This window comes from Lonchura striata, chromosome 15 (genome assembly GCF_050655825.1).
Source record: "Lonchura striata isolate lonStrDom1 chromosome 15, ASM5065582v1, whole genome shotgun sequence".
Taxonomy (NCBI): domain Eukaryota; kingdom Metazoa; phylum Chordata; class Aves; order Passeriformes; family Estrildidae; genus Lonchura; species Lonchura striata.
Genome location: NC_140717.1, coordinates 6094097 through 6231492, shown reverse-complemented (window position 1 = coordinate 6231492; position 137396 = coordinate 6094097). Strand labels below are relative to the sequence as shown.

Sequence of the window (137396 nt, the reverse complement as noted above, 5' to 3'; positions counted from 1 at the left end):
GCTTCCCCTGATCCTCAAAGGTTTTAGTTTAAATATTTTCTTGGTCAGTTTTCAAGTGTAGTGTTTGGAACTTGATGGGTATGAATTTTTGTCTGTTGCAAGGGAGTGTTGCTTATGAACACTCCTGGTTATCTCTGTTCACCCTGTACAGCATGCTCTTTGTGGGAAACTGCACAAGCTGAGACAAAACAGAAAACATCCTCCCATGGGATGTTTAGGAAAGTTTGTATAAATTTCTGAGAGATTGGCAGAAGAGTCTAGGACTTAAAAAGGCTTGCTTTTCTAGGAAATCTGTGTAAAACTTTGAACAATCCTAGGCTAAAAGACGGAGAAACCACCAATATATTTGAACTAATTGCTTGTTCACTTTTTGTCTTTAGGAGCTGGAATTCCCCTTATTCAGAGTAGCCAAAGAATGACATCAATGAGGAAGAAACAGACCTGGAGGTTAGAGAGGTACCTGGTCTCAGGTAAGAAAGAATATAGATAGGAACCTGCAAGCACCAGTTCAACCATTTTTTGTCTGATGGTTGCAGCCCCTTGCAGGCAGTAGCAGCTATATAGCTCAGCTGCTCTATGAAAATTCTCATCCTTCTCTAGCAGTAGCTGTTTCATTCCTGTTGGTTTCAGTACCTTTAGTTTGCTGTGTGTGAGAAGAAGATGGCTCACAGTCCGTGGCAATTAGGACATGTGTTGGTGGAATTGTTTTGTTGGGATTTTTTTCATGTTCTACAGGATATTTTGGGATGTATCAGCCTTTACAAATATTTAAAGCAAGAAACTCTATTTCATTAGCATTTCCCTCTTCCATCAGGATCTTGGCCTTTACTAAGGCTCTTGCCTCCCATATTCCTAGTTTTCTTTTTATTAATTGTTTTCATGCTCATTAATAAAACTATAGATTGTGTTTCTTAAGTATCAGAATTACCATTCTCTTAGCCATAGAACTGTCACTCTAGCCTTTGCCATTGGCATTCCCAGGTATTGTTAGGACAGATGCTCCCTCTGGGTACACTGGTTATACCTCTGGAAGTAATTGGAATTGTACTTTGCAAATGAGCAATAAATATTGAGATACGTCCTGAATCTTGTACTGGCTGCTACCTCTACATTCAAGTGGCAAGTAACAAGACTACAGCTATGGATAGAATACCTTGCTCTGAGATTCAAATACAGCAAAGGACCAAAGTATTAAGTTTCTGAAAAGTAGCAAAGTGAGGCTTTTGTGTTATTGCTCACTGATATGGGAACATTGCAAGAGAAAACAGGTATCATTCTCTGTATCCTTGTTAGGAGACAGGGAAAAGGTAATAATGAGGAAAGGGAAGACAGGTTAGAGGTAGTAGCAGAAAGGAGAATTGTCCTTTTATGAGAGCCAGGTACCAGTAAATAACTTTTAAGTGCTAAGAAGGTGGTAGAAGGCAGGACAGGAATGTTTTCAATGTTCAGATTCTTCTATGGAGTAAATCAGTTCTGATTAGGAAAAAAATCATGTAAGATAAAATATTCCTTGACGTGAATATAAAAATTATGAAGCTGCACATGATGAACCTATAAAATTCCAGAGTAAGTATGTTTTAAAACTCTATCAGAACAAAGTCATTAACTTTTAACATAATGTATCTTGCTGCTTTCATGATGAATTATAAATTGGAGGTAAAACAAAGAGGCAGCTCATATAAAGCTGCATCATCCTCTGCTTTTGTTCAGACAACACTGTATAACTCAGCTGTATAACTCAGCTGGTAGCAAAAAGTCTGCCAAGCTCTGTCATTGTTTAATATCACAGCATGACCTGAACGCAGACTTACCTTCTGCCACCACAGAGTGCAGTGCTGGGGACCACTGGCAAGGACCATAGAGCTGGGGAATATTGCTCTTGACAGCACCACTGAACACTGGCAAATGGAGAGAACTGAAATACATTGCTCTATTTATTCTGTTTGTGTGGATTTTCATCACCCTTACTTGTTTTCAGTTCAAGTAACAGCTATTTGTGTATTTTATTTTTCAAGATTTTGCTTGCAAAGGTTTGACTTTATGTTCAATTATGTTGATTGTGTGTGCTGTTGTCCAGAGCTTGCTTTCTCACACAATGCTTGAGTGAGCAACATGATACAGCCATTAAACTTAGTTTATGGAAAACATACAAGAATCATTTTTATCACATTGTCTTAAACTATCCACATGAAAGAAATGTAGCAGATTTCCTCATGTTCTGTCTCCAAATCTTGCTTTCTGGTGTTTTCGTTTTGTTTGGTTTTTTTTTTTTTTTTAAGAACGGTAATACAGGCTTCAGGACGCTGCTTGTGTTCTTCTTTAGCATTGACTTTGTATTTTCCTCCCTTCCTGATATTATTTTCCTTCCTTTTAACCCAGTATTTGTTTAAATTATTTACCCCATGGTTAAGTATTCATGCCCAACCCCTTCAGTCCCTGATAAACACAGTAAATTACTGTGATTTTCTTGACTAGGACTTGTGCTTTACTTACTTACATAGGTGTTTATCCTAAAATTCATGAAACATCTATCTTTATTGTCTTAGGTTTGAGAAAGGACATGTTTCAGGAGAGCTCCATCTGTGTCTGAATAAAATCAACATGAACAAACAATCATTAGAATTTCTTTACTCTGGGCACCTGGTGTTCTATGCAAGGTCAGGAAATCACACCAATCACACCCTGTTTTCCTGCAACGGTACTAAAAGAGTTACAGCTGTCTGTCAGCTGGGTTAATTTATCTTACAATGGAATAAGCAAGTCTGACTTTTCTTGTTAAAATTCTCATGTTGTTTTATCATAGGGAATACTGAGATGCACCTAGTAGCACACCTCACCTAGAGGTGAGGGTTTGTCAGCTCACTTGCTTGTTGCTGAGCCCAATTGCTGAACAATGTCACCAAATCTTGGTCAGAAAAAAAGTTCTTTGTAATCAGAATGAGAAGTTCAACTCTCAGAGTTCTGTTCAATCATTTCCATAACAAACTAATTAATGCGTTAGAAGCTCAAGCTGAGAACCAGAATGGTGTGGATAATGATGTGGACAAAGGGGGTTGAAGTGCCAGTGTACATTTCTAAACCCTCGTGATGGATGTTACATTATTCACAAAGCAACCATGGCTTTTGGGTGCTTATGAGTAATGACTAGATCTGGATTGTTTAGTGTCCCTGTCCCCCAAGGCCACTGCCCTTTGAGAGAGAACAGTGTGTACCACAGTGTTTGGCAGCCACACTCCCAACCTGACGCAGTCATTTTGGGGGGGCTACGGAGCTGGCAGAGATGACTCATTCCGCCTCAGTGGCTCATTGAGGAGCTGCAGGGAGAAGCTATTTATAACCAGACCTTTCAGGTTCAGTGCAGCAGCATCTTCAGCGGGAAGGGGACAAGAATGGGGATGGCACATAAGACTTTTCAGATACAGATCAACCCTCACCCCAATATTGTCCCTAGAGCCACATAGCCACTAGCTGACTTTGGCCAGCATTTTTCCCAAGTCTTTTGCTCAGCTGTCTGGCTGCCGTGGTCCTGTTGCAATATTCTGGTGAAAACTCATCAGCTTCTCAAAGAGCAGGGAGGCAACTGTGAATATCGTCATGTGAACAAAACACAAACTCTTTCTACTGTAGCTTCGAAGCTGAAACTTGATGATTCTTTCTGACTCATGGCCATAGCATTATCACCTCTATCTTTTCTTTGTCCATGTTTATCCCTGACTCACCATTAAGATGAACTCTTGTTATGGGTGTTTTCAAACAGGCTTTATGCTGCCAGCAAATCCCATTTAAACCTCCTGAGGCTTTTCTTCTATACAAGCTAACACTATAAAACTTCAGCTGGTTTCCTGATCTTGCTGTGGACTCATTTCATCTTTAGGTGCTTCCATGACTCCACATGTGAAACAGAGATAATGATACCTCCTGGGTTAAACACAGTGGGATCTGTAGTGATGAAACACCACCTAAGTGGTTGTGTTATTATCAGAGTCACAGTACAATAGGAAAGCATTTTACACAACAGCAGAGGACAGCATGTGTTAAAGAAAATATTTGCTACAAATGTGTATGTCTTTGTATCTGGACTTTATCGTGAAACATATTAGCATGCATAAAAACTTTATGTCAAATTAAACTTCTTTGAGTTTCTGTTTTCTTAACTGACTTTTGAATTCAAAGCAAACAAAACACCAGGGATCCTGTTGTATAAATGCCTACCTTGTTATTTTTCTACCTCTGTCCTATTCTTAAACCAATCTGCATGCATGTCTGGAACTGGGCTGGAGTTAGATGGCTCCTTGTCTCCACTCTGTTGCTTCTTCCCATAGTTTAAATGCTGCATATTTGGCCCTTCATCTTCTCTTTTTTTCCTCTTTACTTCTTTCTTCCTCTCTGTTCTTCATTTGGGAGACAATTGGCTGAGCAGTGTGCAGCTGTTGCACAGTTTGATCAGTGTAAACACTCTGTGTTAAGGCCATTTGGTAGATCCATATTGGTTTCCTCGGTGGTCTCTCTTCTGGCTGCCCTACATCCCTGTGCTATGGACCCAATGCTATAGTAGCCTTTTTACAGTGGGTTGTGTTCATTATCTTCATACAGAAGATAATAATTCTTGCCTTCAGCATTGGCAATGAGTGAAAGGAGAAGTCTACCTTGCATAAACCAAACAGTGCTGCAATGATAATTTATATATCGAAGTCCAGCTATGACATAGCAGAGATAGGTGAATGTGACATGCACCTCATGACCTGGACTGGAGGTTGCCTCTGCACCGTGGTCCAAACTCTTCCTAGCTGTCACATTATTTTCTGTAATGTCGGTTTCATTTTGGGAAAAGTAGGCATTTGGCTTTTACGATTGCAAATAAACTTCCGAAACATCAACAAAATGTAACTGGTGCAGAGATATTTGTACCAGTTTTGAGAAAAAGAGACCATATTTCAATGACATGAGGTGCAGTGTTTCATGGGGTTTTTTTGAGGGGTAAACTAAGGTGCTTATAACTCATAAGTGATTATAATTAGAATGTCAGTTTTGCCTCTCATCTTCAGCAAATTTTGCATGGTAGATAAAATGGTTCTTAGAGCCATTGGTTTATCCTTTTAGCAGCTGCCCTGTCTTCCCTTTGGCACTTTGGGTAGCCATTAGTACATGAGTAGGGAAGTGCAGCTGGCTCCCCTGGGTGTCTCATCACTCCACTTGGCCTGAGGCTTTCGACATTCTTGAGCAGACCCCTGGAAGGGGATCCCAAGGACGGTAAGTTTGACCAGAGAGTTCATAAGGAGATGTGTCCAGGTTTGACTTCATGAACCCAGAACCAAGAGGGCTGGGGTGGGGGGAACCAAGAGTGTTCATACATGTCAGAGCCTGAAAGGATTTACTTCCCTGCATTTCCAATTGCTTGTTTTCTATCTGGGGAAAATCCCTTTTGACAGCCCAGGCGGTGAGCTTCTAATTCCTGTCTCCGGCTCATTTTTCACTTCAATCCCTCAGCGAACGGATTTTAATGCTTGATGGATTCAAACAAAATTATTTCTGTTCCTGTGGCTTTGCAAAAGCCTCTAGGGTGTGTGTGTATGTGTGCACAGGGGAGGAGGATGGGGCTTGTTTTCGTTACACTCCAGTAAGCCTCCTCTTCAAGGGAGACCTATTTCATTTCTTCATTAAGGGCTTTCTTGCTGATGATTCCCCCCATGCTGTCCTCCTGGCTCTTGGGTCACAGGAGGACCTGTAAGACATTTGCTGTTCCAAGGGGAACAGGATGCAATGTTCCAGATCAGTGTTTCTGCAGCAAGTGGGGATTCAGATAATATGACCATACTGTGCTTCCAGGAGTAGCACTGGACTGGAGGGAATAACTATGAGAAAACTTTAATCCTTCCCAGCTCTCACTGGGAGTGAGACAACACCACAGGCTGAGGGATGTGGTTAGTGACTGAAGCATAATGTGGGTAATCAGTAGTGTTTAGCATTGACATCTTGTTTGAACATGTGTACAGTTCACCCTACTGCCATTGTAATGGAAAAGTGTTGCTTTTTATTACTTCTTAAGTTTTCTTCCATTTATTTAATTAATATTAATTTTATTTAATTTTATTAATTTTAAATTAATTTCCAGGTTCTCTTGCCAGCAGAAATCACTGCAGGGAGCTGTGCAGGGGCTCTGCTTGCATAACATTCAGTAATCAGTCAGAATTTCAGCTGCTCAATGACCATGTGTTTCTGCTGGGCTTCTTCCACAGAGTTCCTGTGTCTGGGAGGCTAAACTATTTAAATGCTCAGTATCTCACTCTTCTATTCAAATCAGATCATTGTCATCAAAATTTACAAAACAATCACTCTATGATACACAGCTCTAATCTAATCTAAATCTAATAAGGATTTATAACTAATAAAAGCTAAATATCCTCATTATTCTTTGAAGAATTTAGAGTGTGGCATAAAGTTGATGATGTCTGCCAATGTATAAAACTACTGTTGTTAGGATTTGCTAAGTCTACTTGGTGATACCATATCTAGATTAAGTTGTCTCAACTTATTATAACTGCTCCCAAGCTGTCACATTGTCAGTCAAGGCAAAAATCTTGTGCCTGAAGTTGTAAATGTATTCTATGTTTCTTTACAGCATATGCCTATCTTTTAGGACAACCTCCTCTGTCCACAGCCTCCTGTGAGTATTTGTTTAGAGTTACTGATCATCATAGATGATGATCCGTATTGTGTCATGTTGTAAAGCTGGTGGATCTGAGGACTACAAGGTGTAACTTGCAAGTTTGTTCCTTTTTATCTATTTCTTTATATTATTTCAACCCCCCAGTTCCTCTTCTAACTTTAGGGTTTTTCAGTATGTGTTCTCATTTTTTATTTTGTTAAATACGTTGTCTACAGGTGAGAAGCCCTATTTTATTAGTGTATTTTTCTAAGATGTTGCATCAGAGACTATTATTTTGCATTATAAATACTCAAAATTATACATAGAGTATGTGTGGAAGTTTTAGTTGTAAATACAGTAACAGTACTTCAAGAATTATTTATCTAGTTAATATAGCCTTACTTGTAATTGTATTTTTATTGCAACTTTGTCGATAATCCTCAAGATTTCAAGCCAGGGATAATAAATTGAAGTGGTAATGAACTTTGGAACTTCATTAATAAAATGATGCACAGTCTGTTAGGTGGAAGAGGACATTAATTTATGAACCAATAGATACTACTTGCCTGAAGGCTTCAGTTGATTGTTACAGCAAAGGTACAGGCAAGTCTCATTAGCATCTAACTGCAACAGTTTTATCAACAGGATTTGCCAATAAATGATAGCTTTTTAAAATACTGATTTCTACCACATCATTGAAGTGAGGACAATGGAGACTGGAAGTTATCCATAGTGACAGAATACAGTGTCAGTACCGCTGAGAAAGCAGCATGTTGGCTTTTCTCTTCACTTTCTTTTTCACTTAGTGACTGAGACCAATAAACCTTTCCATCTCTGGAAAGTCTGAGAGATATGACTGGTGTCTTTCAGCTGGAAAATCAGTATCAAGCTTTTCTCTGCATTCCACGTTATACCATGTTATACTTGCTGCCATTGGCTCAAGTCTAGGGCTTGCTGTACCTCTGGCACACTAAACAATGCTCTTTCCACCACCCTGAAATGCTTTTCAGTCTCCTATTTACTCATGAATCTAGTCTCTATAACCCTTTAATAGTGACACGCTTATCAGTGTCATCTCTGAATTTTACTTGGATATTCCTTGCTGTATTTGTTGTTTTATTTTTTAATTGCAGGTAAGACTGCATCTAGCATGGTACTCGGGTGCCATTGCCCAATGTAATAAATAATTTATTTCATTTAAAGCTGATAGCATATTCATTTCCCACTGCAACACTGAGCTTTCCCCTATGAACATTTCACTGGAGGTGGCACTGCAGAGGTCTTGTCTGTGTTGTGCAAGCTCTGCTGCTGCTGGCAAAATGTGCAAAGCTGATCCATGACATTTCTGGCTTCTTCTGCATGCCAAATATATTTTTAGTTTATCCTGGTTATCATAGACCATGTGTGGTTCTCCATGATTTGATCTTTGAGCTTACATCTCTCAGATCTCTTGTACGCCATATTTTGTATTTTCATGGAGTTTAGATCTGACTTGCACTTAATTTTGGACTGGATGACTGCCAGAGGCTGGTTCTTTGACCTTCTATCAGTTTTGAAAATTTTGAGGGTGAATAAATTCCCTTATTTAGAGAACAAACCTTAATTTGGATTTTCTGAAAAATTCTTGGGAGAGACACCCCTTAGTAATCTTTGAAAAGGTAAGAATCAGCAAGGCACATGCATTTTTTTAGCTTCACCTTATTTTTTTTATTAGTCTTAACATTTCATTTTTACGTGAAGTGCACTATCTCATCATGTATATGGATTTTTAAAGAGTCACTGCCAGAATTGACTGGAACCTCTTAAACATTTCAAATGCATCAAAATTGAGTATTAAGGAAAATAAAGCTTCTGATTGTCTTCCTTTTTACTGGCATACATGGCTTTTAAATAAACATGGATTCATAGCACATATACATGCAATTTATGATTTCCCAATTGCCTTCTGTATTTCCAGACTTTCAGCTCTTCAGAACATCTCAGTAGCTTCTTTTCTGTTGAAGTTACACCGCATGGCATCTTTTTATTCCTGATACCATCTGGCATTCCTTAATCCCTCTGCACCCAAACTGCTTTCAAAGTTATTCCTTATTAGTGACGCATTTCCAGCTGTCTCTACTTAACCCAATGAAGGCTTTTGCCATGTCCCTGCTCCCGAGCCTGGGCAGCTGAACCATTTACAGTCACAGTGGCCAAGGCTATGCCTTGGGAGGGAACATGCTACAGGCAGTCCCTGCACTAGAATCATGGTGTGGGAATGACACACTGGCAGAGGGGGTCAGTCTCCAGGTTCTTCCAAGAGAAGGACACCTTTTAAGTAAGAAATATATTCAAAATGCAGCCAATACTATTTGTCTGATTATGGTGTATTACAACCTGATATTTCAGTAGAACACAGAGCAATCGTTCCCATGAGATTCACAGAGAAATGGCCCAGGCTCTCAAAATAAATAACCTTTAGGGCACTTCCTTGAGATATTGTTTTTGGAAAATATTATCAATCTCCAGAAAATAAATCTAATACACCTCAGTTTGTTTATGTAGCATTGAGCCCTGTAAACATCCACACTCATTTCTCTTGGCTGCTGCTCTGATGTGAAGAGCTGACATCACCATTGAGTGACAAAAGTACCAAGTGGGATTTCTGTTCTCACATGCTCTTCCCAGGACAGCCGGTATAAGCCACAGGGGTGTAAATGAGCAGATGCTTTTCTCTTCTTGTGCAGATACTTTCTGTCAGAGGGCACATTGCTGAGCAAGAGTCTCTAGGCTCAACTCCTAAGTTTTGTCTTTTTTCTTCTGCACAAGTAGCTGCTGCTGCTGTTATTATTGCTATTATTAATCATCAGTATTGTTATGTGATGCTGCAGCTCTATTCCCCTTCTTCTAAGATGTTGTTTCTGTCACAGTCTTTTCTGTCTTTGATCACAACCAAGAAAATGGCTTTGACACTGTATGTATTCCCCTAGCCCACTGCAAAGTCCTAATCCTTCTAATAGCTGGAGGTTTCAGTTTAAATCTTTTATTAATATTCAGTCTTAATTGTAAAGCACTTCAGTGATATCCAAAAGCCTATCTTACATAACAGTCTTATCCACATTTGAGTTCTTCAGAGCTGGAGTGTCAGGAAAAACCTCTGTTTGATCTGCCTCGCCTGTCATTAGTCCTCACGCCTTTAATGCACAAACCCATTAACAATATATTTCAACTGTCTAAGCTCAGAACATGTATATTTTTAAATATTTGATATTATTAGAAAGAGTATGACTTGCTGTCATGTACATATTTAAGTGGTATTGTGAGCAGAGTCTTTATAAAGTCTTCTGGGAACCTTGTTTGCAGCTCTAAATCATCTGGAAAGTGAAAGAAGCTATAGGAAATTGAGGTAATTAAGACATTTCATAAAGTGACAGTGATGATAAGATCCTACTATGCCTTAGGTTTTCCTCAGCTGGATAAACAGGCAAGAGCACCTGGAAACTGGGAAATACTTCCTTCCTGATGGTGGATATCCCAGAAAGTCACGGAAAAGTAATAAAAGAGAGACCTTTTTGCTAATCATTAATACATTTTTGAATTACAGGTTTTAAGATTGTAATTAATTGTAAATGATCATTCACTTTCCTCTTACAGTGATTCACCTATTTTAGGAAATTGCCAGCTCTTCCCAATGTTTATATATTTTAGTAAAGACTAGGAGTGAGCCTTCGCACTAAAACTCTGGCATATTTACAATATGAACCCTTAATGTTTATTTAAGGAGATGGTTTTCAGAGCATTGATTCAGCTCAGACATATAGTGTCCAGACTGAACAAAGCCCAAAGTGCAAAGATAGTCTGAAGTGAGAGCTTTTCCAGTAAACTAATGTAGAAAGCACAGTTCGAAAACAGTTTGATGTAATTAATAAGCAGATAAAAGAGAGATATAAACTTGTGCTTCAGACGGTAAATATTAACATCTCCTTAAAATCCACCTACAAGGACAAAGGACATACCAGCACATGTCCACAGTTTGTATGTCAGAGTATGTCAGAGGCAGATTTCTGTTTCGTCCAGCTTCTGTACATGCTGTGTTGAAAGATTTTTAGAAGCCTGCAATACTTTCTCCTTTGCATCTGAACAGAGAATCTTAAATCCAAAATCCTGAGGACCCCTTTGGAAAGCAGATGTTACTTCCTGTTCTTCACATGGAAAGGAACTAAGCCATAGTGCAGTAAAGCTGAAATCCCTGTAGGAACTCTTCACTGGGGGGAGGTACCAGAATTTATCATTTCTGATTCAAGCAAAATTTTGGGCAGTAAGGGTGGTCATGAACTCATCTTTTGACAGCAGTTCCCTGCTTACACACTGGTGTATGTTGATTGCCTGAAACTGCGAAGCTGATTTTTGACACTGCACAGCTAAAACTACTTATTCTGTATGTTATTTTATCCTTTAATAATTATGAAATAGAAATGCTAGATATTGAATTGTAGGAAATCACTAAAAACCTAAATTATTCAATATAACTTGATAATTGTACTAATGAGATTTTGTTAGATACAACATATCACATAGAAACATAGCACCCCTCTGAAATGAAAAATACAAAGCATTTTGCAACAAACTTATTTGTACAATTGACAACTGAAAGGTAATTTAGGCAGGGTGATACTACTGAAGCTGTAATTTTGTTCAGGACATCAGGTCTTCTATTTAATTACTGAAAAAAAATTAGATCCCTAAAGATAAGGAATTCTCAGTGCCTCTGTCTAGTTTCCTGTGCCAGTGGCACTGGTAGCAGCATCTTGTCCCTCTCCCTCCATGAGCCTGCTGGCTCAGCAGGGAGGTGGGCATGCGTGCACAGGAGCTGTTTCAGCTGATGCTCAAACAAGGTGTCCTTCCTCACTGGCATCCTAGGGCTGTTTGTGATCTGAAAGGCACTACTGGCTGCTGACAAACCTGACCACATTTTGTAACTCAGCTTCCTTTGTAACAACTTTTCTTTCTGGTTATAAACCAGATGTGCCAAACCCTGTCTCTCCCTGGAGCTATATTCTACTTATAACTGTGCTGGTTATGTACCAATATCAATGTTCATTAAATAAAAAGATTTGAGAGAGAGCAGCTCTATGGAGAGAGAACAGCTACCCCAGAGATAATGAGTGATTCACTCCAGTTGATCCCAAATGAATTTCAACTCACTATAGTTATTTCTTACTCTTGCCTGTTTGTTGTATAACTGAGTTTACATTGTATAATGGAGTTGTTCCATGACACATTCAGTTGTTCAGCTCATATTTTAGTTGTTGGTATTGAAAGGGTCAAAGGATGAAAGCAGTGCCTACTTTTATTCTGATTTCCCAGGTGCATCAAAAGTGGCAGAATAAAATATGAGGACTGATGTATGATAATCTTGTTACACCTTAATACTTTTCCCACTGGAAAATGTCCCTCTCCCAAAATAAATACAAGAGGTCTTCTTTGCCAGGAGACTGGCCTGAGATCTGGCTGCTAGACAATGAGCATGCAATAGCAATTTATTCAGCTTTGTCCCTAAACTTCCAACCCTAATTGCAAGTATCTGGCCTTCAGTGCTGCTCTCTTTCCATTCCCTGAACTAATTCTTAAGGCAGTTGATAAAGAAATGTTCCTAGTTGAGAAAAAAAAAAAAAAAAAAAAAAAAAGGCTTTATTTTTACCTGATAATCAGGAATACTTTTAAATGCAGCTGAAGAGTCCACCTGTCTCTCTGAAAAGCAGATATAATCCCGAAGTCCAGATCACATTTCAGAAAGAAGTAACTCCATCACAAATGTAGTTTACTGTGCTTATAAAACATTTGCATGCGCTTGTGAAAAGCTTTGCTCTTACCAAAGAGCTTTGCTCAGGTCTTCTGAAGAGTAGAAAATTATGAAGTGATTTAGTTTTCTCCCTCCTAAGTTAATTATTGCTCTCAGTGTAAACCAAAGACAAGCTGATCATTGAGCATCCCTTTGTTATTTACTATTTGTCATATTATAGTTTTATGCCTCCATACTGTGTCAAATGAAGAGAGAGAGACCACTGCCACTGTTAAAACCACATCAGTTTTGCTTCAGTGATTTTCAGAGGTTTGGGGTTTTTTCCTAGAACCTGTACTTAGACCTTTAATATGTTTCCTGCCTGCCTTGTGGTTCATCTCCACGTGCACAGCAGTGCTTTTTACAGAGATGTGACTGTGAAGTTGACTGTAGTTTGGCAACAGAGATGTGTGATATGAAAGAGGTGACATTTGCCAGCCGTGGGTTCTACAACTGCAAAGCTGAGCCAGCTATATCAGCTTAATTAATTGCATTCCTAGCTGTATGAACTGAGACTGAGACTCAAAAAGGGTGTGTAGGAAGGAGGTAGGGTGAGGAGTAATTCCAGGAAAATTATTTACTTTTGTTTCATTCCTGGAGTAGGGAAGGCTGGATCCTTTCATATGAGTCTAGCTAGAGTTAGGCCACACATGATAGCTCAGGGAACCCAGCTGTATCTGTTCCATTGAAAAGCAGAATTTCTCTTACATCTTCTTTCATGTTATTTTTTTTTACAAGCTAAGAAAGGGCTGGGGCATAATCTCTGTGTGAAATGTGGTCTCCTTCTCTGACTGGCCTCTCATGTGCCAACACATGAGGTTGTAAAGGCAAGGTCAGATCTGTGCCCTCACAAAGCATCACAGTGAAAAGATTTGTTGCTTCTCTTTGGAAACAATTCCCCTCTTCCACACTCATTATTGCACTTACCTGTTTTTCCCACTGCAAACGTTGTGGACATAACCTGGCCCTCTTGCCAGTCCTGTATATTTACACTATAATATATAGGGAGCTTCACCTTTGTCCCTACATACTTCTTCTGTCCCTTGTCTCTCTGTCATCTGGCTTTTCTGCAATTGTGTTTTTCCTGTCATTCATCTATTTCTCTTGTGGACTGTTATTTTTGTTCCATTGCCCTTCATCCTCCTTTCCCATTCCTGTAGGCTTATTATAGGATCCCACTGCAGCCTTTCCATTTCAATGCTATTTGACCATAGAAAACAGTGACATTCAATCTATCTGCCACTGTCCTGACAAATACAAAGGGAAGTTCTCCCTTTGCAATCAGGATGCAAGTAACCTGAAGGATGGATTTGAGCACAGGGATTACAGCTGGAACAATAATGCCTTTGTAATACTGTCAGGATTATTCCTCTCCTGTGGAGAAAAACTTGAGGAGCTTCCTCTGGAGGAGACATGCTTGTCTAAATACAATATGCCTGAAGACCAACACTTGGCATCTATATGACTCTTGAAATATTATGTGTTTCTAAAATCCTCTAAAAGCAATGGATGGGAAAGGGAAAGGCCTTAAATGAGGGCTAGGCAATTAATATTTTACAGGACAGATTCCTGATTAGTATCCTGATTCTCACCCCAGGCCAGCTTAGACTTCAGTTTGCTTTAGCAAATTGTTTGTATGATATCATACTTACTCCAGATGATTATGTTCTTGAAAATGCAGGCGGGAGAAATAATAAAGACTAAACAAGCATCACAGACATTTTGTGCCTTCCCATCAACAGCTTGCTGGAGACGTTTTTTAATGGGCAGTATTCACACATTTTACTCTTAAACTCCTTTTCTAGGCCTTTAACTGAAATGGAATTCAGGGCAGTCAATGCAGCCCTTGTTTGTTTTAACAATATTCCCATTTTTGTCAAAATTTTTCTCTATGCACAGGTGAAGCCAAAAAGAATTGACCAAACCCTTCCCCCAAAAATGCTCATGCATTTGCTCACGGGCTTGCTTTTTGATAAGCACTCTTACAGAAAGCCACGATTTTACACTTGCAGGCAGTGCTGTTTGTCATTGCACGCTGGAATTGGATCTACCTTCCCCCGCCAGCCTCAGGCTACTCGCTTGCTCCAGAATCCCCTAGGCTGGGGAGGGAGCACAGCTCCTCTCTGGCTTGGCCTTGGACTGAATCACACGGAGAGTTTAACTCAGCTCTGTCTCAGGAAGCAGTGAGCGTGCATGTTACATAATATCATCTTCATGTCTTGAGGATTCAGGCCTGTCCTCTTTTGTGCTGCCAGATGGAAGAGGAGCCACGCTGTCTCTGGAGAGATGTCCCTACACATCTCGCTGCTCAGCTGTGCTGGAATTAATGTGCTTCTCTCTGCAGCGGAGCACTGTTTTTCCCTGGCATTTGGCTCCAGAATAACTAGCTCTTTAGTATGCAGTGGATGCTATACAGTCACTGGGATCCCAAGATTAATTTGTCTAGAAAAAGAGATACATGAAGAACCTCCAAAAGGAAATTGTGGGAGGATGTACTCCAGATTCAATAGCTATGGTTTGTTCCCAGCTGAAACCCAGATACAGGTGTTGTGGACAGCCAGGTTTCTGCTTTGTGCTCTCACTCTGTCCCATTACAGTTTTTTCAGCTGCTGCTGCTGTTTTGTTACTCAGTTCTGTAACATGGCCCCTGACTGCATTGTTATTGCCTCTTTAGTTAAGCCGTTTCATGCCCTGATCCCTGACGTGCTCTCCAGTGATGAATCACACCTGCACTAGTGAGTCCCTTCTTGCTAATGAGACATGCTCCAAATTCTGCAGTGCTCAGTTGATTGAGGCAAGGAGCTACAACCCACCTGTAGACAGAAATGGCACTACAGTCCTCAGGAATAGCTCAAAAGACCCCCAAGGAGGGTGAGGGCAGTGTTAGTCAAGCTAGCAAGAAATCTTACCTGTGGGACTTCCTCACAACAATGCCTCATCAGCACCAGCTGTAACTCCAAAAACAGCAGCTTCTCTAGAAGCAATGTTACATCCTGATGGAATTAACTCCCCAAGACATGGAGCTATTGAGAAATATTTCTTTCAGCCTCCTGCTACGGCTGAGATTCCTGGCAGAAGGACCTCTGTAGCAGCCATGGCTCCAGCAATGCAGGTGCAGTAGGGAAAGCTAGGAGTCATGCTCATCCACCCATGAGTAGTGATTCTGCACTGCTGACAACAAACAGGAGCAGGCTGTTCTGAAATAAAAACCAGCCCACAACAAAACCCCAAAAGGTACCTTGGCTATAATTAGGAGCTGAAATGATGCTGCAGGTTTGAGTGGAAAGTTTGTGCTTGACAAACGTCCCTGCCATGAACCCCTTCAGCAGCCCATTCAGCCACTACAACAGCTGCTGCCAAGCATCCTAAGCGGGAAGGGGGCAGAGGGGCCAGCCTCTTCTGCTCTCTGCCATCCATAGGATGGATGGAGGGCACCTTGGGCAGGAATTGCACTTGGCTGCTGTGCATCTGATGGTGATAGCACAGCTGACGAGATGAAGCAACGCTGAGCCAGGGCTGCAGCATCTTCCTCTTTCCATGGCAGCTTTGCCCTGACCAGCACATGTATCTGTAGTGGTGGGGGCACAGCAACACAGGCTGCAATGGGACCCCAGGCTGCAGAGAAGTTGCACTTGTATTGTTGAAGAGAAGACTGTCATCACATAGTAACTGCTGTGCATGTGCCAGCAAGAGCAGAGTGAGCATGAGTAAGCTTATTATGCGATAATCACACCTTCATCTTTCTGGGTGGATAAACTGCTGAGGTATCCAAGTCTGGCAGTGAGGCACAATCACTGTCTGAGGATGAGCAAGAAGCAACTGGGACCTTTCCCCATTGGAAATGTCTCATTTGATGCCATTATCTCTTTCTGTTTTTAAACAGAACATCGTTATTGAACCACCTGTTGCCACTTAATTACCTGTGTTTGATTACAAAGATGTTAAGTAATCGGCTTTTTAGGTACAAATTCCTTCATTTTTATATCCTTGCATAATGTCCCCTAGCAAAGCTTTTATGTCCATTTCAAAAGCTGCATTAAAACTTCTCCCGTGAGCTATGTCAGGGACACAGAGGCCCAGCCTCCTCTCCTGAACTTTGTGAAATCTGGATCAAGACTTTGAATCCTCTCTGTTATACTGATCAGACCTATAGGTGCCGACCTCTGGGGCAGTGTCCACCGCGGCCCCGTGTCGGTAGGCTGAGCACACAGGTGGTGCACTCAGGTGGGCCACGACCCCCAAACCATGCTGGGTCCTGCTTGCGGTGCAAAGGAACTGTCCGAGGGGCCCACGTGTGGGCAGGTGGGTCACCCCGCTGGGCAGGGGTGCTCACCTATCCGGCTCTGCCCTCGGAGGCACTGCGCTCCTTCCGGGGGAGCCTCGGGAGTCAGGCCTCCCCCACCGTCGCCCCCGGGACGCCGCCAACCTCGCCGTCCGCGCCGCCGGGGGCGAGGTCCCGCGGCTCCCGCCCGCTGCCGCGGTGGGGCTGCGGCCCGGCGGCCCCACCGCCGTGCCCGGGGCTGCCGGGCCCTGCACGCCGCCGCGCTGCGGGAGCGCCGCCCGCCGCCGCCCGCACCCCTCGGCTGCGCCGCTTCGCCTGCGGCGCGCCCCGGCCCGAGCCGGCCCCCGGCGGGGGGGAGGCCCCGGCTCACCTGGAGAGGCGGCGGCGCGGAGGGTGGGGGGGCAGAGCCCCGGAGGGGGAGACGGTGCCCGCCAGCCCCCGCCGGAGCGCCCCTGCCGCGGCCTTTGTCTGCGCTGTCACATGGGCCGCGGTGCGGGATTTAAGCGGGTCTCCGCAGGACATGCCGTGAGCGGCGCGCCGCAGCCCTGCCCGCAGCGGCAGCGCTCCGCCCGGCCGGGGATGCGGCTCTAGCGGCCCCGCGATGAGCGGCTCCTCCATGGCGAAGAGCGAGTCCCGCACTTCGCTGCTGAAGGCGGCGGGGAGCCGGCGGGCGGCGGGCGGCCAACCCCAGCCCCGCGGCAGCCGCGTCCGGGACGGCAAAGGACAAGGCGGGCAGATGGGGAGGGAGCTGAGCCAGGAGCAGCTCCCCGGGGAGCCCAGTGCCCGCAGGCCGCTCTGCCACCCAGGCGCCCAGGAGGACGGAGCGAGGGGCGCGGGGAAGCTGTCACATGGACGGGGGGAGACTCAGCCCGAGCCGGCGGAAGGAGGTCCAAGGAGAGGCGGCAGCAAGGAACCGGTGCGGACATCCAGGCAGCATCACCACCTCCCGCCGCACGCCAGCCACGGTCATCCCCAGGACCAGCATCAGCTCTCAGACAGGGATGGGGAGGAGGCAGAGGAGGACTTTTTCTTCAGTCACAGGCAGAGGTCCAGCAGAGAGTCCCTGAAGCTCTCGGAAGGCGCTTCACCTCTGTCCAAATCCAGCAGCAAGTGCTCCACCAAGTCCAGCGGCAGCGATCGGTCAGTGGAAGCGGATCCCCTCATCCAGCAGCTGCACCCCATGCTCAGCTCGGTCTTTGGCCAGGTAAGGGGCAAAGCGCCCCTCGCCACCCACCCCTCCCTCTCTTCCCACCCGCTTTCCCTCCGCGCCCCCTCCTCCTGCGGCTCACGGACCTTCGGCTCCTCGCTCCGGAGCCCCCCGCGCCCCCGGGCACAGCCCGCAGCTGTAAATGCACTGCTTCCTGGCCGCCCCTGCCGAACTTCTCCCGGCGCTGCGGCACGGCCGGGGGCGCTGCGGGGTCGGCCCCGAGGAGCGCTCCGCGCCGGGGACAGGGCGCGGGTCAGAACCCCCGGCGCCCGCCCGCCCCGCCGGGCGCTGCGGAGGGCGCTCTCGGTGGTGCTGACGGGGGAAGTGCGGTGCTTTTCCGGGGAAGTTGTGGCTCTGCCTGCTGAGGGTGAGAGTCAGAGAAGCGGGTTTTTAAAAGCTATTTACTTATTAGATTCCATCTCTCTGGCTCCCCGCCTTGCTTTGCTGTATTTGTTTACATCTCCTTATGGTACATTTCTGTACAATCAGCATATGAATCATTTCTGATGGCAGAAGCTGTCAGGAGAAGGTAGTGGGGAGGACGACAAAAAAAAAATCCTGACCCAATTCTGAAGCCTTCCCAGTCACTATGTTAGAATGGAACAGATGCTTTTGGTGTTTGCCAGCTCTTTTGGTACAAAGCTGTCGCTTTTAGCTGCTTTTGGTAGTGAAATTACCCAACACGGTTACCCTCTAAAAATGAAAAGGCAGAGGGAGACAAGCTTAAAATTTTCTTTTAGAGACATCTAGGGATGTTACTGGAAAATGTAATCTCTGGGAAGATTAATGTAACTGCAATCTTCCAGAAGCACAATTATAGGTATAAGCCAGTAGCCTGGGTGACTAAATTCCATCCAGCCCTGGAAATTATCAATTAAACCAGAATTATGATTTCTGGAGTTTGTTATCATTGAATCTTTTCTTTCTTTCTTGTCTTTCTCTCCTTTTTTCTCCTGCTTTTTTTTTTTTTTTAATGCGTGTTTGGGAGGCTTTGCAGTAAACCCATTCAGACTGAGATTATGGAGAGAATTAGAAAATTTTTTGTAATTGGGTGGAAGGAGGTGATACACCCGTATGCTTAATATGGGACTGTTGTCTATTTTTGTTCATCTTGACTTCTCCAGATAAAAATCAAAGCACATCTGTTCTCTCCAAAGCACAACACTTTTCCATCCTCACCGCCAGTCTGCTGTTTAGGAATTTTACAGTTGTGTTTAACTTAAAACAAGTATTACCCTCCCTGTGCCAATGGTGCATCCAAAGTCTAGATTAAAATTTTATTGTCACAATAATGAAAAAGCCTGGTTAGAAGATTGACGCTCAACCAGGTTACAGAAAGCCATATTCCAGCCCCAGGCTTTGAAATGCATGTTCTTGGCTCTGACTTACGCTGTAGTTCTGAGCGAAGTGAAGATGTATCCAAGAAAAGATTTTAAGTCTATGGAGCTGTATGTTCCCAAAGCATCAGAAATACAAACAAATTCATGCCAGGTCTCCCACTCATGGAAACCTCTCTGGTTTTGAGCTCAGTACTTACCTGAACAGCAGCTTTATTTTAGCTGCTCTGCTGCTCGCATCCCAGTGCCAAAAGACATTTCTGAAAGCTGTACATGTAGCAAAATTTACCTGTGGTGTTCAACAATCCCCTTTACTGGAATGAGAGCGATGCTATCCTAATTTTCACTTTTTCACTGAGTACATTGCACCAGTGCTTACACACACACACCAGCATCTTTCTTTTGGAGTGTAGTGTTATTTATTCCTTTTTCTCTCTGTATTCATCTCTTACTTGCTTTCTTTGAAGTAACTGTGACAGAATGAAAATTTAGTGGAGATTTTAGATCTGACTTTTAGGGCTGTAGTAGATCCCCCTGTACAGGGTCAAGATAGGGAACTATAATTGTTTATAATTTAGGGTACAAAAAGAGCTGGTTACATGAGATGCATGAAGATTTTTTGGTTTTTGGTTTTTGGGGTTTTTTTGTTTTGGTTTGTTTTGTTTGTTTTTTTTTATTTTGGTTTTTTTTGTAGTGATGTCACAATCCTGGGATGAATAAGGGCGCAGGGATAAGATGTGTGGAAATTCTGTCATGGTACAGAATTATACAAATTTTGTTTCTGTGAATGAAGAAATAAATGCTCAGCATTGTGTAAAAATGTGTGTGAAGGTTTGAAGCAGGCAAGGATTTACACCTGCAAGAGCCCAGTCTGCAGCCTAGGCTGTGGCAGGGTCATGGGTGCAGACATGTCCAGGGCTGCAATCTGAGGCTGCAGGTGCCGTAACACCAGTCTGCTCCCCATTGTGATTAGAAGACAGCAATGGCTCAGCAGATAATTCATTTAATATGAAAACTTCTTTCTAGCCCACACAGCCCACTGTGAAACAGTTAAAACAGTAATTTTGCAGTACATAGGAGGGGAGCACAGCGATGCATATCACAGCAGCAGAGCACTGTGGTCTAGCAGCACCAAGTATATCTTGTTCCAGCTCTACAGATGTGGAACATCATCTCTCTGTTCCACGGTGGTGCAGTGATGTGGTCGCAGATGCAGACACTACAGTAGTACAATCAGATACACAGAAAAGATTGCAGGGATGACTCCATGGAGAATGTCATTATTGCAGTAACAGCAAAAAGGAGCAGTTTCAGGACTAGAGGGTTGTGTCTGAGCGAGACAGATTTGTAGCTGTGCAGAAAAAAAGACAGAGTGAAGGAAGAAGCGCCGTGTTTATATAACCAGCACAGCAATATAGTGCACTGTGGGTGTGTACTCCAGGAGAATGCTAAGATACTGCCAGGATACAGGATGCAGTGATATTTTATTAATTAGGCTTATGCTATATTGGTGCAGTGATGTTCTAATACCATTAAGCAGTAATACTCTTTTAGGATATTTTACCATTTTGTAATTGAGTGGTACAGGAATTAACAAAAGCAGGGTAGTGTAATGATGCATTAAGTATAAGCCAGGATGTCATCTTAGCCTAATGACATGTTTGCACACCGGCTCGGCACAGCAGCTGCAGAGCACTCTGCTGTGGACTTTATGCTGGGTTGGGATGCAGTGCGTGCAGCTCCGAGTGTCTGGAGAACACAGCACTGACAACGCAGTGGTGTGGTAACGCAATCCTGGGGCAGAGCAGAGATGTGATACTGGTGCCATGTGGTAGGAGTTTGGCAGTGCACGGGTGTGATAAGTGTGGAGTGTTGTAGCCTGACAGAAGAGTTTAGCAGTCTACTGATGTAGTAATACAATATTTCAGACAAGAGCCATTCTGTACAGCAGTGATCACTTCTGGTGTGATATTTGCAAAGGGCTGCGCTGATCTGACAGCACCATCCCGCTGTAGCAGAAGGCAGCAAATGAAGTATTACCACCATGCCACAGTTTTTGGAAGCACAGCTGAGTTAGCAAGAGGACAACACCACAGACTTACCTGGTGACAGTGAAGTGTGAGTATGGGCTGTTTTTATGCGGGACAGTGGGACAGTAGTGTCTTAAAGTGGTCTTACAGTGGTAGAAGCTCAGTGCAGTGTGAGAGCAGTGCTGTAACTCTCAGGTGTAGCTGGCAAGGGATGTGTGTATGATAATGCAGCAAAGTGGGAAAGAACAGGGAGCACAAGGAAGATGTTTCATGTAATTTTGGCTTGATAGGATAGTGTTGGAGTGGCCACGTGGCAAAAGTGAGTTGTGAAGCATAAAGGAGCATGCTTATTACCCCTGCAGAGCAGAAGAGCATGAGGGTCCTGTAAGTGTCTCTAGTGTGGCTACAGATGACAGTTCAGCAGGACGTTTGACCTTACCTCGGCAGGGAGACCAAGCTTCCTAAGCCTAGTAGGAGTCAGGCGAAGGGACTTGGCCGGAGTTCGAGAGTAAGGCTCAGCAGGACATTCGACACAGAAGAGGAGTAGTGACCCCTCAGCAGCTGGGATGGCTGTGAGGTGACAGCCTGGCAGTAAGACACAGTTTGTTAGCATCACAACAGTAACAACAGCAGCACAGAGACCGGGACAGCAGTGCGGTGGCAGCAGGACTGCAGTGCAAGTTTTGTGGCATTCCTGGGGCAGCCGTGATGTGGCTGCAATGCCCACGGTGCAGCAGCCGCTTGGCACCTGGCTCACCACGGCTCTGTACAGGGACTGCGGCACAGACAGACACCGGTTCTCATCGCCTCGTTCCTCCTGTGCCTCAGCGCTGGGCTAGCTGGCACCTTCGAGAAGATCTTTTTCCGGGCATTTGCTATGCAATATTAATTTGTAAGCGATCCTGCCATGTGAGACCTGAACGTTTTCAGAGCCGTTTAGCTTTCACACCTACTTGACTGTTAAATTTTTCAGTGAAGTGATTCCCCAACAGTTTTCTGTCAATTGCCTCTGGTAGCATGGGGATCAAAGGGGTCAAACAATTGCTGTAGAGAATCATGAAATATTTACAGGGTTCTGCTGTTAGCACTCTGGCCAAAGGAGCTTTTGTATTTCTATTTGTACAGGAAGTTTAAAGCCTCTCCTGCACCATCTCCCATTCCTGATTTATTGTCAGTGTCCAAATTACCATTAAAATAGGGAAGGAATCATTCTGCATTTCCTGTGAAATTTTCCTTTTATTTTCCTGCTCCATCCCCCTTTATTCTTGAGCTTTACATCTTAACACATTTTAACGTACCTTACAGAAAACTGGGATGGCAGAAGTGGCCCCATTTTGAGACAGGAGGTGACCCCAGGCTGCCTGTGTGGAAAGCATGTCAAGAACTTTCTCCTCTGATCAGCCGAGAGCGTGTAGGGAGAAGATGCCTTGTTCAGCCTCTCACCTTTCTGGTCTTCTCATCTGCCAGATAACTGTTCCCTTCAGTGTCTTTGACTTCAGCTGATTATAACAGGCATTTTGCCCAAGAGCAGTCACTGCATCAGGACCATTCTTGGAGATCCACCCGTGGAGATGCAGGAAGCCCTGGCCAGTCCTGCTAGGGTAGAGTGGCTCCTGGCTTAGTAATGGGAGTTTTCAGCTGGCCCTGTGTATTAGCAAGGGAGGCTGTGCCGTCTTGGGCTGCCCTGGAGCAGTGACGCCAGCAATAGAAACTTTCAGGTGTCACGTTGTGGGGTGGCGAGGTGAAGGTGAAAGGCCTGGGTTTCCAGGTGCTCATGTGCTGTGTTGTGCCTGTAAGGCAGGTGAAGCAGTGGCATGTCAGGGCTCGTGACAAACTGAGACAGTCTCTAACTACACTGCTCATTAACACTGTTAAATCAGCACAGTAATTTGGGGTGAACAGACTTCTGGCTTAGCATGACTGACCGCCGAAGTGATGCTGGTCCCGTGGCACCGTCTTGGCTCGCGTGGAGTATGGAGCGTGAGTGAACATTAGGAGGCAGAAAAAACCCGGAGAAATGCCGTATCCTGCACCGACTATTCCTCCGTGTCTTATGGCACCTCTAAAGGCTCATACCGGCCCCAAAAGGGTCCCTGAGGGCGCAGGCGGAGAGGGGAGGGAGTCCCCATGGCCGCAGGAGGCACTCCCGCGGACAGCAGCATTCCCTGCGCTGCTGCCCGTCTCGCCGGGGCTCCCGGGATCGGCGCTGCGGGCGGCCTGTCCCGCACGCACTCCGCCGCGGGGCGCCGGGACAGCGGGGCTGCGGCAGCCCCGGCGCGCCCCCGCGCGGCCCCGCCGCCTCGGCCCGGGGCCCTTCCCCGCCCGGCGGAGCCGCCTTGACACGGACCCGCCGCGCTCTGGGCTCCCGGGGCACCCTGTCCCTGGGCCGCCCGTGAGTGTGTCAGACCCGGGGGGAGCCCCGCTGTTGCCGTGAAGAAGGCGAGAGCCGCTCCCAGCTGCGTATTCACAGGGGTCTGGAGGGCCCGTACAGCTTGCGTGCTTCCATCCCTGCATGATTTGCCACAGCCCATGTCCATGCATGTAGACTGACATAAAAAGCCTTCATATACATGTCTTGTCTATGTACACACAGCCTGCTCGTGCAGTCTCTGCTAAATCTTCTGTGTGGCTACACAACCACCTCTGCACACGCTTATGCATTCCTGTGCTTAAAACATCGCTCAGCGTTTGTGTGCACACCTGCCTGCTGACACCTGGCACACCTTCCAAGGTAGGTCTAATGTTTTTACATGTAATGAACTCAGACACAGAGAAACACTGTTCCACTTGAGCCTATCCACTCAGTTTCCCCTTTGCTCAGCTTGGAGAAAAGTTCATCACATTTATTGCTTGTAAAGAGCTTGAGGGATGTGAGCCAGACATACAAAATCACTAAGGGGCTATGCATAAGCCTCCTTCCTGCAGTCGGTCTGCCAGCAAACATTAATCTTTGTCAGTGATTTACTTTTTAAACAAATCTGTTTTAAAAGGCTATAGAAAGACATCAAAATAAAACTAAGCTAAAAGAGCAGTCATTAAATATTCTGTTCATGAAATATACAGCAAGTATGATCTAATGCACTGAAATACACAAACCTTCTGGTTAGATTCAGTTTATCTTTGGAGAGGAGAAAAAAGCTTTCAGTAATAAATTAATCATCATTTATATAAGTCCACTGTCCATTTTGTTAAGCTTTACCACCTTGATTTTTATTTCATGCAATCCTCAGTTTCAACACAATGTCAGGGAAGTTTAGCTTTAGATGTAGTGGCTGGGCTGCGGATTGTCAGCAGAATTAGCTGTGATTCTTTGTAGCATTCCAGCTTCAGTAACTGTTTTTCCCTGATGCGTCCATGAGTGGTATTGATTTCCAATAACAAGCAGCTATATGGTATGCATTCAGTAAAAGATGCCTAGCTAACTTTGGGCTCCATTTCAATAATCCTCTGACATTCCTGTGACCTTAGAGAGCAGCAGCAGTGTCCATGAACCTGAGTAATCCCTCAATCAAATGCCCCACTTAAAGGTAAAGAGCTGTCCTATCTATGGTCATATTTAGATTTTTAGTAGCTTTCTACACCAGCATAAGACCATGAACTCAATGCTATCCATTAATTAAGACATTAGCAATATTCTAATATTTCTTCCACCCATTCTTCCCCTAGAGCACTTTGCATCTTGCAACCATCTGTGGAAGAAATACACAGCATTGTTTCATCCCACTGAGACAAAACACATTCTCTGCACTTGGAAGGAAACAGGCAACTGTGTAACGTTGGGAAGCATCATGTCACAACAGCTGAAGGCAGGAAGTAGAAAAACACCAGCAACCTCAATGTATTCTGCTGAAAAAAGACACAAAGGGTTAGATACTTTGGGACCAGCTGTGTTGAGATATAGTCAGAGACCTGGGATACACAGTTTGGCCCTTTTAAAGGTGCTGTCAGGTCCTTACTCAAATTAGAAGAGAGAGGCATATCTCCGTTTTAGGGTGGCAAATCTCACTTAATGCTGCAAGGTTGGTTTGGAGTATTTGGTTGATATTGGTTTCCAGGCTTCTGCTCATCTGATGATCAGCCATGTTTTCAGTAGCACCTCAGTGTGCTAGCTAAATAGTGACCCCTTGTCCCTCTTATTTCCAAAGAGATGAGAGAGCTGGGCAGAATTAGCTGCTTTTGCAGTAGTCACATTTGGACAGAGTGCAACAAAATTCCTATATTCTGTAGCAAAGACAAGGAACCACGTAAGGTTTATTTTAAACAACCTCTGTGCTCCACATACACGACAAATCTTCACAGCAGCTTCTGAGCTGTCAAGTTTGTACTTGTCTTTTTGTAGCCCATTGATGATCTTTAGCATCATGATCAGCAAATATCCACAGTACATTGTGGTCTGGCCAATGCATCTCCTGCGTAGGAACTTGGAAGTTGGGCTAATGCAAAATACTTGTATCAGATCTGCAGGGAAGGTGTCAGGAGAAAGCACGTTCCCATCTATTTTCATCTAATGCAGAATGAAAGCCAGCTATTTACAGACAGAGCGGTTCTAAACAGAAGCTGACAGGCAGTCCAGGCTTTGTTACCTTGAGAGGGATAGAAAATATCCATGGTCTTTTTAATAAACATTCTGTTGTTTGTGATTGATTATGATCCAATTGCTCTAATGGAGGAGAATATTATGCACAGCATGAGTCAGCAACACTTTCCTCCTAGAACAGCTGATACCAGAGAAAGTTCCCAAACTCTCTGCAGAATTCCTCTCCCTAGATGAGAACCTGGACTGCATCCACTGCTACCTGCTCATGCCTCCCCTTGAGATGGACCTGTACTTGTCTGACTGGCATATGGAACCATCCAAAGTTCATTTGAGTTTAGAAAACACAACTCAAGGTGCAGCAAAAGCACTTGGGAGCTGATGCAGAAGAAGAAACTGAAATCAGTCACAGAAGTTCATAGTGCCAGTGCATGTTCAGTGGTTGGGAGCTTCAAAATGAGGTCCTTGACTGAACTGGCAACAGGAGGATGTTGCCTAATCCAAATGGCTCATCTGAGTTCATTCAGTAAACAAGACAGTTTCTGTAAAACTGTATGTTCCTGTAAAATAGAGACCTGTAGCCACCAGATAAAGGGTTATTGGAAGCAGATTTGAAAGCTACTAATCCATGTGTGCACTCTCCACTCTGTCATAGTAAAAAGTACAACAAAAATACCTGCCTTGTTAGGATAAAAAAGTAAGGGGATTATTTTAATATAGTAAATTTTTGAAGCAATTAATGGGCTTTTGATAGAACTATGGAATTCAGTGAAAAGGTACTAGGAAAGAGTTTTCCTGCTTTACTATACAATGCCATTACCTACTGACATTGCCCTGTAGCAGTATTTATGTTGTGTTGAGAACAATGATGTAATGTTCCAGCACATGAAGGACTGTGCACTGAAACAGGCCTAGCATCTGAACAATCCCCATACAAATCCATACTTCCACTGAAAATTTTTGCCAAGCAAAGCTACAGTTTGATAAGCAATTACATGCTTTGGGTTGATTTTGTTCTTTCTGTTGTGTCTGTTGGATATTTGCTGCCACTGGATAAAGCTTCTGGCACCTGCCAAGTGATTGGCTATGAGGAGTTCCAACATTTTCCTATGAAATGAGCATTTCTGCCAAAGGTGCCAGCCTAAAGCACAGCACTGCTGCTTTTTAAAGTATCCAGACATATTAAACCACCTAAATAATTCCATGTTCAATGCCAAGTCAGCCAGCCTTCTCCCTTCCATGTGCTCAGGTCAGTCAGTGTGCCAAATGCTTCTTTCCCATGAGCTGACACCTTGCTCTGTGCCGAGCTGCATCCCTTGAGGTCTCTGCTCTCCACCTTGGGCCTCGGGAGAATGGGAGGGATGCATGAACAGCAGCAAGACCTGCATTTCACAAAGTTCTTACAGATTTTTAGAAAGTTTACAACAGAGACACAGACCTTAAAAGAACAGTGTGATTGCCACAAAGAACAGTGTGGGAAAACCAGTATACATGCGTGTGCAGCCCTCCCACATGCATACTGACTACCCCAGATATAGGCATACCCACAGATCAGCACCTACACAGAAATGTTTCTGACACACATATTCTCAGCATCTTATTCTCTTACAGCAGCATCAGTTGGAGGAAGGGAGAAAATATGCTCCTTCTTAACCTAATCTTCTGATGACCTTTCTGCCAACTCCACTTTCCTTGCCTATCTTTAAGCTACCTGTGATGGTGATGGGAACAAGATCCCACTATAGAAAGATTTTCCTCCTCAGAGCTCAGCAGGGGCTGTCTGCTAGATTGTGGTGTCCTGCCCAGTTGCTCTTAAGACAGTCAGGGTAAATAAGGAGATAAAAAATTGTTTATGATTGCATCTCTTGGGCCTCTTGCAGCTCCACTAAAGTTCTTACAGAGTTGAAGGATTGTGACTGTTCTCCAAACCTGGTGCACATGGGCTCCTATTCCCTCTTCCCTTCCTGCCAAGCCTGGCAGGAGGTCTCAGCCCTCTCACTCTGCCCTGCACATTTCCTACCACTGCCTGTAACTGTAGGGAAAAAAGCTGGAGAGTAGGCAAACACAGCAATGGCTGTAGCTAGCTCTGAATGCTCTGGTACAAGACAGTATTTAGAGAGTCACCATCTCGTTGAGAGGCTTTTAGAGCTCAGTAAGACACACTCCACAGCTGTATTCCAAAGCTATCCCACAATAGTCTGGGAACTGTGATGGATTTTTCTGGCAGGAGGTGTCTGACTCCTTTCTTCACCTCCCTCTCTCTGGGCAATGTGGGAGATGGGCACTTCTCAGTTGCAGGGTGTTCCTGGCCTCTGTGCTTCCTGTCAGGGAGAAAGATTCATTAGCAGCAGAAAGGCAATTCTCTCTCCTTTCTGCTCTGGAATTGAAGTCATTTGTCTCAGGAAGGAGCCCAGGCACTTCACTCGATGTGTGGCAGCTTCTGCTCAAGGGACACAAGCACTTCGTCAATAAACAAGGAGCCTGGGGGATGGCTCCAGATGACAGAGGACATTATTAATGACTGGCACTTTGTCAGAGGGTAGATCAGCCTCCCATTAGCTGCCTTAAGAGGGGAAAGAGAAATAGGTCTAAAGATGGAACCCTGAGAGCAGTTGGGAGTTTCAGCATCCTTCTGCAAAGACCACACTGCAAGGCCCAGGGCTGGCACAGCCCCCAGGGAGTGACTGTATTTTTCCTCAGCATCTCCTGCAACAGCAGGAGACAGGCCCAGCTCTGGAAGAGTTTTGCTTTCCACCCTAGCATGGGTGGGCTCTGTTATGGACGTCTTCCCCTCTGTCCCACTCTCAGTCAGCCCTGGGTACAAGGGGTGTCTTCCAGCATGTCCTGCTGCAGTTTCATGTTTTGGAGAGCCTGTGGACCTTTGTGGAGCTCCTACCAACATCATTTAATAAAGAAGGCATTGAGGGAATCTGAGAGGAGGCTGTCCCACTGTCTTCACTCTTGGGAAGCTGTTAGTAAAAGGAAGAGCATTAAACTCCATTCCCTATGGCCATGCACTTCTGTCTGTGACTAACTGGAGAAGCTGTGGACTTTTGTCATACTTAGACTCTTAGACTCATCTCCTTAGGTGGAAGAAGCCTCTAAGCTCTAAAGCAACTGTTGAGTCACCTTAGAATCATACTTAATTTGCCACAGCACCATCAGGGTGGAAGGAGAAATCCGTGCTTTGTTTTGACATTGGCAGTTCATCCTTCTCTGTCCTACAGCCCTAGAGCTGCCAGGAGAGTGAATCCTTGGCTCCTTCACAAAAAGCATGTGGTGCAAGTACTCAGCCTGTGGAGCAGGTCTTTGTAGAAGCTTTTGTTTGGAACCACACTTGCAAACAAAGATGTGAAATCTTTCAGCCCAACACCCGAGTGTCCAACCAGCCTGCTGAAAAACAGGGTGTAAGATCAGTGTCATCCTGGTCTCCAAGGTGTTTGAAGGAAGTAGCTCTTCATACTTCTTATCACAGTGGAGTTGCAGCTGTGGTGCCTTCACAGCTAAAGGTGCATTCACTGTCCTGCTCAGATACTATTGCCTGAGTGCAATTATGTGGTTTTTATGCAATTTAAATCTCTTCAGACTGAATGTTTTTATGCTCAGCCTGAGATCAGGAGAAAATATACTGGGGACTCATCCCTTTTCTTTCAGAGATTATTCTACACTACAGGCATAAAGTCCAAAGTTTAGAGCCACCTCTAGGCTCAGGTGCCTCTGATTTATTCCAGGACTTGGGCTCTTGAAAATGAAATTAATGGATCTCACATCAAATTTCTTTGATTCACATTATCTTACCTGTTTAGATTTAAGAGTCAGGTCTGAGCCCATCTTCGGCAGACTTGTGTGGGTTAAACTGACAATTGATTTTTACTTGCAGAAAGCTGGAGAAACTTTACTGCAAGAGTGGCTCAACGTCTCTCCCTTGTGGTTAAATATTACTGTCCTGGGGCTGAGAGTGTTGTAGCGTCCCAGGACAGTTGTCTCCAGGCTTGCTTCCACTGTGACAGAAAAAAAATCAGACACTTCTAGCTCTGCTGGTATTTATAAGCTGAAACAGGTCTCACCCAAGTAAATTTCTGCTCCGAAACAAGCTCTGGTCTGCTCCAAGCCCCTAAGTGGATTGCCTTCTGGCCAGCCTAGCGCTGTGGTGATTGAAAAGCTGAGAAGAGTTAGAAGGGGGGTGGGTAGGGATGCAGTGTTCAGAGGCTGTGTGGACCCAAACTAGCTAGATTCACGGAACTCATCACTGAAATCACTTCTTGCATTGCCTCTCTGTTTTAATTCTCCCTGAAACAGCCCTCTCCTATGAGCGAAACAATCTTGCCTGCAGATTGAGGGGGGTGGGAGGGATTTGAACATTAATCTGATGTAGATTATACATCCGCCTCCCTCTCTCCCCCCTTCTCACTCACTCTCTCTCTCCCTCTCTCTCCCTCTCTTTCTGTCTGTTTCTCTCCCCTCCCTCTCCTTCCTGCTTCATCTCTTCAAGAAAGTGAACATAAAGTAAAATACGGAGAGAGAGAGGCAGAGAGAGAAAAAGCTCCCTGAAGAGGGAAAGCCCCAGCAGCCAGTAGCTGTTTGGATTTGCCTGGTGCTGCCTTTCTTGCTTTGCTCCCAAGGAATACCTTTAATGGGATCAATTGCTTCAGTTCCTTTATAACCAAGTCCACCGGAAAGGCAGCCTCAACATATTATGGGCAACTGTGTGAAGTCTCCTCTGAGAAACCTCTCTAAAAAGGTATGTTCCCGGAATCAAAATGCGCTGTGCATTTCCAGCCCTGCTTCTTGGGATGGGTGACATTGTGGGCAGATGAGAATGGGAGGTGGGAGAAACACAGAGATGAGTATGAAGGATTCAGTTTCTTCACCAGACTTTTTCTGTAAGAGCTGCTCATGCAAGTGCAGCCAGTAGAGCCCAGGATGCTGAGAGCCATAATATGTATAAATAAATGTGTGTGTAGGCTTGTGTCCTGCTCACTGTGTGTGTACAGCTCTCCTCTGGGTACTTGCAAACATGTGCTTGTTGATGTGCACAGTGTGCTGACACACTTCTGTCAGGGCATCTTGATGTGTGGGTGTATGTGTGAGCTTGTGCGTGTGCACGTGCTTTGGCTGAGAGTTACCTGCTTGAGTAATCACGTGTGTCATGGGTGTAGGGACATTTATGCATGTGTAGTGAAGGGTCACGAGTCTGCACAAGTTGCCATTGCTGTGTAAGAGTATGCACACCTATGGGCCCATCTGAGGTACATGTGTGTCCTTAGCTCTTTACATCTCTGCATGGCATCCCGAGTGCCTGAGCAGGTTTGCTCTGAGTGCAGAAGTGGAGCATTTCTGTCTATCACACACATGCCCTTGCTTGTATGGTGCTGTGTGTGCTCACCTGCTGGTGCATGTCCTCACAGAAGTCTGTGTGTAGACATGCACATGTTTTTATGCCTGTCCATCCTTGCATATGAAACAATTTGGTTTTTTGGTATGTGTTTGGATACAGAAGCATGTTCTTCTCTCTGTTCTGCTCGTCCATGCATCTGCTTGTGAGTGGATACACTGTGTGTTTGTGCATCATGTTGCACATCAGTGTGGCCCGTGTGTCTACATGCTTGGGCCCAGCTGGACTTCATCTGCGAGCTGCCACGTGTTCTGTTAGGATTCAGCCCACAGTCTATTCTGCTGAGGTTTTGCAGTGGTCCTGGGGCAAACTAGATCCAGGAATAATTCTGCTGTTATGGACTGGGTTGAAATGAGAATGACATGCCCCAGAAACATTTTCTGTTTGACTGAGGAAGCTCTTACAGCACTGTGTACCTGTCAACCACACGGTTCTCACTTGGCATTGCTGCAAATCTAACAGCTCAGCAAAAAGCTATGTAGTTCATTCTCCATGATAAAGTTATGCTGATCATCCAAAGTATTGCAATGAGATGCTGCCTCTGTGGAGACCTTCACAACAGTGAAATGCCACTGCCATCAAGATGCTTTATCCAGGAGATCTTACCACCTGGGAAAGCTTCTCTGTGAGGGAGCTGTCTGGGAGAGGACCTCCATTGTGAAGTTTCTTTTGGCTGCATTTTGGCCTCTTCTGTATAGAAACACAATTTACTTGTTATCTTGGCTGCTGTAAAGAAAGCCAGTAATGGCACAGTGCTGCTGTGGGGGAGCTGGGGTACTTGATGAGGGAATTCATTACCAAGCAGTTAGGCATTGCTGAGACCAGACCTAGGTCAGGGTGACCTGCAGGGAGATGTAGAAATAGCTGAGGTTCACCCATATATTGCACATATGAAAAATGAACTTGGTTGCTTGTAGGTTGCCTTCAACTTGGAATAAAGGGAGTTGGCTGCAGCTGTACAAGGCGATTACAATTAAAGTCTGACAGGTAGCCAGGTTACTTGAATTGAAATAGATTCAAGAACCTGTAAATTGTGTTGTCAGTCTTTGAAGTAATTTATGGTTTTATTCCTAAAAGCTGCTTCGAATAACTCACTTTGTGCCCACTTACAAGGCCTGGGATGTCAGGACTGAAGATCAAAAGTTGTTGCAAAGCTGAATTAGAAAATTTCTCAGACATCAGTCTAGTGAGCTATGAAATAAGGCACTTATCCTGACAGGTCCTGGTACTCGGCCATTCTTTTCATCACAACACGCATGATAATAGTGGAGACTTTGCAGATCAGTCTTAATATTTCCCAGTTTCACTTGGCTGTTATATGATCCCAGTAGTTTTTCTCAGATTTTACTTTGAGCAAACTCATTTTGCTGAACTGTTAAAGAGGAGGGACTGCAGACAACTTGCATGGAAGCTGCTCTTAGAGTGACAGTCTGAACTCTTGAATACATTATTTCAACCCAAAATTTGGGGTTCACTCCCAGGCACCAGCTGGCTTGATCTAGGTATAGATGACACCAGATTACCTTGCTTGTTCAAGCTTTGACTCCCTGTCTTTTGCTGGAAGCTTCAGTTTCCTGTTGTCACGATGTTCCCGTAAGTGACTCTGGAAGCTATCCTGGCTGCTTTTCCCTCCAAGAGATACTGCAGTTGGGATTGAGGCCCCTCTTGGCTTGCTGTTCTGCAAAGTCCCTCTGACACTCAGGCCCAAAATGAAGTGAATCCTGATGTGCTTCTGCTGTGCAGAAATCAAAAGCTTTGACATCCAGGTCCCTCACTTTACCACACCTCTCCACCACTATGGTCGTCTCTAAATCAACCAGGTCTCTTCCCACTCCATAATCTGCTGGTCTGACACAGCCAAGAGCTGGACTTGTCCAGGGAGGTTAATGGTCCTTCACTAAGAAAGGACTGGGAAAGCCTGATCTCCCCAGTCCTATTCTTGCATTGTCTTTGTCATGCACACTGCTGTTTTCCCCTGTAACGGGTGGCTGATGTTTCTTTACCCCATACCAATATCACAGCTCCCTTGCCCTCTCTTCTGCGATGTAGAAGGAGCATGGTGAAGGGAACCTGAGTGGATATTTTCAGAAGAACCTGTAAGACTGCTGGCAGAGGGAACACTGAATTCCATAAATCCTGCCTGCAGTGACAGGGCAGGGCAGGGAGCCTTGCTGAGATGTTCACCTTGGTATTCTGGCACTGCAGCAGTTTGTCTGGTCACAGTCCTCAGTGGCTCAACTGTTTGTCAAACTGGCAACCTCTATTGAGACAGAAAAATAATGGGGTGACTATTATGAGGTACTGCTGTATAGCTTGGTAATAAACTATTGACTGGAAGTGTCAGCAAATGAGCATTTGGGGCTGTAGGGCTTTGCATCCTTCATGTGGCTTCACTGGAAGTAAACACAGAACTGATGTGGGGCATTTAAGGGATTAATATTATTTGGTATATTAAACTGAAAAATGTGCCAGGAAATAAAGCTGATAATTTTGAAAATATATTGTACTGATGTCACAAAGCTGTGTAGCTCAACACAGATGTCTTGACATTTAGCTGAGCTAGTAATATGCCATTTGTGGATGGATGCTCATCTTTTGGTTTTTTAAGGACAAATGTCCTAGGTGTCAGAAATAATCAGAGACCGATTCCTTTCTCAGCCACGACTGCAATGAAAATGCTTTTCTGCTTCATCATTTTCTTTCTCCCTGGCTTGCTTTTTGAGTTATTTTTGTTTTGATGCTTGATATTCACATGACATTATACATGAGCAGATTGGTGTAAGACTGTGTACAAAAAGGCAAATTACAAACCATGCATGCAATGTAATAGCACATGGCAGACACAGCAAGTAGATACAAAAGTCTCAGACAAGTATGAATGGGGGGTGTTTGTGTCTGGTCTTTTAGCCTGAAAATTTACCTCAGGCTTTCAGGAAAGGGTTAATAGAGACACTGACAAGTGACAGAGCTTCTCTGATCACCCCTGGGAGTACTGGCTGTAAAAGTAGAATCATTCCTGAAGAGAAATCTAATGTATGATTAATGTTTATTCTGTAAAACCAAGGGTCCTGTGGGTAGTGTTGGCTTTTTATAGCTGCATGGGAATATCAGGATAAGAGTTTTTTTGCAGAGCCAGGGAAATGCATTTCTATAAAAGGAAAGCAGCGCCTCCTTATAAAATCCAGTGCTGGATTCTGTTCTGGAGCCTTAGCTTAGCAGGACGTGTGCACTTAGAAAACGTGCAATTGCAAACACTCAAAAATGTCGTGCCCGTGTCTGATCTCCACTTTGGGACTTCAGTGATTAAAAGAGGCCAAGGCAATAAGTGCCTCAAACCGTGAGGATGTAACTAATTAGTAGCTGCACAAGGCAGCGTGAGCCTGCAGTTGGCAGGGCCACCTGATGCTGTAAATGGTCTTCTGAAAACGTGATAAAGTGTGTGATGCTGTGTTGCTGTGTTGCTGTGCCTGGCTTTGTGCAGGCTCTGCCTGGTCTCCTGGGGATGCCCTGGCCAAGCCGGCAGGTTGGTTTGCCCGGGGTACGGGCTGGCACACGTACTGTTAAGTCGGGATGTGCTTGTCCTTTGCAGCTCGTTCAAGGCAGTGTTAACTCGGGCTGATTGTGGGAGCGTGGCACTTTGGGCTGTGTCTGGGTAGATGTGAGCAGCGCTGAGAGTTTGATGTAATTTCAAAGAGAAATTCTCGTGGTTGGTTGTTCTTTCAGCTTTTGAAAGCGAACTCCTGGACTTACTGCTTCTGTACAAATCCTAATAAGCCGGGGGGGCGGGGGGACGCAGTGTGCACCAGATGAAAGAAATTTAGCAATTATGTCTCTGCGAGGCGGTTCAGTAAAACTTCAGAGGAACGAGATGGGGAGGTAACATCCTCTGTTGTGTTGTTTGCTTGCTGCTGGTTGGCTGGGAAGATCCGCCATGACGAGAAGACGAGCTATAAAGCTGTCCAGACGAGCGAAGAGGGGTCGTCGGCTGGCGAGTACCAGGGTCCGCTCATGGTGCTGGCCCAGAACTGCGCCGTCATGCACAACCTGCTGGGGCCAGCATGCATCTTCCTGAGGAAGGGCTTCGCAGAAAACAGGCAGCCTGTACGTAAGTTACACCCAGCGGGGCGAGACACGCACAAAGCCATGTGGACGCGAGTCGGGGATGCGGAGCCGCCCCCGTGCTCCGTCTGCGTGGAGCTCTGTAACTCCCAGCCCTGGATCTCGAGCATCCCGGCTCCAGCTCCAAGTGCAAATACAGTCACAGGCAAATGTCTAACCTGAAGGATGTGCACGTACCCTTGTGCCTAAATACCAAGAAAGGAGGATTCTAAACTTGCAGCTATGGAAAATAGATCCAAACCTACACTCGAGTAACCATAATATGAATTCAGGAAAAGAACTTCATGACTTGCATAATCATATGGACTTTTCCTGAGCCCAGTTCTTAAAGCTATTTTTCCAGCAAGACACCCATCTCTCATTCCCAGCTCAGATTAGCATTTAGAGCCTAAATTGCCAGTTAAATACAAATCAGGGCATCTGTATTGGGAACAAGCTGTCCATATTTGATACTGTTCCTACCAGTTCAAGGTGAGCACGCTAGTATCAGCAGATACAAGCAGACAGCTGCCTCCTCACAGATACCCAGACACAACCTCTTGTGCATTGGCATACCTAGCCTGGCACTGCATCAATCCCAGCCAGTTAAACTGAGGAACATCAGGCTATCCTTGTATTTGCAAATAGTGCCAGGCTACCAAATGTTATTACCCTCCCACACGGAGAGAGAGAAATAGCAAAACCACTTCATTCAGTCACTCCTATTGAAACTAGGTGTTCATATGCATCCGATGTATGTATTTGTATACAAACAATAAAAATATGTGCTTGTATGTATGCACCCCAATACTGTGTCTTTACAGGAACTAAAAGATATTTTTGCCCCCAAACATTCTACCTCTACAATAACATGAATTTAATGACAAACAGAATTTAATATGATTAACACACCTTTTATGGATATGTATGAGCGAATACGTGCATTGTCAGATATTCACCCAGTGCCTTGCATGTTCTTGTGCTGAAACAAAGCTCACCCCAATTGCCTCAGAACCAGAGGTTTATTGCCTCTGTAAGAAACCTGTGCTTTACTTGTGTGTTGATATGCTCATCTACAGCTGTAGGAGACATGTAGGTTTTTATTTTTGAAAACTCTGCTTCAACCTGCAACTCAAAAAAGAGTAATTATGTGTCATTATTGATCAAAAAAAGGCTTTTGTTCTTCCTAACCTTCAGCCATTAAGTGATCACACAGTCCCTGTGCCAGATCACTGAAACATGAAGCACACTCTTGCACAAGTACACTTGCTGACCTGCACAGAGCCACCTGTCACAGGAGATAGGTCCAGCTCCCTAGTGGACAGCTGGACAAGTGTCCATCCTGCTTAGGCCATGGAAGTTCCCTGTACCCTGAGAGGTCTCCAAAATAGGATTAGTGATGTCTCTAAGTACCCTGATGTAGAATAAGTGCATCTAATACATAGCTTTACTTTTACTGACTCTCTAGGCCGACAGGATTTCTTGTACATAGAACAGAAATAAATGAGGGTAAGACCATTAAGTATAATGGACTCTCTGGGGGTCACCTCTGCTCATATCTAGGATCTAAACTCTTGGAATAGTTTTGTTTCTTTTCTCATATATTTTCCGAAAACTTTAGAGAGATTCAGCACATTTTATCTCAAGCAATTTTACTCCTTAATAATTTTAGGGGATCTTTCAAATTTAAAACAGAAAACCTCTTCCTGATGTTAGTTATCACTTGAGTCAGATGTTTGGAGGGACATAAACCCTCCCCCTCCTTCTGCATTTGCAATCTCTGGCAAATGCAAATTCTTTGGTGTGCAAAATTAGAGCCAGTGCTGAAGCCCCCACTTCTGACAAGTGTCACTGATGTCAATTACAATGTGTTCTTCAGTGAGGGAGGAGGAGGAGGAGGATGGTCTTGTGAGGACTGTGCTGGAGGAGGGCCTGGATCCTACCCTGGCCACTCTCACAAGACAGCAGCTACCACGGGTGAGTCATGGCACCCTTTGCACCACGGCACTGGTGCTCACAGCCCTGCACCTGCTGTGCACCCAGCCACTATCTCCAGGGATCAGTGTTTGCAGTCTCTGGAATAAAGTGCACAAGGTGCTGGAACTTATCATGGGTGGTTTTCTTCTGTTATTTTGCCTAAGGTAGGAGGGCAATTATGCCTCCTGCATCCGGTCTGAGGAGTTTGAATTGTTTTATTACTTGGTATTGATGAAAGCAGAACAAATGGGATGACATGTTTGAAAATACCAGGTCTGTGAAGGATGAAACTGCAGAGCCAACACGCTCTGACAGTTCCATCCAGCACAGAGATGCCTCTGGGAAGGTTATGAGTGGCAAGCTGGTCATTTCTCTGGCACAGCCCACTTCTGCACAGACATAATCCAGTGTGCGTCCTAGTTTGCTATGCACTCTGAGCAGCTGCCATTAGAGTTTCCAGAGGAGCCTGTGGTTAAATAGCAAAGAATCATCCTTCTCAAATGGATCAAAGGCACCGTCTCTAGACACATGCGGTGATGCTGGAGGACACCTGGAAGGCAAGGAGAAACTCCTCACAGTTGAGAGGAAAAGCTGAGAGCAAGACGACAAAAGAGATCGCGTTTCCGTGTTTCCAAATTCTCAGATGTTTTGGATTTGCCTGGGAGCCATGAGATGAATTAGAAAGAGCATTTAAACCAGAAAGCAGTGCATTTCCATGCTCATATCTTCTTCCTGGTGCAGTGCTGGACTTTCCTATACTCTTATATCCTCCCCCTTCTTCAGAGAAATTCAAATTGGATGTTTGAAGTTGCAGTGTTTCCTGAACATGGTGAATCCTTGTCCTGTTTCATTTGTAGATGACCTTGATGATGGATATGTTGTGTGTCTGCCTTCATGACTGGTTTCAAAATGCTTGTATATGGAGTTGAGGCTGGAGGGAAGGGGGAAGTTACTACCTTTTTTTGGGGACAGATTGTAGGAGACATCACTGAGACATTGACTGTGAGAAACCTCATGACTGTTGCTGTCCTGCCAGAAGGACAGAGATCAAGCAGTGATCTGAGCAGATGATGGTCTAGACCTGCTGGTTACAAGGACTGCTTCCAGCTGCTTTGATCTGTGTGTGTCAGTGGGAGTGGCAGTAGAAATACAATCAGAGCTCCAGAGGAGATCATAACTGCTACAGGGACAGTCTCTGCTCCAGAACTTGGTGCTGGGGAATGATGAAGCAGCTTCATGAAGGTGCCAATAATACCATCAGTGGGGAGGCCATAAACCATGCTGTGTTGGTCCAGGTCTATTCTGTTCAGGGACCACCTGTCATCCCTCTGTCCACCAGATGAGAGGGAGAGGGGCTTGCAGAGAAATGTGTGCAGATTAACACCCCTCTCTTTGGGAAGGAAAGCTGGGAAGCCTTCCTAGGTAGATGGTATTAAACATGTCATCACCTTCTTGTTTCTTCTCTCACTTTCTGGCTTGTTCCAGAATCCTTTGTACCAACAAGTGCTATTTTGAAACTATGTTTGTGGTCAATGAATGTCTTTAACATAATGTGTTCTCTTTTTTCAGGATAGAGAACTGCGTCCAGAAGAAATTGAAGGTAAAATTTGTTGCTCCTTCTTTGTCCTCTTTCTCCCTGCCCAGTGAAAACCTATTGGGTGGCCCTTTCATGGTGATCCCCATGGGTTAAAATGATTTGGGGCAAATCAAGGGAGATGATTACTAGAATAATTCCTGGAAACCCCAGCAAAAGAAATAATGTATAAAATTGAAAGAGTTCTGACTGTGAAGGAATTTGCATCCATTCAATATTCTTCAGGGTGAGAGGATAAATAAGTAATGGGATATTGGCTGTGAGAGAACTGCTGTCCCTCCAGCTCCCAAGAAAATGTTGTGGAGCATGATACTATAATATGGCTCCAATGAAGCTGTCTTACCTGCTAATCCCCACAGTGAGAGGTATATAATAGATGCAGAGGGCAGAGGTAAATGTTGGAAAAACATACTAGTTGCAGTTGCTTTAGGGAGCACAGTTTAGCAATGAGAAGCATTTGTGACACTCATAGTCCAAGCAAGCTTTCCAGCCAGGAATGGGCCAGCAGCACTACTGACAGAAGGGCTTAACTTTGCTCCAGTCATTGCCTCATGTAGGGAGATCTGGTGGGAAAATACTGAGTATCTTAGAGAGTTTGGCTTCATAAAGTGCTGTTTATTCTGGGGAGTTTTCTTGGAAAAGGTCTTTCAAGCTGTCACTGACAATATTGTTCTTCCTTTCCTGCAGAATTAAGAGAAGCCTTTAAGGAGTTTGATAAAGACAAGGATGGGTTTATTAACTGCAGGGACCTGGGGAACTGCATGCGGACCATGGGCTACATGCCTACTGAGATGGAGCTAATAGAGCTATCCCAGCAGATCAACATGAACTGTGAGTAATACACACCCAGCTGTACCTGCCTGTTGCTGCTGCACCCTACATCATTGCCTCAGGCTCTCGGTCTCTGGCTGCCTCTTTTCTTTTGGATTTTTCCCCTCTTCTTTGGTTCTGATTTTCACTTCTTATCATCTCTCCTGTTTGTGGTCCCTAGAAGTCGATGCCTTTGTTTTTGCTTATCAAAGAAACTGTGTGGTCTGTACTGTATATGGGAACAGTGAGTGGAAGGGTTGTCCTTTCTTGCTTATGTTGTCAGGTGTAAAACTGCCCTTAATGTGTGCAGTCAGGCACTGGTGCACAGGTTCTGTGTGTTGTCACATTGAAGCTGCTGTCAGATGGTGTCGGATTGAAGAGCAAGCCTGGGAAGATGGGGATGCTTCATTTAGATGGGTGATGGATGGGCTGTTGGTCTGTGGTGGTTTTTTGTGTATCTGCTGTGTGCCTGGGGATAGGCCATGAGCGAGCTGTGCTGGCAGCATCAGATGGGAGCATCTGCTGCAGTCATGGAAAAATGTGACAAATGCATCTGATTCACTGTAACTGTGTTTGTGACCCTTGTCTTTCACCATCGTTTTTGTCAGCTCTCATCTGTGGCAGGGCAGGGTATCACCCTCAGCCATGTGGGGAGAAGCATATTTAATGTATGTTATTTCTGACATGGGATTATGTTAAAAGGACAAATTACTTGGTCAAGGAAAGGAGAACAGCTGTAACATATTCAACCAGTCACACACAAAAGCAGCTGATAACCCTGGCACACAAGTGCTTGGGAATTTGAGAGTGTTGCTGACAGCTCTCAGGGCACTAACAAGTAAAAGTACTAATACAATGAATAAACAGTTGGACATACATCAGCTGCTGTAATGGAGCAGGACTGCACCACTGCTGCAGGGCACTGCCCGGCTCTGCAGGAACATCATGCTGTGCCCTTGCTATGCCCTTTGGCACAGGCGCAGCAGAGTGTTGCTATAAGCACTAGAACGATCAAGCCTCTGATATGTACTATGTGATGCAATAAGGGTGTGACAGTCCATGGCAGCCTAGGATGGAATAGCTTGGGCTCATTCTGCCCAGCCCATAATGCAGAAAATACCTCTCCTTTTCCTTCCACTGTCCCACACCTTCTGTGCTTTGCTTCCTGAAGGGCCAAGTGCTCTCTGAGGCACACAGAAATGCAAAGTGAGTCCTGGTCTTGGCTAACTTATGGAATTCTTACACACAATCTTTCATCTTGTCCCAAGTGGGTGGCCATGTGGATTTTGAAGATTTTGTTGAGCTGATGGGACCAAAACTTCTAGCGGAGACTGCAGACATGATTGGTGTAAAAGAACTCCGTGATGCCTTCAGAGAGGTGAGTGATCTCTTGCGCGTGCCCCCAGAGAGGTGAGCAACACAAGACAGGATAGAGAGAAGACCCACTGGAGAAGAGAAGAGGAGGAGGAGAGAGCAGCACAGTGGAAGATCTAGAAAGAGCCCAGTCAGGCATGGAATAAGGGAAGAGCAGAGAATATTGCTAAGATAAGGGAACTCTTGAGGCAAGGAAAAGAAAAGAAAAGCTGGTGCAGACACAGCATTTGCAAGGATTTTCTGAGGAGAAAAGACAGACTGGATCCAAAAGACACTCAGAGAAGAAAAAGGAGGGACTTGGAAGGAATGGAGAAAATACAGGGCACTCAGGAGCAAGACAATACAAAAACCAATCCAGAGCAATATCTGTTTCCATTAACTGTATTTCCCCTGCTGGTATTTTTCATGTACTTGCAGTTTGACACCAATGGAGATGGGGAAATCAGCACCAGTGAGCTGCGAGAAGCCATGAAAAAACTTCTAGGGCAGCAGGTGGGTCACCGGGATATTGAAGAGATCATCCGGGACGTGGATTTGAATGGAGATGGGCGTGTTGATTTTGAAGGTGAGAAGGGATTGATGCTCACTGTCCATCTCTCCTGGTGTGAGTCAGTTTCAAATCAGAAGCTGAAGACTTGCATGCTCAGATCCCAGGGTTCTGAAATATGGAGAAAAAATAACTTTATTTTTTCAGTCAGATGAATTGTTCATTTGTGTATCATCTCTTGCTTCATCTCAGGTTCGATTGGATCTCCATAATTCTAGCATGATAAGAGATAAAATGGGATTTCCTTTCTTTAAATCTATTGCAAGAGCTGTGGGGTGGCTGAATTGCTTTGGAGAATGCATTGCACCTTCCATTTCCTCTGGCTCACCTTTGTTATATGGCTTTACAGAGAATTTGTTTCTGTGTCTTTATGCCAGAAGATGGTCACATGCTAGCTGTGCTCACTAAGGCTGCAGATATCTGATCCATAGGTGTCATGTTAAATCCTAGAGATAATTAATTTCTTCTCACACTTTTCATGCCAGAAGGTCTTTGAAAAATAAGAGTGGTTAGGCTACTATCCTAGCCATTAGCTGTGGCAGGAGCAATATTAATAGAGCCCAGGGTTTCTGGCAAGGAAGAAGCTGATATCAGACAGCTAAGAAGATGTAAGAGCTGGAAGGTGTGAGAGTGTGGCAGGCTGCTTTTTCCCCTGGTAGCAATCCAAATGTCCCTTTTGCAGTAAGGGTGAAGTACAGGAACTATAAAATTAAAGTAAAATTGACATAATTTTTTTGGCTCAGCTGTATTCCTGGGTCTCCTACATGACAAAGCATCTCAGTCCTCAGGATTACTGAAGCCTCTGAGGGCTTTGAAAATATTAGAATACCACCAGTGTTTTCGTAGAAAGTATCTGGTAGCTGTGGTTGTTCTAATGCACTGGCTAATTACAGACAGTAGCTCTCCTTGTTTCCCACAGCTAAATTATGTTAGACAGCTAAAATACATGAAATGCTATCCCAGTATCAATTTCTCTGTGAGTTACCACTTTAGTTGTCAAAGGACACTTCTATCAATGGAAAAGGAGAAGTCAAGGGGGTAATTTCCACTACCCTCCTCTTTACAGAGTCATTAGTTCTTCAGCAATTCAAGTGCAGAATGAAAACACATTTATATTTGATGGCATTTACACTCATTTTGAACAATTGCAATTGTCTTCAAAAACTGCAAGGTAGTCAAGAAATAGATCCAGGGTATCCTTACAGTTAACATGTATCTTTAAATACAAGAAGTCCCTTAAAGTGAACTTTTCTCTGCAAGAATGCCAGTATAGATACTGGCACAACTCTCATGCTTTCCCACTCTGGTATCTCTGTGAAGTGGCAAGTTTGCTAAGAAATCATACTGTGTTCCCAAAACTGTAAATCAAGGTTCCCTGAAGTTACAGTGAAGGGAGACAATGCTTGCTGTAGTGTTGCACAAAGAGTTGCTTGTGCAAACAAGACCGTAGGTGGCTGGGAAGGAGTCCAAGGCAATGAATTGACCTGTGGAGGGATCTTATCACCATATCTAATGCAAGGACTAAAGCCCATGTTGTGGGAGCTCTCAGGGCCAGTTTTGGAGCACACAGACTTTGCTGGCAGCCTGGGGACTCCCATTCTCACCCTGGCTGCTTGCTGTCTCCAGTGAATGAGAGCTGGGCTGGAGACCATGGATGCCTTCTGGTTCAGGGCTGTCTTGTGTTGTTGGTTGCAGAGTTTGTTCGCATGATGTCCCGTTGAAGATTATTCTCATCTAAAGAAGAATCAGCACCTTAGAGAGGGCAGAAGAGGACCTAGATGGAGCATCTAGCCCCGATGTTCCTACACGAAGGTTTATCGGCTGGCTGCAATTTGGACATTGCAAGATGACCTGCTGCTCCTCCCTCATGGTGGTCCCCATGCCCCTCCACCCTTTCACACTGTGAAAGACTTGCAACTTCCTACAACTGGAACCATTCCTTGAAGAAGATTGCAGGAAACTGCAGGGCCAGGACTTGCCATGATGCTTTCATGGAATATTTGCAACTTTAGACTCCTCCTCCCCAGCTTTATTCTCCCACCAGCTGCTGCAAAGCAAAAGCAGGAGAAATCCTCTTGGCTTGGTGGATGAGAGCAAAGCCATTGGGACTGGTGGCAGCCTCAGGGCGTGCTCTGCACTTCTGGGTTTCCCTTGGTGAACCGTATCTGTGTTTGCTGTCTCAGTGTGTGTCTTATCTGTGTGGAGTTATTTATGCTTCCCCAACACTTATTTGCACCTCCTGTGGTTATGTTTACCAAAAGTAAATTCAAATATATGTCTTGCAAGGGGAAAGTGATAAATATGCACGTTGAAATGATGTGGAGCCTGGATGTCCCTGTGAGAGGTTGTGACCGGCCTGGGGGAGAGGGCTTGGGCAGATGAACACCCCAGTGTCTGCACCAGGATCCAGAGGCAAGTCCTTGCTGCAGAAAGGGGAGTCAGTGCTGGCCACTAAGTCTGTGTCAGGACTCTGCCCTCCTTCCTGCTGTCCCCAAGGGGCCTGGAGGTACCTCACAGTGAGGGGAGTGTGAAGGGTCCCCATCTCTGCATCCCCTCCACTGGCATGGGCACAGGTGAGAGCCCCTGCAGTATCGTGGGAAGGAGCAATGGGAGAAAGGGCCCAGAGGGGAGCTGGGTGGGAAGGGGATAGGCAGCAGTAGCCCACCTCACCCTTTTCAGCTCATTCTAAACACAACTGTGAGCACATGTATGGTGGGGCCATGCTGTGAGAACTGAGATGTAATTCCACTGGTGCTGGGGATTGGCTGAGAGCCTCTTTGTGTAGCAGTGCCCGGCTCTCCGACCTCTTCACACTCAGAAATGCTGCACATGTCTGCAATAGTGACGACAGTAGCCTCCAGGCCCTACCAGCTGCTTCCAGGCACATCAGATCTTACCTTCCTTTCCCCAGGACGCTCCCAACCTACCTCTCCTTTCCCCTACTCTACCAGACCTACAGTTGTTTCCTTAGTCTATGCAAAGGCTCAGTCACAAATTGCCAGGATTAATTTCTGTTTGGTTTCAAAGGGCACTATCATCACTGTGTGTTTCTTGGTGTGACTGGGAACTGTTTTCCTCTTGGTTGCCTCCTTACTCAAACTGGGAGGTCAAGGACCAGTATCTTCCTGCTTCTTCCATCTGAATCTTTCACTTCCAAGGTCCTCTATCAGATTTTTGGGGTCCACAAATCCATGTCCGAAAGGAATATTTTCTCTTCTGCTTTCCTGTTGCTGTGCCAACCAGCTGTAGTGATGGCTGATGCTCCAGTGACAGAAAAATGATGTTTCTCCTTATATTTGTGTTTGTGTGCATGTTTACTTGTGTTTGCACAGGTGTGTGCACTAGGAATGGTTTGTGTGTGTGCACATAAAAGCAAGTAATGCAGATAGGTACCTGGGAGTGAAGCAATAGAAGACTTTGTATGCAAATGGGTGTATACCCATTGTGTGTGTTATCTATAGAGCTGGTCCCATCTTAGAAATGTGGGTGTGAGCCAAGAAACTGGAAAATGGATATTTACAGATTTCTACTGGCTCAGTAGCTGTATTGTTGAGGGTGATTTTGGAGATGAGGGTGATAAATTGAACAGAGTCCAGAGTCCTGGTATGTTACAAATGTGTTTAGGGTGATACTGGGGAGGGGGAGCCGTGTACAGGCTTATGTCTGCCAAAGGGAGTGCTAGTACACAACTGTGCTTCACTTGCAGGGGAGCCTGTTGAGGAAGGAGCTGCTTGTGCATGTGGAGCAGGACAGCTGTGCTGCTGCCTGTGTGCTGCAGACTGCTGTGCCTGCCTGTGGGCACTGGGGATAGCTTGGGGTGCATGCCTTGTGCCACAGCCAGCTGCAGGAGCCCAGTGGATAGTCAGAGGCCACAAGTGTGGTGGCTGCTTCTGCCTGCTCCTTCCCAGACCCTGCCCTGAGCAGTCGCATCTTTTGCCCGCAGCATCAGATGGCAGGACAGTGTTTATTTAACGTGGCTACCTCATGTCTGGAGGCTGCACTGATCCACAGTGCATCATCATGGTGGCTGGGCATCTTCCCTGCAAACTACAGCCACTTTTGTTTAAGCAGGTCCCTGAGTTTGTGGTGTGGCAGAGCTGTGCCTGTCATCCCAAGAGTACTAGGCAAAGGCTGGCTGCAGTACACCTTTGTGTAATTGCAGAGGCAGTCCTGGAACCACAGCTACTTCTGAGGAAAGCTGAGTCTGCCAAATCATCTGTAGCTCTGTTCTGCCAGGTCTCACCATGATACAGTGAACAGGTCAGACAGGGCAGGTCTCAGAAGCCTTCAATTTTTTTTTTCCATCAGAAGCTCTTGAGCTCCTGCTGCTAGCCTAATTTTACTTTCACAACAAACCCCAAATAATCCTAGGGACTTTTACTATTTCCTTGTGTAGACAGAGGCAGAGATTAAAGATCCAATCTAAATAATCTAATTCCAGAGATAATCCTTTTGCTCTTATCTCCAATTTTGTACCAGGGAGCTGCTTCCAAGGAGCTCTACATGGCAGGGCACAGCTGGTCCCTTGTGGGCACCTGAGCCTTGTAGCCCTGTGCCAGTTGGGAAGGCTATGGGGCAGTGGGGCTGGCTCACACTTATTTCTTAGATACCTCATTAGCCATGAGGCCTGCTTCTAACCCACATCTTTTTGCTGCTGTTTTTGGACATCCCAGATCCTGATCCCATTTTCCAGCAGTAAATGGCTAGTACTCTAAACATGTGCCCTTCATTGCTCATGAACAATCGGGGTGCCAGGTAGACCAGACAGGACTGATTCAAGACAGTCATTTTGGCACAGCTGCCAGGGGACAGGGAGAGATCAAGGGATTGAGAAAATGACCCTGAGACTTTCACTTGTAGGTTACTGGTGTAAATCCAGCCTGCATCAAGGGACTGATTGATGGCTCAGTGGATTAGTAACAGGATGGAGCCTTTGACATCTGGGGCACAAACTGGCATCAAGTTGCTGGTGTGACAGCAAGAATTGATTTGGGACAGCAGTGTAGGACACCACAGACACAGGCCAAACTGTCTGCCATCCTCTGCCAGGAGCTGTGAGCCCTGTGAGCCAGGATGAGGGGCTCCTCTTGCCCCAGATGAGCACAGCCACTGTCCCTCCTCACTGCTGATCCCTTGTGCTTTGTGATTCTTGGGAAATGATCATCCAAGCTAGTTTTTAGAAAATGTTCACCCTGAGAACACCTGGTAACACTTAAAGTGTTTATTGCTTCAAAATTGTGTTCCTGACCCACACATCACAGTTGAAAGTGTAGGATTAGGGAGGATCATTTGTAATCAGCATAAATGAACTCTAATGAGGCTTCTCTCAGCCTCACCAAGTGGACAGCATTGTCCTGGACACGGCTGCTTGCACTCCTTTGGTAGCAGAACTTGGGGGACACCCAACAGGTCACAAACACAGCAGGGATACAGGAGATTAGCCTGGATTTGATCAGATGCTGCCAGGGCTGGGGACTGTAACGCCGAGATGATTTGCCAGGAATCAGCATGAGGTGGCTGAATCTGGAGAGGTGCTAAGTGTACACATTTCATACTACTAATCTGGATGTGCTTTCCTAAGGAACCCTGTAGTTTTAGGAACCCATTCCTTGCAGCAGTGATGGTGTGGGAGTGCAGCAGTGCCATGTCTGTCCTGGCCCAGTTATATCATGAGCCCAAGAACTGATGTCACAGCAGCAGGAACATGGTTTGGGATTCACTCCAACCTGGGCAGAGCAGACTGGGGAGCAGGGGGTGGGTGGTTACGCATTCTGCCAAACAGTTCACTTCTCCAAGATTGCATCTGGTTAAGAGGCCCACAGGTGCATTACAAAAGCAACAAATGCATTTAATTCTCAGTCTGCAGCACCAAGTCTTTATTTATAGAAGCAAACGCTTTGCAAAAGACTTGAATTAATAAAATATCACTGGCACTTAGGAGCAGCCACTGCTAATGCAGCCAGTGCCAGGAGCACAGGCCAGTATCTGACGCCTCAAGGAACACCATGATCAGACAGAAGGGCAAACATTAAGTTATTTGTTCCCCCTTTGTGCAGGGAGTGAGTTTCATTCGACCTCTCCCTGGGATATCTCACTCCAGCCACCAAAGACCTTGCCAAGGTCCTCCAGAAAACAAACCCAGGATTTTACATTCTCCTGTAAAGTCCAAGCCAGGGATCAGCCCGCTGGCAGTGTCACGGTCACCTCCCTGCCTTCCCCTTCACCGGAGGCTTTGCTTCGCTTGTGGTGCAAGATGCTTGCACGCCACCGGCCGCATCGCTCCTTACTGGGCAGGCAACTACCTATTCCCTTACTCCATGGCGGGGGCGAACAGGAGAACCAGCGTGTTCTGCCAAGGCAGCGAGCCGGGCTTGGTAGCTGCTGTTCAGAGCACAACGGGCACGGAGCTACCGGGACGTGGCAAGGAGCCGCCCCCGACGGCGGTAGAGCTCCCGCTGTCCCAGGTCCGCGTCCAGCCCCGTCCCCGAGCACACCGGCTCCGCTCCGGTCCGCGCTGCCGCAGCGCCGCCCGTTGCCGCGGCAACCTTCCGTCTGCGCTTCCCGCCGCCGCCCCACCGTGCTCCGCGTTCCGCCGCGCTGGAGCACCGCGATTGGCGGCGCGCAGGGGCGGGCTTTGCCCACCAGCCGCCGGCGCTCAGGCCAGCTCGCCGGGCTGTCCCCGCTGCGGACACGGCGCTGGGGAGCCTCGTCCGTCCCCGCCGCGCCTTCCTAGGGGAGCCGGTTCCACACCCGCTCCGCTCCGCTCCCTGCACGGGCGGTACCGGTACCGGCCCCGGGCGCCCCGGCCCGCGGGGACCCGGCTCTCCGCGCCGCTCCCGCCGCCGTCCCCGCGCCGCTAAGCCCACCCCGCCCATCGCCACCGCTCATTGGGCCGCCGCATTATGAATATGCAAATAAAGTCCAGCGGCCGTTCAATGGCAGGCGGGAAGGTAATTAATATTCTCGTTTCGGCGCGCGGATTGGTCGGTGCTCGTCCCGCCCCGGCAGCGGGGTAAGCCGCCCCCTGTCGGCGGCAGGAAGGGGCGGGCGCGGCGCCGGGAGCGCGACATGGTGGGCGCTGGTACGCGCGGGGCGCCGCTGCTGCCGCCCGTGCTGCTGCTGCCGCTGCTGCTGCGGGGCGCGGCGGGCGGCATCGCCGACAGCGTCGTCTGGGCCGTCAACGCGGGCGGCGATGCCCATGTGGACGTGAACGGCATCCACTTCCGCAAGGACCCGCTCGAGGGCCGCGTGGGCCGAGGTGAGGGCGGGGGACACGCCGCGGCCGGGGCATTTCGGCGGGACAGCCCGCGGGGTCGCGCTCGGCTCGGCTCCGCCGGCGCTGCGAGGTCCCGCTGTGCTGGCGGGGTCCGGGACCCGCGCTCCCCCTGCTCCGTCCTGCTCGCCGCAGCCGCGGCGGCTCTGTGGGTGTCCCTGCAGGACGGCGGGGGCTCCTCTCCCCCAGCCGCCCGGGGACGGTCGTGGCCCGGAGGCAGCGCCGGCACTTGTCACCAGCGGGACCACGGCCACCCTTGTTCTCCCGCCGGGCCCAACTGGGGCTGCATCCCCCGTCCCCGTGGCGGTGCGGGCCCGGGGCCCCAGAGGCGGCGGGATGAGCCCTGCGGGATGGTGTTCCTGCCCTCGGCCTGCGGGGTTGTGTAATGCCGGAGGATAAGTGGCTCCGCGAGGGTTGGAGTGGGATTTCGGCTGGACAGGCGGCGGGAGCGGACAAGCTGCCAGCCCTGCCGCGTGCGCCCGCCGGTCTCACTTTCTCCCCCGTTTTCCACTGAAGAGCCCGTGTTCCACAGCAGGATCCGCCGGTTCACAGCCCAGTGCGCAGCGCGCTCGGTGCACTGGGAACAAGCTTTTCCAGCCCTCTGCAGCCGGATCTGGGTCGCGCACGATGTGGGCTGATGCTTGCAGCATTCTGGACCCGACAGCGAAGAGCGCAGGGCTCGCTGGAGCCCTGGTGCTGGGCCCGGCAGGGGGAAGGTACAGCCGGCTGGTCTGCTCCATGCCCCAATCCGTGTTCCAAGGGCCGGGACACGAGCAGAAGTAGGGGCAGATGGGAAATCATCGGCTGCTCTAACTACCAAGTCAGTAAAATCTTCAGCCTACTATTTATGACAGGATGGAGAACTAATTGCACTTGGATTGCCGTTTCCTACTTCCCCCAAGACCACACAGGTTGAATTGTGCATGTTTCTGATAATTGGTGTACCAAAACTTAGCGGATTCACTAATATATTGAAAAGCTAGCTGTGCTGAGCTGCTCTACTGTCAGTTTCAGGTGAGTGGTGGAATGTGGAGATGAGCTCTCTGTTGATTTTTGAGTCTTAACTTTTGCTGTTTCCATGTAGGATGGTGAGGATTTTCCTGTGCTATACAGCTGGAACTGTTATTGCTTGTCCTGCATGAGTGCCATCCCAAATGGAGAGCCTTTTGGGCACACTGGATACAGTGGAGGTCACATTTAAATTATAATATGGTTTTTCACACCCATGGGAGTTGCTGCTTCAGTTGCACAGGGTTCCTGACCACTGTAGGTCAGCTTCCCTTCATAGACCTCTCACATGTGTGACTTGAACATCCTTATGAACTTGAACTATTTATTTCTGAGTTGAAGAGAAAAAAGGGTCTTTTTCAAGCACATTGTGACATGCACTTCCTTTGTGGAAAGCCAATGGTGTTTCCTCTGAGCAATAGGCTGTTACAGTAATCCTGCATCAGCCAGTGGTGCCAGGCACAGTGGAGACTTTACCCCTTTGAGCTCTCAGCTGCCTTTCCCTCAATGGCTTTTTATTGCACGATTGTTCATTTACTCTGGGCTCCTCTCTGTGTTTTTAGACATGTAAGGGCTATAGCAGAAATGTATGGCTGACTGGGAGGAAATGACCTAGGGATAGTAATTCTCAGCTGTACTGCCTCTGGGCAATTTAAAACTTTTTTTTTTTTTTTTTTTCAAGCCTCAATTCAGCTGCTGTGCCCTAAAGGACTGCCTGTGCTGATGGCAATTACAGAATAGGCAGGTGCCAAACATAGTTGAGTTACAGCTTGGTGTGTACTGCTTGCTCTCAGTGAGCACCCAGTGTGCTGTAAAATCCATCTGGCTTCCACAGCTCTGTCAACAGAGCTCTGACATGCAGGTGACAGGTCTTCCTCTCCAGTTACCTTCTTGGCTATTAAAGGACTTTCTGTGCAGGCTTTCCTTTAATAGGAGCTGCCTTCTGTAGAGTCCTTGGTTTGCTATCACTGTAATCTGTAGCTGGCCAGAAATATCTGTGTGGGAGGAGAGGTTAAACTTTTCACCCTCTGTATTTCTGGTGGTTAGAGTCCTTAGTCTTTATACCCAAGTTTGAGTGGTAAAGAGAAGTGGAAGATTGCCTGAGCAGCTCTGTGTGAAATAGGAGACTAAGAACTGGCATTAATTTCCTCTCGTTTGCATTGGCTCTGTCTTTGGCAATGTGCACTGGGTTAGTAGTTCTTGCTTTGTGTTGGCCAGTGCAGTGTCTGTTCCCATGGAAATAGGGGTGGGAGAGGTCAGCAGAGAACTTCATCTGGATCAACTTCTGCCTGAAGTGCCGTGCTGGTGGATGGATGGTGTCCACAGTCCTCGCTCCTGCCCCTGCATCGCTGGGGAATTGTTTGATGTGCAGCCCTGGAGGCATTGCATCAGTTTGCATTTATACAGGAACCCTGATACAGTAGCATACCAGGTGGGGTTAAAGTTTTTGGGGGCTGCTGTAGAGGTGGTGAAACACTGAAAAGAGACAAATTTTGTGATTTCTCTGATTTTGTCAGTTGTTGTCTTTTTTGGGCATGGTGTTTGGGCCCTTCTCAGGGACTCTTTGCATGCCTGCAGACAGCACCCATTTCAGTTGGGTGGCTCTGAGAACATCAGCTGATGGAGCTGGTGGTGCTCTTGAAACACTTGTGTATCTTTTTTCTTCCTTTATCCCATCTTTATGCTGACAGGTATTGTGGGGCTGTGGTGTGAAGAAAGAGCTTTGTAAGATGCCTAATGCTTTTCACCCTTCTGCCATTCCCTAGGTTATTTGCTGAGGGGGAAGAGTCTCTAAAACCCAGTGCTATCAACTGCTAACTTCAAATCTGTTGTGTCAATGAATTGAGTTAGTCCTATGCTAGCTGTTTTAGTTTTGTATTTGGAGTCTGAAATTTGAAAATATTGTAAAAATATTCTAGATATTTTCACTCTTTAAAGCAAGAGCCAATGGCCAAGTCCTTTGGCTTTGTGAAATGTTCTTGAAACAGGCTTTTCTTTCTGAAATGGTGAGAGTGAGCTTACTGTGTCTTAGACTGCAGCATGTCCCCAGACCTGTTTTCCTACATTTCTTGGATTTTGGGACTTTGGCTTCTTGTGCTTCTGCTCTGGTAGTGCTGCCACCTGGTCAGAGCAAGGAGGGGAGATGGGTCTGATGGGTTGTAAGTGCTAATGCCGCTTATGGAGTTAAGCGCTTCAAGAATATATAAAGTGTTTCTTCCTCGGAATGTAACCCTTCCTCTCACTCTTTTGTGCTCAAAACCCAGCTTCTGACTATGGTATGAAGCTGCCAATCCTGCGGTCCAATGCGGAAGACCAGATTCTGTACCAGACGGAGCGTTACAATGAGGAAACCTTTGGCTATGAAGTTCCCATCAAAGAGGAGGGTGACTATGTGCTGGTGTTGAAGTTTGCAGAGGTCTATTTTGCACAGTCTCAACAGAAGGTAAGCAATAGCTCCTTGTGTGTCTCTGATGCAAGTTCCTGGCTAAGACTGTTTATGCTCAGGTTACCTCTGCTGCTTTGCATGCTGAAGGAAGGAGTAAGTTAACTTAGGTCCCAACCTCTCCCAGGCTCTGAACCTTTAGAGCTCTCTTCCGCATTCTAGCTATACAGTTGGACTGGAAAACCTAACTTCAAAGCATTCAAACAAACACATGTAACTAAAGATAACTAGCAATAGAGTTTTACAACAAATTCTTTTCCTTTTTCTTGAACACTGGCTTCTGACTAGACAGCATAGTTATGCTGGAGAAGGTATTGCATAAATTGAAGCAGGGAGGTGGTCTGGGTTAAATACCCTACTCAAAACAATTTTTACAAATGTAATAAGACTTGCTACTGGTTCAGTCTGATCCTGAAAGCAGAGTTAAATTCATCTGCTTCTTGCTTTTTAGAGAAGAATAATCCTTGTCCACTTTTGAAATCCCTCATGTACAGAAGTGGAAACAGAATCAAGCAGAACTCAAAGCCCTGTGATAAATTGGGGTAGGAGTGGTTTGTGTTTTAGTCTGGCTTTCTTCTGATTCTATCAGTTTCTTTTGGGCTGATCTCCTTAAGCAGTGTGCTGCTTTCCTGCCAGAGAAGTATTTCAGGGAGCAAAACTGGTGGTTCTAGCTTACACAACGGATGCAAAAAGCAGCCTCAGATTAAACTGAAGGGCTGAGGCATCTTTGGTTCCTCTTCCTTCATGTGGTTCTGCTGGGATTCCCCAGGTGCTGCCTGTAGTTTGAGTCATTACAGCCCTGAGGAGGACTTTCACTCTGACTTCACTGATGTGGTTAGCAGTTAAACATTTTACCTCCTTCAAACCCTGTGTTCTTCACCAGCTTGTTTCCTCTTCTCTCTTCTGCTGCAGGCTGTTAGTTAGAAATGGCTTCATTCCCTAGGGTGTGGTGTGTCACAGCCACCCCAGAGTGGTAAGAGCAGATCTTCAGACAGGAGAAGAGTTGTGCAAGAGAAGCATGAATAAACCAGAATAAAACTGTGCTGTCCTCAGGTCTGAATAGCATATTTAGGGGTTGTTTTAAAAGGAGAAGGCAGATTTCAGGGTATTTGAAAGCATTATTAATGCTTTAGTGTCTTTATCTGGCTGTTTTTGGGCTTTGAATCCTTCCCAAAGGAGTGGGCCAAGACATGTTACAATGCTTTCTGATCCTGGGTGCATAAAAAGCAGAGACCTTTCCTGTTCTGTTCCCATTTCAACTGTCACGTGCCTGAATCTGCTCTGACTCTGTCATTTCTTCCACCCTGAAGGTATTTGATGTTCGCTTGAATGGCCACGTGGTGGTGAAAGACTTGGACATTTTTGACAGAGTTGGACACAGCACAGCTCACGATGAGATCATTCCCATGAGTATCAAAAAGGGAAAACTGAGTGTCCAGGGGGAGGTTTCAACATTCACAGGAAAGCTCCACATTGAGTTTGTAAAGGTAATAAGCTTTTCAGGGCAGAGCCTTGATCTTCCCTTTCCCGTTCTTATCCAGTCATGTGGTGCAGCTGTGTGCTGGAGGGGGGAGAGGCATTGATAAGTGGGGAAACCATTCAGAGCTGCAGCACTGACTGCTGCTTTTGCTTTTTCTAGGGCTACTATGACAATCCGAAAATCTGTGCCCTATACATCCTGCAAGGAACAGTGGAAGGTAAGCACAGTTTCTAAGCCAGAAGGCTCTTCCCCCTTGGAGAGCAGCCTGTTGCTTCTCAGACTATGAGATCATAGCTTTTGCTGACCCACATCTGCCAAAATTGTTTCTCTTTCACTGAGTTCCCACAGAGTGCAGTTGCAGAGTGAAGTAGGTGTGTTCTGTCCTCATTCTCTTCTAAGTCACAAAGCTTGTGTCATTTTGGAGTGAGAAAAACCAATTTGTTTTGGAATTTCCTGTATACGGGGTAAAGGAGAAGGGAACATGTCTGGTCAGTCTCAGCTTATAGCTACAGATAAATGCTCTCTGGCCTTGCATGTCAGCAGCAGCCCTGCAGACAATTTACGGTTATTTTAGCTAGTGCTTAAGTATTTCTCACCTGGAGCTTTGTTTTGTTTTTTCAGCTTTAGGACAAGGCAGTATTTTTTTCCCAGATACCAGTTCATCTGGATAGCTCCAGGGAGTGCTGGAAAGGTCCTTGTTCTTTTATCGTCCTCTTCATAAGTGAGCTGGAATTGGAGCCCCTCTAGCTCCTGAACTAGGAAGGTTTAGGATCCCTCTCTGACCAAAACATCAATTTGCTTTACTATGGGATGGTCAGGTGCTGCTGAAGATTTGGTAAGAATCTTGTGGTCAGGTGGCACCTGCAGCTCAGGCCCAAGGCTCAGAAGGCTGGATTTGAGTGGGGCTTGGCCATGCTGCTCTCACAGTTCTAGCTTTGAGGAGTGCAGTGATGTGGAGTAGGACTGTTTATGGAAAGGGTTGTTCCCGTTCCTATTTGCACCCGTATCTGCTGGTCCTGCAAGGCAGCAGGTGCTTGTTCTTGACTAGGTCTTACTGAGCAGCTGCAGTATCTGAATGTGTGCTCTAAGTGTGCTTTTGTATGTTAACTTGTCCCTGTGACACATTGATGATGTGGAAGGATGAAGTTATTCTGCAGGCTGGATCCTTGGATGCTCTTATCTTGCAAAGAAAATAATTAGTGGTGTGATCCTCTGTGGAAGAAGATTGTCTTGGTTTGAGAAGAGATAACAAACCTGCCCAACCTCCAACAGATGGCAAATAGAATACAAGCTTATCTTACAAACCAGGACAAAGATATTCCTCTCTTCTGGGGTGTTCTAGTTGTGGTTTCCATTAACGGGGTCTCAGGTGCCCTCTTGCCGATGTTCATGTTGGATTGGGGAGAGGGGAAGGAAGTGTCTTGAGTGAACTCCCAGTTTACATCCTGCCTGCTTGCAACCTTTTGTCTTGTTCAACAGATGTTCCAAAGCTGCAGCCACACCCAGGTCTGGAGAAAAAAGAGGAAGATGATGATGAAGATGACTATGATGATGGCTCCAGTGTCAAAAAACAGGCAAATAAGAACCGGGTTCAGTCAGGCCCACGCACACCAAACCCCTATGCCTCGGACAACAGCAGCCTCATGTTTCCTATATTGGTGGCCTTTGGTGTCTTCATTCCTACCCTCTTCTGCCTCTGCCGATTGTGAGAGCAAGCCCCACAGTGCATCAGCCCAGGGGCTGGGAGGGAAGGAGTTGGACCAAATATGGTTGCTTTCAATTTCTCCATATTGTTCATAATTTAAGGGAAAAAAAAAAAAAGAGATGATTCATTTGGAATGAATAGCAATGAATAGCAGGTCCAGGTAAGAGGGAGCTTACCTTCCCCCTGCCAGCAAGCAGCAAGGCCCTTGCCTTCCCCTTCGCACCATGTGCAGCCTCTGATTTTCCCTGGGGCATCCAAGAGTGAACTGAGTCCTGGCTGGGTGTGTATTGGGCCGTGAAAGCTGATGCTACCAGTCCTGGGCTGTGTCCTACACTGAGAGAAAGCCATGTGCTGTAGGATCTCTGCCTTTACTGGGTGGAATACAGTTCATTAAGCGGGAAAGCAATTCATAAAACAAGGCTGGGGTACACATTTTGTCCAGGAGCGTGGAAGTGTTGTGGTGCTGTTGGGTGTCAAATGACTGCAGAGGACAGAGCCTGGCTCAGCATCTCTCTGAACGTGTGCAACACGATGTATGGTACTCGCCTGTGTGAAGATACCAAGGCTCCAGACCAGCCTCCGTAGCGACGGTCCCCTCCTAAGACTGCAAGCTGCGCCAGGAGCAGAGGGATTTATTTGGCCTGATTTGCTGCACCAGTTGGGAGAGACTTTCCTAGTCTGGCAGTTGCAATGTTTGTTCCATCGCAGAGGGATTCTGCTGTAGCCTGTGAGAGGCTGACATTGTTAGCGTCTGATCAGATGCTGTTTTCTGTATTGATTATGGCTTTTGTTTTCTTTAATATCCTTTTCTTTTCAAACGTTTTGTTTTAAGCCCAGTTCCTTGTTTTGCCTTTCCTAGCAAGTGACCTCTTCTTTGGAAGAAGCTGAGAATCAGGTGAACTAGAGAGGAGGTTCAGGACTTGTTCCTTAACCTTCCTAATGGTGAGCTCCCTTCTCCATGACTCTAAACAACCTGTGCTGTAGGATAGAGCAGAGCAACCTGGTGGATGCTCCCTGTGGTTTCTCATTCCCTCTGTAGGGACCAGCCCTGCCTGTAGCAGTGAGAAATGGAAGTGGTCTGTGTTTGCAGTGAGTGGGTTTGGCCTTTTTCATATCCAGGCCCTGTAGTGAAGGGTCAGATGTCCAGCTTTTCAGTCCTGCAGAGCAAGGTGGTTCATTGCCATCCAGAGATCTGGAAGTGAGCAATGCACTGGAGACAAGGTCACCTGCTTCCCCCAGGGGTATTTCTGCAAGAGGCTTCTGTTTCCACATGCAGAGCCTGTGCCTACCTGGCAGAGGCTCAACAGAGCGAAAGCCACTGCTGTGCCTTCTGATCCAGAGCTGCAGGCCCTGAGGAGCTGCCTTCCCAAAATCTTGGCCTCCAACATGTTGAGCATTTCTGGTTGACCAGGAAGGAGATGTTCTGTGCTGGAGCAGGATCTGTCCCAGGCAGGGTTGGGTTTTTGCGGATCAGCTTTGCTGCTGCTGAGCTCTGGGCTCACGGAGCGCTTTCCCTCATGCTCTCTCTGTTGTCCTCAGAAGTGTTCTGTCTTTCCCTGGAGCAGTGGCACTGAGCTGTGACCTCATGCTGCTCTACCTCTCTGGGCCTGCATTTTCCTAGCAGTTGCTCCTGGGTTTGATCCCCTGCAGTGGCTCAGCCTTTCTTTGAGCTGAGCAGGGTCAGCAGAACTACCAAGCTTCTGGCAAGGGAGCTGGAGGAGCAGCCTGTTCTGTTCTGCTGGGCCCAGACAGTTGAAGCCTTCGCTTCCTCTTATCCCTCAGGCTGTGGTAGGAGCTGTCAGCTCAGGGTCTCCAGAGTGGAAGCTGGGGGAGGTGACAAAATGCTGCTCTCTGCAGCAGTGCCACTGAACCTTGCCTTTCTGATCACATCACTGTTACAGGCCTGACCCTAATTCTGTATCTATGAGCTGAAAAACAAGGAGGACATTAATGATCTTCTCTCCAAATGCGCATGGCTAGTTTGGGACAGAAGGAAGAGAATCCCCACCCCATTTAAAGTAGAATACAGGCTTTAGAGAGAGCAGATCTTGAAGAACAAAGCTTAGGATGGAAGGTGGTTGGCTTGAAGTTGTCTGCTTCATCTTCTAGCTACTGTTAAAATCCTAATTCTTATAAAACTATTATAAAATATGAGCTCTGATTTGTTCAGTGACAGTGCCTGCAGGGATTCTCCAGCATTTTTGGGATTGCTCTAACTGGATTGAAGAGACATTTAGATCTTTATCAGTTTTGAGAACCATGAACTTTGCTGATTTGTTAAGCAAAGAATCTGGGGTTGAAAGCAGGCATCTCTCTAAGGAGCTGCTCTCCTCCAGGCCTTTTAGGGTGCATTTTTTTTGAGCATCCATGAAGCAAGGAATCACTCAGCTTCTTGTGGCTCACCCATTAATCTAAGCGCCTTGCATTCCATGGGTGAAAGGGTGTGTGTTTAGATGTGCAGAAGTTGGAGACAAGTCTTTTAGGATAGTTTATCCTGGCCTCTCCTAGCAGCCAGGGCACCCATTTGGTGCCATCAGCTGCCCCAAGGCAGAGCTGTACAGGGTGTGATCTAGTTTGTTCTAGTTGCTCAGTTCAAATGAATTTGTCTTATTTGATTAAGAATAGGGAGGAGAAACAGTTCATCCTTCATGGCTTCAATTCAGTTGTTTTGACTCTGGTTTTGTGCATCTTTCTCACTATAAAGCTGGTTTCCTGGGGGGTTCCTAACCCTGTTAAGGTCCTATGAGCAGTTTCCTTCCTGATCCATCCCCTCCTGACAAATTTGCTTTGGAAGGAGGCTTCAAACAAAGCATGTGGGAGCACCAAGGATGGTGGGGGCTGGCCAGTCAGCACCTTTCTGGGAATGGAGTACTCCAGCTCCCCTGGTCATCTCTGTCTAGTATCTGCAAGCCAGACTCAGGGATGTCATGAGGTACCTGGTCCTGACCAGGGAAAGAAAAAGTTTGGGCTGGCTGTAGCTTTCCAGAATGGGTGTTTGAGGGAATGTCCAAGACATTGTTTAACTGAGACAGGTCAGAGACAAGCTTGTTTGTGCTGATCCCTCTGCCAGCAGCAGGCAGAGGGAGTGCAGCAGCATGGGGAGCTGGGGCAGAGCAGACCCTGTCTTGATTCATGTTATGTAGAGAGGGACAGATACGGCAATTTTAGTAAAGTTTCCACTTAATAAAGGGAAAATCACTGTCTATGATATTTCAGGCCTGGATCCAACCTCAGCATAGTGGTTTCAAAACTTATTTTAATTGTTCCATCAGCCCCTCCTTTTAGCCAGGCTATTGAAGTCTTCTGTGTGTGTGACTAAACATCTCTGACCCTTTTGATTGTCCCAGGTGGCAGTGAACAGAAAGCCAAATGAATTCCCTTCTCTTTTTGGTGCCTTTGTCTCAGGCTTTGAATAAAAGTCTATTTGATGGAGCTTCTTTTTTTTAAGGAGCTTCTGAGTTTTTTCTTTTTCTTCAAGGGACAGGCATTCCCTGCCCTTGAGATCAGATGGGGACTGTCTCCCTGTCCCCAGATGCCAGCTCTGGAGGTCACAGCTGAAGTAGAGAACTGTGAGCAAGTATCTTTATTTTCAGCCCTTAAAGTCAATGGAAGAAAAGTCTAGCAGGGGATAGAAGAACTGGAAGAGCTCCTTCAGGTCTGGTCTCCCCCAGAAATCGCCTGAAGACAGGATGGAGAACTTCCAGACAGTCTGGTGCCTGGGTGTCTGTGCAGTTCAGAGCTGAGTGAGTCATTCTGGGTCCTGGTAGCTGTTTGGCACTTACAGCTTCTGGGTGCAGAGTGGGCTTGGGGGGTCCTGCACCCCTAATTTACTTGCTGAGGGCTTGCCCTGTGCTGCTTAGGTCTGAACAGAGCAGGGACCTGTGCCTTGTCCCTTAGCCTATAAGTTGAAACGGGATTGCTCAGCCAGGGAAGTGTCTTGCAGGAACTCTGGGCTGAACAAGCCTGTTGCTGATAGAAAACAGCAGGAGGGAGAGAGCCATGAGAGCAGCTTCAGCTCTTGATGTGAGACAGATTCTGAGCAGCTGCGAAGTACCAAGTGTTTCAGGCTCTGTTTGGGGCTCAAATGTGGGAGAGATCCATCTGCTTCTTGCACGTATGATGGGGAGGGAAATACCCTTGCTGAGAATCCAAGGGAAATGGGATCTGGGCCAGCACTGAGCTGATTTACCTACTGGCACTTCTGCATCTCCACAACAAATGCCAAAGCCTAATACAATTCAAGGATGCTATTTTAACGTCGGCCTGGTTCCACCAGTCTGTCTCCACCGGCTGGTCCCAAACAGGCTCACATAAGTATTCTCAACGGCACAAACACACCAGGCTGGAGCTGTGCAGGCTCAGAAACGTGATCACATGGATGGGCCTCCTGTGCTGCACCCCTGCTTTGTGCTGCCCAGCAGGTCTGGGGCACATGCATTCACCTTGGATCCAAATGGATTTGACCCAGGAGTATTGTAGCATTGAAAGGTGCTGGGATGGATGGGAGAGGTGAAAGCAGGTCCATGTCTTCCGGGACTCTGGCTTGCTCAGAGTTTATTGCTGTATATTAAATACTATTTTTGGAGATTGAGGGGAAGATGAGGGTGGGGAGGGATGTGACGATGCTGTCCCCAGTCTGATTGGTGGGATGCTACTGCAGGTTATTGATAGGTTTTGATTTTTTTTTTCTTCCCAAAAAGTGCTTTATTAAAAAAAAAAAAATCAACAGAACAAGTGCTTTCCACCCTCCTAGAAACTGTGCTGTCTGATCAGAAAATGTGAATAATCTTTTGCAAACATCAAAGGTTTCTGCTAAAGAGTTTATGTGATGGAGATTTGAAAGCAAGGGGCAAAAAAAAGCTTGAACCAGTTTAGCTGGAAGAGTGAATCCAGGAAATGAGGGATCTCTGTCCTGGAGTAGTCCTGTCACACTTAATGGGGATTTGCTCACTAGTGCTACCATGGCTGTTCTGTCACACTGTCCAGTTCCTGAGCTGGTGTTCTGGAGCGAAGCAGTGGCTGGAAACTGGCTGGCAAGTGGGGGACTTGAAATTTTTGTGGTTTCCTCGGGGGCCTTGTGCATTCAGGGCTTTTCCATTTGAGAAACAGCTGGGTTGGTTAAGTAGCCCTGGAGCCTGTGAGAGCAGAGGCAGGATTTGTGCTCCATGCCAGGAGGCAGCAGCCAGGACTGTGAGAGGAGCTGGTGTGCTTGGTTCCTGTGGGGTAGCAGCAGTCAGCGTTGGCACATGGTCCCATCGCTCCATTGTGCCTGGCTGTGGATGTGTGGAAGTGACCTCTGCCACTGGCATTAAGGACACATCACAAATTACTTAAAGCTGCAGGTCTAAGTTGTCTGTAAAGGCTGAAGCAGTATGAGGAGAAATCTCCATCTGTACGTGTCACCAGTACAAAGGGTTTTTGAGGAGGATTTTTTATTTTACTGCCCATTGTTTTGTGTTATAACAACTTGCAGTGACATTTTCTAGTTTGTTTTGCAGCAAGCTTGGGCCCTAGGTGAAAAGCACAGATATCTATTTCTGATTGCATTGGCTTTGCAGGGACTAGTTTGGGGGAGATGGGCATGGGGGTGGGTTATTTTATTTTTGGTACACGGTAGCAGTTTTATTTTTTAATTTTCCCAGGATGTTTGGCTGAGGGAATGTTCTGAAATCTGTCTGGCAGTTTAACCAGCAGTGTGCTAAAGGAAAATAAACAAAATTATATTGTCACTTGGATGAGGTGGTCCCTCTTTTCTGGTGGTGGGGGCAGAGGAGCCTCCTCTGGTTTGCACCCACGAGAGGGAGGCTGAGCCTGGCTGACTGCTGGGTAACGCCGTGCTGCTGCCTCCAGTACGGCCCTGGTGATCTCTTGCCCATTGTTTTGAGCGATAAAGTGCAAATCGAATGGTACAACATCCTCTTAAAAGTGCTGATGTGGTTGTTGCTTCCTGCTCAGAGCCGGAGCACCAGAGATGTAATCTGCTTTCTGGGGCTTTGCAAGCCGCCCCCCTTTCAGCTAGAAACCGTGTCAGAGGCAGCCGGAGCTGGAACAGAGAGAAAGCAGCAGCCTTGTGCTCTGGGTGCCAGCTCTTGGGACAAGGGACCCTGGTCCCATGCAGAGAAGGTGCTTCTCCAGAAGGCCTCGGTCTGTCCTTAGGGCACAGGATGGAGGCACCAAGCCCATGCAGCGAGATGGATTTAGGAGCACCGGCGCAGGCAGGTTTTTTTGAAATAACATTTGGCTGGCAGTAGCAGGAGTGTGCTGCTCACAAGCCACAGCAAGCGTCACAAATCACTGCTCAAAATCTGCTTCTGGTCATCGTGAGCACATTCAGTGTCATTGGAGGACTTCCAAAAAGAGGATGCAGGCGTTTGTTGTTGCCCAGTTCCTCAGAGGGCTGGAGGTAACTTGGCAGCTCTTGCGTGCCTACTGCGGGCTGGCGGGCTGCCCCTCCTCTTTGGCAAGAAAGATATTCTTTCTTCCGTCTGTTGATACTTTGAGTCCCCCCCCAGTTCCTCCCACCAGGCTGCGGAGACTGGACCGATGTCTGCCGCTGCCAGCTCCGGTGTGTGGCCATGGAGCTGACTGACCCGGGCCACGCGGGCCTGTCGCTGTCCCGCTCCCCAGGGACAGCAGCTGGGGTGTCCCCGGCCAGGAGCGTGGCGTGCCCTCCGTGCCATCCTCTTGCTGACGCTGCCCCTTCCCGAAAAGTTCTCGCCACCGTCCCCTGAAGAGAGCGGGGCTCTCGGGGAACACTCGCTCTCTGTGTCGGGGCAGCGCTGCGCGTTCAGGCCGTGCCTTCAGAACCAGGAGCCCGGGTGGGCAGCGAAGGGGGGTGGTGCGGCTGGCAGCCGGCCGGGGGCGAGTCTGTTTGTTCCTTGTGCTGCTTTCCCTCAGGTAACTGATCTTTCCCAGCCGGCCTGTCCCGCTGTGTCCCGGGACGGAGCCGCTGCCGTGCCACGGCGCCCGCGCGGGGCTCTCGGGCCCGGGCCCCGCTGAGCTCCGGGCGCGGCGTTGCCCGGCAACGGCCCCGCCCCGCCCGCGCTCCCATAGCTACCGAGGCGGGCGGCGGCCATCTTGGCAGCGGCCATGAGCGGCTCCAGGGCGCGGGCGGCGGCGGCGGCGCCGGGGCCGGACAAGAAGCTGCCGCCGGGCTCCGCGGGGCCGCTCGGCCGCCTGCGGGGCCGACGCGGATCAGCCGATGCGCCGCCACGGCAGCCCTGGACCGAGTCCGAGTTACTGGCGCTGGAGACCGTCCGGCCCGAGCACGTCCTGGGGCTGTGCCGGGTGACGGAGAGTGAGTGCGGGCCGGTCCCCGGAGCGGCGGGGGCTCCGCCGGCCGGGCCGGGCCGGGCCGGGCCTTCGGCTGGGGAGCGGCGGGGACGCGGCGGCTCGGGGTGCGCCCGCCGGCAGCTCCCGTACAACTTCCAGAAACTTTGGGCACTTCTGTGCTGCTTGTGGGTTTTGATTTGCTTGAGGGCTTTTTGGTTTTTTTCGGTTTTTTTTCCCCTCTGGGCTGCTGATCTCTGCTTTTCTGTCCCAATCGCATCCTATTCTTGCTTTGCTACCTGGCACTTACCATGCCTTTGTTTCTCGCATCCTTAATTTTGTCCTGCTTTCATGAAGCTTCTGCAAAACAACGAGCAGTACATAGCTTATCGGGCTGGGGCTAACAAAAAGGCATTTGGTAAGTGACCACAGATGTTTTGAAATGTTACTATATTTTTTCTCTCTCTTCTAGATTATTTATGCAAACCTGAGGACAACATTTACAACATTGACTTCACCAGGTTTAAGATCCGGGACCTTGACACTGGAACAGTACTTTTTGAAATTGCCAAGCCGTCTGCTTCAGGTACAGCATGCAAATGTTTCAGGGAGGATAGAGAGACTCGGAGACCTGAGAGGTTACAATGCATGACCCATGCAAACTGAGCAGAAGGGTCCTTTGGCATATGTCCTGATGACTAAATTCCTCTCCTTTAAGCACAGGACTGAGTTTTTCTCTGCTGAGAAACTTCTGATAAAAATGTGATTATTGTTGGGTGGGAGAGTACTATCGACTGGCAATCTTACTTTTTTGGGCTGGTTATAATAGAAATTAGTTCATGTGCATTGGCAGTTGTGAGGGGGGATATCCTGTGAGATTGAGGGGAGGGCCAACTGTCATGGCAAGTCTTTTCTCTTTCACTTCGTGCCAGTGTAAGTCTCAGACCAGGTATTAAATGTGTTTACATTCAGTAGCTAAGCAGTAGGCAGCTTGTCCTGATACACCCGCTAGCCACTATCACCTCAGGTGTACACAATGAGCAGAGTAACTCCTGGTTGGTTTTCTAGGTGTGTTCACTCCAGGTGTGTTTTCTAGAGCACGCTGAGGAGGAAGAAGATGACAGCAGTGAACTGGATGCAAGTGCAGGTCGCTTTGTTCGGTACCAGTTCACCCCAGCGTTTCTCCGTCTTCGGACTGTTGGTGCAACGTGAGTATGAGTTCATGAAAAGAAGGGAGAATTGGATGTTTACAAAGTGTTACTTGACAGTTTATAACAAAACCGGGTTGAAGACTCGAGGGAGCCTATCTTAGACTACAAATATCAAACTGTTGTAGAGAAGTCTTGTGTAGATTCATACCCAAGGCTCTTTGCAATAGCTGTTTTTTTTCCTGATTCTTCATGCAGAGTGGAATTCACGGTGGGAGAAAAGCCAGTGTCAAACTTCCGAATGATTGAGAGGCATTACTTCCGAGATCGCTTGCTGAAGAACTTTGATTTTGATTTTGGCTTCTGCATCCCCAGTAGCAGGAACACATGTGAACACATTTATGAATTCCCTCAGCTCTCAGAAGACCTTAGTAAGTACCTCCTTTGCCACACTGAGTGGTGTTTTGTTTGTGTGTGCATCTGCTCATTCTTTCCCTCTGCTTGTGAAAGAAGTTGTGACTGGGATTGAGGGGAGAGGAACAAGCAGATACAGGTTCCCAGTTTAGCAAAGTGTAATCTTCTCTGAATTAGGAATTTGTGCTGCAAAGTCTCCTCCTTTGAAAATGAAAACCTAAGACAACATGTGCTAAGTCACAGGCTGCAAGAACTGATACAGAGTCACAGGACTAACATGCCTGATGCCTTGTAGTGTAGCCCAGAAGAAAACAAAACACTGAAGAAAGGGTTCTTTTTATAGCCACCCATCTGTTTTCTGCACTTGCTTGTTAGGGCTAGAGCCTCCTGCTTTGGAACAGAACTGGTTCTTCCGAGGTCTGTTTTTAAGCCTGCTAAGAGCTCTGCAAATACAGATTGTGCAGGGTATGTTTGACCTCGGGGTGGATAGAGCAGTGGCACAGGGGCCCTTCCGGGGCTGCCCAGCTGTGGGGAAGGTTTGGGGTTTTCATCCCACCTGTGTACGTGTGGGGAGTGCCACAGACTCACTCCTTCTGTTTACAGATGTGATGGTTGCTTGGCTCCATTCATGGCTCTGGCAGTTTCTAAGTTTATTTTGAGTGAGGTTACTTCACTCCCCCTCTGTTTGCTTTTAACAGCACTTGTCCTGTGAATGGGAAGAAGGAAAAGGGTAGGCTGAGCCTTTGAAGTAAGCTCAGAAGAGCAGTTTGCTTCTCTTCCTTGGGTAGGGCAGAGCATCAGCCTAGTAAATCCAGTGGAGTGGCAGAGTCCTTTTTATCCTGACTGTGGCTGGCTGTTGAATGTAATGGAGCTTTCTCTTTCACAGTCCGTCTGATGGTTGAAAACCCGTACGAGACGCGCTCGGACAGCTTTTACTTTGTGGACAACAAGTTGATTATGCACAACAAAGCCGACTATGCTTACAATGGAGGACAGTAATCATTCTGTGTGCTGGATGCTGTGATGCCCTTAACCATTCCAGATGTGCAGGAGTGGACTGGAGTTGCAGTCTCGTGCAACAAGGCTTCTTGCCAAACTTTTTCTCTGTGCATGAGGCTGAGAACATGAAGCAAAGATGACGGCTATTGAAAGGAAATCTCCCTGCAACACCTCTTTATCTGAGACTCAGCGTTTCCTGCCTCTCCTTCTCTGTTCCTGGCTATCTTCTAATAACCTTGGTTAGGTCAGGGATCAGAGGGACTCCTAGACAATTCTTGCTCTTAGTCTTTCTAGTTAGGTTGCACCTTTAATGTTTCTGATGTTTCACTTCTTGGATGAATATCCTTTTTCAAGAGGTCAGATTGTTTGTGTTAAGCTATTTCTTAGCAAGAAAATCTTAACCCCTTCAACTAGCCAGTGATGCTTGAGGAGCAGATCTTTTATTCAGCTGGATATATCATCTCTTCAGTGGCAGTGATTTTGTTTGTTGCATTGCTGACATTGTTTTTTAGGGTGCATCCCAATATTCTCCAGTGGGAAAGAGACTTATTCAGCTTCTAAGCAGTGAAGGAATATTCCATCTGCCTCTGGGGGCCTGAGCTGCACCTAAGAACATTTAAGCTCTGTTTTGCCTGAGATTTCACTAGAGATACGAAATAGGGAAAAAAAGGGGCTGCCCCTCTGATAGCATTTCTGTTTGAACTTTTGTGAGGAAACGGTTGAATTTTGGAGCTCAGGAGTCAACCTTAGAGCTGATGTTAATCTCACTGTATTTACCATTTCTCCTTTTTCCCTTTATAGGATTTTTTGGTCCTTGCTACAGAATGTATTGCTTTTTAGGTAGACAGCACATTGTCAGCCTGGCTGGGGTGAAGGTGTCACTCTAGTGGGGCTTAGAGGAAAAAGGGAGAATGTGGAAAATCACTTGAAAAATGAGTAGGAAGCAGGCTTCAGTCTACACTTGTAAACCTGACTGGTTTGTCAGAGGTGCTGTGAGCAGCACCAGCTCATTTTCTTCGTTGCAGTGGAGATATTGGTAGCTAAAAGCTGCCCAGGTCAGATCACTCAGTGTTACGGAGTGGGATCCTTGGAAAGTGAGAATGTACATGGTTCTCTTTTTCATTGTTCCCATCACTGCTCTGCCTGCTCAGCTGCTTATTTATGGCTTAGGAAGTCATGCTGCCAAGGTTGATACCACAGCTGTGTTTGGGATCTGGCAATGGGAAATGGCATCATGCAGTGGGAAGAGGAGGACCAGTTGGGCAAGCTCCCAGCTGTGCAAAATCTCAGCTATCAAAACCTTTTTTCCCAACTGTGCAAAATCTCAGCTATAAAAACCTTTTTTTGCCAGTTTTGCTGGCTCTCAAAACTGGTACTTTTCCTGTTCCCATGCTGGGCTGGTCAGTTGTGTCTCTTGTTCGGGCAGTTAGGTTGTGTCTAGACTGGAGACCTTTTCTAATACTAGTTCCATTTGTTCTTGAGACAGTTAAAACCTAACTGTTCAATGGTTACCTGTTGTGCTAAGAAGGATTCAGCATAGTTTGTGTTTTAGCAGGATTGAGTGGGGTGGACATCAGAGCCTAGAGCCTGGTAATGCAGACAGGAATAGGAAACCACTGCCTTTACTTCCAGATTAGTGAAAGTAACTTTGGTGTGGAACATCAGCTGGCATCAGAGTAAGCAGTGAGAGTGTGTAGGGTAGCAGACATGAATGAATTTCCAGTTCTTAGGAAGATACTTAATTATGATTAACCACAACAAATGACCTGTTCTGGGTGGAGCATTAATCATGAGCAACCACAACAAATGTCTTGGGAATGTGGAGGGGCAAGGTCTGCCTGATGGAAAGATGAAGAACTATTCTGCCACCATAGATCCCCTCCAGCATCTCCACAGGCACTAATGCAATCTTGTTTAGGATCTTCAGGATTAGTTAAAGCTGCTGTTGAGGTGGACCTCAAGATGCCTCTTACAGTGAACACCTTCCACAGCCCTCGTGCTGTGCCTCTGAGGTGGGAAGCATTTGCTTTGCTCTGAGTTACTCATCACAAAGCAGAACTACCTGGAAGTGTGTTTTTCACCCTGAAGTGTTCATAAATAATGTCTGAAGAGCCTACTTGTTATTCCCTGGCAAATTTTAGCATATCGAACTGAATTTTGTATGTAGTATAAATCCAGGTGCCTTTAAACGTTACTTTTATAACATTTTCTACATGAAGCAGCCCCTCGCTTTTCTTACGAGTGTGACGGTTCCCATCTGTTCCTCTTGTCGCTGTGAAGGTTCCTCAGAGGCGGACGGGCTCGTGGCCGGGGCGGCGGGGGCGCGCACGGGGCGGCGGGGGCGCGCACGGCGCGCGCGCGCCATCTAGCGGCTGCTGGCGGCGGGAGCGCGCTGCGGTGTCGGGTCCCGGTAGGAGCCGGGAATTCCCGTCCTGGCTGTCAGCAGCGACGAGGAAACGGCAGCGCAGCGGTTGCTTTCACACTGGGAGTGTGTTAGCTGTTCAGCAATAAAAGGGAGAGCTGGAGGAAAACCGGGAGACTCGCAGGCAGCAGTAGCGCCCTGCGGTTTTTAGCTGAATTCGTTTGCTTTGCCAAATCAGGTCTTTGCCCTAAAAGCATGCTGCAGGATAAAGTCCCTCCAAGAGGGCAACCCAGCACTAAAAAAGCTGATTGTAGTCCAGAAAGTCAGGGATTTCCAAACTTCTGTCCCTACTTTAGTAGCTTACCTAGGATTCTTTTTCTCTTAGGTACTTTCTATAAAGCCTCTTTTCCTTGTGGCAGGGATGATTTCTTTGGTAAATGTGGTTTAGCAGACCAGTTTCCTTCTGGAGTGTGTGCTCTGGGTCAAAGCTACTCATGCCAGTGAGCTTGGAAGAAATTCCACTGGGATCACATCCTTGACAGGTAGATGGTCAGTTGTAACCTGGTGCTGCAGGCAAAGGAGATGCTTTCAGTATCAGTCAGAGTTTGAGCAAGGAAAAAGGTATCAAAGACTGCTTCTCTCAGGTTTTGTGCTGAGTTGGAAAAAGAAAAAAGTTGGGACCATACTGTGTTCAGCTCAAAACTTCAAAAGAAAGGGACCAAACCCATGGACTCATAGTATGTTTTTTCCAGTATTTTGTACTCTTACTACCAGGACCTCTTCTTCCCATTTGTGAGGCAAGGGCTTTGGATCCATGCCAGCAAACTTCCTGGAGAGCTATTTTCATACTTTGAGTGTTGAATACATACTGCACCTTGTGAAGGAAGGTCATATGAACTGGGTACTTCTGTCCTTGTCCTCAGTTTTTGGTAGGAAATGTGTGTGTACTTGATTTTCAATGTCTCTTGTTGCAGAGGAGCAGCAGCCTCTTCTCTGGTGCTTGGGGATGCTTATTCCATTATCTGAGGGTTCAGGAAGGATAAAAAAAGTGTTTAGTAGTCAGAAACGAAGGAGGAAGGTGGTGGTGGAGCTGTAAGGTCCAAATATAGCAGCTCTACTTCTCAGCTCTGTGTTCCATCACATCGTCTTCAGCTGTTTCCCAGTATTCTGCCCTGCTCTCCTGTGACTGGAGCTAGCCCAGAGCCTGGCTCGCTGTCTGCTGTGACCTCGGACATGAACACTACTGTCTCTTGTCCTTGCCGAGGACAAGGCTGAGTGATGGCAGCCTGGTGGAGTCAGCACCTCTTCGTCTCCAGCAGCAGGAGAATGAGCACCAGCAAAGCCCTCCCCGCCTGCCTGGATCCCGGTGCTGTTCCAAGACACGGATTTGTATCTCACGGTGTGACTCCTCTGTGCTGTCCCGGCCGGACCCCGCTCCCGTGGCCGTGGCAGCGCCGCGGGGCTGTTCTGGTGGCCGGGGTGTCCCCGCGGTGCCGCTGTGTTTGTAGGCCCGTGGTTTTGTCACCAGCAGAGTAATAAAGGACCTTCCCTCCCGTTCCCTCCCGTTCCTCCCGTTCCCTCCCGTTCCCTCCCGTTCCCTCCCGTTCCCTCCCGTTCCCTCCCGTCCCTCCCGTTCCTCCCGTCCCTCCCTCCCGTTCCCTCCCGTTCCCTCCCGTTCCCTCCCGTTCCCTCCCGTTCCCTCCCGTTCCCTCCCGTTCCCTCCCGTTCCCTCCCGTTCCCTCCCGTTCCCCCCGTTCCCTCCCGTTCCTCCCGTCCCTGCCTCTCCTTCGCTCCCGCGGCCTGGCGGCCCTGCAGGGCGGGGCCGGCCGCCAGGGGGCGCACGCGCGGCCCGCGCTCCCTCAGGCGGCCATGGCGGCGGCGGCGATGGCGGCGGTCGCGTCCCGCTGCGGCGGCGGCGGAGCCGCCCGGGGTGAGGGCGGCGGGAGCGGCTTCCCTCTGCTGCGGCCGCTCGGGGGGCCGCGGGGCACCCGGGAGGGGCGGGAAGGGGCCGCGGCCTGCGCGGGAGATGGCGTCCCGGTGCCCTTCAGGGCCTGCCTGAGGCGAGTCCCCGCGGGCACGGGAGTGGCGCCGCCCTGCAGCCGGGCCGCAGCTGAGGCCGCGGGGCGCGGGAAGTGCCCGGGGCGGGGGGACCCTCGGGGCCCCTCACGGGCCGGCGCCCGCCCCTGGCCCGCTGTGAGCCCCCTCCCCGCTTGCAGCGCTGGCCCTGCGGTGCCGCCGGCTGCACACCGTGTACCAGAGCGCGGAGCTGCCCGACACACACCAGATGCTGCGGCAGACGGTCCGGGACTTCGCAGAGAAGGAGCTGATGCCGCTTGCAGCGCAGCTGGACAAGGAGCATCGCTTCCCGGCCGAGCAGGTGGGTGCCAGGCTTGGGAAGGCACGGCTAGAGACCCCCTTCCTGGTGCCCTGGGGCAGGACCACTCGGACTGAGGCAGAATGTATATCCTGCTCTGGTTTAGCAGAAAATTTAAGTTTAGAGCAGCTCGTTGCTCTGAATGTGGACGTTGTAATTCCCACAGGACATTTTGAGCTCTTCACTTTTATTTGTGTTTCTCTGTATCTGACTTTAGTACCACTTAGTTTTTAGTTACCTTACCAACTTATCTGTGGGACTAATTAATAAAATAAATCAAATACTTTTACGGACTGCACATAATGGTTTATGGTGAGGAATCATAGATGACATGAATGCATTGCAGATAGTGAAGAAAAGCGATCAGGAGGTACATGCTGCTCATCCCCTGGGGCTGTGAATAAATCAAAATTCCAGCCAAACTAGTGATTTCTCATATGGAAAGACACACCACTGTGCATGTTAAGCAGTGAAATACAAAGCTCCAGCAAAACAGATCCTGTTACATTAGCCAAGAGATTCCAGGCAAACACTGTCGGAGGCATAAGAGTTTTGTCACATTCCCCTTTCTATAAAGGCATAAGGACAGTAGACATGAAAGTCACACTTACCCTAAAGAAGAAAATAACTTTACTCCTTACTGTTCTCATCTGGGAACTTTACATTTGATTCTGAGTCTTTTGACTTGAGTATGTAGGGGAAAGTTCAAGATGCAAACGTGTTTAATAAGATGAAGCAACACACATAGAATCAGTGTCTTGTTCATCTTCTGTATTTAATGTGGAAAATTGGCGTTTTGGGTGCCCACACAGGAGGGGAAATTATGTATCTAAAAATTCTCCCTGGTTTCTCTAAAAGAAAGTAGAGGTTTATGGTGGCAAAGCAGGGGGTCTAGCTGGGGAACTTGGGGTGGATTGATTGCAATGTAATGAACAAATTCTCTGGAAGCAAGATCTGGCTTTATTGGGAATGAAAAAAATCACCTTGCCACCACTGTTTTCTGCAGTCATTCATTCTGTAAAATTCTTCCTTTGTGCAGTCCTAGGCTGAAGCTCAGCAGACTCAAAGGTAAATTTCTGATGATTTTTATCAGCTAGATTTCCCATTTCTACTGACAGGAGACATGCAAGGGTAGATCTTTGGTGGGAGGCTGAGGAAATGCTGGTGGAGTTCTGTCTCCATATTTCACCTTCAGAAGGCTCCCCCCTTCCCAGTACTGAAGAAAGCTCTTTAAACAAGCAAGAGCCTAAACAACAGTGACTGCATACAGCTCCTGCTAAGTCACTGGGATCTGGAGGCACTTACCAGTTTGTTCAGATTCCCATTTCACTAGGAATTTTGTGCATCTTTTCCTCTGGGTGTAGCCCTCTCATGACATGTCTTGCTCTCCACGTGCCTGCATTTGCTGGCACACTGGTGCTGCAGAGGATGGGACCTGTCCATTCCCCATGTGCAGGTGAAGAAGATGGGTGGCTTGGGGCTGCTGGCTATGGACGTGCCAGAGAAGTACAAAGGAGCAGGCCTCGACTACCTGGCCTATTCCATTGCTGTGGAGGAGATCAGCAGGGGCTGCGCGTCCACGGGCGTCATCGTCAGCGTCAATAACGTGAGTGTGGGGGCAGGCGTGAAGCGAGGTTGGCATGGCAGAGGGGTGTTTGGGAGAAGTGGATCTGTTCCTGTGGTGAGTTCTCTGGTGTGTTGGAGAGCACATTAGAGAGCTACTCGATTGGTTGTACCTTCAAGAGGCACTAACAACACTAAATTCTTTAAGTCCCTGTATTTAGGGCCAATACTCAAGTTTGGCTCTGAAGAGCAGAAGCACCAGTGGATTGCTCCCTTCACCAGTGGAGAGAAAATTGGATGTTTTGCCCTCAGTGAACCAGGTGATGTGACTGTTATGGTCCCTATTGCAAAGAACATGGTGTAGCTTCTTTCCTTGGTCAGGTCTAGGATGACCTTGAGGTCTTTGAAACTGGAACAGTTTGTAGAAGGGCGGGTTATAGCAGTTTTGTGTGAGTGGAGTCTCAGTACCCAAGATATGAATTGTCATCTTATGGTCCCTGCTGAAAATACTCACTCCATGTGAGCAGAGCTCTGGACAACATCTTCCACATACGGGCCTTTCCCTGTTCTGTGGGAGGAACAGTGGATGTGACACTGCCACAGTTCAAGAGGTGCCTTGAGCTGATGGGGTGCAGGTGTGGGGTGGGTTTGCCCCCAGTGTCACCAGTCACCTGAGACTTGTTTGCTGCTGCTTTGCTCAGGAAACGGCAGCGACGCGGGTGCAGCCTCCACTGTGGCACGCCTGGATGGGGATGAGTGGGTTCTGAACGGTACCAAGGCCTGGATCACCAATGCCTGGGACGCCTCGGCCACAGTGGTGTTTGCTACTACGGATAAATCCCTGAAGCACAAGGTGTGATAGTTTGTATCAGTAGGGAAAAAGGCATGGCAGTGAAGGAGTTTTGGAGAAGCACTTTGCCATGGCTGGGACTCTGTTTTTAGAACCGTGCAGGCATTGACCAGAAGAGGGGCTGATGTGCACTGGTTTTGTTCTGTCTCGGCTCTCCTCCCCCTCCTCCTGGTTACCTGGACATGTGGCTTTTATGTAAAATGGAGGGAACCTGCTGACAGCTAAGGAAGTAGGAAGGTAAGACACCATTGCTAAGAGTCTGGGTCTTGTTGCAGGGCATTAGTGCATTCCTGGTTCCCATGCCAACAGCTGGGCTGTCACTGGGGAAGAAAGAAGACAAACTGGGAATCCGAGCCTCTTCCACTGCTAACCTGATATTTGAGGACTGCCGAATACCCAAGGCAAACCTCCTCGGGCAGCCAGGAATGGGCTTCAAAATTGCCATGGTAAGAGAGGGATGGGGTGCAGCTGTGAGTGTGTACAGCTGTAACTCCCAGGCTTACCCTTTTGTAAACCATTTCCAGAGGCAGTCACTTCAGTGAGGGCTGCTTTCTGTTTTCCGTCGTGTTAAGCTGTTGGCCCTTCTTGCCAACATGGGAGGAATCATTCCCAGAGCTTGTTGAATGTTTAATTTACACAGATTTTTGACAGCACTTTTATTGTGGCAGTTTTCAGCTGGAGCAACACTGATACCACTGAGGTGCTATGTCAACAGGGGCAGTATATTTTAATTTTTCTTCTTTCCCAATCATTTGTTCCTCCAGTTGTACCCATAGATAAAGGGAAAACATGACATTTCCCCATGTGAGTACTGTGGCAGAGGAAAGTTGTCCTGGAGGCCCACAGCAACTTCTGCAGAGTGTGTCTCAAGGTGAATGACAGCTGAGTTATGGTATGCATGTGACTTCTGAGGAGGAGCAAGGCAGCTGGGAACAGCTTTTTTTTTCCTGCAGAGAAGCACTGTCCTTTTACAGTGGTCATTGCTCTTTCTGGAGGGGCAAAACACCCTTTGTTAGCCTGACATTTTGGGTTGAGCTCCCTGGAGCAGAGCCCATTCCATTATGTCCAGAACTAAAAGTGGTTGGTGACTGACAGGTTCTTTTAAAGACCTTCAGCCTAGGGTTGAGAAAATAAAGCCTTTTCTCCCTGTGGTGCAATTTCTTCTTGTGCACAGAGGGGCAGAGTAGGTGTTTGAGCTAAGTCAGGTAATTGACTGGGTTCACTAATGAGTTTGAAAACTGCTTTCACATGTGTGTCCAAACGATGAGGGTAAAAAAGGAAAATTGACCAGATTTCCAAAGTAAAATCAGCTGCAGCGTGTTGGGTCTGCCTGAGTTCTTCCAGCCCCTTCCAGAGCAGATCCTTGTTGTGCTGCTTCCCTTATTTTGCTCCCTCTGTTTTTCTCCCAGCTAATAAGCAATCCCTCTCCTTTCTCCTTCTGTTGTTGAACTCTTGCCTTCTCTCTGCAGTGGCAGTGCTTGTTACAGCTCTCTATTCCTAGATAAATGAGAACACTGTGAATCAAGGAGGTCTCTGACCAGAGGATTTTAAGGCTACAACAGCTTTCCAGCTACATCAGAAATGTGTGTGTACAAGTATGACTTGACTTACATGTATTTTGTGTCTTTCTCAGCAAACTCTGGATGGAGGAAGGATTGGTATTGCCTCACAGGCACTTGGAATAGCACAGGCAGCTCTGGACTGTGCTGTGGATTATGCTGAGAAGAGAATGGCCTTTGGGTCACCCATCACAAAGCTTCAGGCAGTGCAGGTAGGAGCAGGGCACACGGTGCAGTTCCACAGGGCGCTGGGGCTGGTGGAAAGTGCGTGTGGGTTTGGTATCAGGCACACAGTGCACTTTGTACTGTCTGGGATAAACAGGGTGATAATTCTGTTTTCAAATGCTAAAACTAATTGTTGGGACAGAGGCTCCTTTTCCTTAGATGGCCCCAGGGGTGGAAGACTTCAGCTGTCCCCTTGTGCAGGCAGAGGCCCTGGGCCAAAGGCAGTGTTTGTTGTTGCAGTTCAAGCTGGCAGACATGGCTGTAGCCTTGGAGGGTGCACGCCTGCTGACCTGGAGAGCTGCTATGCTGAAGGACAATGGAAAGCCCTTCACTAAGGTATTTCCAGCCCTGCTTTTGTCCAGCAGCCACAGCACAGCACACAGGCTCAAAGCCATAGAGCATTGCTGTGCTCAGTGCCTGCGCTGCTGAGGTCTAACCCCCAGCAGCTCCTTGGGCCTGCTGCCCACCCTTGGGCAGCCTCCTGAGTTCAGCACTGGTTGTAGCCAAGGGGAGAGGGGTGGCTGCTCTCAGCTGGCACCATCATCAGGCCTGTCTCTCTGCACAGCTGCTCTGTGAGCATTCAAGCTCCTTGTGCAGGTGAGGGGTCCTTTTTGTGACAGCTGCACTCTCAGTGATGTTTTCCTTCCCCAAAGGAAGCGGCAATGGCCAAACTGGCTGCATCAGAAGCTGCAACGTTCATTGCTCATCAGGTAACTGTCAATTGACAATTCTGACATACGTCATGTGGGAAAGGACTTTGGATGTCTCACAAGTGCTCTGGGAAGATGGGATGGAATTTGATAATTTATATTTGAAATACACCAACCAAAGCAATCAAGCAACCCTATGGCTGAAGCCATTTAGCACAACCATATTCACAGGTTGTGGGGAAGTAGGAGGATGGCAGGGGTTTATACTGGCCTGTGGCAACTGTATTATTTAAGTGGCCTGTGCCTGCTGCTGTCCAAGACAGTGGCAGTTTTAAGAAGGAGCAGCAAAGTGGGAGAGAGCATGGGGTCACTAATCATCATCACTGCACCTGGATGAGATCCTCTGTTCCTTGGTTTAGTGCCCCTGGCTTTCATAAAGATATCTTAGAATATGGATCACTAGCAGATACCTCTGAAGCAATTAACTGCCCATCTGGAATATCCATATTGTTCTTACCCAGATCAATCCTGTGTATTCCTATGATCACAAATGAGCTGCAGTCATCCCCATATGTCCCACCCTCCCTGTTATGCTTGCAGTGGGCTCAATTCCTCTTAAAATGGCTGTTTGTGCACATATGCATTCTGTAGAAAACAGATTTCTTGACTCCACTTTCTTTCTAAGCCGCTGCCTTTGTTTCAGGCTATCCAGATCCTGGGTGGGATGGGCTATGTGACAGAGATGCCAGCGGAACGGCACTACCGCGACGCTCGGATCACCGAGATCTACGAGGGGACCAGTGAGATCCAGAGACTGGTGATTGCAGGCCAGCTGCTGAAGGCCTACCGAGGCTGAGGAAGCTGCCTGGAGCAGCACACTGCCCCGAGTGTGTTGTGATGGAGTTTGACCCTCTTGAATGAAGCTGTTGATGGAGGTTTTCCTCACCAATGGCTAACTGACCCTCTAGTTAAAATGTGCTGATTCTTCTTTGGACAAAGTGTGGCGCACTGAGCCTGGACTGAGGTTTGTAAGTGATGGCTGTGAGTGCAGGAGGGAGGAGGCAACCTGTGCTCACAGGGCAGCCTGAGGCTTTTGCTAAATGGGACTGTTTGAATGGCTTGGTAGTGGCAAAATGACAACACTTGCCAACCACTGCCTGTTTCGCTAAATTTGTCACTACATGGCAGTGGATAACTAGTGCCAGAGTTAAGAGATGTTGAGAGCCATGACCCCTGTGCCCTGCTTCAGGCTGCTGGTCGTGTGCCTCTGCAGATCAGACTTCAGTGGAGTTCAGGTGTGGGATGCAGCTGTCTGTGAGCTCCTAATGGGACAGCCCAGGCTGAGATAATCCCTGCAGCAGGAGAGGAGCCAGACAGGAGGACATGCAGGGACAACCCCCACACAGAAGAATCTGAGCAGAGACTGTATTTGCTGTATGCAGATTTGAAAACACAAATAATTCCTCGATCTGGGCCAGTAGGGCCCAGCACCTGCTCATGCAGCTGCTCTGGGATGTAGAGATAGAAGCAAAAGAAAGCAAAGATGCAGTGCCTAGGACTATTTTATAAAAAAACCCAACCAAACGAAAAAACCCCTCTGCTCCCAAATCTGTTTATGCAGTATCATCAGGAAAGGAAGTGCCTGATAGGGCACTAACAACTTTTAATCTTGACATGTTTTGGGCAACGAGGAAATGAAGAGATGACACGCAAACCTCACCAGGAAGCTTTAGCAGTAGCACATCCTCAATCAGTGATCATTGGTAAGACATTAACTTTAGGAGCATCAACAGCCAAAGGAAAAGCTCTAAACTCAGAAGAAGAGGGAGAGGATTAAGACGAGATCCTATATGGCCTGGTCTGCCTCCTTGTCCAAAGAAGTACACTAGAGGGAAATGGTTATTTTCCTGTGGTGCCATTAATTTAGACTTGTGTGCAGAGAAGAAGAGCAGGATTCTGTTACACGAGCAAGCAGAGAAGACAAATAAAACCTGATTTTAAAGGACCATCACTCTTTATTTTTAAATGCAAATGTGAATTAGAGTAATTTCTTCAAGTCCCAAGATGCAGGAGCAGAAACCAGTAGGGCCTGCATGCACCAGTGAGACCAGTTCTCAGTGAGGTCAGTCATCCCTGTGCAGAGCGCTGGAGGACAACAGCATGTTGGGGCAAGGGCCTCAAGTACTGAGTTTCTCCTTGTTCTACTGGGCATAAGGATTGACAGAACTTGCCAGGTAGTGCATTCAACAGGAGCATTACTACTGGAAAATCATTCCAGTGACCTTGAATGTACTGTAAATTATAGAGGGCTTCTCTGGATGAAGCTTGATTTCAGCCTATATTTCCTCTTTGATTGCTGCAGTGATGCTACCTGAAGATGTGGAGATACTATTTTACACTTAACTTCTCCTTGCAGCCACTCAGAACAGGACCTGCAGGGATGTGAGGACTTCAGCAATGCAGTTCCTGTTATGCTGAGCTCCAGCTGAATCCCCAGTGAGCCAGCACAGTCAGTCACACTTCTGCCAGCCCATTTCCCCTTTCGTCCAGGTGCTTCTCTTAGATCTGCTGTGCTGTCAGTGCTTGCTGATGCCCCTCTTCACCCTCAGCCTCCCTCATTACCAGCTCTAATTTGCTACAGTTTCTCTGGAGAGCAGAATGAAACCATCCCTGTCACCCATCATGCTGGCTGTGACCACCTCAGTGGAGAGAGAACCTACAAACTTGAGGTAGAAAAAAAAAAAAAAAAAAGTGTGCAAAAGCTTTCTGAAAGTTTTTCCCTGCTGCCACAAGGTTCAGCAAGAGCACTCAGTGCCCTGTGACACTGCACTGCTTTGGGGGTAAAACAGCATGATTACACACACAATGTCCCAGAGCTCCCGGAGCAAAGCAGTGGTTTTACTCAGAGCAAGATACTTCAAGCTTGCTCCTTGCTGCTGCCTGCTGAGAGAACTTTGTGTGAAGAGTGTGTCTGCTCCTCAGGGCTGTTGCAGAGGAACTGCTGAAAGGGCAAAACACAAACGAGTTTTGCAGCATTAAATCAGCAGCTTTTAACCAAGCCACCCTCAGACAGCACAAACCCAGGCATGGGCAGGGCCAGGCTCTCCTTGGAGAAAAGGGTCTGTTCACACATGAAGCCCCAACTTTCTCTCAACTGCCAAACAGCTAACATTGCAAAGCTGGGGCACAGAGATGGGAAAATCAGGTTATACATAAATTAGAAACAAGTGGGGAAGGAGATAAGTCACTTTTCAAGAACAAAAGCTACACTTCTCAAGGACTTTGTGGTTTTGCCCCATAATGCTCTAGGAGTACGTGAAACTGGTTATGAGGCATGAAGCAGGTGGAGGCTGAACTAGAATCCTTTCTTAGAAAACATAGTTACAGTAACTAGGAGTTACTTCTGCCGTGCCCTAGACCTGATAGCTTTTGTATCATGTAGCTCAGACTCTTCCTTGTGAGTTCCCTACAGACTAAAGGGAGATGAGCTGATCTGAAAAAAAAGACAAATTTATTCTGATTTTAAATTAGATCTTTGTTTCACCTAAGTTGAGAGCCCTCACTCTCAACACAGACCTGGCAACAGCCATGCATTCAGGTTATGTTGGAATTTGGGAAAAATATGGAAAATAGTATATTTGAAAAACATCCTGAAGTAAAAAAGCAAAGTGCCTGGAAGAATAATAGAATAGACATGGAATAGTGATAAAAAAATGTGACAGTGCTGTTACTTGAATGAAAAAACTAATTTCAAATTCAAATTTTGGAATTCATCATGTCTGTAAGGTGAAGTCTGACCTTAGGGAAATATCAGCATACAAACAGGACCATTTCTAAGCTTACTGTTCTCAAAGATGCAGCAGAGTACCAGACCTGTCAGCAGATTTGTACACAACAGCTCTGGTCCGTGTCCTAACAACTGTGCTGTAAGCATGCTCTGGTCTATCACTTTTTTGCCAGCTTTTTACCTCTTGCAAGGAGATTTATATTAGTCAGCTATTAAAATAGTTATTTTTGGCAGCTTTCTAGAAGAAGGGGCAGGCAGCTGGGCAGTCTCACTGCAGGACCTTGTGCCTAGTGCATTAAGGAGCTCAACAAAGAAGGCATCAGCAGCTGTACCAGAGCCAACGGGGACAGGAACCCAGGTCCTGCACAGTCTCCCAAAATCCAGAGGACCCAAAGTACCCTGTACAGCTTGATCCTCAAGCAGAGGAGACACATCAGACTGGAAAGACATAGACCAAAGGTCCATCTGTACAGGGAGAGCCCACAGCTGAGCAGCCAGGTAGGATCCATTTCTAATCCCCCTGAATGGTTTGAGGAGAGCTGTGGAACAGAGCTTTGCAGCTTTAACTTAAAGCTCTGGGAAAGCACTTTTTCTTAGTACAGTTAAACCTCAGTGAACCTCTGCCAAGCACCAAAATCCTTTTCCTGCCAGCTGAAGGGGCAGTAAACCCTTTCCAGTGCAGTGGGTGCTCACCTGGGTGGGACCCAGCACAATATGAGGGGCAGGGACAGAGGGCTCAGTAAGGGCTCGCTCAGGTCTCCTGGTGCAAGAGAAGGGCACAGAGTGCAGGGAGGCAAGACAGCTTAACAAGGAAGACCAGGCATTTTTGGGGAAGCTAAATTAATTCTCATGAAGTATTTATCAATTAGCACTTCTAGAACTTTCTCCAGAATGCTTCTCTAACTGTAGAAATTGTTCATAAAGACACTTGGCAGGTATGGCCTAAAAATGCTGCTGCAAAACAGAGAAAGACCTTGTATTTTAATTCCAGAGGAATTACAAAGAAATAATTCCAAAGGAGGGAACTGCTGTGAAGCTGATGGCGCCTGAGCTGTGCACAATTGTCAGGTAGGTGCAAAGGCTAGGCAGATAAAGCTGCAATGAAGTGAAGCTGAATTTGTTACTCCACTGCAAAAAAACCCTTTTTATTTGAATACCCACCTCAGTATTTATTCACTTCATGTTTGAGGCTCAAAACTGATGCCTTTCTACTGTCCCAAGCAATTCTGGGACCTGACACCTGTCATGAACAGAAAAAGCAGATTCTCATGAAGAACTATTAATTTCATTTAAAAAATATAGTTACCTGAGGATGACCACTGCAGGCACATGGTAGAGGGAATGCTTTCAGCTAAGGGAAAGAAAAGAACTCAGGGGGAGTGTGTGTGAAAGAGAGATGATGTCCCAGTGTCCCCCTTGCCACACCCACCCATGTTTGCTAAATCTCATCACCACCAACCCTCCCCCAGCATGGCTGAGCTGTGTCTTACTGTTTATCCTGGGACATTCCAGCTGTCTTGGAAGTGCATCCCAGCCAGCTCAGAGGCATCAGGGCCCCTGCCACCTGTGCCAGACCTGCCTGAGAACAGAGGAAGGGGTTAATTAATGACATTAAAGACAGCACACATGTGGCTGGACAAAATTTCCTGCCATGTCCAATATGCTCTTCTTGTACCACCAACAGCGCTGAGGGCTTCAGGTGTTTGATCAACCCCTCCCTTACCTGGAACGAAACCAGTCCCAAAGTCACCTCAGTGCTCAGAGTCAGTCTCCAACATTCCTCCTTATCCCGTGCCACTAACACTTCCCAGCATCTGTCACCTAACAAGAGCTGTGAGCTCTCAGGAGAGCTCCCCAAACCCCGCTTGGCACAGTACTTGAAAGGAAAAAAAGTTTAGTTACCTCAGGGAAACCTTTCAGTCAATAAAGTAACAACTGGAACTGCTGGTTTTAGAAAAGAAAGACAAAAATCCACATTTTAACAGGCTACAGGTAGAAAGCAGTCAAAAAAAACAAATTCCAACCAGTCACAACAGTAAAGGACAGTTTTTCTTTTTTCTTTTTTTTTTTTCTTTGAGGGGCAGGGGCATGGAAAAATACAGCACACTAATGAAACAAAATGCAAAAAATACAAAAAAATAGAAAATAGAAAAAATGTATTTACAAGTGATACATTACTATGATCAGAAAGCACAAAGACAATTGCTGCTATAATACATGCACTGGTCAAGAAGGAACTACTAAAAACCTGCAAGGGAGCTGTTTGTAAAAAGAAAAAAAAATATTAAAAAAAGGAGGAAAAAAAAGGAAAAAGACACCCCCACCTCCTCCCCCCTCAGACACACAGGGCTGAGTTTGAACTTTTTTCTTCCCTAGTTTGCTACATTGATCAAATCAAATATCCCCTAAAGTTCATGGTACAACCAGTACAAATACTACACTTGGTTTTAAACTGCAGGTTCAGTTGTAGGAGGGGGGAAAAACAGCAGCTCATTGTAGATCCATATACATAAAGCCAGAGTAACTGCGCTACATGCTAAAAATTACAGCAAGCCCCTGTCTGCTACACAGCATGATCTTAGCAGGTTTTCCTTTTTATTTATTCATATATATATCTATATGTGTGTATATATATATGTATAAAAATCGTGCCCTTTTTCACTGCAATATGACATCTGGGTGGAAATGTAACTTGTTACAACAAATTTTTATATGTATACTGCAAGAAGTCACTCGATGTCTGTGGATTTAATAAGTAACCTCACACCACAGGAAATATTTAATAAATCAAAAAAACCCAATATTGTGACAGAAGACCTTCTGTCTCAGTTCTTTTCAAAACCGAAGTCCCGCAGGAAACTGGTCCCAATGTCCATGAGGGGTTCTCTGAAGAAGCCTCGGTTTGCTGAACTGTTTTTGCGTTTAGTGTTCACAAGTTTTTGAACGACTTCAAGCCGTTTTTAGTTTCAAGTCTTGTCTCTTCCTCTCTCACAAAGGTAATAGTCTGGTACTAATCCATCTGAGTGAGGAAAAGAGGAAAGTGGCTGCAGTTGCACAAAGGGTCCCCAGTTCCACATCTGCAGGGAGATACGGAGTCACACGGAGCTCTGGGATTTCAGCTTTTGTTTCTTTCACTCCTTTAATACAAAGTCCTTTCATACGTGTCCCATCGCTGGTACCTTCCCAAGTACCAGCCAGTCCAGCTTTAGGAGACAACAAAGCCACAAGTTAAAGTGAAAAGGACCAAGGCAGAAGTTCAGGTCACTTCCTGTCTGTTCCATCATACTTCCAGGAAACGGGAGCTGCTGGACTTGGAGTGGAAAGGCTCAGACCACATGCGACGTAGATCGCCCTAGGCAGGGAAACAGCACAAGGACCGTGCCCTCAGAAACACTCAACTCTGCTTAGAATTCACATTTTAAAATGCACACAGAATTGCAAACACATCTTAGAGCAAATGTATTCTTCACCCGTTTTGCAAATTACAATAAAGACAGTAAAAATAAATCCTCTCCCTGTCAGGCCAGAATGTCTTTTAGAGCAGATAAAGCCAAAATAGGTTTCTGATGGGAAGGAAATAATTACTCATGTTGAAAATCCTGCCCTTTCTTATGTTCTGCTCTGCAGAGTGCTAGATGCATGCTTCAACAACAGCCCTGGAACAGGAAAATTAAATTTTACAATTTCTGTTCAGAACAGGTGACTAAAAAGAGGCAAGCAAGGTTCTGCCTCTCCAATCACTGTTCAAACTTGTGCATGTGGTATTTCATGACCAACAGGACAAGGACAAATTCACTTATTCAATTAAAACAGAAATGCGTATTTCAGAATTTATTTGATTAGAACTACTGGTACTTTATCTGCATTAATGATCTTCTACTTCAGGAACTCATCTCTCACTTGCTCAGTGCTCTGAAAAGAAGACTGACCCAAGAGCAGTGGTTACTCTGTGCTGGGCCAGGACTGTCAGGGACACACATCATCCTCCTGAGAGCTGCTGCCAGTGCAAGGACACTGACCCTGCTGCCCCGTGTCCTCCCCTCTTACCTTTAAATAGGCCATGGTGAGGAGTGGCAATAAAGTGAATGGTACCAAATAGAGCAGGGCAGGCTGGGCTGCCCGGTGAATACGAGAAGCTACTGTTGCAGTTAATAAACCTATAAGAGAAAAAAGTCACTGTAAATATCTTCAGTTTGCAGGTGGATGTTCTCAGCATTTCATCCACTGAGGCTTCCTTCACCCCCATTCTGAGAGGTGAGGAAAAGTTACTTCTCTGTGCTTTGCCTTCCCTGAATGCAGTTAAAACAACAAAACAGTGAAAAATTATTCTATTTTAGTATTAGGCTGTGTTGAACCACTTGGTCCAGTTTTGGATCTCAAACTAAGCCAAGAATAATTCAGAAAAAATACAGCAAAAGGTGGAGGGGGAAGCAGACTGCATGGCACTGAAATGCTGCTCGAGACTGCTGGTCTGTGGCCCCTGGCCTGAGCAGCCAGGGCTCAGAGGAAGGGCTGTATTCATCAGGAATTGCTTTCCTGGAGACTTGCCAGAAGGGAATGTAGGGGGGAAATCAAGGTGTGGGGGAAGAAAGGCTATTGGTAGGAAATTATCTTGCCTTTTCAGCCTCAGAAGGGCCGTGGGAGGTCAGGATATGCACATGCATGCCCTGGCTGGAGGGAAGAGCCTGTTTTATATTAGGCAGAAAAGGGCTGGCTACAGCAAATTATAAAAAGCACTCCAGTTGTAACTATTGATGATTTTCTGTATGTACTACTATGTCAAGATCAGAATACAAGAATGCAGGAATTGCCTAGGTGAATTGCTTAAATTTGCTATGTAGTATGCACAGCATAATTTATCTGGAGACTTCCATATTTTCCCCATCACTCAGGTATGAGCTACAACACTTTTTAAGCCAGTGAAGCAAAGTGCAAGTGCTAACAAAAGCACACCGATACTCTCTTTCATCCTCTAAATAAAATACAATAGCTACCAAAAAAAAATCTTGAAGACTATAGAAGGGCTTTTTCTCCCTAGACTATGCCAATAAAAGCAAAGAGAGGAGGATTAAAAAGAACATAACCAAGCATCCTCTCAAAGCCTCTTTACACTTGCTTTCATCATCTTTTAAACCTACTACAATAATCCCACATCTGCTCACTTAGACAGCTCTTAATATTGAACTAATTACTCACCTACAAAATAGCCAATAAGTGTGCAGTGAAAGTAGGAGACCTTCTGCATGCGCCCAGAGATGTTCCCTGGTCCTGGGGCGCCGCAGGAATCGCTGTTGGCTTGTTTTTTGTAGTTATCGTAACGCAGGACAAAGCAGAGCAGAAGCCCTGGCATCACAATATCTCCAATCCCCAGCATGGAGAAGTGGCTGCCTGTGGAACTAAAGAGCAACTGGAATTGGGTTCATGGTCAAAACAAAACGTGACGAGCTCTAGACTCCTCCACTGTGGTTTTGAGCTTCATTTGGCATAGCCTCTCTACTGGCAAACTTGCACATGAACCCAATGCTGGCTAATGAGGTTTTCCTCAGCTGTACTCAAACCCATTTGGGCAGGGATGACATTGCTCCAAACCAGTTTCCTTCTCTCAGTAGTGTTTAAGCTGCCTTTGCCATTAAATCACTTAATGAAACAGATCCACTGACCCAGTATTACAGTCCTCTCCCTCCTCAGTGCTGATGGGAGGGACCAGCTGGCCCTTTGATCTTTTGATTGCCATTAAAGTGCATCTTCATCCCCATGCATGCAGATCTAAAACAAGGCAGTGCACCCATTTTGGACATTCAGACAAAACAGAAAACTAGTCTTGCCAGATTCTCAGAGAAGAGCCAATTGTGAAAAAGATTAAGAACAAAAATCATCTATATCTTAAAATGAAGATATTTTTCATGAAAATTGTTCACTTTGTCAACTTTGTGATTTCATATCGCAAAGTTGACAAAGTAAACAATTTTGATTTTATCGCTGCAGACAATCAACGATAATCTCTGATCTTTTAATCCCTGTAATTTCAGCATCTCAACATCTAAATCAACAGTAACACAGTAACAAAACTTACTGCCTGCCTGCTGCTGCACTGAGCTTACTGCCCCACCAGGGAACCCCTGAGCAGTGACATGTGGAATAATCTCCCTTCAGCACTGCGCTTGCCTGGTAAGCCACCCTTGCTTAGATCAGTTTCCAACCCCTTCCCAGTCATCTGCGATTACACAGTAATTCAGACTGTTCTGATGTTATACTAAACCTCACATCTTCTTCTTTTAAATGTGAGGTCACACTAGCAATCATCAGGCTGCAGAACTCTCACAAATGTCAAGAAGTGCATCCTGCTCTGAGTAAGCAAAGTGTCCAGTCCTCACTGCTCATTACATTCCTTGATTTTCCAACAGAATTAGTACTAGTAAAGATACGGAGGGAAAACATTTCTCATGTACTACAGTAAAAGAAGCTTTTACCTTGGGAATACAAGTTTGCCAGGCAGTGACAGACGGGGAACATCTCTGCCGACATTTGGTCCCAGGTGAAGTTTCCGGGATAACACATCCAGGGGGTTATCAGCTGGTTGTGTGGCCACTTTCACCATAACATTGCTGTTAAAGATGTAGGCAGAAAAAAAGACCTGCAGAGCAAGGTAATCAGAAGTCACAAACTGCAATTACACAGCAACTCAAGCTGAATTTTTGCTTTGCTATTCAAGAAAATAAAGGCTACTTTCCTGATGATGACAAAAGGCAAAATGTATTGCAAAAATTCAGATGGAAATTTTTAATCCTCAAGAATAACTGGAATATACTTTCTGATATCAAGAGATCCTTTGGCAAAGGACCCGTCTGGACAACAAGCAGATAGTGTGGGATGACAAATGCAGATAAAAGCACCATGAAAATGGAAGGGATCTGCAGAACAGAGAAGAGGGTGAGTGCAGTGCTTACTCATAAATGGAATGAGGCAGCCCTTGTCTCCAACAGGCTTTTATGGCTTTGATGCTACAGCCCATCCCACTGGAATCTCTGGCTGCCCTGGATCAGTGCTTGGTGTTACGCAAAGGTAAAACAAACCCCTCTTGCTATTACAGAACACATTCTGTCAGGTTCCTTGTAGAAGTGCACTAAGATTTTATGCCACCCTGTCTGGCTGTAAGTCCATTCGCATTCCTGTTCTGCAGATTTCACTGCTAATTAGGAGTCAGCACGTGTGCCCTGTGCCAGTGTGGACACAGCTCTGTCTGTGTGTGTGGGAAATGCTTGTTTGCATCTTCAGCCAGCTTTCAAAATCTGAGGTCCAAATTCAGGTTTTTTTTTTTTTTTTATAATATGCAGAAGTCAAAATATTCTAATCTTATTTCTGCTTTATTTTAAGTAATTATCAAGGAAACTTTTTTGTATCCTGTTGTAGAATTCAGCATCTCAGAATGGAGTGGTGGAGCCAATCTTCTGGCTTTTCCAGATTTCCTCAAAACCAGTATTGAGGAAATTTCCTTCATACCGGTACAATTCATGTAAAACAGGCCCAAGGCCGATTACAAATCCAAAGCATAAAACCAATTTTAGCAAAACCAAACCAAACACTTACCCAAAAGACATCATAAATTAGTAACCCAGAGAGCAGCAAGCAGGAAACCTTCAGGCTCGGCAGCCGGACAAAGGCTATCATTGCAACACACAGGCCCATAGCCAGAGCTACAAAATGCAAGACATCATTAGTTCATTAAAAATAGCAGAACAAACAGAAAAACACCAATCCCAAGAAAGTATCTCCCCTCCAGGACCCCAAAGAAGCCTCTGTTTGCCCCTGTGCAGCTCTGCATGCACTAGATGACTGTCTACCATTTCCAGACAGTGACATTCTTCTTACCAGGGTTAATCAAAGTCAAAATACATTCAGGAGCCAACTGCAAACACATCCCCTTGACTCAGAGATCCCTCTGCAGGCACAACCGCCAGTTCCACTCAACTTCCACCACCACCACAAAGAAATGTTTCCATGTCCTAGGGACGCCATCTCCCCTGTACAACCCTGACTACCTACTTTAAAACAGAGGCAACAAAACAACTCTGAATTCTCTGTGCCCCAAACACAAACCTCTACTTTTCCTCTACTGGGTTTTCTAAGAAATGCATAAAATAAATAAGATCCTTGAGTCTTAATTCAGAAAGGGCATGGCTACAACATGACTTGTTACAACTTGGTCTGACAAAAACCCACTCAAACCAAACTTCTGCTTGGGCAAGACTGTGCAAGACTGCCTGAATATCATGAAACATCATCACTTAGATATCCAGGATTTCCCAATAACCAAAATGTGTGTGACAGCTTAGGAGAAAAAATATGGGTAAGTTTTTATTTAATCCCTCCTAAGGGTGAGTTTTCATCCAGATCAGTGAGCTGAACAACATGACACAGCTCAGATTTTCACTCTGTACCAAGGCGAATTGTGTCAGGGTAGAAAGGTAAGATTTTAAACAAAAACCCAGTCTTCACATTTGTGTCATTGCCTGCTTCTTTGAGCCCAGCCTCATCTACCAAGGATACTCAACTGACAACTGAATCTATTTCTACTGGTTACAAGTAAATCCCCGAAGAAATACTTAAAATAAAAGCAAATCAGTTTTCATCTATGATATCAGTCTATTTGCAAGGAATAATGGAGCCCTGCTGGGATCACATTACAGTCAATCATGCAGACATTTGTCACAAAATGTCTTGGTCTAACATGACACAATTTTTAAGAAGTTACAATCCCATTTTTGCCAACTGGAACTGCCAGGGAAGCCAATTCATTGTGCACATGCCCACCAGTGTAACAGCTGGACTCAGCCAAAATGGACAAATTAACCTCTGGATTCTCAGGCTGTAATTATGGGGCTGTGAAGCCACCTACAACTTGTATTTCACCTGAAAGCTGGGAAGATCTGCCATCCACTCACTAGGGAAACACATCCATACACATTCAAGGGATAAACATGTCCTAGGCCTCCTGCCAGCGTGGCTGCCTGCAGTGCCCAGGGGCTGCATCCCAGCAGTTCTGCCAAGCCCATCTTCTCTCCTGAGAACTGGCAACCTTAGCACAACCCCAAGTGTCACAGCAGCCAGTTTTAACAAAGCAGTGGGGTCGCTGACATAAAGATGGACCCTGAGTCACAAAATGCGAGCAAATTATTGAGGTTTACAGAATTTGACACAGCAAAGCAGCAGGAAAAAGAACTGCATTCAGTAATTCAGTAGAGCCCTGAGTTACAGACTTCCTCAGCAGAACAGCAAATACAAGGGAACAGACTGTTTCAAATCAAAGAGGTTTCTCTAAAACCATTGTTAATAATAGCTCAAGTAAGCCTATATTTAGGAGAGGATTTCCAGGTTATAATTAATGAGAAATGGAAATACTGTAACCAGTATGAGTTTTATCTATTGTTCACACACTCCATTTTTCTCTCACTGAAGTGAACCCAGCCACAAGCACAAGGCATCAAACTAAGCAAATACTGGGTAGAAAAGAAGATGGAAAAAATCCTTCAGCTGACAGTGACATGCTAATAATTAAACAGTTTTGCAAATGCTTTAAGAAATACTGGTAAATTTAAAAAACAAGCAGGAATGCTCAAGAGGGTACAAGTAATATGGGCCAAAGTGCAGTCAATAGACTTCTCTAAATGAAAGCCAGTTTCCCTATCCAAGCTCATGCATCAGTGTTGACAAACTATATAAGGCAGATCTGCACTGAAATATACTTCAAATCATTAAGAAAAAAAGCCAAATATGAGAGAAAGACAAAAGAGGGTAGAGCAGCCACACAACCAGCAGCTTTGGTTTGCAAGTGCTGGGCAATGGGTTAACAAGGCTGAATAAGAAAGCACTGAAGGAGTTAACTGTCAATTAACAGAGCAAATTAACTCCAGAGTCCCTGCAAACACAGTCCTTATGGAACAGGGATATTCTGAGGATTAAGAATATTCTTGCATATGTGGTTAGACACTGGCAGCTTTCCAGCTCTCCTGCATCCAGAGCAGGTGAAAGCTCCAAGATGCTGCTGCAGAGTCTGGTTTACAAAGCACTGTGTAAGCTGGGGAGGCTTTAACTTCACCAGGTGAAGCTCTGATCTGATGAAAGTGTATTTTAAAAGAAGGGAGTAAAAACAGATTGCTGCAGCAGCTCCTGGAGTATCCATGACCATGCCATTCACTCTGTAGCTACAGATATTCCATACAACTATAGCATTCCTGTTGTACATCTCCAGCTCTGTCCACTATTTAGGAAAGCTTTCATTTTAGCCAGGCTTTACCATGGAACAGTGACCATCCTTGGTGATTCTGTCTTCCAGCAATCTGCTGTGAGAAATATGCATTTCAGTACCTATAAAGGTGCATCACCACATGCCAGAACAGCCCCCCGGAGCCAAGACGGGCTCACTCTGCCCTGCAAGACGTCCCTGCCTTTAGAACCACTTCAGCCAAGGGCTCTGCAGGCAGCAGCAGGGTAGGATTAGGGCACTGAAGGCTGTTCCAGCAGGAACAGCCACACCTCGATTTCGTAAGGCCTGGCAATTACCAAGAAGTATTTCCCATGTTGTCCTCAGCTGTCGAGCTGCAAAGCTCTTTCCCTGACAGACTCAACTGCCCAGGGCTCTCCAGGTGCTGCTGCTCAGGAGGAGCCAATGGGCAGCACGTTCCCAACAAGGGCCAAACAGGATCCCCGCGGCCGGGCACAGCCAGAGCTGCCAGGCTGCCTTCAGGACAGGAGCACGGGTGAGCCCCTGGCCTCCCCAGGACTCGGTCACGGAACGCAGAGACCATGGGATCCTCACACGGCAGCACACGATGAGGACTAAAGCTCCGGTCTGCTTCCTGACAAAGGCCAATAAAAGCTACTCCCTGTTTAGTGTCACTGGCAAACACTGACTGAATTAGATTTGAACAAATGACAGAAGAATCACCTATATAGTTCAAATTCCCTTAATACACTACATAAAATAATTCAAAGCAAGACAGCAGCGACACAATCCAGTAAATCATAAAAAACCTCCAAGAGAAGTAGAAACCAGACACCACTCTGCACCAGCAGCTCAGAGCTCTGTAGATGAATTACTTCAAAGTCCAACATGTCAGACTGAAACATTCACAAAAATAACTATTTTAAACTAAATACTTCTGCTGATACCTCAGTGTAGACATCTCTTCAGATTCTGCCAAAATCCACACTTGACATTCCTTTTCGCATTGCAGCTACTGCAGATCAAGGGTCACCCTCAATTTCATGGTGGGCTACTCTGCTTATCACAAAACAGACTTTGTCTGCATTTTTTCATTTACCATCTGCTATTTTAAAAGGTATTTCCCTTTCATACAACAGGTGGGACTTCCAAAGCAGTTCAAACTATGAATGAAGCATAGTGCCCACATACAAAAGAAAGAATGATGGTGCCATGAGAGGTTTCAGTGCTAAGGATGTGCTGCTGCTACCTCATTTAGAAGGAGCTGTAAACTGATAGGATAAATGTTTTCTATTGTAACAAACAATTTCAAGGGCAGGTAATGTTGCAGCAATTTTTCCTCAAGCAAGCACGACCTCAGCCTGCCATTACACCATGTCCTAAGCCAATTGAGCTGCCTGACACTGCTGAGAAGCAGAGGTCTTGCTCCTGGCTACTCCTTCATGCCTTTGCTATTATACCCACTCCATCCCCTCAGATTCCATCATCTGCCACTTACCTTCTGCCAAATTTAGCACACACCTGACTACAAAATAATCCAATTCATCTCACTGCAGCTGCAGAAAAACAGGCTGGCAAAACCCAAGTATGCTGCCATTCTAGTGAGCTGGATCAGTTTACCATGTGATTAACTAAGTGCCAGAGCTAGCACAAGAGATCTGGAAGGCAGGAGGGAAGGAGGAAGGCTCCTTTTTGGAATAGTAAGCTGTGAATTCAGGTCAACCACCATGAAAAAAACCACAATCAATCACACCCTCAAGCCAGCTGGCTGACTGCCAGTTTCGCCCATCTCATCACACAAGGCCAGCATCGCAGAGATCAAAGCCAACCAACTACTGTGAGCTGCTTCACAACAAATCATTTGAGCATCAGAACCAATAAACAACAAGATGCACACCAAAAATTAATCCAATTTTTAGAATCAAGCTATGAATCATAAACAACCACTGTCTCCACACATCTTTAACTCAATCTGGCCATTCACCCTACACCACACAGGTGCAGAATATCTTGCAGGAGTGTTCTGGCACTTCCCTGGAAGCTTTTACAAACCAGAAAAACAGGTGTTCCAAGCACTCCCCTGCCATGTTGCTGGCAGTGGCTCTTCAGGGAGTCTGCCACACAGCTCAGCAGCCAAGCCATTAATAATAGCAAATTTCACCCATCATCACCAGGCACATGTGTCAGAAGAGGCACAAACCAGCAGTAAAACCCCTTAATTCACATACTCACCATCCATTAGGAGCCAGTGGCCAGTTAGCACCCAGATAAGGACAAGCATCACAGACAGAGAAAACGAGAGCAACTCAGCAGCAGTGAAACGCCCACAGCAGCCAAAGGAAATCCTAGAACAACACACAAACATCAGCTGGAAGACTTTATGTTTCCATTTAAAGAACAGAAAATGGACACTGTTGGAACATGGCTCAAGTGCTGATGAAAGGTGCCAAGAACAACTGAAGGGAAGTTCCTTTGCCACAAATAGGTACCAAAACAGCAACAAAATAAAAGCCTTCCTCACATTCAAATACTGTGTGTGAAGCATGAACTGCAGATATGGAAAAAATCCTGTAAATCTTGGCACCTCTCTTGAAATCGCCAACATTCCTAGCACCACCTAAGATAGTGCTTTTAGCAATATGAACTCAAATCACAAGGTTAAAAAATAAAATTAGTTTCAAAACAAGACACTAACAACTGTAATTTCCACTGCATTAACTACAGTCTTCAAAGAAGCCGCCATTAAAATCCAGAGTCCAATGTTAACAAACATTAAAATCCAATGCCAAGCCCAAACTCTAAAGTCTCAGCCAAAAGAAGCCAAACTTATTAAAAATCACTGTTGGAAAATCTAGACCCATGTAATGGTATTACATTTCCCAGGCTGGCAAGCGATGTACAGAAATTGTGCTTCCTACTTTCACAGTGGAAGCATAATGCTGGCACAAAAAAAACTGCACAAACATCAGTCCTGAGGTTAATGCTTATTAAAGAATTCTCATTAAAAGAAAGAAATATAACACACAAGAAGAGGAGCAAAGGATTGCTCAAGTCCTTACTTGTTTTGAGGTGAACAAGGCCGTGTTAAGTACTGGCACATCGGGAGCAGAAGGAAAGCAAAAGCTATTGTTGCAAGGACTATGAAAAGAAGAAAAGGTAATATTAGGACATTCAGACCTAATTTCTACAGTACACAAACATGCTTCTCCAATTTGAAAAAGCTCTTGCAACAATGTCCTATTATCATATGCTCAGTATTATTCCAGCATGAGCAGCTCAAAGCTCTGAGGTTTTCTGCACAAAGTGAGCCTTCAGACTGAAATAAAACAAAAGCTCTCAAAGGAATGCAATGCCCCATCCCCAAACCCTAAAAAAAAAAGTCTTAAATTTATTCATGATCATGTCAGCAAAAAAACCCCAATTTTCACATTCTGAGAAAAAAAAAAAACTACTACAAATTAGTTCTGAGATTTTCTTACAAATTTTCAACATATGACACAGACACAGCATAATAGAGGGGTTTTTTCCACTTTTTAACTTGGATAGTAATTTCTTCTCCCATCTCACTCAAAACTCTTTATTCATTACTAAAACACAGTACAACTTCAGATAACTTATAGTCAGTAGCTGACAACCTCAGTTTTTTAAAATATAAAGTGCTTTAGGTTTTTGAAAACAGAATGATAAAAATACATAAATATCCAAACAGACTATTTCCATAAACATTTTCTTTTTCAAGCAGCATACTTATCCCACCCACACATTTTTAAAAACATTTTGTAACTGCTGGTATTCATAATCATTTTTCCTTCCAGTTTTTTTAAAGGACTATTTAAAAGGATGGAGCACCAGGGCGTGGAGACACAGACATGTCAGCAGCACACATCCAAAACTGCAGCAAGAACAGACTGCCATGAAAATAGAAGTTTTGGAACTTTCTGCATGCTGCAATTCAGATCTTTGTGCTGTCTTCTACTTCTTCCTTTAAAAATTTTTGTTGCTGGTTTTTAAAAGGGATTTTTCTTCTCAAATGAAGACGATGGGACAGAATCAAACATGGTCTTACAGTTCAAGCTGTTCTCTACACAGTTTAAGCCAACCAGAGAAAAATTCTTTTGGTCAAACCACATCTTTCCTTTCTGGTGGGAGGAAGATTTGAAACAAAACAAAAAAAGGAGAACTTACTCTAAAAAGAGAATTTCAAAAGTGTCTGCATACAAACAGCACTATGAAAACCCAACAGTTCTAGCAAGATTTCAGAGGGGGGAAGAAAACCACAGCGGTAGGGAAAGAACGAACATTGTGGCACCTCTGCACAAACTGCACTAAGAACCTCTTTGGAGGTGCCTGGCAAAGAACACTGCCCAGGAACCCTGTGCCCCTGCTGCCCTGAGTGCTGCCCACCCTCCCTGCTCCCTACCCTGGCCCCCCAGGACAGGCTCAACCTTCTTTGCCCTTGGACTCTCTCCTCTCCTCTCCTCTCCTCCCCTCCAGCTCTGCCCAGCAGGGAGCCCTGCACCTCCTGCCCCAGTGTCCCCAAGCTGGGCTCGTTCAGGGTGGGAGTTCAACTGCACCAAGGAGCTGCTCCCAGCGTGGCTCCTGACTGTTCAGCCTTCCAGCCCCAAGGCTCCCGTCCCCTCCAGCCTCATGATCCAGCTGGGAGTCCCTTGGCTTAACTCCTGTCTGCAGGCAATGCCAGCTCTGGGGCTCTGCCCTCCGCCAAGAACTGGGTCCTGGCCTTGGCTGCTTGCTGCACCTACACTGCTCCTGACTCTTCCCTGAAAGGCAAATCTCTGTGAGAGGAAGATTTGAGAGGGCTTTAAGAAACCAGACATCAGCTGTAATTTAGAAGTCCCCCACATCAGCCCCTCCTAGCTACAGAGGATGTAAAATAGCATGACTTGAGCTTGGTGGGACCAAGTTCCACAGCCCCAGGTTTGCAACTCCAGCAGGGTCCCTCCCCTGATGCAAGCCCAAGGAAGAGCATGAACCTACCATAAAACCAGGTTCAAGAATAAAGATACCCAAGAGCACTGACCCCCAGTCCCCTGAGACCTACAACAAACCCCAAGGGACACAGGATCCTCTCGTTACACACAGAAGTGTTAAAATAAAATTACAAAATCCAAGGTCATTTTAAAAATAAATATACCAATAACCCCAACAAGTTAAAATTCCTCGTTTGTCATAAATCTTTCCTCGGAACATCTTAAATATTTGTTTGTAAATATTTCTCTCATATCTAGCATACAGTAGAATCTATCTGAAGTATTTTTTTAATAGGAAAGAACATACATGTCATAAGTTATAAAAGCAGAATTCAACAGGTCTCTACAGGAGGTAGAATTAGACAGGCATCTCAAGACTACAGATTTAAATTTCACCATCAATATCAGCCCTGTTTAAGAGGCTGGCACAGCTCAGGAGTTAAACCATAAGGGCAAAGCCTGCAGTGAAGTAGGAGAGGATGAGGGGTATTCAGGAGTTTAAAAATCTTCACAGACTCAGTATGTGGAGTGAGTACAATTTTTAGAAGCTGCTGTGTATCTGCAGCAGTAGGAAGAATCTTGCTACTCTCAACAGCAGCTGGTCTCTTAAGAATTGCAAAAATATAATAGGCCAAAATTTTCCAAAAAGCGATGCCCTGGCATTTATTTAAAACACAAAATGTGAATGTTAAACAGGACTAGAGGATCTGCAACTTATTTGCAGGTAAATTTCAATTTTGTTCTAAATTCAAGCAGTGCAAGACACTAATATTCAAATGTTAGTGAGACCAGAAACAGAGAAACTGTATTAAAGCAAAACCGAAATTAAAGTAGGAAAAAAGTCTCTGGACAGGATCCTCAAAGTTATTTCCCATGAAGTGCTTCATGTACAGTTCTGAGCATCGATTTATAAAAGTGAACTTCATGCAAAACAACACATCTGGGCACGTTTAGACCTCTGGCAATTTATAGTTCAGTAGGTTCAGCACATCTCTCAGTGGAAAATACTTCTCAAATAATACTTGTTTATTTATAGCTACACAGACATGAAAATACAACTGTGAAACCTGACAATTCTTCTTTTTAATGTACTGTGATATGTATTATAATTCTTACCAACAAAATTAAATTATACCAATACTTTCTGTTCTATTCCAAATCTTATAAAGACAAGAAAACTTAGTCACCTGCTGTGCATATTGTAAAGACAACTTGAACTGAGTCGAAGAAGAAGAACATAACTAGGAGAGACACGGACGCTCCGATGGGCAGGAACAACGCCTGGGTGGAATCGATGGTTTGAATACCTGCAGGAGAGAGGGGACACTGAGCTCGTGTTTGGTGGCACACAGGGACACAGGCCAGCACAGGGCAGGGCTCGGACAGCACGCTCCTCTCAGTGCTGCTGCACCAGGCTCTGACTCGGTGCTCTCCACGCCCAGCACAGCTGCTCCAGCTGAGCGAGCACTGCAACGGCCCCGCTCTGCAGAACTGAAAGTTCACTCTGATCTCCTGCCACAGACAGAGTGAAAGACAAGCTGTGAAAATTAACATTATTTAGGGATTAGAATCACTTTACACTGAGACACATAAATGTGTTGAACAGAGCATATGTAAGGTTTACTTAATCTCTGAACACAAGGTGAAAAGCCTGACCAGTGTTAGGCTGACCCAGCTCATGCAAAGGGTGCCACAGCTTCAAATTCCACTTGGGCGAAGGCCACTATGCTCTTAAATTTCATTACAGGCTGCAATCATGAGATAATATCAAGCTTAACAATAAGGGGCAGTTTTCAAAAAAATACCCAAGTTATTTACCTGTTTATGAAACCACCAGGACAGTGAAGTGCACTGTAATTGCCTTTTGCAAAAAAACCAACAAATTCAGGCTTGCATTTCATAACTGGCAGTAATTTTCAGCAGGGCAGAAATACTGAATTATTTTATTCTTAGTATTTCCCTCAACTCACTCATGCAGTGTGACTAGTGACTACCAGGGATGTTAATCATGGGAGAGGACAACTTTTACTGTATTTCTGAGTTTTCAGAATGACCAGCAAAATTGAGAAGTCCACCTAACCCCACAAATTCCAAGACTTAACCAGTCTCTGTAGCTATATATACATTTGATTCCCTGGGGCAGGTGGAAGAAGCCATAAGCAGCAACCCAATTAGAAATAGAAGACACACTTCTACTTGCAGAGCAGTAAAGTGAAAATAGGGAACATCTGAAGTAGTCACTTGGTATGTGACCAATAGAAAAAAAAACAGCTTGACATCAACTGTGGTATCCTAAAGTAATTAAACACTGCTGTATGAAGGGGGTTTTAGCAATCCTAGGATTTGAAGGCCTTTAGGGTTGTGAGACATATGCAGTCAAGTAAATATACACACAGATTGTTTGTCTGTGTTTCTGTCTGACAATGTGTCTTATTTATTGTTTCCTGTGAAGAGTGGCAACTCATACAAATAACAGGTTACCTGTATGACTCAGTTACCAATGTATCTAATTACACTGAAAAGCCTCAATCACACATGAAATACACTCACTACAACTTAGTATCTGTTATAAATATTCAACCATTTTCATAAAAGAAAAGCTGAACAAAAAGCATGAAAGTCATGACAGTTGCACATGGTCATGTCATTTGTTAGTTCATATAATTATCTATTACTCTTAAACATAAGTAGCACAATAAATTTAAAAAATAAAAAGCAGAATAACTCTGTCACTTGGGATTTCTACATTGCTGAGGTCTGGTACATTAAGGTAAAGTACAATGTAGATAGTCCAGTGATGACAGTGTGAAGACACCAAAATTCTCATCTGTGACTTAGATCTGATTCCTCCTGCTCTGAGAAAGCACATTTATTCACATGTCCTTCAACTTCCCAAGGGAAAAACCAAACAAAAGAAAAACCCAGAAATGACACACTGCACACCACCTTGGCATCTGGGAATTAGTGCCTGCAACATTAAATGTCAGAGTTCTTAATTTAATTTCTGATCATTTTGACAGCTAATCTCCTTAATGTGCTTATTCCCTAGCCCCAGACTGTCTTCTCTTCCTTCCCAGATGCCAAAAGCCTCAAATGCTCATTGCTGTATCACCAAGCACAGCAACCTCTTTGCTCTGTGCTGCCAACAGAAGCAGTGCTGTGACAACTATTTAAATTCCAAGAATCTACATTAGAAAGACAAAACCAGCAAGAGACACATACAAATATGTTATTTCATTCATCATTTTAAAGCTACACTTCTTGCTTTAAACAAAACAAGCTTAGCATTCAGGGTTTCATGCACAGGGCTTCTTACTCCTGCCTTCTATACGCTGGGAACTATTTCACTCTAGAACCTTTTCTCAAAATATGGCAATATAAATTGCCTTCAGTTAAACTCAAGCATGAATTTACAACACACTGTGCACGCTGTGTTCCACTCAACTGATTGGCTCCATATTTTTACCTGTAAAACTGTGCATGTCAGATGGCCAAGCTGCCTGCAATCTATTTATCGACCACAGAAGGGACAGTCACCACGCAGGAGCTGACATGTTAATCCCACTCTGAATAGACAGTGTGCAGACACATACTTTGTTGTCCATTATAAATGAGTTGTCCAGAGCCATGTGAACTCTACTTCAGTGTCTCTACTGATGAGGTGAATCCCCCTTAGGGATTTGTCAGTGCACCCTGCAATCACTCCCTGCTTACAGACTGGCCAACATGCCACAGCAATGAGCTCCAGCCAAAAAGGAATTATACTCCCTTCTCCTAACTGTGGGATGGCTTTTTTCAAAGTAAAGCTGTTTCCATTTCCAGTCAAACCTGACAAATTGTGCCACATGCAATTTTTATGCATTATGGAAATGTTATGTTGATGTTTTAAATTCAGCTTCCACGGGCGTGACCCAGCCGTGGACAGCAGTGTCGGAGCACAGCGAGGTGGGATCAGGTGAATCTGCAATGCAGCAGCTCAGACACACACACAGGTGAAGCAGGAGGTGCAGCACTGAGGTGAAGCAGGAAGGGTAAGGAGTAAAGCTGATCCTTACTGTTATTGGTGCTGTTGCCATTAAAAGACCCAGTGGCGCTGCTGTTGTCTTTCTCTTTGTCTTGATTCTCAAAGTCCATGTTCAGAGACCTGCAGGGAACAAGGCAAATGTGACAATGAGTTCCAAACGCCTGTTTAGGCTCATCAGCTGCAGTCTCATTCCCACTGCCACAGCACCCTCCCCCTGGAAAAGCCCCGCAATGCTGGTTATTAGAAACAACACCAGACACAGTGGGAAATTAAAATAACTGCAGTGCTTGGTTCCAAATGAGGCCCCACATCCCAAATTCTGACAGTGGGATCAGTCACCACAGTGTCTACACTGGGGACTATTGAATATCTGTGCTGCTGCTTGTTGTTACCTGATTTCTGGGAAGTGCAGAACATGATGGAAGCACAATAAACATTTCAATTCAAAATCTGAACTCTTTCCAAGTTCTCTTTTTTTTTCCTTTTCTTTCAAATTTGACTATCAGGTTTCATTTTTAAGACAATAATATTTCTTTCCTTGAAATGTTCTTATGAATGACCCGAAATAGCTTTTAAGTGTCTGCTTAATGTAAGGTCTTACTTCACTGAAAAAATTTCAGCAAAGCCTCAAAAATAACCAGATATATATTTCACATGCACACAGATGACTAGAGGAAGCTCTGAATAAACAGTACAATTTAATACACTTTTATTAATCCATAGGAGCTGACAACACTCCCCTGAGTAGACAGCTCAGCTGTTACTGATTCATCTTTTCAAGTTGATATAAACACTTTTTTAAAGTTCCAGTTTAGGACACTATTCTACTCCTTCTGTCACAGTCCTTCACTTTGATACAACTTCCAAATTATATTCTAACACATCTGGCTTAACTTTCTGAAAAGGGGGAATTTCACTTAAGGTCTTTTTTGACCAGCAATAATTTATATTGTTAAATTCAGTGTGCTTTTTAACAAAAAATACCAGCGATCCAAGTTTACCACGACAGTTTCTCACTGATACATGTATGGTATCCCTGATTTAGCTGCATATTGATTTATTCAAACTAGCTACAGAGAACCACCAGAAGCACTGTGCATCTCCCACTGTACAGCTCCTGTCTTAAGCTTACAGCAGCATCCAAGTATTTCAATAAAACTTCCAGTCAACAGGCATTAAACTTCTTTTCAAGTTTACCTTAACTAAGTTACACAAATTAAACAAATTCTATTCATTTATCAGACCAGTAATAAATACACCATGGTCTTCTAAGCTATTCTAGAAGTGTCACAGATATTTTATTGCAGTGCACTGATCACCTACTGCAATGCACAGGTGAGCAAGTCTGTGCTGCAGCCCCAGAATCTGGAATTAGGCACAATCAGGTCTATAGGATCAAGACACATGTGGTGTATTAAAGACAGAGGGGTTGAGCAGCTTTACTCCATAAAACAAAACCAAGAAAAAGGCTCTTCCAGCACAGAACTGGTTTGTTTCCTTTGCTTCTATTAAGCAAATGCCCCCCAACAGTGTTATGAGATTAAAGCAGCTTTTGGTCTCAGGCAAAACATGAGGAAGCTTCCACCTCAGACCCATAGTGCTTCTACACAGATCATAGATCATCAGCTAAAGAGTTATGGAAAATACAAAGAGGCAATAGAGAACACTAAAATTCTAACAAATTAATCTGTTGTTCTTAGCTTGTTCTTCTAAAGATCTCTTTGCTCTGCCCTTTGTTTGGAGTGCCTCCACCATTCATTCTCACTCCCTTTTTCCCCATTATGCATTGTAGCTTTACAGTTTTCCTCTCAAGCTATAAAAATCTGGGAGGAGGCTGACAGCCCTTCAGGACTTGGTCCAAGATTCAGACAAACAAGATAATTCTTTTCTGAGTGCAGTGTTTTCTTCCCCTCTGAATTAGCACAGTTTAGCAAGACCCCTCACACCATCATTCTCCCAGTGGCATCCAGCAACTTGTAATTTAAGGGATTTCTATCAGCAGAGAAAATTGGAAATAAAACCTATCAGATCTACTGCTCATAAACAACCTCAGCCCCTTTCTTTTCACTGCCACAGTGTCAGCAATTATTATTACCTATAAATATCCCTGCCTCCAAAATATGCATAAATTAGGAAATTACTTTCACTTAACAACACAGCTGCTCTTCCAAGCCAACCTCTGAATAACTTCCAAGCGTTTTAAGATTTGGCTCTTCCTCTGCTACAAATTATCTCTAACATAATAAAAAAGCCTGAGAAGCTATCACTAAAACACCTTCCAAGAAAGTTAAAAATCATACTGTAAAACAAGATAAAACTACTGGGCTGTAGAGAAATGGCAAGCTGGGAAACATTTGCTGTTTTGTTCAAGTTTCTCCTGGGCTCCCAAAGGGAGTGTTGAGTCAGCATCTCCCCTGGGGCACTGAGCTGCTCCATTGTTTCTGCTGTGGGTCCTCAGAGCTCCAGCTGGTTGCATTTCCAGTGCAGGGTTTCAAAGCAAAGCGAGTCACCCTCTCACAGGGAGCCCCTGGGGAGGGTTACGCTGAGGCCAAAGGAATGAGTAAGCTGCTGGCACAGCACTGCCTGCAAAGTTCAGATTCAACTATGGATCACTCCACCGCAGAAATGCCTCAGGGAAACCCTGCAGGAGATTTCTTATCAAGCAATGGAGAAAATAGGAACACAAGGATCTATCTATAGAGGCACCTGCAGATACAATTTATTGAGATGTTCCTCCTTGCTCTGCCAGTGAGGACAGGCACCCACCCGAAAGCTCTGGGAGCAGGGGAATGCCACAGCCCTCAGCACACCATGCTCACAGGACACTGGGTTCACCGTGTGAGCTACTTTCTATTCACACCCACACTTTGGATACTCAAAGCCCAGAGAGAGAAGGCCCCAGGGTCATCCCGCAGTTCTTGGTTCAGCTCAAAAGCAGGTATTTGAACAGGTAGATACTGGGTTAAATCTGGCTTTACATAAGCTGAGAGCCCATGTCTGGGGATGTGATGGGATAGAAAAAGATTTAGCCAATACCTGCAAAGTAACCCCAACATTAAAGTCACAGAGAAGCATTTGGACAAAAAGGTGGCTGTCTTGCCCTCAGAGACAACCTGCCTCAAGCTGAGCTCACCTCTTTAAAGATCCACAACTAACACATCTACTTGCTCCAGTTTACAGCTCGTAATGGTTTAAAGGATTAGACTTGCCCCTTTGGCAGGCAGTAATAAAAGTACATCAGGTTCAAGGACTGAGAGCAGTCAGACTGTAATGAGAGAGACGTTCAGGAGGGCTGGAAGCTGAAACTCCTGACCCGGCACAAACGTAGGCAGGAAACGCTCGCTCATGCACAGTCAGAGAAGGGGAACTCAACTCTGCTGCTGCACTTTGTTCTGGTTCTGGGCTTTACCCACAATTTATTACACATTCTTCTGAGTATACTGGGGGTTTGGGATGTTTTCATTTGTTTTGGACAAATGCTATTTCTATTAATAAGGACAGTGGACCAAGGTTTTCCTTTGTTCCCCTGACATTGCCTGCCTTAGATTAGATCCACCACACACGTGGATTTTATCCTGATGACTCACACACCCAATTCTTTCTGATCCTATTACTGCACTTCTGTTTCAGCCACAACAACTCTACCTGCTTCTTTTGAGTTGAAAATCAGAAAGCAAACCCACCTTCTGCAACACAAAGGTTAACTGAGGAGTGCTATTTTCTTTTTGGCTTCCAACAGCTTTGCAGGAGACAAGCACTCAAATCCAGATGAACACACCACTGCTGACAGATGAGAATGAGCACCCTAAGCTGTAACTTTTATCTTTCCAGCACATCAGTTTTCTAAGAAAATTCATCTGCTTTGCCAAAAGTTTTCATTTTACTACTTTAAGAATTTCCAGATGAATATAATTTTGTAACTTACTACCACACTTCAATTTCTTAAATAACTTAATTATGTTTCAGACCTGTTTGTTAGCACTACTGCACAATTTTCTGTAAAAAACTGCTTTTGACCTCACTCACTGATCAAAGGCCATCAGTTTGTCCAAGTCCCCAACATAACTGTGCGTTTCAGCTCAAACACCTGCTAGAGAAACCACATATAGCAAATTAACTAGGAAAGTAATTTTAAAACTCTGGGGCCCTACTTTGGTCTGTAACTTACATTGTGGGGTCCTCAGGATGCACGCAAAGGCAAAAGACTAAAACAGGACATTTCCTCAATGGGTTTGTATCCATCACCATCCCACTACTCCATCCAGTGAGTCAGACTGCTAGGTGAGTCTTTGCTAGGTGAGGAGTTTTAAATGTGAAATATAGGACAAAATGCTAAGAGCATGTGTAGTTACCAATAGGAAGAGGATGTCAAACAGCAGGAGAAAATTTTGAAGGGCAAGGAGCTCCAAGAAAGACAAGGAATTGAAGTTCACACTCCTGCTGTTTTATATTGCACTATGTTTTCATAATTGAATTTTAATAAATGCTATTGCTTCTTGCAGCCAGATGCATAGCTCCTTTTTACGCAATAGCATAAATTCAAATAGTTAACAATTTAATTAGTCCCTCAACTATATGCTAATCTGGCTCCAAACATGAAGAAAAAACTAAACAAATCCAACCTTTGATTAATTTTTTATTCTGATAATCTCTAAATTTTGTTTTCCTAAAGCCTTCTGTTTTAATTTCACCAGCAGTGCTGTTACCTAACACTTGCTAACAACAACAGACAGCTCTTGCAAAAAAATTGTCTCTTTCATTATATGACTTTATTAACTTACAGTAGTGATATAAAACCTCTTATCCTAAAACAGCTGCAGCTTACATCATATGGATGAGCACAGCTATCATCTATTTCAGGAATACTCAGAGCAGTTCAGAGACTCTGTAGTGAGCATAAGGCCTTTTGTCACAGTGAAATGAAGCAATGTTCTTTAAGAAGCAGAAAGAAAACCATGTTGTATGTAAGTTTTAAAAGAAACCACTTACATATTGTCATTCTGTTGTTTTAATGTGTCAGTGCAAGCCTCATTCCTTAGGTGCCACTACAGTAAAACAAACTGTATAATACAGCATGCAAGTCTAAAAGGATAATTGTGTTTTCTCTAAACTATACTCAAGTCTCCTAAAATGAGGCAAATTTGATTTTTGAAGACTCAAACTCATCCTGCAGCAGTTCTCAGATGCTGACAGTGCTTCCCACTTCTCCATGAGGCTGTGACACTCCAGCACACGGCACTGGGACCGGGGATCGCTGATCTACAGGACAGGTTGGGAATCACAGGAGAGCATTTACAACGGACCACCACTGGCTAATGTACAGGAAACTCTGCTATCGAGAACATTACCTTCTACCTGTCCCAACAATCCTTTTCTACTCTCTAAAATATGATTTTACAGAGCTGTCCTCAAGGACTGACTTTTAAGCTATCTTATATGTGCTTTTACCATGACAAACAATTACATCTTTCAGAAACCCCAGCTTGCTGTTATTTCTTCTTTTCCATTTCCTCCTCTGAAGCAAATAATTTTTTTTTATGTTGGCTATGTCTTACAAAGATACAATGACACAAAAAGGCATAAACTGTATTCAGTCACTTGCAATATTTTTACTTGAAAAATAAAAACTCTGCAGAACCTTAAAAAGAAAATCTTACCTGAAACTGCCATAGACTATGAGGAGAATAGAAATCAGGAAGGTAGACACTTGACTGGAATCCACAAGGGAATATGCCCTGGAATTGGAAAAAAGAAGGCAGGCTTGTCATTTTGAGTGTCCATTTCTCCAGTGCCATTTGCTATTTCTTTTTCTTATTTTAATACGAATACAGAACCGGATGACAAATCATGGGAGCTCCCTCTGAAGTTCTTGTCTCATGTAAAACACAAAACCTGCAGCTTGTGAATTAACTTTTTATATTCAAGGCTGCAGCATGAAAAACCTGCACAGTCACCGAAGGACAACTCAAAAGCCTTGTGGTAATTTATTCTGAACTCACCAGATTCAGGGTTTTTTTCCTCAAACTCATTAAAATTACTTCAGATGCAGCTACTGCAAAACCTGCATGTCAATAACAGTAACCTGTTTTCCATAACACTTCTTACATCTTCAGAGTGGCAGCATGGCAGTTAAAGCTCACTTAGCTGGGGGGAAAAACCCCAAACAAATAAAAGAAATCCCCCAAAAACCAAAGCCCAAACCTCAGAACAAGCAGCAACACGCATTTATTAAACTACACACGATCACTTCCCTACTCCATCTTGCAGATCACTCAGTGCAGGATTACTGATGGACATTTCAGCAGGAAGCTTAAACCCAGCTTTATCTGACTGATTTCCTAATGTAACACACCGTGTTTAAAGCATGGAAATATGAACATTAATGCAGCAGAGGCCACTGTGCTGGGAGGGGCACAGCAGGCAAGAGGGAGTCACTCTGCAACTCCCAACAGCTTTTCCATAACTTGTGCTAAAGTAATGGAAAAGAACAAGAATAATACACAATGCTAATCGCATTTGTCTTATCCTACAAAAGACATAACTGAATACTTCTGAAATCAACCAAAAATCCTATTTTCAGCAAGGCTATGGATACGGAACAAAGATAATTGAATTACGTTATTGTTCCAAATTAAGTACCATTGAGCAAATAAAAACTGAAGATACGAGACAGTTAAAGAAACACTCATCCCATTCCCAATTCAAAAGCAATTCAGAGATAATTACCAAACCACTAGATACACAATTTAGAATATTTTCTTTTACTATATAAACACAAACGTGAATCTTCTACTACAGATACTCAATATTAAATATCACTGACAAAAAGACTGCCTTTTCTAGATGGAATTAAATACTTGTGCAATAAGCTTTTAAGAAATTAGAAACTGCTTTGGTTAATTACCATTAATAACTTTCACATAGCTCCACAGTAAAAGTAAAAAACAGGTACCTTATTTTCTCATAATGTTGGCCAACACATCAAGACAAACTTAAGTTTTAAATATTGTATTTTCTTTGTATTTATGACCTGCAGTTACCAGGCTGTGGAACAGAGGCCTAAAAAGCATCCATGAAGATCAATATAGTGAATTGCAAATACATGCAACATAATAACTCAGCACTTACAACCAGTACGCATATAAACGTTCAGGTTATATACAATATAGCTCACAGCACATTATTTTCATGCCATGGTTACAGCTAAACTTGCACCAAAGGAAACAGCCTGAGGACAATCCCACTGGTCTATGTCCTGTTTCTAACTCTGACTTCAGAGGGAAGCATTCCCTCATCCAGCCCTGCACAAAGGGAAAGGAAAGCTTTGTATTGTTTGGGTTTGAGAATAAATAGTGGAACTCATCTGTTAAAAGATACTCAGAAACTCCACATCTATGAGAAAAATAAAATTAATGCCATTTCAGAATGGATTAAACATGGCCAGGGTTATGCAATGAATTTTATTAACTTATGTTCATAAAATTTTATCTTCACAAATCGGCAAATACTTTTGAGATGAACAATGTTTTCTTCATAATTCTTCACTCAGTGACAACACTGGAGGCTATGATAATTAAAATGCCATTTTGTCACAGTTTTAAACATTAGTCAAAACAACGCTGTAAATGTTAGAAAGATTCATAAAACAGAGATGATACATGGACCATGGATCAGCCCTATGCACATTCCATAAGTTTTGTATTAAAACTGAGAGCCCTCTGGTTTGATGAAAGAAACTGAAGAAATGCAAGCCCATGTTAAACAATGATCTAACACATCCCAGCCCTGCTGCCAGGCTGCAGTGGTGCTCAGGACTGCAACCTGCTGATTCTGTGCACGGCAGGAATGAGAATTAAAGTCCTTCCACCCTGCATAAGTGATGGCCAACAGAGTAATTAGAAACTCATCACAGACCAGAGATGTTTCCTCACCACCCCTCAGAGAGATCCTGGAACAGGACAACCTAAAAGCTCCAAGCTGCTACCAGGATAATGGTCTGGGGAAATTCATATTCACTGATATTCCAAAAACAGGGCCAGGGAGATACAGTCACACTTTCCTTCTTCCTCAGGCAGCTGGAAAAAGAACAAGGCAAAACACACAGAGTGTGACAGGCTGAACCAAGAGAGCAGCTCAGGCATCTCCAGATTCCATGCAAAGTTTCCAACACAAGTAACCCACAAGCAAACTTGAAGGATAATTTTATAATGCCAAAGTGAATCTCATTGTAATAAAACCTTGCATCTTTTAAACATTACATTTCCCTACATCATTTAAGGTATTGCACAAGACCTGAAACCAGAACTGCTTCGTAAGATCCTAACTACTGACTGGATGGGCAGTTCATTAAGAGACTAAAAATCCTTGATCCCACATAAATACTCCCTAACACATTAATCTAGGTTAGAGGTAATAAGCAAATGACTATCACATGAAAGAATAACAAAGTAAGGTTACTTCCATTTTTTAATAGTATTCAGAATGACAGTGTCTTGCAAACCAATTTGTAATTTTAACTGAAATTTAAATAACCTTCTACAAACCCAACAGATTCCACATGCACATAATGGGATTCTCCTGTGGGCATATTTCAAGTATGTGAGTTCACATGTTCTCACAGCCAAACAGGATCAGTGCCATGTTCTTCTCAAATGGCATCAGCCAAAACCAGAAGCCACACCAATGACACTTTTCAGAAGCTGCAGTCACATCTAAGCAGCCTCTCACTGCACATATAAAAATGAAACCATCTTCCTTCTAACAAGGTATTTCTGTACAACTCTTCAATCTTGGAACAAGTAATGAAAACCTATGCACAGAAAATGCCTGTAACAAGCTTGTGCACAGTTATCCCTTGACTTAAGTACTGATTTTAGATGCAATTCTCAGTACTTACAACATAACAATCTACAAAGAAAATATTATTTTTTCCTCCTCAGTCTGAAAATTAATACTGGATAAGGCCATGCTAAAGGCTCTTTTGAAGACTGACTTCAGTGCAGTTCACCTGTGTGTCATGTTACAAGAACAACTCCCAACTTATTTCCAAACTAGTATATGTGCAGAGCACTGCTCAAAATACAAAGACAACATGGGTTTTCCCAAGCAAGTACATTTTTCAAGATTCTTGCACTACCACACCTGAAATTCAACATCCATGTAAGGAAGCTGGTTTAAGAATTACTATTAATAAAGCTATCAGAATGTTACTTAAGTAACAAGTAACTAATTATTACACCCTAGTACTTAATAAAACCAAGCACTCTGGTGCCTTAAGACTGTTTTCCCAGCCAGCTACTGAGAGGTGACTCCCCAGTTGCTTCCTCTATAACCTGAAATCTCACTCTGAACCTGCATCTTTACATGGCTGAGACCAATTTTCCTAAATTCTCTGCCATTAGGCATCTATTCCTGGCAGCTTCATGGGCAAGTGCTCACAACACAGAGCCTGCTAAGGCATGCCAAGCCAGGGACACAGCAAGCACTGTTCCATAACATATTCTGTGTGTCCGCCCTACAGCTTTACAGTGAGAGCATTGTCCAGACAACAATCCCAGCAGAGCTGTCCAGCCTGGCACAGGCTGCTCCATAGACTTCACCTAGAGAACAATTCCAGGGGTGCCCAGCCGCCGGGACACACCACCACTCACTCCCAAGCAGTAACCACGCAAAACACACCACAGCACTCAGGGCTGGCCTTCCAAGCAGCACTCTCCCCTCTTCTGGGAAAAAATGAATAACTTCTGTATTCCCAAGGGAACAGAGACCCACTTCATTCCCAGCTAGGGAAGATGGTAACCACTAATCAAAGCTGCCACAACAACAGTAGTGGTGCCACACTGAAGACTCTTGGAAGCTCTTTGCTGTCAGTCAGCAGCTGCAGGTCAAGCTCTTTGCCCCTGTCCCTCCAGGTCCAAGCTCACCTGTCTCTGTGGGCCCTACAAGGTCTCTGCTATCTGCCTGTTTTCTTATTATGTACTTTTGGGGGCTTTTTTTCTTTTGCATTTCCACTCAAAATCACTCAGCCAACATAAGCACTGGTTTTCATGTTCCAGCTCTTCCTTATCACCAAAAGACAAGCAGTTTCTGGGTAACAGTCCTTCCAAACCTGCAGAAGGAAACCTCAGGCAAAGTCTGGTGATTCTTTTTGCCCTCTGTGTTGAGCAGTAAGAATCTGCAACTCACTTTGTCCAATGAAGACCCAAGCTAGGAACCAAAGGTGTCTCCAGGTGTCAGTGCAGAGAATTCCCCTCTACACAACCTACCTGTCATGGGCAATCTGAAATGACCACAAGCCAACACAGCCATCACAAAAGCAACTTCTCACCTTTTCCAATCACCTGTTCTTCTTCATCTCATCTCTGCATAACCATCTGCAAAACCACAACACAACCCCAGACTGAGAAACCAGCCTCCCTGAATAATAATGAAGAACAAATAGGAAAGTTTCTCAAGTGATTCAGACTCTTGATCTGGCTCATCTCTGGACATAGAATCAAAGAGAAAAGACTATTCAGTTTCAGCATTAGCTTAAGTACCCTAAAATTATTGCTCAAAATATCAGGGAAGTTTTATGTATTTGGAATTAAAACCCCTGCTTGCACAAGATGTCTACTAAATGTATGATCATAAAAATTCAGCCCATCAATGAATAAATATCACTCCTGACTTCCAGGTACAAGAGAAATTATTGTGAAGAATTCTGCCAAGGGAGTAATGAGAGGCCTGTGCCCTGAAGTTTCCATAGCAATGCACAGTAAAGGCCTTGGAAATGAATAATTCTCATACAAAAGCTGCTGTAACAGCAGCAAGACAAACCTTCCCTGCATACTTACTGAACCTATACAAGAATGCAAACAACATAGCGACAAATAAATCACAATGACTCAGAAAGTGCAGCAGATGAACTAAGTTCACTACAGCTCACATGAAGAGAGATTGCATTTCATCACTTTTTTTAAATCAGTGATCAAAACATCCAAGAGTTCACAAGATTAAGGAAAACAAGACTATAAAAGGATGGTGAGCATACTAGAGATAGGCTTGAATACAGATGGATTAAAATAGAAAAGCTTTTGCTGTGTTTAATGGGACCAAATCTTCCCAAATCTGTGTGTGATATCACAGAATCACAAATTCACACTGGGAATGTAAGGAGATCATTTAATTCACTGATCTTCCTCTGGGGAGAGACAATCAGTCATGACAGGTGTTTACCTCATCTTTTGTTTAAAAAACTAACTGGTGAAATTAAGGGACTTACTTGACACGTAATATAAGTCAGAAAGACTACAGTTTTAGTCCACAATTTTTCTCCTATACAGAATTCCTTTTCAAAACTCATGGAGAGCTTTTCATACTGGCCACGTCTGGGGTAAAGTGGATCTATACATGAATGGATATTTCCACTCACATATTTCAGTTTCTGAAGGATGTGGCTGCTTGAGAAGTGATCACACAAAACTTCAAATATTCTTCAGCCCACATTAAATCCATGACTATTTGCCCAATCAATATGGTACTCTTCACCTGCATTTCAAATACCACCCTTATAATCAAATGTCCACTGTCTCCTCACAAGGTAAGTGACAATAATCCATGCCCAACTAAACATGCACCCCAATTCTCTTGGGAAGAAAATTCCTCATGGGTGGTACCAGCATCAGAAGAGTGATGACAGGGCACTTCCCTCTGCCTCTCCCTCCCTGCTCTGTATTCATCATTCATTCTCAGAACTTGCTGAAGGCACACATTCAGTGTGAGGGTCCCATCTCAGCTAATGGGCAACTCTTTCAAAGGGAAATAGAAAAATCCCCAATGTAACACAAAAAACCCACTAAACCAAATCAGAACAATCAACTTCTGCTGGAAATCTGGTGTTCAATGTCAAAATCAAAGATGGAGAAAGTTTCCACTTCCCTCCTTCCAAGGGTTTCATGTATTTCAAAGCACTTTTAGTCTGTTTATTCCATCAGTGATTGTCTTAGCAACAGAAAAAACAGAAAGTCAAGAAACAGCAGTTTGTAAACTTGAAGCAAGTTGAAGAGTATTTCTGCACTTCCTCTGCCCCATACCAGGTTTTTAGAGCTATTAACTCCACATAGAAAACAACATTCACCCTCACACAGCTGCACTGACCCGATGACTGTGGCTATTTTGGATCATGCAGGAATGTGCCACTCATGAGGAAAACATTTTTCTGAATCTACCTACTTTGTAAGCTTTTAAAACATTCTACTATTTCATTCCTTAAAAAGAGTGTGTGGTAACTCAGTGATTAGGCCAATTTATTGCTAAAAGCAATTCATTTCTGATGCTCATGTACCTGGCATTTGTGAGCTGCCACTGTAGAATTATTTAGTAAGAGCACAAATCAAAATCTAGAACTCCGGAGCACAGTCCTAGGACACATGAAAGAAGAGCACTGCCATGGACATGAAGATCAATTACAGTTAATTGCACAAATACTCATTTTGGCTGGGGGGTGGACTCAACCCATAGGTAAAACCAATACAACTTTTTTCCTTTACTGGATTCCAGGTCAAGGGTGTGACTAAAAAGCCTCTTTCAGCTGCCTTACGTGTGTAAGATATATACATATTTAAGAGCCTCCATTAGGCTCGCTGCCAAACCAAAGTTAAATCTGAGTGTAACAGTTAAAGGTATAATTTTAAGTGTGAAGTCATGGCATCCACAGCTGTAAACATATCTCAACACTATTCTATTCTTTAGTGTGATTCATAGGAAAAGCAAGCAAATTGCTATGGCTTTGCCTCTGTTAAAGAAATAGTTGTTTTCCAAAGTGAGTTTACAATTTCATCTCATTGTCATGTGCAGATCTCACTGTCATGCTAAGTATGAGTAATTCATGGAAACATGGGTTATGTCAGAAAATAAAACAAGTCTAAAGTGAAACAAAACAAAACAAAGAGAAAAGAGTAATATAAAATGTCCCAGTAAAACCAGACTTTCCTACACAGAGTCTGTTAGGGCTCAGGCAGGCATTTCAAACTGTAACTAGAGAAATTCTGCTGTTTACCAGGCAGAGGTCCCAGAACAACATTTTCACACTATTAACTACCATACATATTTTTTTTCCTACCCATACAATTTTAAATCCCAAGCACCTCTTCTGTCCTTTCCAGAAAGCTGTTTCCCTAAATTATCTCTGCAAAACCAAATTCCAAGCTCCCAACTAAATTGCTAAAAGCAAACACTCCTCTGAGCTCACTTTGAGAGGAAATTGAAGAATCCAGTAAGGCATCAGGAGACACAGTCTTGAAAAAAATATATTTTCTGTTAAAAACATTCTCCAAGCTACTCCTTTGGTTCACCCCAATGTTTGCCAACAGAACAAAGAATAATATGTTTCACAGTTTTTAGGAATTACAGCCACTGGAAGATTTCCAGATTTCACAAAAGCTTGGAGCACTTGTTTCCTTGCAGGAATGGGAGCACAACTTCCAGTCCCTACATGGAAGCATAACAATATTTCAGTCATTCAAAAGAGCATTATACCAAATCAACACAGGATAGTGCTTACATACCTCAAAAATATTTTCAGCTCCTGATGTCCCCTGAGCTTTGGTGGAACCACAGTCAACAGGATATTTGGGAGCAAAATTTGCAATCAGTGGTTAATAGAGAAAAAATAACCAGTACAGCTTCAAATAAGTTGTACTGGACACGCATATCTGAGTATGAAGTAGCCTGAACTAAAATAAATATCCAGGAATCATATGGATTGCCTTTGACATTGTTGTCACAGAAAACACTGCCTTTTTTTTCCACACTGGAATGGGAGCTTGGATACGTAATTTTTATCTCTTACCTAAACACACACACAAAATACTTTTTTGACTTTCCTTATGTTATTGAGGAGAGTTGGTTGGTTGGTTGGTTGAGAGTTTTGCTCTAAACTTGACAAATGAAAAAAGATCTGGGAACCTTCCCTCCTGTCTTTCTCAAAGACAGAAAAAACAAGCAGTCATGAAAAGCAGAGCATGCTTTTGCTGCCAAATATATGTGAACACCAGCCAAGGAATCCTCTCCAGTAGCAAGATTTTGAAATTGTATCACCAGGATTTTGAAACTGTGAAAAGTACATCTATACAATGATGTCTACAATAGGGGAACTCCCACTGAATGAGTATAATTTCAGTGAGTTAAATTCAACAAGAATATGTGGAAAAACACATTTGATATCAAGATACAGAGCTTGATAGTAGCAAATGTTTTACTTGACTTTATATTTTAATTGTGTTTTAATTGAGCTGTAGCAGATCAGGCAACTTCTACAACACTGGCATCCTGCTGCAGACCAGCCCCAGCAAACTGCTGAGCCAAGGCACAGCCTGGGTTCTGTTTCCTAAAACTCTTGTTACTTTTATCCCTTCTTGACAATTAAATCTGAAGGACTTCAGCTTATGATAGGATTTGCCTACATTGGTTTGAAAATTGAAAGCTTAGGCAAGAAAAGTCTAAAAGGCTCCACTGCAAATTTTATCAACTTCATTTTGTTCACCTCTGACTTCATTAATAGTTTTGCAAACAAAACCTGCTTTTTCAAATACTTGCCACTACAATTAGCTTGTGTTTTGATACTAAAACTTATTCATGGGCAGGAGAAAAAGGAAGAGGTAGAAAAAAATCATCACAGCCCCGTTTTTGTGAAGCAAGTTTTCATTCAGGCAGGCAGCTGCACAATCAGCAGGTGTGACACAAAGAGAAAAAGAGCCAAGATGTGGCCACGAACAAGGGGGGACTAAAAACCTTTTGGGAACAACTTACAGTTAGATCTCACTAAGCACATTGTAATACACACACCTGTAATGCAAGCTTTGTTGGAGCTAAAGTAAATTAAATAAAACTAACCTTCCTATCTTCCTGTAACCAACCTTCCATGCAGAAGTAAGCACTGCTTTAATTAAATTAATTTTCAAAACACACCATAAGTGCTGTAGCTGTTGCAATATATGATAACATTTTATAATATTGTGTGCTGTTTCAGTCCTTTCAGATTTGGTTTTCACTAGTGAACTGCAGACAGCTTTGCTCCAGCAGCACAGCTCCACCACAGTACAACACCTCGAGGCACTGGCCATTCACTAACAAGCCCCAGCACCAACAACAAGTGGGGTATTCAGTGAGGGGCAAGAAGCAACCATACTGCATTTGCAAGGGCCAAACTATCAGCTTGTTTAAAAGATGCTTGAGGAGGAGAAAAAAAAATAAAACCCATTTGCTGAACTAATTAAAGAAACTGTATTGTCTTTAACAGTCTTCATAGTTTATCACTTTACAAAAGACTTCAATTTACTGCAGAGGGTAGATTCAAATTTTGTGGTAGTACCATAAAAACTGCCAAACAGAAGTATAAATACGACGTTTTTGTGTGTCATGGTTTGAGACTGGCACAATGCCAGTGACCTCATGAAAATGCAATTTCTTAATTGAATGCTGTGAAATGCAATTGAGAACAGAGTAAAGCAGGCTTAAGCTTAATAACAGAAAAAAAAACTTTATTAAGCTACTACTATAAAAGAAAAAAAAAACTATAAAGATCAAAATGAAAACCTTGTAAAGCATTCTTCCTCCCACCACCTAACTCTAACAAACCACAGCGAGACACAATCTGGACCCCAATCAGGTTTCCACCCCCCAAACAATCAATACTCAGTCCATCGAGGGAGACAGAGTCTCTCCTGTGCCACAGACCCCCCAAAATCACAGCTCCACATCCTGTGTTTCCATGTCACACATGGCACCGCCCGGAGAAAAGTTTGCCATGGTGACCCTTCTCCTTTCCATGCACAGTGCTCTCACCACCAATGCATGGATGGACAGACTGCTTTTAGGATTTTTCCTTTCAAGGATGCCCTGCCAAGAGGGAGAGAAAAACAACAGTTCAGTTTTTTCATTTTTTGGGACCACAGTCCCCCCATTTTCCCCTGGGGCCGAGGGTCCAAGAACAGAGATCTTCTCTTTTCCTTCGAGGACAGGGGGCACCACCACAAACCCCCTAACCTTTTCTCTGTTCACTCCACTTCTGTCTTTTCCCAGCTGAAGCAGGTCTCTTGGCTCACTGGCATTCTCCTAAAATACAGTTTCTCTTGGAGGAGAAAAATTGGTTCAGTTTGTGGCCAACAAGGAAAAGTCCAGCCAAAACACCACTCCTCATCTCCTCCTACTGTCTTAACAGCCTTCATAGTTTATCACTTTACAAAAGACTTCAATTTACTGCAGAGGATAGATTCAAATTTCGTGGTAGTACCATAAAAATTGCCAAACAGAAGTATGAATACAATGTTTTTGTGGAAGAATTAAAATCAGCAAATATGAAAACAAAATGTAAATATATAACTATGACAATGCACATAGGGATATATATGAGACATCTGACAAAGCAAGAGAGTTGCAGCTTAGCTGCAAGAAAGAACTGACCACACAGGGAGACTTTCCTCATCGAGAAAACTGTTTCCATCTTCTAGAAATAATCAAGAGGAGGACTGGAAGGAGGGAGAAGAGAGGAGGTCAAACCAAGATCTGTTACACACAATCTTCTCCTGCCAGAGCCACAAGTACATTTCTTCATGTAAATTTTCAGATTCCAGCAGACCAGTGAACTCTGCAAAGGTCAGTCCAATATTTAGCCTACCCCAAAGAATTGCTGAAACAGCTCTTCTATCTAAATTACCACTTTGAACTGTATGAATATTCAAAAAATAGCCCTTTTTACATCAGGAAAAAAGGCAAATCAAGGGTGTGGTTACGGTAATTAAAGTCTACAAAGTACCACTGTACAAGCTGTCTACAGTTTTACGTTAGACAGCCTCATCATGATCCAAATAACATCGTGTTTCATAAAGGGCCATTTGGAAACGTCAGTGGTTATCCTTGGCACAGGAAAATTTTCTACAATTCTGATGGCTAAGACCTCTTTGGGATATAAAGGTATCAATTTATAGCCCAGTCATATATGCAACCTGGAGTTTTCAATCACTTGGTGGTCCAGCTCCGCATTACACAGAAGGCTGGTCAGTGCTGGGTTTCATTTTATGGCACTTACTCTAATTACAAGAAAAAAATAAAAACCTCCCCAGAATCCTCACCCTAGACTCCCATCTATGTTTTGATCTCCCTAAGTCTTTTTGCACTTAACAGAAAAGTTCATCAGAATGACTATAATCATATAAAACAGGAGGATGCTCCCTACTCCCAGCTTACAGGAAAACACATTTCCCTTGCAGAAGGAGTCTCAGCCTCTCCCACAGAATCCCCCAGGCCCTGAAGCCCCATCCAGGTGCCACAGGAGATGCTGGTGACCCAGCAGCTGCTGCTGCCAGCCCCAGCTCGGGCACAGCTCTTGCCCCCGGGCTCAGGGGGTGCTGCTCCTGCAGACGCCGCTGGCACCGCAGTGCCAATGCTGACAAGCAATTTCTCTCATGACTCAACACTGCCAACCCAGCTGCCACACCACAAGTTCCACGTTCAGCCAACAGATCTCAGAAGACCCTGTGCCGTAAGCTGATAAAACATGGGAGTTTCTGTAATTTGGAGTTAAATATTTGTCCCAGTCCTCCCTGCTGCTCCATCTGGACCTGGAAGACAGTGCTGAGCAAATATCTCCTATCTGCCTCACAGTTAAGAGATTGATATTTACTTTGCAAGTTATTGCCAAACAATTAATGTACCACTTCTGATAGTGTGTTCTGTAACATTGTCTACATGCACAATAAATTATGTTTTCACTTAAGGAAAAATAAACAAAGAGAACCAAATCCAACCTCTCTCAAATAGTCAGAGAATATCAAACAAACTCATAAAATTGGACACAGCCTTACTTTTGAGTATTTTTGAACCATGACACTCAGACTAACTTTTTCTAAATTTAGAAAAGAGGGATTGGAAGACTTCAGCTCTACACTTGCTCATCTCAAGAACTCCAAGAAGCTACTTGGGCCTGTAATAGACCCAAAGCTCTGCAAGAGTGTCAGGTTACTTTGGCAGACAGGCACAGAAGTCAAACTCAGTTGAACCGGTCTATTTTCCAAACATACAAACATGATCAAAAGGCACAAAAAGTAGAAAGCAGAAAGTATTACCATTATTCCTGATAATACAAGAAAAAAGTGCTGGTGGGGCAAAAATGAGCTTCAAGTGGGTGAAGGAACTGCCAACAATGAATCCAGACTATGTAAGGTATGTTTCCTTTCTTCCTTGAAGCAGAAGCACTAACTGAAACATGCCTGCTACTTTGCTATTTAAGTGGAAAGCCAAGGAGTTAAAAAGAAAAACCAACAAAACTACAACAAAAGCAAAAAACCAAACCTTCCACTGAGCTAGAACAAAAATCTTGAAGCAAAATCTCACACTTGTAATATTGTAATGATAATATTTCATAATTCCAGTACTTCATTTTTTAAAAATAATGCACTGCTATTCACAAAACCAGAAATATAATTCTAAAATAAAAAAGCAACGCAATTTGCATTTTGAATAGCAAATGCAAGGCAACTTTTTTACAAATACTAAACTCCTTTAAACATAAAATAAATTAGGACCTACACTACCAATATATTACCAAAGAGCAGCTTTTCACTACTGAATGGATCCCACCCAGAGAGAATGTACAAAGGCGTGTTTGAACACACCACAATTCCCATGTCTAGTTCAGTTACAACTGAGGCGGTACAAAGAGGGAAATTATGTTTAAAACTGGGAATTTCCTCCTGTTCTGATGCAACTCACCCCTTCAAGCACAGGCACACTTACAAAGTCTCTTAATCAATGGGAAGAAATTACTATTTTACTTACCATAGAAGGACAACCCAAACAAGCAAATGTGTGTTTATTAGAAGAGGAAAATTTCTGAGCATAAAGCACCAAGATGAGATTACACACAAATACAGCCAAGCAATGCACGTATCTGTGCCAAAGGCTGGGTGACTCAGGGTATCATGAAGCAGGAAACAGAACTTCAGCTTCAATTGTTAGCATGGCACTAAATGCACATAAACAGACTCTAATGCAATTACCTTGTTAAAACTGCATGTGATGTACTACAGAAGTCAATTATGGTTTTACATTATGAGCATTATGATTTCCCCACACTAGCAAACCTATTAATGCCAGTATTTTAGACAGACACTTTTTTTTCTGGAGGTGTCCTCTCAATTTTCTTTTTTTTTTTGAGTCGTGCGGTGTAAGAGCACACAATTCATCCAGCAGAGAAGGGAGAGAGGACTGCTGAGGGGGAAGGCAGGCTCAGATATGAATTTAGTTTCAGTGTGAGCAGAATTATTAGCCTGTCACTGGGATGAGTGCAGGATGAGTTTCTAAGATGACTAGGAGAGACAGGAACTGAGTTTATTTAGTCTAAAAAAATACACAGTAAGGGGAGAAGCTGTCTCACAGGCAAAAGGAAACACAAAGTGGAAGAACTCTGAGATTAAAATGACCTAAAATTGTCTTACTCACAACAGGAGAACCTACACTCTTTCCCAACACCAAACTGTAAAGTGATCCAATTTCCCCCTCAAATCCAAATTCTTTTTCCAGTTAATATCTCCATAGTCACAGGAACACTAGTGACAACACAAAAAGTAGCAGTTCTTCTTCAAAGTTTCACCCACTGTGCTTTTTTTCGGGGAGGGGACACCAAAACCCAAAGAACACAAAGAGCAAGTGGACCAGTTCCAAATGTATTACCCAGTATGTTCTTTTCAGTCTTGAGAAACAAGAAAAAGAAGGAGAACATGTCCTACTGCTCTTTTGTACTCACTTATTCTAAACAGTAGAGGTTTAATTAAATGATAATGTTCAGAGATTATTAGAGGCATCTCACATGCTGAGCTGGGCCTCCAAATGCTGAAATGCTTATTCACAGCAAATTTTCTTAACAGCAGCTGTCATGTGTTCAATATTGTGCCACATAAACCTTTTGGACAAACTGAAGTATAGGAGACTTCATGTAGAGGACCAAATGAAATCTCTGTTTGACCAGCATCAAATAACACCCACTTGAAAACTGAACTAGTTTTATCAGAGAGATATTGTCATTTCATTATGTAGCATTCTCCTTCTACAAACACAGAACTGAAATGTGCACCCCAGCTCCAACATCAGACAACATACACGGTGAGTCTGTAATAGCCTGCAAACCCAGTGATAGCCAGGCTTGAAAACTACTAGAAATCCCAAACAAAACCAAAATGCTATTTTTACTAGACAAAATGTTTGCCTTTTAAAAAGCAAATTTCTAGGTAAAGGCATTGAGATAACATTACATAGGAAAGTAAGTTCTTTCTGGCTTCACTAATTTGCACCAGTCATTCTAAATACACATCTCACTTCATTAATTCATGCTGTACTCCTTTAATGGGTATTTTAGGCTTAGAGAAACTGCAACACAACAACTGCAACAGAGCAGAGATCCACTTCTAAAAAGATTTTTTTTCCTTCAATATTCATTAAATGTCACAGCAGAGTCAGATTACATCTTTACCACCATAAACTGAACCCAGACAAAATGCCAGTCCAGCCCTGACAGGAGCAGCCACATCAGATTTTTCAGTAGTTACTAAAAATCATGACACTTCCAACCACAGGGATAGAAAGGAAAACAAATAAATGCAAGCCAGGTTAACTTCTATTCTTTCCATCTTTAATAGGATTGCTTTGAAAAGAGTGAACAGACACTTTAGTATGAATTCTGAACCCACAGGAGCAATGATCTCCAATTTTGACATTAACTTAAAATAATTTCCCCAAGGAATAGGGAATTAACAGCTCAATTCTTTTAGGAAAAACACAGAACTGCTGAGCTCAATGGGGATGTCCATGCAGCAGCAGGCTCAGAACAACTTAATATATGCCTGGCATCCAGGAGCTACTATAAAACAAACAGAATGTGGTTTTGAACACAGGCTGCTGATGCCATACAGAAGACTCAGCTTTCCAGGAAATTTTACATGCTGGAAATGTTACATGTTAAATTCTGATCCTTCACCATCTGTTTCAATTCACATTTTCATGTAATGTATGTAGCAAGTAACAAAATACAAATCAAAGTGAGTGACCGGATTTAAATACTTCAAATAAACAAAGCAGTCTTTTCAACTTGGCAACAGTCTCCCACTATCAAACAAGTGAAATCAAACTGTATTTGTGGGGAGGAACAATCTCTTATCACACCAGCAAATACACAGCTGGAGAGACAGAAACCTTTCAGCATGTACACACAGGAGTCCTGATATCCTCAAGAGGTACTTAAAGCACCTATGTATCAATGAGTTTTAAAAATTGCCTCCCACTAGAAGCAGATTTACCGTTTTATCAACAATATTAGAAAACAATATTCGAATAGCAACTAAAATTTGGAAATCTGACGTTTTCCTGCTGAAGGAAAAAAAGAGTATAGAGCTAAGGACACTCACAATGTACCGAGAAAATAAAAGTTCTCTAAGGAAAATAAAAAGTTCTCTAAGTTCACAGTTCTCTAATGAGCACTGGGAAACTGCTACAGGAGAAAAAAAACCCTGAGCTGGAAGTGCGGTGTTTCAGCAATCAATATTTTCATAACACATTAGCTATTTTCATAAGACTTTTGACCTAGCCATTCAAGGTCCAAACTAGGCAGGCAGGATTCATTTTAAAAGCAGTATTGTGCATAATCAAAGGTGTAAGACAGCTCATACAAAAGAGACGCCAGCCTCTTTTTGAAGTCATTTCAGTTTTAATTCATTTAAGTTTCACAATTTACCTCGAGGGTTTTTTCCCATACACATACAACATATATGAGAAAGACTTAAAACCATTACATACAACTTAAATTTTCTACTCCAAATCCTATATCGTACCTGTACCACTTTTTAAATTTCAGAAAACTGCTTAACACTGACAGAGAACAATTTTCTCCAATCAACTGATCTCAAACCTTTTTTTTTTTTTTCAGCCAGAATGCAAACACCTGGAGTCTTAGAAACATTTCAAATATAATCCTTATGTCCCCCATAACCACTCCTAATTTGGCACCTTTGCTTGGTTTCATCCCTGCTCTGGATTCCAAAGTCTCAAAGCCACCTACAAAAATACTACAGAGCTAAATCCTGATATCCTTCTGTAATCCCAGAGGCACTTTAAGAAACAGACTGCTCTGAAAACACCCGAGTGCCCTGGAAGGGCACAGATGACACTCTGTTGTGCTGCATCTATATTTCTGCTGATATTTCTTGCTCAGAAACAAAATGCTTTCTTGGAAAAGGTTCTGCAGTGAACATCCAGATGTTTAACTTCCCTAAAAATAACCGAGTTCACCCTTGGAACAGTCATAATTCCAGAGCACCCTTTAGGCAAAAAGCACTCACATCAGAACTGGAACATAAACTCAATCGAACCAAAGTTAAACTCAGGAAAATGTAGTAGCAAGATAACAAAGCTGATTTGAACATTAGAGTTTTTGGTTGATTGTTGAAGACACCTACTAAATTTAGACACAATTCACAGTGAGTTTGCCACATGCATTGATTCCTGTATCTAAAAACAATATGCTACTTCGAGACCAAAATAATATTAAAATGCTATTTCTCTTTCATAACATTATTCAGATCTGACTGTACAGAATGAAAAAAGTAAAAATAAAAAGTTAAAAATATCCATTAATCATCCTTTATGTTTTATTTGAAAACTACTTTTGCGTAAGAAGTAAAGCACCATGAGGATGGAGCGAACACAAATTTTAAGCTGTTTTTAAAATACTATTTCATCACTGTTTGGCACTGGGGAGATTTTTTAAGTTAGGATTTTATGCATGAGCAACTGCAACCTGTGTTGCACAGGATTAAGCACAACAACAACAAAAATCACAACAGCTCAAAGTTTGACATTTTCCCTGCCTGTTTCACTGTCTATATTTTAAGACAGTCCTAAATAAAAGCATTTAAAATTTAAGGAAAGGCAAATAATTAACAAAATGAACCAAGTTGGGCAACATTTTAATATGAGAGAGAAGAATGTGACAAAAAGGTGACAGATACGATATGTGGATGAAAAAATGAAGAGAACTTTACTTCAAAGTGAGCTTCCTTTACTCAAGACTGAACACTGGTTTGTCCAGATATTTTTCTCTAATATCTCCCAGAATTTCTTTTAAATATAACAGTATGACCCTTGAAAAACACATTTTAAACCCCACCCCAGTTCTAAAAATACCAAACACATACAGAACCATGCACCTCTTAAGGCAAGGGCTCTCATTTATTAGTAATATTGCAGGACATGTTGAGGTTGCACTTTGCAAGTCAGAGCCAAGTTCTCAGTCAGCAATCAGGATCTGCTGGCATCTCAGCAGGGAGATGGGAACAGTTCCCTTTTGTTGGAACTGCCATGCTCCCTATAAATTTGTCATGTTCAGTCAAATGGACACAGGTTATCCCTCTTCTGGGGGCACCTGGAGCCCTTCATTTCCAAGACCAGCTCCCCACACAGTCAGTGGAGAAGGGACAAGCTTCTGCCCAGAGCTGACAAGTGTCCTCTGCTCTCTCCATTCCCTTCAGGTATTTATACAGTCCAGGAGCTGAAGTTTAAAATTTAGTTGATGTGAATAATCACTCCATAATTTCTGCTATGTTTCTGGTATATACCAGTAAGAATTCAATTAATCTACGTAGGTTTTGTATAAGGCGGTATTTTCTGTCTCTGATTAATAATTGCAAAGGAAAGAAACATTGGACTGAAAGTAGCATGATTTTAAAGAACTACATGCAAAACATGCATGCAACCTCCAGTTTTTGCTCAATTCAGTTCATGATGAAGTTTTCATTCTTTTCTCTTTCAACAGCTCTCACTTATTATGTTCACCTAAGCAACCCCATGGGAAACCACAGACGTTACTAAATATTAGAAACTCTGTGAAAGGCTAATGCTGGATTTGACCAGGAATGTGATGACAAAGAGTTTGCTCTAGGCTTCTTTCATGTTTTAGAAAGCCAATTTGCTTTCAGTTCATTTTAGGGGGAGAATGACATAGATTCCAGAGACGTAGTCAGCTATATGAAATCTTGCTTCACAAAACAGAAAATATGAACCACAATGTCTGCTCTCCCGGGAACAGAGGATAAACATCTAATCACATAGGCCCTTACAAAGGAAAACATTATCTTTTATTAAGAAGAAGGAGTAGAAAAACATTCTTTTTCAATATTAGGCATTTGATTTTGTGCAATAAGTGTGCAATGGCAGTACAACTCGGTTCCAGACGAGGTGCAGTATGAACTACCACAATGCCATTGGTAAAGCTGATGATTTTAATCTTTTTCTATCAAATAAGATTTAGTAATAACAAAGTATACAAATTACCCACCAAATTTCAGAAAACATGGAATTTAATTCATCTTACCTATAACAGGAAAAGAAAAAGAAAAGCAGAAATAGTATCTGGCTTATGATACACAGTTACAACATAGCACAGAATTATTAGTTTCAGGGTCTCCACTATTACATGTGGACAACCAAGACACTGCCATAAGCTTTCTTCAGTGTTGATACTTCCCTGGTGCTTAACACATACCTTAATGAAGTCTCCTCATTTCTCTTTGAGCCCCAACCAACACCAAAATCGTCTGCTGGATTTAGTACTCATTTGCCAGATTGTGCAATGGCTTCCCATTCATTTCACAGTTACAAAAGATTTCCTTGGGGTTTGCAAGACCTGTGTAAGAAACTCTGCTGGGCATGAAACTGCCAGGCATCAGTTCTACAGGGAACTCATGGCCTTCCCAGTTTCAAGCCCTCAGTACTTTGAGGTCTCTCTCAATGTGTTTCTCTCTTGTGAAACACAAATCTAGCAGGGGCACAGTGCTGCTCCTAACCCTGTGCCTCCATATGCACCAGACAAAACACATCTGGCTCTTCCCTCCTCGCTTCAGGTGATACCATGAATCAAAGGTCGTATATCTTCACTGGTAAACCGTGAGCCACCTTGGCAGTAGCTGTCCTATAAATTTATAAGACAGATAAATTGTGAGCATAAGTAAGCTGTATTCCTTCTCTGCCCATCTTTCTGTGCAATTCTAGCAGTGTCTTAATTAGCAGCATGAATTATTTGCCATGGTAATAGGGAGATATTCAAAGCACAGAATGATAATTTCCCTGAAAGTTCAAACAAGACACTGGCTGGAGATGCACCTCCTGAGACATTATTAGGAAAAGACAAATAAAAATTTAAGCATCTCTACCACATCCAAGGCCAGACTATTGCACAAGTGAAAAATTTCTTTACAAAACACAATACAGGTACATGAATGCTGTGATGCTTCTCATTGTGAGCTACGAGAAATGTAAGTAACTATGTCTGGAAAAGTCCAAGCACAACTGAGCTAGTTCCTAACAATGTTCAGACAATTGTCACAGGCAAATTGTGGCAAAACACAATTGTCTGGGTTTGCTACAGCAGTGTCTGCAGCAGTTGATTACAGACTCCTGATGTCATATGGCATAAGCCATTCAGTAGCAATTATTTTCTTTCAAGGGGTTAAGCAGTTATCAATTTCTAAAATGAAGACGGAAACACAACAAAAAATCCCCAGCCCAAGCAAATGCCCCAAAGTATAGAAGCCATTCCACCAAACACACAGAGCAGCTCCTCATTTCCATTCTGACAGATCTCAACCAAAGCAACACTTCAAGAGGAACTCAGAACCACACCATTACCACACAGCAACTGAAACACCACCTTCCTTCAGCCTTACCCAGCACACCTTCGCATTCATGAGATCTTTCCTCTTGGAAAGAATGGAACCCAATTCAGTTTGGTCAATTCTCTAATTGCAAAATCAAAAGCAACTTCTGATACATTTAAATCTTACAAAGCAACTTGAAAGAAGATTCCTTTTGTGAAGAAAATTGCAAGTGGCATTAGAGTTGTGGAGGATTTTTATCACCATTGGTCTTAGCCCACTTGCCTTCTATCAGAAATAGGTGGGTGGCATATCCTTAAGCTTAGTAAGATTTTTTTTTAAATAAAGAAAAAAGACCTAGTTACAACATGCTAAAAATTCCTCATCATCAAGAAAACATCCACTCAGCATTGACTACTAAAAATATCTCAACATATATACCCAAGACACTTTTGGTTACAAAACATCTACTACTCAAAGCAACTTTTGTTTCCAAAACAAGAGCACTATGAATTTCTATTAGTTGGGCATTTTGCAGAGTTACTGTCCTCAGGTGTCTACAACTACAAGAAAATCTAAATATTTGCTTCATTTTACAGTGCTTGCACAGAAAAAATAAAGGACATCACTCCCTTGATAAGGTGTCACACTAGCTAAAATACATGAATTCACATAATTCCTACAACTGTTTCTAAATTATTTCCTTTATTCCTCTCTCTGTACAAGCTGTCAGCAAAGAATTAACAGCCACAGAAATGAAGGAAAGTTGGATCTCTTTGGATGATTTGGGGCACTGTTCAGTGGCCAGAGGGGTCAGGAAATTCTGTGATCTCACTTCAACAAATTTGGAAAGACTATAGCACTGCACCCTTTCCAAATTAGTCATATAGACACTATAAATAGATTGTCATGGAGTTCTAGAATCCTGCTCCTCCAAAGTTATCCACTTCCTATGCAGTACAAAGATACAGGACATTCAGCAACCAGTTTCCTAACAGCTCTGAAAAATTCCATTACAAAAAGCTTCCAATAGCTGAACTACAATCAGCAAAATAAGGGCTTCTATTAGCAACAAGAGATAACAAATTTTCACTTTATCCTAATGAAAGGGAATTGTATTAGTGTCTTCCAGAAGTGGAGCAGTAAGTTATTTGAACCAGGTTCCAGACAACTGAGTCTTTAACATAAGAAAACATAGCCTGTCTTTATTAATGCAATTCAGCCTCATCCCAGACATTGTCAGCCATCCAAGTCCAGAAGTGCCATTTTTCTGAATAAGGTTGTTCAGCCTAAAAACTCTACACAACTAATTACCCAACTCCACCCTTCTCTTGGTTCTCTAACAACTACATTATCCAAGAGTCAGAATGTGCTGCAGACCCAGGGCTAAGCTCATCTAAAGTGCAGCTGAGGCAGGCACATCATCCCGGGCATATTTATTGACAATGTTCCATCATACACAGAATATTATGGTTGTCACAGTGCCAGCAAGCAGTCAAAAAAGGACAAAAGAAAACAGATTATTATGTGGCAGAAAGGGAGGACTCTCAGGATATACAGGGCAATTCTTGTTGGCCTGCACTGCTCTGCCAAGAGCCCCACAGCAATGCTGTGCTCAGACTGTCCCTCAGCCCGGCCAGACCAGCCCAGTCTGACACCTGCCAAGGTGTGACCTGAACTCACGGCTCCATCACTGCACCAAGAGCTGCCACTGCCCCGGCTGAACAGCACAAATAGCCCAGCACCACACACAGGACAGGCTGTGTCGCCTCTGAGGACCTCAAGAATAGCTTCACCTTGAAAATCTTTTTGTAATGCTCTTTAAGACAAATGTGCAATAGTTTTGGCAGCTTTGCTTGGACAGGTAACAACACACTGTGCAAAAGGACTACTTCAAAATTTATGACAACAAATCTTACTAAATCTATAATCTGACTTCTTATGGGATGCAGAGAGGCAGGTAACAAACTAAACCAAAAAAGTTCAGACAAAGTATCTCCATCTGAACCAACACAGAAGAACACACACAAAAGGCACAGCAGGTTTCCTAACAAGCACACAGAGGAATACCATACTTGATGCTGTAACTGATCGCTTGTGCTTATCCAGAAGCCAAAACCAGAAGATTAAGTTGATCCTCTCTGATGTGTACAGTTTCACTCAAGACACACAGAGTGAACTAACTTGCTCTCAAAGTATTACCTAAAGACAGCCTGTGCAAATTCCTGCTTAACTTCTTTACCTTTACCAGCTCCATCCTTTATCCCCAGGTTCTTACTCTGGCCATCCCAGGGTTCTAACCAAAGCTGCACTCCAGGAGACCAACCTGTCCCAGACCACCACAAACTGTGCCCAGTTCTGGACTTGGTCAATCTCAACATACCAGGAGTAGAGAAATCCTTCCATCTAACTTTGTTTTAACTATCTGGAGTATAATACTCACTGCAGTTAAGGACTAATAGAAGAAGGGTTTATTCACATTCATAACATTTCTTTTGTAAGTGACAGAGTTGGTCATGCAGAGCAGAACTCTGACAGCAGAATGTGCTGCAAATCTCATCTCCTTGCTAAGTCACTGCCTCCTCATAAAGCAAACGCAACAACTGAAGAAAAACAGTAGTTCAGAGCAAGAAAGAGCAGGAATATTTGTACTAGAACCATACAGCTGGTTTATCTGTGAGATACAGGTGTTTTTGGCAATGAATGTGACAAAAGGTTAACATATACATACATGCAGGCACTACTGGGTAACACCTAGAACAGGTCCCAGGAAGACAACATAGCAAAACCCCCAGGGTCTCTATCTTTTCCCTAAACTAGGAATCATTACTTTGTAGATTACACAGGTTAAAAAATGCAGCTCGCCTGACTGATGAAAAAACATTCACCCAAGACTTGGTGCACAAAGACATTACAGAGTCCCCTCATGTATGAAGGATATTGATCTGAACACTACAATGCTTCCTAGACAAAACACATCCTTCCATCCCAATATATATTAAAAAGTCTTATTTGGAGGTTTAATTTCCACAGCAGTTCCTGTACTTAAGTTACAAATTTGCAGAATACCATGATACTAATAATTTTTTTTTTAAGTTATCAAGATGTAGTAGCCTCTCTAGTATGAAAGAGGTTGGTTGTTTTTATCACAGAAATCAGAAAACAGGATGTTTTCTCACCTATAGTGACTCTACTGTTGACTTAAAAAGCCAAACTAAAACCACACCTCATACCTCTGACACTGAGACTGGTATTTATTGATTATGCTCTTAGAAATCCAAACTTTTTTTAGTAATGTATTCAGAAGTCAAAAAAATAAAATTAACACCTAATAGTTTAATCAAAGCATTTAACAATCACACCTTACAATCAACAAGCCAGAACTAAAGTCAAATTGACCAATATGACCTTGTCAGAAAGAGCAACTCTCAATGCTACCGAGAGCTGCTTTACTCACACAGTACAGGATTACATACTTCATCACTGCCTGGGAAGAATGAAGCATTATTTTATCAACATTCCACAAAAGAATGAGTTAACACCATCAGCACCCAACTGTGACTCTTCAGTGACAGTGGTAAAAGTACACTCCTGTGTCAGTCCAAGCTATAGAGTAAGCAGTCTGTCTAGCCAGATTTAAGCAGCTTTAATCATGTTGGCTCTGTATGAAGACAAATTCACGTTGTCAGATGATGGCTGGTGAGATCCTGAAGTTAATATGACTATTGACAACTGCACCAAGTCACAAAGGGATTTAGCTGACATAAAAATACAAAATACTGACCATCAAACTGGGCACCCTACTTTTGTCACCTCCAACTGAGAAGCAAACTCAAAAAAAAAAGGGTCTTGAGTTGTCCTGAGTTCAAGTGGCAGGGCCTGATTGCTGCCTCACAAAATGTGTGCAGAAGCACAGAACATTCACATACCCAAGTGCCAGGGTTATGGCAGCTGAGTCAGTTCCAGGTGCCAAAACCAGGTAGCAGAACAGAGACTGTTTTCAACAAACTCTTGCCCAAATAGCTAAGAAGCTTTTCTTGTGACAACAAAAAGTAGGAACATTCTTTAAAGAGGGTGTTTTGGAAATCTTATGAAACTTTTTCCAGTAAAGCCCCCTGCAGAGAAATAGTTTTGGTTTATGCAGACTCTTTTCATCTTTTGATTCAGCTTTAAGGTAGCCCGCTTTTTTTATCTGCAAAAATATAAAAACTAAACAGATAGATAACTAGCTGGAATACTAAAACTGGGGTTCTTTTAAGGCACTTAAGTATGATAAAGAGCATCTTTCTGTTCTGTACCATCTGTAACTGCTTACAGCTGCATCTGTTTTAGAAGTAGTCAACTTAGCAGAAAATTAAAGAAAAAGAAGCTTGGCTCTTCACTATTTAGCTTTAAAGTTTCCTTTTTCTTGAGGAAAGAAAGCACTCTTTAAACTATTTTCAACATAAAGTTTAATTAGATTCTACTCTTCATCTTCAAAACCCTGCAGAGATCATAATGTTCCCCGTGAGAGCTTTTAGCCCTTTGTGGTAACTTTTCCGAGCAGCTATTCAAGTGAAGGTACAGCATCAGCACCTCAAGGAGAGTTCAGGGAGCAGATAATCTTTCCTCCAGCACACAGCCATCAATCTGAACTTCTACAAAGGACCAGAATGACCTTGCACCATCAAACCTAGAAAGCAAGGCAGACACACTCACCTCACCAGTGTGCAACACAGGCTACAGGAATCCCCTATAAGCCAGCTCTGTTTGCCTCCTGCTATTTCACTTACCTCACCTTTAGCTAACAGTGACCTAGAGAAGGGACTTCCCATTGACTAAATAAGTCTAAGTCACACTACACCTATTTTATCTTGCCAACTGGGTCTGACAGAGATGACTGTGAGATAAATCACAACTGTAACCTGAAAGCAGCACTAGTAAAATCACTTATTTGTATAACAACTCACTATTGAGTTTTGGTCTTACACATCCAATATGTACAACAACTCACCACTGAGCTCTGGTCTTATACATCCAATAGAACTGCACCAACAGCTGTCTGGTACTAACTACAGTAATGACTCAGAATTCACTGCTGAATTTCTACCCACTACTAAAGTTTCCAGATAAATTCAAATCAAGTCTTAAGTCTGGGCTATCTAGCTGACCAGAGATGTCAGATGGCCAGGAGCCACAGACACCAGAACTGAGTGGAGCCATAATTCAGCTGCTGCATTCACCTCTGCCCTGCTAATTGCGCTACTGCAGAGCTCAAACATTTTGTAAAGCTGGTTCTTGTCCAAGCTGTGCTATCTCAACTGGAGTCAGCTGGGCTCATTATTCCAGTAATGACTGAAATTAAAATAAATCCTGAGGATACACACTTGCTACTAGCTTAACTCATGTAGAGAGCCCCTCTGTAAAACTGTCTGTGCTGTAGAGAAATGTCACTGCTGTAGAGGAACGTGCACCAAATTTACATGCTGAGATCACTTGATTTTTTGTAGCACCTGAAACCACAATGCACCATGAATCCACATGTACAAGTTTTTGTTATTCTAACATGAAGCTGCTATTTGCAGTACTACTGACATGAGAAAATGGTGTAAGCAAAGCTCCCAGACTTCTGTGATTCAGTCAAACACTATAAATTCTTAACATTTCTGTTGATCTCTAAACTTCTGAAATAGTTTGAAATATACTTAAAATTATGTATCATTGCAAATTTACCAGAAGTCATTTGCTGGCTAGTTATCAGATGAACAAAAGGACTTACTAAAGATACTTCTGTCCAAAAAACAGCAGAGTACATAGAAATGAAGAAGGAAATTTGGACTTCCAAATTGAGCAAGGAGAGAAGCATTGAGTAAAACAAAGAGGACTGCTTACCTTTAACAGTCAGTAGTTAACACTGCACAGAACTATTTTTTCCTTTTAGATGAACTGAAGAATAATCTAGATTCAAGCCTATTTCTTGAGTAAGTAAGGTAAGCTTGCCAACTCCTGGCTAAAGTTGAAGACTGTATGAACAGAGGGTGGAACCCCCTGGGTCTCCTCCTGCTTCCCCCACAAAACCTTCTCTGTGGAAGTGCCTAAAGGAACATGATTATGGCATAAAAATGGAAGAGAATCCTTTCCCAGACTTTGGCTACCTACCCGCCTGCATGGAAAAATAACTTTTTGGGTCAAAAGTCTATGAACCAGCTCCAGGAAGTAAAGGAAGAACATCCAAACCTGGAGTCACAGTAGGAAAAAAATGAGAGACAAACAGTGTAATTTTCCTTTCAGATTCCACTGGTCAGGGAAAATGCTATACAAACTCTGAGTATGATTTTATCTCTCCAACTTCTACGTTGTCAACTTCAGTAATGGAATCTTAAGACCAACACTGTACAGTAGAGAATCGTCTTAGTGCATTCTCCCCTACTTTATGACACTGGCTGTGATAGTTTTAAAGAATCTCCTGAAAAAAAAAGTCACTTCAGCCTTATTTAATACATTTATTATTTTGCATCCTTGTTGCTGTAGGATAGTAACAAAGTTTGGTTAGTGATCGGTTACAAAGGATCCCTCCAAAGAGCCAGCAGAACATTCCGACTTTCTGACAGCCCTGTCTATACCCTACCACTTAATGTGACACACATATATGGAGGCTATCCAAGGGAATCTGAGACCTGAGGCATGGGTCTGGACCTAAAAAGAAATACTCAACAGAATCTAATAATGAAGATGACAGCAACACAGCTACACAATTAATGAGCTCTGGGATAATGTCATCATGGTGGTTCTAGCAGACAGAGAGACACTTAATGTATGGTGAGAGCTGAGCTGCTCTCGGGAGGCACAGGAGGGGAGGGAGAACCTTGGTCTGGCAGATCAGAGTATTTCAGACACAGACACCAAAAGATTTAGGAGAAGAGATCATCAACACAAGCACCCTTGGAAGAATTAAAGAGAAAGGGGACCAGCAAGTGTTGCAATGACACATTGCTCCATTAATCTTATTAAATCATCACCTTTCCGAGGCGGTCTGGTGGCCTGGATCCCGTCCAGCAGCCCGTGCTTTGCTCCACGCAGCGCCCATCACCGCCCGACTCGCTGCACATTTTAATCCTCATCACTGACACCAAAGCAATGTAGCAGCAGAAAGAAAATGTGCACAACTTGCTTCTACAAATTTCACCCTTGGTTCTTTGTGGAAACTTTCCTCATATGTCACTAGAATCAAATTAGACTGTTTTGACTGAACAATTCGTGCCAATTATTTGCTTTAGAGTATATTGCAATGCTTAGAGTCATAAAATGTCAAGGGGCAATAAAAGCAATGGCACCTATCCCACAGATGTTGACACATCACATTATCCAAATAATGATATAAAATAGCAGAGATATTGAGAAAGACCAGAGTCTGCTCTGCTCTTCTTCCAAATTTCAGGAAATAAAAATCACTGCATTTTAAAAAGCATGACACATTTTTTAAAGTACTTTTTGTAGGAAGTTTTCCTAAATAGCCATTTTTTGGCATTGTGTTTCAGTGACAAATGACTGAGTTTTCAGCAACTGAATCGAGTATTAAAAATGGTGGTATTCATCAAAACACAACTTAACTCAATATCCTCAATTAATCTGTCTGGTGGTCATCACAAAATTCCTCAAATTCCAACAGCATCAGACTGCTTAACTCATACCAAAATCCCAAAGTGCACAAAATAAGCAATGTATTGGATCCTACGCTTCAGCAGAAGAAAGAGCTATTCTCAGGTCCATCAAACCTCACACAAACCACAAGAACAAGTATTGATATTGGTGGATCCACACACCTAAGCACCCATCTGTGACACAAGAAATCATATTCAGGTCATCTTCTGTTCATGGAAATTCAACCTTTCATCCCCAGAAAAGCAGCCTGAACTGCCCCCACAAACCACAGACCCTTCAGTCTTCCAAACAAGGTTTTTATCCAGGTCTCTGCCAATTCCAAGCAGAAAGGCATGCCTGCCTTCTGGCCCAGCAAATATTTACAGTATTTTATATGAAGTGAAAGAGATTTAAGTGGACACACAAAACTCAACCTCTGAATAACACATAATTTGGTGATGAGAACACTCCCCTAGAAGGTGAGAGATGCAAGGCCAGAAACCCTGGGGTCAGAACTCATCTCCTGCATCCTAGCCAAGATCTCCAGTCACTGGGTAAAACTAAAGGAACCATTAACTTGTACAACCACAGTACCTGAAAAGGTTAAATGCAGAACTGACAGAAATCTTAATTAAAAGAGGTACTGCACACCAGCACCAAGAGAACACTGATTTCTGTTCTTCACTTTAAATTTTTTTCTTAAAGAATTATTAATATATTAGTAAATAAAGCCTTGCAATTAGCAAACACTGACAGGAGGATTTTTTTCCTTGTGCTAATCAGTCACTATACACACGTGCATTCAAGTTACTGTAAACTTCTACTAATGCCATGCTCTTTGCTTTATTTGTCTTTCAGCCCAGTGCTGTAGACAGTGCCCTGTCTACATGACACACAGCTTGAGATAGCAAAAGCTCCAGGGAGGGTAACAAATAAGTGAAGTGAGACTATTCCTGAAAGACAAACATATGAACTCTAAACTTGATATTCTCAAGTTTACTGAGGTTTAAGACACTTCTCTCATGCTAGATATTCAAGCACATTCATACAATGACATCCTTGTTCTCAGGAGGTTCCTAACAATCCTTAAAATGGAATGTGGCCGGTAATTTCAGTTCCTGAAAAATGCAACATTAAGGGCCAAACTCCACGTCTGCATGCCAGGATTTTGTGACAGATTTTTGACAACAGCACAACAGAATTTCATCTATGTGCTTTGCAATCTGCTGCCTATCAAGTGCAGAATTTTAAAAATTCAGGTGAATTATTTGTTTTCTGTTGTAAACTGCCTCCCACCCTCAGAACACCTTAATTAGTCAGTTAAATATCCCAGACTAAACTAAGCAAACAAGTAAAAAATCTTGAATGCAAAAAAATTATTTTACTAGTACTTGACAAGTTCTGTCAACAAGCTGTAGCTCCTCTTACTCCCTGCCCTCCCACATACACATCTAATCCAGCCAGCTAAGACTTGAAAGCACCACCTGAGTCTTCTGGAAGAAACTGCATTTTAATTCATGGCAGCAGCATGTTAAATGCTTAATTGCAATCAAAGCAAATTCTCAGACCTCTGAATTCAGAAAGACTTCTAACACCAATTTGAATTCTCCCAGGAGCAAAGACAGCACTGTACATTTACACTTATTCCAAAACCCAGTAGTTTTATTGATTACTCTGACACATCATTAGATTTAATTTCTACACCCTTTGCATTATGAAGAGAAGCTTCTAAATATATCATTTCACTCATGAAACATTTGATAGCTAATACAAGAATCATCCCAGTGATTATAACATTTAAGAGGGAGTTCAGTTGTTCTTAAGATTAGTGACTCAATACAGTGCCTTCTTCTTTTGTTCTTAGCTTGCCCTCCCAGTCTGTCTCCTAATCACCACCCTGAGAGGGCACGCACACTGCATGGCAATCCACATTACTTGTATACAACACTCTTGGAAAGGAAATATTAAAAATACATTTGATTTGGGTGTAGAAATCCCCTTCTTCGCTCTTCACCAATGAAGGAAGCTGTGAAAATCTTTTGTGCATTCAAAGGGCAAAAAAAGAACAAAGCAATCTCTATTGCCAGCCTAGGCCGCAGTAAAAAGGAAGGGGGTGTTACATCAGGCCTTGAAAAACACTAAACACCTACTAACTGAAGATAAACAAGATACGAATGGTGCTGTGCCTTCCCAATAGGCTGCAGCACAACAAATTCACCACAAAATGCTAGAAATTAAGGACAGACCAAGTGTTTTGCAAAGTAATGATCTATGTCTTGCTGCTTCCATACTCATCTGCTGTCATACTTCCAACAGCTTGGTGCCTGAAGATAAATTTCCTGGTATTTACTAATCTCTTACACACACACACACACACACACATATATACTGCTCTGTCCATACTTATTCCCTCTGCTATAGCAGAAACTTTTGTCACTACCAGTTCCACTTCCTTGCTGGAGCACAGACAGGAAGCAAGGGGAAAATGGGTATTCAACAACCTCTTTCCTCTCCCATTCTATTCCACTTGCAGAAAACTAATTTTAGCTCTTATTTAATATACAAAATCATGAGCAACCTTGCCATGCAGCACTATGGTACACAGCTCTCCTCTCCTTTTATTTTTACAGGAACTTGACAAAGAAAGTTTCTCTATTCGCCACTGACAAGCATTTGATTTAAACACCCTTTCTTTTTAAAAAGTCCATATTCTTTGAAAGAGTATTTCCATCTGGGATTTATCCCACATTTCACATTAAAATTAGTTTTTCCAGGATGACAGTACTCTTTTTCACCAGCAAAATTCTCAGCAGAGCCTCCTTTCAGGATAAGACACCTCTATCTGAAATACTGGCTCAGCAAGACAACTTAAGACACTTAAAAAGAGTTAAATAAAAGTACATATGGTTATAGGTGTGGGCACTACTGAAGAAAAGAAGTTGTCAGAAGAAATATCTTACAAGAACACTGTCAAAAGATAGCTCATGTATTTAAAACTATGAAAGAGATGGGGGGAAAGCTTTAGTCTTTTCTTCTTATAGTATCTTAATAAAAGAAAGTAATTGCATTCAGTTCACTTGGAATTTAAAACAAATATGTAAACCTACCTTAAAAAACTCAGATTCATATGTACAAACTAATGAATAAAGCAATATGAGAATTAGTTCTCATCTCTTGAAAACAGCATCATTACCAAGACTGTCAGTCACTGAAATAAGCCCTATTTTTCATGTTTGCCAATGCTCATGTCCACTAATCACAGCTGGCAAGTACCTTTTTTCAAAGTATTTTTAACACAACTGAGACTTTTTTTTTTTCCAAAAAATCAATCCCACAATAAGCTTTTATCATACCTTGTGAAGCTACAGTGGTTCAACAACACATGCAGACAGTTAAGGACAAAAAGATGGAACCAAGCCTTATGCACTTGGACAAAAGGGAAGTGCTACTGCAGCTGGGAACCAATTTACATCCATGCAGAGACAGGGGCCCGAAAGGATTTTTCTTAATGCCAGATGATGCATTTTCAGTTGTGAAATAAGGGATGTGCACAGCAGCTGGACACTGCACCACAGAACACACCTGCTCTTGGAAAGCTGCCTTTGTAACCCAGAGAAAGGACCAGGTCTGCCAAGTGGACAGGATGGGATCAGCCAACTTCCAAACAGAGCTCCTGCACCAGCTCCAGGGCACAGCTCTGCTGCACAGGAGCACCAGCCTCCTCAGGTGACAAAATGAACACTTGTCCTAAAAATGCTAAAGCACTGGTCAATTTTATGCTGAGCTGATCACCACAACTGTAAGTAAACTGAGGCAAAACTGTTGTTAGAAGTGTAAGTAATAAAATACCCACCGAGAAGAGAGTATGACTGAAATTGGATTTTTGCTCTGTCCACTGCTCCCATAGCTCCCAGGCAAGGCCGAGTACAGGTAAAAATGCAAAGTGACAGAAACCTCAGGTTCATGAGGACACCACAGAGAATACAGACCTAAAATTATAGTTTTAAGCATCACGTCCTCATTCTACAATCTCAGTACTGTGAGAAAGAACTTCCATTCTTCAGATCCACCTAGCACAGTGAACACTTTAAATCGCAATTTCATTCCCTTAAAATATGCAACCTGCAGAAGATTAAATCCTCTCTCAGCCTCTGTTAAAAATCCTCCCTTTAGACTATTACTATGGCAAAAACACTCATTCAAAAAAGCAAATGAGTTAAGATCAAAATCATGTATAACTGATATTTTGTTTCATTTACTTCTTTCCAGAAAGCTGACAAATCCAAGAGTTTATGAATTTATAATTTCGTTCTGCAATTAAAACACACTAAGACACATTTAAGTGAACTACATTAAACTGCCTAAATCTGTACCAATATTCATTTACTGTGTCAATATGTAAATGCTCTTTTAAGTCAAAAGAGTTGTCCTTTCACTGCTATTTTAAAGCAGACCAGACCACTGCCTGAACTGAGCTTGTGAAACAAAATAAGAGCATCTAAAAAGCAGAAGACTGATACAAATGTTGGTTCTTGACAGAGAAGAGACAAGAGAGGGAAAAAGGGGCTGACAAAGTCTCAACATGCGGCAGAACAGAAATCCCCACAGGGTTCCAAGTTTCGAAAAGTAATGGGACCATTCAGAACAGGGATATTTGTTGCATGTTCAAACCCTTCTCCACATTCAGTACACACCAAGGTCAAAAACTAAGACTTAACTCCTTTTTTAATAAGGGACTTACTTCAAAACAAGTAGCTTTATTCAAAAAATCTAAGAAACAGCTCTGGATGACATCACTGGATTTAAAATGCAGTGAGACTATCACAATAAATTGCTGCAGTGGTCAGGTCAATAGAGATGATGCGCAGGTAAATTATTTGAGGTATTTTGGCTGTGATCCACAACAGAACAAAACCCCCAGATTTATAGGAAGAAACTGCACCTCGTCTCTTTGATCCACTGCCAGCTAGGCCCGAGACAGTGTCAGGACACAGAAAAAAATGCCCTCTCATTTGCTATACTTCATGTCTTTCCACAGGAACTGGTCTGTTCCTCGTCGTTCTATTTCCTGTACACAGACCAAGCCTATTGTCGCTAGGTGAAAACACACACACATGCCACCGACTTACCAGCCTGCGCTGGCATAAATCTCCCCTTAGGCAGAGGTGACCTGCAGCCTCAGAGCCGTGAACGAGCTCCTGTCCCTCTCCAGGCCCGGCGGACGGCGGCGCCGGCCGTGCAGAGATGAGCTCGCACGGAGCCCTCCGGGACAGGGGGTGACAACCTCGCCAGCGCTCCCGGCGATCCCGTCCTGCTGCCCGGCTGCCGGCGGGGGGGATCCGCACAGCCCGGCCGCCCCGTCCCTCCTCCTGTCCCCCAATCCCTCCTCCTCAGCCGCGCCGAGCCCTCAGCCCGCGGCCCCTCCACCAGCGCGCCCCTCCGTGCCCCGGCCCCGCCGCAGCCCCAGCCGCTGCCCCCGCCCGGTCCCCGTCCCCGCGTGGGGCCGCGCTCGGCCCGGCCCGGCGGCCCCGCGGCCTCGGCCCCGCGGCTCACCAGGAGTAGGTCTGCTCCGCCATGGCTGCGGCTGGGCGGCCGGCGCTGGGCTCTGCGGGCGGCCGGGACCGGGCTCCTCCTCCGATCCTCCTCGCAGGCTCCGGGGCTCAGTGGCGGCCCCGCTGCGGCTCCCGGCCCAACATGGCGGCGGCTGTGAGGAGGGAGGGGAGCCGAGGGGGGGGGGTCCCCGCGCGAGCGGGAAGGGCGATGGTGGCCGCGGGGGCCGGCGGAGGCTCAGCAGCCGCGACGCTGGGCCGCGCTAGGGCGCCGGCGGGGCCTCATGGCCGGCGGGGCGGCGGCGGCGGCGACGGCGGCGCGGGGCGGGGCGGGGGCGGGAGGCGGCGGCACCGGGCGGCCGGGCCAGGCCGCGCCGCGTGCCCGCGCTCGCGCACGGCGGGGGCGGAGCCGCGCCGAGGGGCGGGGCCCGAGCGGCGCGCGGGGTCACGTGCCCACAACAGCTTCACGTGCCGCCGCCGCCGGCCGCGCGCAGGCGCTGTGGGGCGCGGAGCCCCGGCGGGACGGCGCGGGCGCGTTCGGGGCCGGGGGGCGCGG

The 137396-nt window shown here is 44.5% G+C and overlaps 5 protein-coding genes across 10 annotated transcripts; 4 read left to right on the top strand and 1 right to left on the bottom strand.

The window, feature by feature from the left end:
• The first annotated feature begins 17131 nt into the window (after positions 1 to 17131).
• Positions 17132 to 43969, top strand: CABP1 (calcium binding protein 1). Of its 3 annotated transcripts, XM_021549832.4 has the most exons (8): positions 17814 to 17953; positions 30350 to 30598; positions 35177 to 35353; positions 38897 to 38927; positions 39609 to 39752; positions 41000 to 41109; positions 41523 to 41670; positions 43348 to 43969. In XM_021549832.4, the coding sequence occupies exons 2-8, from the start codon at positions 30554 to 30556 to the stop codon at positions 43371 to 43373; spliced, it is 681 nt and encodes a 226-aa protein (XP_021405507.1). In that variant the 5' UTR covers positions 17814 to 17953; positions 30350 to 30553; the 3' UTR covers positions 43374 to 43969. The 3 variants fall into 3 exon arrangements, with proteins under 3 accessions (XP_021405505.1, XP_021405506.1, XP_021405507.1); XM_021549830.4 differs by lacking the exon at positions 30350 to 30598 and having other exon boundaries at positions 17132 to 17953; XM_021549831.4 differs by lacking the exons at positions 30350 to 30598; positions 35177 to 35353 and having other exon boundaries at positions 17138 to 17953.
• A 4728-nt stretch (positions 43970 to 48697) lies between these two features.
• MLEC (malectin) lies at positions 48698 to 61290 on the top strand. The gene is made up of 5 exons (XM_021549846.3): positions 48698 to 48910; positions 52198 to 52376; positions 53687 to 53863; positions 54016 to 54073; positions 55336 to 61290. The coding sequence occupies exons 1-5, from the start codon at positions 48721 to 48723 to the stop codon at positions 55563 to 55565; spliced, it is 834 nt and encodes a 277-aa protein (XP_021405521.1). The 5' UTR covers positions 48698 to 48720; the 3' UTR covers positions 55566 to 61290.
• A 1350-nt stretch (positions 61291 to 62640) lies between these two features.
• Positions 62641 to 67605, top strand: UNC119B (unc-119 lipid binding chaperone B). The gene is made up of 5 exons (XM_021549991.3): positions 62641 to 62858; positions 63303 to 63416; positions 63927 to 64038; positions 64237 to 64409; positions 65279 to 67605. The coding sequence occupies exons 1-5, from the start codon at positions 62651 to 62653 to the stop codon at positions 65389 to 65391; spliced, it is 720 nt and encodes a 239-aa protein (XP_021405666.1). The 5' UTR covers positions 62641 to 62650; the 3' UTR covers positions 65392 to 67605.
• A 2013-nt stretch (positions 67606 to 69618) lies between these two features.
• ACADS (acyl-CoA dehydrogenase short chain) lies at positions 69619 to 76979 on the top strand. Of its 2 annotated transcripts, XM_085593053.1 has the most exons (11): positions 69619 to 69683; positions 69970 to 70130; positions 71167 to 71195; positions 71584 to 71733; positions 71899 to 72010; positions 72392 to 72543; positions 72816 to 72986; positions 74174 to 74311; positions 74565 to 74660; positions 74978 to 75034; positions 75678 to 76979. In XM_085593053.1, the coding sequence occupies exons 4-11, from the start codon at positions 71593 to 71595 to the stop codon at positions 75828 to 75830; spliced, it is 1020 nt and encodes a 339-aa protein (XP_085449179.1). In that variant the 5' UTR covers positions 69619 to 69683; positions 69970 to 70130; positions 71167 to 71195; positions 71584 to 71592; the 3' UTR covers positions 75831 to 76979. The 2 variants fall into 2 exon arrangements, with proteins under 2 accessions (XP_085449179.1, XP_021405588.3); XM_021549913.4 differs by lacking the exon at positions 71167 to 71195.
• A 3921-nt stretch (positions 76980 to 80900) lies between these two features.
• On the bottom strand, positions 80901 to 137151 carry SPPL3 (signal peptide peptidase like 3). Of its 3 annotated transcripts, none has more exons than XM_021549915.4 (11): positions 136845 to 137151; positions 103653 to 103730; positions 98027 to 98115; positions 95159 to 95278; positions 92043 to 92121; positions 91216 to 91328; positions 86349 to 86455; positions 85232 to 85395; positions 83958 to 84157; positions 82809 to 82918; positions 80901 to 82113 (listed from the first exon to the last, which is right to left on the bottom strand). In XM_021549915.4, the coding sequence occupies exons 1-11, from the start codon at positions 136865 to 136867 to the stop codon at positions 82042 to 82044; spliced, it is 1155 nt and encodes a 384-aa protein (XP_021405590.1). In that variant the 5' UTR covers positions 136868 to 137151; the 3' UTR covers positions 80901 to 82041. The 3 variants fall into 3 exon arrangements, with proteins under 3 accessions (XP_021405590.1, XP_085449180.1, XP_085449181.1); XM_085593054.1 differs by lacking the exon at positions 136845 to 137151 and adding an exon at positions 136421 to 136621; XM_085593055.1 differs by lacking the exons at positions 103653 to 103730; positions 136845 to 137151 and adding an exon at positions 101679 to 103625.
• Between the last annotated feature and the right edge of the window lie 245 nt (positions 137152 to 137396).

Coding starts and splice junctions, on each gene's coding strand:
- CABP1 (XM_021549830.4), top strand. CDS start 17,351: ATGAGCGGCTCCTCCATGGCGAAGAGCGAGTCCCGCACTTCGCTGCTG. Junction 17,954..35,176: donor TCAGCTCGGTCTTTGGCCAG/GTAAGGGGCAAA, acceptor TTGGCTGGGAAG/ATCCGCCATGACGAGAAGAC. Junction 41,671..43,347: donor TGGGCGTGTTGATTTTGAAG/GTGAGAAGGGAT, acceptor TGTTGGTTGCAG/AGTTTGTTCGCATGATGTCC.
- MLEC (XM_021549846.3), top strand. CDS start 48,721: ATGGTGGGCGCTGGTACGCGCGGGGCGCCGCTGCTGCCGCCCGTGCTG. Junction 48,911..52,197: donor CGAGGGCCGCGTGGGCCGAG/GTGAGGGCGGGG, acceptor CTCAAAACCCAG/CTTCTGACTATGGTATGAAG. Junction 52,377..53,686: donor TTGCACAGTCTCAACAGAAG/GTAAGCAATAGC, acceptor TCCACCCTGAAG/GTATTTGATGTTCGCTTGAA.
- UNC119B (XM_021549991.3), top strand. CDS start 62,651: ATGAGCGGCTCCAGGGCGCGGGCGGCGGCGGCGGCGCCGGGGCCGGAC. Junction 62,859..63,302: donor GCTGTGCCGGGTGACGGAGA/GTGAGTGCGGGC, acceptor TCTCTCTTCTAG/ATTATTTATGCAAACCTGAG. Junction 63,417..63,926: donor TGCCAAGCCGTCTGCTTCAG/GTACAGCATGCA, acceptor TGTGTTTTCTAG/AGCACGCTGAGGAGGAAGAA.
- ACADS (XM_021549913.4), top strand. CDS start 69,623: ATGGCGGCGGCGGCGATGGCGGCGGTCGCGTCCCGCTGCGGCGGCGGC. Junction 71,734..71,898: donor TCATCGTCAGCGTCAATAAC/GTGAGTGTGGGG, acceptor AAATTCTTTAAG/TCCCTGTATTTAGGGCCAAT. Junction 74,661..74,977: donor ATGGAAAGCCCTTCACTAAG/GTATTTCCAGCC, acceptor CCTTCCCCAAAG/GAAGCGGCAATGGCCAAACT.
- SPPL3 (XM_021549915.4), bottom strand. CDS start 136,867: ATGGCGGAGCAGACCTACTCCTG. Junction 84,158..85,231: donor GGCAAACTTGTATTCCCAAG/GTAAAAGCTTCT, acceptor GTTGCTCTTTAG/TTCCACAGGCAGCCACTTCT. Junction 82,114..82,808: donor TCACCATGGCCTATTTAAAG/GTAAGAGGGGAG, acceptor TTCCCTGCCTAG/GGCGATCTACGTCGCATGTG.